This window comes from Ailuropoda melanoleuca, chromosome 1 (assembly GCF_002007445.2).
Source record: "Ailuropoda melanoleuca isolate Jingjing chromosome 1, ASM200744v2, whole genome shotgun sequence".
Lineage (NCBI taxonomy): Eukaryota > Metazoa > Chordata > Mammalia > Carnivora > Ursidae > Ailuropoda > Ailuropoda melanoleuca.
In genome coordinates this window covers 199,108,819-199,213,515 of record NC_048218.1, presented here as the reverse complement: position 1 = coordinate 199,213,515, position 104,697 = coordinate 199,108,819, and the positions used below count along the sequence as shown (strand labels likewise).

The window sequence follows — 104,697 nt, the reverse complement described above, 5'->3', positions numbered from 1 at the left end:
GGGGGGGTGTGCCGCGGAGGGGGACACGGCGGGGGAAGAGAGGAGGAGGCGGGAGTTGCCCCCGCCCCGAGCCGGGGAGCGGCTCTTTGCAGACCGAAGACCGGGTCTCGCGTGTGCGGACGTGGGAACCGAGGCGCTTCGGCCCGACGTGGGGACTTGAGCAAAGTACTGGCCAGACGGCCTCTGGGGGCTTGGGACGACTTTCAGGGCCGAGGGGGGAAGCTGTTGTCCCGCGCCTCGCAAACCTGCAGAAACTGGGCAGAGCCCCGGCCCTCTGCCGGGCTGGGTCCCAGGGGGCGTGAGTGAGTGAGTGAGTGAGTGCAGAGAAAGAATCGAGTGGGGCTGAGCAGCCAGACACACACCCCAACTGTGGTCAGAATTTGCAGTCTTGGGAAAGCAGGATGGTAAAGATGATTAAATGATCCTATTTCTCCCACTTTTCCCCTAAGGATGGAGTTGGGAGCAGATGGAGCCCAGGGGGAGTCTCTTAACACGAGATACAGTAATGTTTAGGAGGGGTCACGGAGAGCTGGATTCAAACCCCTGAGGAGAGAGCCGGACCTCAGCGGTGGAATCCTTTCCTGGAGGGGACCCTGTGGGGAAGCGGGGCAGTGCACTCCGGGGCATGGCCGGGGAAAGGGAAGTGCAGGGACTGCTCTAACCAGCTGATGCTGGGGAAGGAGCTGGCGGATTCTGGCTGGTGTGGGGATGTGCTTCAGAGACCTGACTTATCTAATGCTTCCAAGGACTCAGGCAATAATGGCCCCAGGGTAGTAGGCTTAGAATGGGCTCTCTACTGTAATTTTTTTACTAAACACTTGCACCCTTGGTTACAACATAAAAGAACAAAATACTTTCATCAAGTACTGAGCACACCAAATGAGTGGAGTGGAAAGTCTTTGGGGTGGGCTGCTTTGGTGGAGCAGAATTCTGTGAGAAGTCAAGGGCGAACAGTAACTGTGAGGAAGGGTAGTGAAAAGCTGGCAGAGGAGGATGGCCTTCAGTCCTTTTATCAGAACGATTTGAAGCCTTCCTGGGTTGTGTAATCATTCACTTAACAGCTCTGTGCTACGCATTAGGAACAAACACAGTGATGAATAAGATATCTCTCTTCCTTCCAGAACTGACCATCCACCCTAGATGGGTAGTCAAAAAATTAAAACCAGGGAGCCTGGCTGGCTGGGTTGGTAGAGCATGGGATTCTTGATCTTGGAGTTGTGAGTTCAAGCTCCACATTGGGTATAGAGATTACTTAAAAATAAAACCTTAAAAAAAAAAAAAATTCCAAACCAGGCTGGCCTGGCTATGAGTACTGCATGCTAGGGGAGCCCAGGGCAGGGCCACCCAGCTCAGGGAAGGCCCACAGACGAGGTAATGCTGGGACTGAGCCCTGAAAACCCCTTTACTGGGAGAACAAAGCAGGGAAGTTTGTTCCAGCCTGAGGGAACAGAAAGTGCAAAGTCACTAGAGGGGGGAGGGGAAGGTAAGTGTGGGGAGAATTCACAGTGTGCCCCCAGAGGGAAGGAGGATCTCACTGAAGCTGGAGTGATAGGTTCGGTGTGGTGTCCTAGAAAGACTGCTCTGGTTGTTGGGGGGGGCCTGGAGGATGTGACCAAGGCCACGCAGCACCCCAGCCAGCATTACTGACACACAGACGATTGGCAATGCTGAGGTAGGATGGAAGGATCCAAGAGATAAAGGGGTAGGACCTGGTGATAGGCTCTGGTTCAGGTGAGGTAACTTAGACTGCAACTAAGTGCCCAAAATCTCAGGAGAAAGCAAAGCAAAAGGAATGGATATTTTGAATGGCCTGAGTTTAACAGATTACAACACTTGGACAATGAGTTTGGCTCTCAATTTTCTGGCAGCTTAGAGACAAACAAAACTACACTGGATTGCACAGTTTTGGATTTTGGACAACAGAAAGCCTACAAATTAATCTTCAGAACAAAATTTTTCCTGGAATTAACTCAACAGGGAATTTGTCATGAGGAACTTTGTGTAAAGACTAAAGAGTGACATAGAAAAAAAAAATCTTCATTGTTGGTGTTACAAAAGATGGGAAGATAACATTCCACATGACTATCTTCCTATACCATCTTCCTGTTATGACGTGGGGCTGCATTTCTGTGGGCGGCCGAGTGTCGCTCAGGCTTGTGGGCAGTCGCGGCGCAGGCAGCTAAGGCCAGGGGACTTCTGTGTGGGGGAGCCCATTTTCTCAAGCGGAGGAAGAGGTGACACCAGCTTTGATGACTGTAGAGAGCAGGGGTCGCCAGGTGCCCACCGTGTCGGGAAGGAAGCAAGTCATGGTATGGTCCACGGCCTGGTGGGCTGGGGCTCCGGTCTGGTGAAGGGTCTGCTGGGGCAAGTGTGCGTCTGGAAATCCCGACCAAAGGAAAATGGCGAGTGAGCAGCATTTGAGGATTCCCGTTCAGATGGGCAAATCACTTCCCCCACCTTGGTCCAGGTCCTCAGACCTGATGTTAAGCCTGCTTCTTGGCAGTAGGGAAACGGTGGGACTCAGGAGACCAGAGATTCGCTCCGAGTGCGCCTGTGGCCAGGGAGGGTGGGAATCTTGTTTGCCGCAACACAAGGAATGTCACAGAAGAACAGGGCGTAGGAGCCCAGAGCCTAGAGACGGAGTGCAGCCGGGGAGTTCTACAGAGTCAGTCACCAGTCTCCTGGCTGGGCCCTTCCCTTTGCTTTCTGCAGAAGGGACGGGACCTGCAGAATATATGTCAGTGTATTGCTTCTGTTGCAACCGTTCCTTCCTAATTTTAGATGTCTTAAATTAGCATTGAGTCTCTGTGAGATTATACGCCCCAACCCTCCATCACATTCCTTAACATTTTTTTTTTAAGATTTTTTATTTATTCATTTGACAGAGATAGAGACAGCCAGTGAGAGAGGGAACACAAGCAGGGGGAGTGGGAGAGGAAGAAGCAGGCTCATAGCAGAGGAGCCTGATGTGGGGCTCGATCCAGCAACGCCGGGATCACGCCCCGAGCCGAAGGCAGACGCCCAACCGCTGTGCCACCCAGGCGCCCCCCTTAACATTTTTTTTAAGATTTTATTTTTATTTATTTGACAGAGAGAGAGTGAGAGAGCACAAGTAGGGGGAGCAGCAGAAGAAGAGGGAGAAGCAGGCTCCTTGCCAAGCAGGGAGCCCAATGCGGGGCTCGATCCCAGGACCCCAAGATCATGACCTGAGCCAAAGGCAGTCAGTTAATTGACTGAGCCACGCAGGCACCCCGTTTCTTAACATTTTTAACTCAGGATGCACATTAAATGTCCTGGGGGAGCATTTTTTAAACAACGGATGCCTGCACCCCACCCTAGATGGATTATACAAAAATCTCTGAGAATGGGCTCCGGGCATCAGGATTTTTGAAAGGTCACAGGTGATTTTAAGGTACAGCCAGAGGTCAGAGCGGCTGCTTTAAAAGTCACGTAAAGGGTTCATCATAGCGGGGGACAGAAACCTCAGATTCCAAAAGCAAGGACCCCATAAAATTTAAAATTAGGAAGCCTGTTACTCATTACAAAATCAGATGGCTGATCAGCCTTCCAGATCAGGATTTCAAGTCAGCTTGAACAGATACAGTGACAGAGACATTCATGTGAAGCTTCGTATATATGTGAAGTATTTTTTAAAAACAGAAATTATAGAAAGCATAATCACAAGAAAATAGAAAACATAAGTAAGATCTGTATAATCCAGTTGTATGCAGTGCTGCACTTTAGCCTGAACTTAAAAGCTTTGGCACCTTTTTCTCTTTGCCTGGAACCCACTTAAGTCTACTTTTCTTGAGTGCCGAGCCTCTGAGTTCTGGGTTCTTTCTACTTGCCTCCTGATATTCAAGTGTATTTGTTTTCTGACCCATGTCTTCTGAATTGGAAAAAAGCTAAGAGAATTAGTTTGCAATTGAACATCCGTAAAGGCTCAATCAAAAGGAATGAATCTTGAAGGGTTGAATTCCACATCTCTGACAGGATAATAGGGGAAAATTTTGAGGCTAGATGACTTTCCCAACAACACTCAAATACATCTTGCAGGCATTCATTTCTTTAGCTGTGGGCAAAGTTGACTCAGCTTCCTTTACTCTCTCTGGAGCCCCAGTCCCTTCTTTTTTGCTTCGGAGGGCCCATGGAATGTCTCACAGGTACTCATGAGTGACCAAGGTTAGGTCATGCCCAGTCTCCTGTGTCCAGGCATGGACCCTTCTTCCTCTACAGAGCCAGATGGCCTCCACGGGTACCCCAGGCTCTATTTATTTATTTATTTATTTATTTATTTTTAAAGATTTTATTTATTGGTCAGATGCACAAGCAGGGGGAGTGGCAGGCAGAGGGAGAGACAGGCAAGGAGCCGTATGCAGCACTCAATCCCAGGACCCTGGGATCATGACCTGAGCTGAAGACAGATACATAACCGACTGAGCCACCCAGGCATTGCACCCCAGGCGCTCTTTAACCACCCCCCGCACTGGCTACCCAACAGAAGGATTGACAGGCACACCTGCTCCTTTAATTATAGGAGGCAAGTCAGTGCCTGGAACTGAGGCGAGCGATTACCTCAGTTTTCTACATTTGATGTCCAAAGACAGAATATGTTGAGAAGCCAGAGTCAGACCATCTTTTACCCTTGTGTTGAGATCATTGTCTGATCTGACCAAAAATGAATTCTGTCAACTCTCAGCTTGCCTAGAAGTTAAGCCCTTTTCCATGTGCAGCCCAGAAGGACTTTGTCATTGGCTTCCCTTTGACACATCCATCCTTGGCCTGCAGTTGACTGGAAGAGAGGTGAGCCCCAGATCCCCCTTTTCTAACAGGCTCAACTGCCAAAAACTGTTATCTTTTTCCCCTGGCCTTAGGGAAGGAAGGGGTGAGTCACCTTCGTGGCAAGCTCAGAGAAGAGGTTAGTTTCCTTCAGTAGTGGGGAACCAAGAGGTTCCATGCTCCCCTTCAGAAGGAAATGAGAGCAGGATCAAGCTGGAGAGTGGGGTCAGGACAGGAAGTTGTGACCGTGACCATCCTTCCATGGTACCCAGGGCCGCGTGTCTTATCAGCAGGGCTTGTCAGACCAGCTCAAACACAGTATCAAGTGCATTTCCTTTGGTGGTTTTGTTTTCTTAAAAAGTGTACTTTAAAATTATAAGATTGCTTTTATATACATCCTTGTATATATACATATATCTTTCTGTGTAAACTGTGAAAGTTCTGCTTGTTGGAAAACATTTAAGCAATCCGTAAAAAGTATAAAACAAAAAATGAAAGTTTACCCCACGCTATCTCCCTCCTCGGAGGCAATCACTGTTTGGTATATATCCCAAATCCCTCCTAGACTTTTCTTTCCTTTGCATGCAGTATGTTTGCTTACAGAAATGGGTGCATGCTGCCAGAATTGAACAGTAGTTGGTGAGAATAATTCCATGTGGGACATACAGAGTCCTGTCCTTCCCCCGACCCGCCTAGTGTTCCTCTATGTAGATCGCCTTCATTTGTTGAACACATCACCTATTGATGAGCCCTGGGTTGTTTCTGAGTTTAGCCACTACAGTCTCTGGCCCTTGTTCCAATATTCTGTAAGATGAATTCCTAGAAGTGTAATTGCTAGATTAAAATAGATTTCAAAGCCAAATGCATATTGAATATTTTTGGGCCCAGTGATGGACATTTCAAAATGAGATTCCGATACTCAGTCTTAAAAAAAAAAATTGTAAAATACATTCCCTCTCTCTCCCTTAACCCAAGGTTCCCACCCCAGCTCCCCACTGAATTTACTGTGAGTTTCTATTTAAGTTAATCTGAAAATTAAAATTCAGTGTGGTATATTCACATAAAGGGAATCTACTATTTTGAGTTTTATTAAATTAAAATAGGCAACATATTAAAATTAGAATTTCTAAGAAGTTTTTTATGTTTTATGGGTTGTTATCCAACAAACTGACTTAATTTTGTCTCTGGCTGCTGGTTTCGTGTTCCTATGACCTTGATCCCACGTAACCACCATTCCACATACTGTGTAGGCGGAAACGTGGGATGGGTGGAGTGGGTTACACACAAGAGTCAACCCAGTGCAATAATCCATAGTGCCTCCCCTTTCTCCCTCATACTTCCTCACTTCACAGAAAGGAAGATGTCATAAGGTTGCATTTGACTTAGCCCCAAGCTCTCTGCAAATCCACTGTGGGTCATGGATAGGGCAACCATATATACAAACTGGGACACTTTGAAAGTAAAAAGGGAGCCTTTTTTTCCCCCAAGGATTTTATTTACTTATTTGATGGAGAGAGCACAAGCAGGGGGAGCCTATGCAGAGGTAGAGGGAGAAGCAGGCTCCCCACCGAGTAGGGAGCCCGATATGGGGCTCGATCCCAGGACCTTGGGATCATGACCTGAGCCGAAGGCAGACACCCAACCCACTGAGCCACCCAGGCACCCCAAAAAGGGAGCCCTTAAGATAAGTTGTTGATTGGTCTACAACACACCTACCCTGGGACTGTCCTTGGAAACTGCATCTTGTCACCACCCTGGGAAAGGGTGAGAGTTGGCTGTGTCAGTTCCTTCTCCCTGCTGGTGCCGGGGCATTGACGTAGAGACATGAGTTTGTACCATCCCTCTGCCCACCCCCCAGCCTTTTTAGCCCCCCTAGAGCAGGGGAAGGAGGAGAGGTCAGGTGCTACATGTGAACTTCTCACTGAAAGAGTCAGAGGAGGGGCGCCTGGGAGTCTCAGTCGGTTGGGCTTAAAACCACTTAATACTCTTGAGTTGCAGGAGAGAGTGGTTTGGATTAGGAATGAAGTGTGTGGTCATCCAACCTCAAGTAAAACTCCCCAGCATCTTGTGGCCACTGTCATCCTTTCCATCTGGTCCATGTCATCGTCTGTGTTGGTGACAGTCAACAAATATGCACAAGCTCCCAGGACATCAAAGAGGGACCAGTGCTCTCTGTTTACCCTCCAGATGAACCGATGCATCTAATGGGGTGGAAAATGTCAGAGAAGAGTGAGCTTCTTGGTGCCTCCCCAAACCATGAGACTTGGAGGTCCCAGCACTGCCAAGAGGGAGCCAAAAAGGGCTCTCCTTTCCCCTGAACACAGGTCAGCCAAGATCCCTAGCCTGGGGCAGAGAGAAGAGAGCTGGGCAAAGGGTCAAAGAGGCAGCTTCTGATCCCCACGGTTCCAGGTTCAGGCTGCCAGCTGCCTGGAGGAAAAGAGGAGGAGGATGCTTTCAGGATGGGGAGACGGAGCAGCTGGAAAAGCCCCTGAGGCAGGTCCACCGGCTCCTCCCCAAGGCCCTGAAATCTGGCTTCCTTCCATAACCAGCTGCTGAGACCTTATCCTCAGTTACTAATGATGCACCCAGTGGCCATCTCACCGTTCTTTAGTTCCCTAATGTATGTGACCCCTCCCCCACCCCAACCCAGGTCCAGGTCAATGTCGAACCACTGTGCACTGGTACTTCAGTCCACTTGTCACAGTGCTGACTGCTTCTGAACTGCTGAGCTCCCAGTGTCCCACATTCCCCGGAACCCCAACCTCCCCAGATACAGCCATTACAGGGTTAACAGTGAGGCCATTCTGAGGGGCTGGTGGCCCAGCCACACCTTTGGTAAGTACTCTGAACATTGCCTCCTCACCTGAGAGGCCATACTCTTTTGCTTACGCTCATCATCTTTAGAAAAGGAGATCTCCACTGATTCATTTTCTTTTTCTTACTGGACAAGCATTTATGCCTCGCTCGTCTCCTCAGCCTCACTCATAGTAGACCAAGTGTGGGCTAGAAGCCGTAGAGCAATAAAAAGAAGCCCCAGGCCCGTGCTCCACCCTCAGACTGCAGCGGCTAGTTAGAAGGCCCAGATCAAGAAACAAAAAGAAACTGAGGCAAGCCGAGTAATGAGGGCCATGGAAGAGCACTCAGAGCCAGTGTCCTCACTCTTTTGTTTGTCAGCACTTGGCCCTTTGGGAGCTCATTTTTGTGTGCAAGGGTTCCTGGGCTCCCTCCCAGGTTTACCCCTCCAGGGGGCTTCCTTCCCCAGACCCCCTAGATCTTTACCTCTGACTGCCTACTCCACAAGGTTCCTTTTGAAAATGCCATTGTAACCCTATCGTGTCCAAAAGACTGCATATCTTCCTTATGTATCCTCTTCGTTTTCCCAGGGTAGCCTGTCTTAACTCCTCCTCCTTCCTTTCAGGACATGCCCAAGTGTAAGCCACCAACCCACTTCATCGTCTCCTGGCTCCCATCACACATCCAAGGGCTTCTGTCCCCCCAGGCCGGGCGTCCCAGGCAGGAGTGCACCTTCTCCTTCTTGCTCTTGCCTCGCCTGGAGCGCGTTCTCATTCCTCAGCTATTGGAACCCAATCTGGCCACAAGGGCCACCAGATCCGACCTCTTCTTTGAGGTGGTCTGTGACTCCTCTGACTTTCGTTGCATCCCCCTAGTTTATATTTGTTTCATAACCTTCACCACTGTCGTTCAAATTTAGTCCTTGAACCAATCTCCTGTCGTGACTTCTGTGGAATGTGTGTCAGGCGTTCCCTGGACTGCTCCTGTCTTTTTGTCTTGAACAACTGCAATCCTGTATTGCCATTCGGTTGATTGGGTTCGTACCTGTTATCCCTAGCTCTGAGAGGCAGGGACCAGCCCATGTACTGGTATTTCCCAAAGGCGCCCCATGCAGACTACTTACTCAGCTCTTTTGATTAATCTTATTGACTAAATTCAAATTCATCCATGTTGGCCCAAATGAGCTAAACAAAATCATAGGGGAAAGACCATTTCCCATATCTCAAAACCTAGCTAAATAAAAGTGAACACGTTCCCAGGCATTGCACAACTTCCAAGTACCGAACACCAGGCAGAGATAGTAAACAAACAGGAACAGAGCCTCATAGTTCAAGGAGCCTGGAAATGGAGGGGGAGGGGAGGGGAGTCAGGATGAGCCCTGCTGTCCTGATCAGGGCGGGCTCCTCCTACTTCCACATCCAGCACTGAAGCTGAGCATTAGCACGTCCAGGTTCCTACTGAAAAGGAAAGGGGGTCAGCTCCCCTTCCAATTTCAAAGCCAACTTGTGCAGATTACACGGTAATAGCAATTCCGTTTGAGAGTGGTTTATAGCTTTGCCGCACTTGCAGACAACTGAGGCCCGATCAGCAGCCCTGCAGAGGAGCTGAGGCGGTGGTAGTATTATTAATACAAGCTCCCGTATTATTACTCCTATTTTATTATTTGGCAGAGTTAAGCTCACTTTATTACAGAAGACATGTGTGGAGCACTTTTTTTAGGACATGTGCTGTGCTGAATGCTTTACAGGTGAATGCTCATTGAATCCATGCTGCCTTCTTTCAAAGGAGGTGCTTCAATGAGCCCAGTTTTGCAGAGGAGAGAGCTAAGTCTTTGAAAAGTAACTTGCCCAAGGTCCCCCACTCAAGTGGCAGAGCTGGAGTTTGAACCTGGGTCTTTTTGCAAACTCTTTGCTTTTAACCCCATCGATCAAGGCCTTTCCCGGAACGGGGAGCCATGGCAGAGCAGCCTGGGCCCCCTTCTCCCTCTCTGGTCTCTGGAGCCACGGTGCCGGCCCCGGGAAAGGGGATGTGAGATGACGTCTTCCTCTAAGATTGCTGCCTTTTGTCCAAATGTGCTGGCCGGGAGCCAAGCTGGAAAGTCTCTGCTCATGGAAAGAGAACAGAAGCCAGCAAAAGAGGGTGGGAAAGGGTTTGAGGGGGAGGAAAGGAAGAGGAGGGCAGGAATTACAGAGGGAGAGAGGAGGCGGGAAAGTGAGGAGTTTGGGGCAGCACAGCTGGAGCCAGAGGTAGGGGTCAGGAGGCAAACAGAACATGGCCTTCAGGTGCATCCCTTGTGTGGTGTGAGCATCCAGCCCTGGGAGGCACAGGCCCTGGGGCTCTCCAGGTGCTTGGGGGCCAGAACAGATCTGATGGGGGGGGGCGCTACCTCCACTCCTCCTGTGAGCTCAGATTAAAAGGAATGCCAGGAGAGCATTCAGAAGGAAAACAAGTCACAATGGCAGCTTGAGGGCTGCCTCTGGCAGTGGAAGGGATGGCCAGGCATTGCCTTGGGGTGCTGTGATGTTTGTGGTGGGCAGAGAAGGGATGGAGGGGAAGTAGGAGAAGGGATGGGTGCTGGGTACTTGGAATAGAATCCAATCATAACAATGTACCATGTAGCTCCTCTGTACCCAGGAGGGGAAGCCCTGTACCCTGTCCTCAAAGCATTTATTTGGGTGCTAGGCACTGGACTCTTGAATCTGACAACCTGGACTCATTCTGCGTCCATGTGGCCTTGGGAAAAGTTATTCCCTCCAGACCTCAGTTTCCGCATCTGTAAAGGGGAGGCAGTCCATCTGTAAAGGGGAGGCAGTCGTAGGGTTGGTGTGAGGATTCAATGCAAAAGTCCATGTAAGAATCTTGCCTAGAGAATAATAAATACTCAATAAATGTTAGCCATTCATTCATTATTGTAGTTTGAAGTGGCAAACATAAATATGTGGAACCTTGAGTAAAACGTATTTATTTATTTTTATTTTTTAAAGATTTTATTTATTTGAGAGAGAGTGAGCACAAGCAGGGGGAGCGGCAAGCAGAGGTAGAGGGAGAAGCAGCCGCAGCCCCCCCGCCCCAGCAGGGAGCCCGATGTGGGGCTCTGGAGCTCAATCCCAGGACCCTGGGATCATGACCTGAGCCGAAGGCAGATGCTTAACCGGCTGAGCCACCCAGGCACCCCATTTATTTATTTATTTTTTAAGAGTTTATTTATTTATTTCAAAAGAGAGAGAGTGCAAGCCTGAGATCACGACCTGAGCCCAAATCAAGAGTCAGATGCTCAACTGGCTGAGCCACCCGGGCACCCCGAGTAAAACGTATTTCAGTAACAGTTGAAGCCAGCCATAGAAGAGATAACACAAGCTTATGCACATTTTGTTAGATTATCAAGTGTAGATAAGTTAATAATGGCTCTAGAAATTCAGAAGAGTGGGGAAGAACTTTAGTTTGGAGGGTGGTCAAAGTAAGTTTTATGGAAAAGTTAGGATTTAAACTAGATTTTGAGGGGTAGGTGGGAATATAGCAGCAAGAAAAAAGGAGGATGACAACTGAGGGAAAGATTATGAACGGAAGTATTGAGCTGGGAAAATTCTAACTCCAAGTATTTGCCAGTAGGGCATTCTACTGCCCACGATATACACTTGGGCAAGGTATTTCCTTTATATACATTTAAGCTGCAAAAAAGCTGATCTCCGGGATGCTGCCTCCAATGGAGAGGCATCTGGATGGGACCTCCCATAGCCGCCCTCTTGGTCTGTGTCTTGGCGTTTTTTTGGTGGGTCTCTCCTCTCTGTGTTTCACTGCCGTTCTTTCCCTGTTTCTTTGGTTTTCAGTCTTTGTCTTTCTGATTCTGTCTCTACTTTTCTCTGTCTTACCCTCATTCTCCAGTTCATTTCCTTTAACCTGCTAACACTAAGTCTCTTTTCCTCCCTGGTATAAGGCAGGGAAGCTCTGAACACTATATTTATTCATTAATTTTTTTTGTAAAAGAAAAAGAAGCATTCCCTGGGAGCCAGTGGCCAATATTACCTGGCATCTGTGGGGCAAATGTTTTTGTCTTTTGTTGCTTTTTAAAACTCCCTCCACAACCTAATAACAAAGGACATTTCTCACTTCTAAAACAAAAACAAAAACCCACCAAAACCCCAGCTGTCCGAAAAGAGAAGACCAAGAAGAGAAGAGAACCACCTTCATCAAGAACACCTAATAGACCCAGCTTCCCCTGGGACAGCTTTCCATTGACATGTGAGTCATCTGCGGAAGGGAAAAGAGTATGGAGCGGGTGAATGAGCTCTAGAGGGGGCGACAGGACCCCTGGGTCCTGCTGCTGCCTCTGCCACCACTCAGCCAGGTGACCAAAGCTAGGTGAGCCCCCAGACTCTTGGGCCACAGTGTCTTTGTTTCTAGCCCAACTTCCTCCTGATCCATCTGCTTTCTGTGTTCAGATTTAGGACCTTCTCCATGCCAGGGGCTTTCTGGGTTCATTATGTGTCTCTCCCACCCTCCCTTTTCTCTTTGAATTTCCTCACTAGACTGGGGCCTCTAAAAGCACTGTCATTTACAGGCTGGGTTCCCAGTACTGACTGGGTCACGAGGGGAGAATTGCTGAGGCCAGGAGGAGGATGTGGAAGGCTGGGTCAGCCAGTGCAGGCGTCATTCCCAACAGGGTCCTGGGAGAAGGGGCTCAGCATTTCCTGAAGGGAAATGACTCCCATAAATAGACAGAGGGATGGGAAAAGGACTCTGTCCATCCCTTCCCTCCTGTCAACTCAGCTCTTCCTTCTGGTGTCCAGACTATGCAAAACTCTCAGAAATATTTTTCATTCAAACGTGTCCCTGCCAGTGTTTGTGTGTGTGGGAGAGATGTGATATCTGCTTTCTTGTATATATATTGTAGATCTAAAATAAGAACTGAAAGAGGCATGCATGCCTTTTATTTGTTCATTTACCCACAGTAACCTTTCATTAGTCCATTCCAACATAAAGCTAGAGTTTTTTCAGTGGGGTTTTTATTGGGAAGGAAGGGAGGAGAATGTTCACCTTCTGATACCCTGTCTTATTTAAGGGTTCATCCAAGGGTTCAGCAGCTCTCCGGTAGTAGTGCTTATAATAACGCTCTTAAGGTGCTTGGAAAGTTTAGGTCTCATGAGAGCTTTACTAAGAGGTTTTCAGCACCTCCAGCGTCATGAAGAGTCAGGGAGAGAAGGGGACTTCTTGACAGCTGCTCTTCCGCCCCTCAGTCGTGTCCCGGGGATGATCACATCGCACCCACTGTCCTGTGCCAGGCTGGGGCAAATCCAAGGGGATTCAGTTTCCTTAGAAGCTGAAGCTTGCTCAGGTTCAGCGATGTAGATGCAGATTCATATTTAAAACTCACACATGCAGGGCCGCCTCGGTGGCTCGGTCGGTTAAACGTCTGCGGAGGGCTCAGGTAGTGATCTCGGGGTCCTGGGATGGTGCCCCTGGTCAGGCTCTCTGCGCAGCTGCGAGTCTGCTTTTCACTCTCCCTCTGTGTCCTCTCGCTCTCTCAAATAAATAAATAAAATTTTTAAAAAAAACCAAACACCTCACACATACAGTAGCTTTACGTTTTCACGTTGGGAAAGTAGTTGAACTTAACAGATGAACACAGATTTAACGCGTTGAGGGGATTCTTTTGGTTGCTTAAACAAAGGTATGAAGATGTCTCGTGAAACCCATGGGCAGGACGGCAGCCTAGCCTCAAGAGGGGACTGGATTCGGGGGGTGCCAAGCCATTTCCGCACTGGCATCATTCTCCCCCACAGCCCAGGTGCCTCGGCTCCTTACTCTACAAGCAAGGAAATGGCTCCTTCGCACCCTCGGGTTTCCGTGTTCCAGCCACGCACTTCGGCGCAACTCTCCAGGACTGGAATCTGATTGGCCCGACTTGGGTCAGGCCTCCTCTAGAGCCAATCAGCTGTGGGTGGGGGGGTGGGATCGTCATTCAAACATGGCTGCCATTTGGAAGAGGGATAGTACAGTTTGTGGAAAAAGGGATCCATTTGTGATGTAGGCGAGCTCCGCATAGCGTCTGCCCTATCTACTACCTGTGTTATGCTTCTTTGACCATTTTCTCTTCATTTGTTTTACCACTGTATTCATAAGTATCCTAGTTTCTTGGATTCTTTCGCTAAGTACTTTGGTAGAGATACTGCTTGTGAAGGAAGTAATGGCATTCTGGAGCAAGGGCTTTGGGGCCAGACGGATCTCTTTTAAAGTCTCAGTGATACTGTTAGGACTTCCTATTGTGTATTTGGTACATGGTGCTAGATGCTTGGATTGATCTTTCTTTCCTTCCTCTGCCCACCCCCCTGCCTTTCTTTTTCTTTTTTTTTCCTTTTCTTTTTTTTTTTTTTGGTAATAGCTTTATTGAGGTATAAATTCACTCACCATAAAAATCCATCCATTTAAAGCATACAGTTTAACAGTTTTTAGTATATTCTCAGAGTTGCGCAACCACCACAACAGTGGCTAAGAACATTTTCATCACAGGGAAGGAGAAACCCATACGTACCCTTTAGCCGTCATTCCCCAGCTCCCTCTCCTTCCCCTCAGCCCTAAGCAACCACTTACCTACTTTCTGTCCCTATAGCTTTCCCTGTTCTAGACATTTCAGATAAATGGACTCATACAACGTATGGGCTTTTGTGACTGGCTTCTGTGCATTTAGCGTAATGTTTTCAAGGTTCAAGTTGTAGCACGTATCAGTACTTGGTTGCTTTTATGGCTGAAGAATATTCCATGGTATGAGTATGCCACATTTTGGTTATCTCTTCATCAGTTGATGGCATTTGGATTACTTCCACTTTATGGCCATTATGAATAATGCTGCTATGAATGTTAGTGTAGAAGAACTTATGTGGACATATGTTTTCATTTGTCTTGGGTGATGCATTATTTCTAGAATTATGTGTGTAAAGTGCTTAAATCATTTGCCTGACAGATCACAGGATGTAACAGTGCTAATTTCTTTACCCTGATCTTCCCAGAGGTTATGAATGAAAGCTATTTCCTGCTTGCTGCCCTTAGAAGAAACTCAGGCTCCCCTAAAGAGCCTGACCCCTGTGGGTCAGACTCTGAAGTTACTGTCCCCTGGGGTCTTGGCATCACCGATTAGCAGATTCTTGCCTCAGGTTGTGAGAGGTGTCAATCCAGGCTGGTTCTCGTTGAAGGTACTGAGAGAGCAGATCAGGAGGTTTGAGGGCCAAAATATAGAATTTGGAGCAGAGAGTTACAAATTCCCTGTTCTCTCGCTCTCTCTCTTTTATTTTCTTAAAGATTTTATTTATTTTAGAGAGAGTGAGAAAGAGCAAGCATGGTGGGAGGGGCAGAGGGAGAGGAGAATCTGTAGCAGGCTGTGCACTGAGCAGGGAGCCTGACGTAGGGCTCAAGGCAGGGCTCAATCCCAGGACCCTGACATTATGACCCGAGCTGAAACCAAGAGTCAGACAGGTAACCGACTGTGCCACCCAGGTGTCCCCCGCCCCCCTTCTGTCTCTTAAACAGTTGTGATTCTGGGCAAGTCTCTAAACCTTGATCTTCTCACCTTCAAAATGAGGGTAACAAAAACACACCTGGAAATTGCTGGGAGGGACGGGGGGTCATGTATGTTACGATGTGTGTATAGTATGGAAATCAGGTGCTGCACAAATGTATTATAAGCTCTAGGGCTGCCCTAGAAAAAGAAATCAGACTTTTGAAAACTCCACTGAAATCACAGCAGGTCCTGAGGGCAGTTGGAGCCTTTTGGGAGTTGTGGTAGGCACTGGTCAGATCCTTCAGGTTCTCCTGTTAGCCTCGCAAGGCTGCAGTCCCCCTGTGAAACTAGTTCTTGCCTGCAGCTGGTTTTCTGGCTCTGAGATAGACGTGGGTTATCCTCAGTTCACCAGAACTGCAGGCGCATCAGATTTTCTTTTTTTTTAAATAGGCTCTCTGCCCAGTGTGGGGCTTGAACTCACTACCCTGAGACCATATGCTCTACAGACTGAGCCAGCCAGTCACCCCAGGCACATCAGATTTGCTATGTGATTTTACTTGAACATCTTTGCGCTATTTGGTTATTCCAGCATCCTTTTTAAAAGCCACCTTTTGGGGTACCTGGGTGGCTCATTCAGTTAAGCGTCTGCCTTTGGCTCAGGTCACGATCCCAGGGTCCTGGGATGGAGCCCCACATCGGACTCCCTGCTCAGCGGGAAGCCTGCTTCTCCCTCTCCTCCCCACTTGTGCTCTCTCTAGCTATCTCTGTCACTATCTCTGTCTCTCTCTCTCTCAAAAAAATCTTAAAAAAAAAAAAGTCCACTTTTGTCCTAGTCATTTAAGATGCCGCCTTTATCATATATAAAGTTAAATGTGTAGCTGGGTCTAGGCTTTCTCTTTTGTTCCACGAGTCTATTTATCTATTCTTGTGGTAGTACCATGCTGTTTTCATTATAGAGGCTTTATAGTATGTTTTACTATATGGTGGTGGCCCCCAAACCCCACCCCCCCACACCTTCTTTTGTATTTTTCAGTGTTTTCCTCAACTCTTCTTCCATGTCTGGTATTCTGGTTTTAAAGTTTTCAGTGTCCTCCTGGAAGGTCCTGGTGGAGGGTTGGGGTGGGTTGGGGGTTGAGTTGTCTTTTGGACCTGCCTGTGCTTACTTACTTCAGTAAACTGGTTTTGTAAGATTCTGTTTTCTTTCGGATTCATGAGCACTTAAGACTTCTAGTACCTGGATAGAATTTATTTTCCCTAAGCCTCCAAAACAGCATTTTAAAGCAGTCTTCCATTGAGAAAATGTTAAAACTTGGTAAATTTGTATAAAGGGTTTAGAAGAGTTTTCTGTAACATTCTGGCAACTGTACTGCAAACCTGAAATCATTCCAAATAAAAAAACATGTAAGGCCATTATGCTTATGGTAATATCTTGGTAAAAGCTTTCAGAAAATCTACTCAAATTGTGTTCACAGATTCTGCCTTGTTCACATGTTGATTGACCCCTGAAAGGCATCCAGCCACTCAGTTCAGTGTAATCTCCTTACGGAACTGGTGTTGCTTTTCACTCAGTGGTTTATTCTTCTTTAAGTGTTTAGTTGTCCTGAGATTATACAAACATTTATGCCTTTCACCCTTATACCCCAAAGGAAATTTAGCCCATCCTTCAAGCCCAGATCCACAAAGGATCTTGCTTTCACTGTTTTGCTTATCATGTTGTGTTTTGCATTGGAGGCACTCATGTGCTCGTCCCGCCCCCCCAGCTTTATTGAGATATAATTGACATAACATTATGTAAGTTTAAAGTATACAACATGATGATATGATATACGCATATATTGTGAAGGTTAGTTAACACATCTATCACCTCACACAGTTAACTTGTGTGTGTAAGTAGTGAGAACATTTAAGATCTACTCCCTTAGCAGCTTTCAAGTGTATAATACAGTATTGTCATGTGCATCTTCTTTCCTGTACAAGAATGAAAACTCTCAGAGGGCAAATCAGTGTCTTTATTTTATGTTTCTCCCAGTCTTCACTCTGTTCCCTTTGCAAAGTACATACAACTGTTAGTTGGAAGAATGAATTATATGATTATTTTCCTGTTAGCCGTAGATTTCCATGTAATCTTTCTTTGGCCCTGGTGAAACATCTGTACTGGGAAATGGGAGGCTGGAATACAGGTCCTGGTGTCAGCTAAGGGAAAGGAGGTCATGAGAATACAGTGTCACTTACCCTTCCATTTAGGAGATTGCTGTGTCCTAGCAAAGCAAAGTGGTGGACTGAGGGGTTCAGGTGAGCCAACGCCCTGCAGGCACGGATGTGGCTGCTAGGCAACCAAGGGCCTGCTGGGGGCGCCCTGGGGCAGACCCAGACACCCACAGAAACGGCAGGGTTTACATTTTCCCCATGATTTATAATGTTAATAATAGTGCATGTTTATTATAGAAAATTTGGAAATGTGGCTTTTTTGTTGTTGAAATATAGATAAGTAGAGAGAACAGAAAAAATCATCCCAAGTTTCTTACCCAGAGACAACTGCTGTTCATCATTTGTTGTATTTACTTCCAATCATTTTCTTACACAGTTTTGAGTAGGAGTAGAGTCCTTCTCCTCTTTTTTTTTTTAACATTGTTTTATTCATGTTTGACAGAAGTTTTTGGATCTTGATTCCAGCACTTTTTCATTTAATAATAGTCTTTTTTTTTCCAGCTTGACTTTTTTTTTTTTAAGATTTTATTTATTTATTAGACAGAGAGAGAGAGAGCCAGCGACAGAGGGAACACAAGCAGGGGGAGTGGGAGAGGAAGAAGCAGGCTCCCAGCAGAGGAGCCTGATGTGGGACTCGATTCCAACGCTGGGATCATACCCTGAGCCGAAGGCAGACGCTTAACGACTGAGCCACCCAGATGCCCCTCATCTTGACTTTTTAATTTATTTTTTTAAATAAGAGTTTTATTGAGTTATATTTCATATACAGTACAGTTCACCCATTTAAAAGGTACAGTTTAATGGTTTTTAGCATGTTTACAGAGTTGTGCAACCATCACTACAATTAATTTTAGGACATTTTTATCATCTCGGAAGGAAACCCCATGCCCATTAACAATCACTCCCATTTTTCTTGCCCTACCCACTGTTGGCCTAGGCAACCACTAATCTCCTATCTGTCCTTACAGAATTGTAGTCTCCTTAAACACAGGTTTTTGGTTTTGTTTTGTTTTATTTTGTTTTTTTAATTTTATTTATTTATTCGACAGAGATAGAGACAGCCAGCGAGAGAGGGAACACAAGCAGGGGGAGTGGGAGAGGAAGAAGCAGGCTCATAGTGGTGGAGCCTGATGTGGGGCTCGATCCCAGAATGCCGGGATCACGCCCTGAGCTGAAGGCAGACACCTAACTGCTGTGCCACCCAGGCGCCCCTGGTTTTTTTTTTTTTTTAAGATTTACTTTTATTTCTTTTAGAGCGTGAGTGTGAGCTGCGTGAGCAGGGGGAAGGGACAGGGAGAAGCAGACTTCCCGCTGAGCTGGGAGGTGGACATGGAGCTCAATCCCAGAATCCTGAGATCATGACCTGAGCAGAAACCAAGAATCAGAGGCTTAACCCACTGAGCCACCTAGGCACCCCAACACAATTTTTTAAAAGATTTTTTAGGGGTGCCCAGGTGGCTCTGTCAGTTAACTGTCTGCCTTCGGCTCAGGTCATGAACCCAGGGTCCTCGGACATTTAAGTTATTTTTAAGTTTGCAATCTTATAAGTAATACATATAAACATTTACACATATATTTCTCCATATTTAGGATTATTTCTTAAAATAGATTCCCCAAATACAGAAATATATAATCATAGACCATAAAAAAAGGAGACCTACAAAAGAACATTCAAGCTCCCTCCCAGCTCACTTCATTAGCAAGTGTTGATGAAATTTGGCATGGCGCAAAAGAAGTATAAAACAATTGCTGATTTTGAAGAGCTGAACAAGTTAGACACTAAAAATAATGAGCTAGGATCTATTTCTACTCTAGATTAGGTAATACAATATGAGTCCATGGTGCTATTGTATAAGAAGCACCAGACTTAGGGACGCCTGGGTGGCTTAGGCGGTTAAACGTTTGCTGTGGGCTCAAGTCATGATCTGGGGGTCCTGGGTTGGAAACTCATATCGGGCTCCCTGCTCAGCGGGAGTCTGCTTCTCCTTCTCCCTCTCTGCCTGCCACTCCCCCTGCTTGTGCAAGTGCACTCTTTCTTTCTGTCTCTCAAATAAATAAATAAAATCTTAAAAAAAAAAAAAAAAAACGGGAGGGGGGCACCTGAGTGGCACAGTCATTAAGCGTCTGCCTTCGGCTCAGGGCGTGATCCCAGCGTTCTGGGATCGAGCCCCACATCAGGCTCCTCCGCTGGGAGCCTGCTTCTTCCTCTCCCACTCCCCTTGCTTGTGTTCCCTCTATCGCTGGCTGTCTCTCTCTGTCAAATTAATAAATAAAATCTTAAAAGAAAAAAAAAAAAGCACCACCAGACTTGGGTTCAAAACCTAGACTCATTTCTGGCTCTGTCCACTTACAGGGTTGTTGTATGAACTTGAACTACTGACCTAACCTAACTGAGCCTCCACTTCCTCATCAGAAAAATAGTATGCTCATTGGCATTGACTTCCGTAGAGGTTAAAAGTAAGAAGTGGTTTCTGGCTAGCCCAGAACAGAGAGAAAGAAGAGCAAGTTTAAATATTTGGGGTTGAAAGAAGTTAGAACCTGAGTCCTCTGGGTTTGGTGACCAATAATAAGGGGGGAAAAAAAAACCAAAGGAAGTATACTATTTTACCTTTTTTTAAATGAAGATAATACCACTGCAATGCAGGTTTACTTATTTTTTTTTAAATTAGGCCCTACACCCAACATGGGCTTGAACTCAGAACCCCCAGATCAAGAGTCACATGCTCCACCAACTGAGCCAGCTGGAGTCCCTGTATTTTTTACTTAAAAGAAAATATATTTACCAGAATTGAGATTCTTAAGCCATATTTTGGCAGTGTGAGCATATTTCATAACTTTTATAACTCATACTCTGATGATTTGTGGCAAACTCATAGTAACTTTTTCCAGAGAGGTGACACCAGTAGTTACAAGCATTCATTCAGGAGGGCTGACAGCACTAAAACCTTACACACACTGTAGCTTAGAGCTCATGGGCAAGATGGCTACCTAATTATGCTTTTTCTCTTTTTACCCTCTACAAAATGGACAACCTAAAGGCAGCATATGGAAGTATTTCTGCATTGCACATGAGTGACGGAAAAAGCACGTTTTGCAAATATTGTCAAGTGAAAATGTGTTTCCATTCTACGAAGGTGGCCAAATACATCTCTGTACATAAGAATGTTCTGCAGGTGTGAAACCTGGGTTTCTGAAATGGAGAAGGATAAAAAGCTTCAGCTGCCTCTGGCCTCAGGAGCATCACAAAGTGTGGTCCAGCCTGCAACGTCAGGCTGCTCTAGCCACAGATTCCCAGTGGCTTCATTTATCAGACAAACTGACAGGTGTAGGTCAGGAAAATACTGACCAAGTTGTTAAAAGAAAATATTATTGTCTAGTAACTGAGTTTTCATACCCACAGAAAGCCTTAAAAAATACTCAGATTATACTTTGGGTCCTAACCCTCCTTTAGAATGAAAAGGAGCCTTAGTATTGAAAATTGTGTAGGGACGTGGCACTTGGAGCCTTTACCCCTGGGTTCAAGGGCCAGGAGCAACTCACTGCGTGCTGATAACTCCTCCGTCTGATTTTAGAGGTGCTCTGAAATAGGAGCAAACAGACACACTTGAGCAAAAGACTGCCTACCAAAGCAGAGGGCAGGGGAGTGTGTTTCTGTTGCCGACTGAGGACGCAAGTGGCAGGAAAATAGACATGGTTTATTGGCTTTTAGACTGTAGCAGGAATTCCCTAGGGAGCTTAGAAATGTGTATTCCTGGGGCCCTCTGGGAGTCTGATTCACTGAGTCTGGGGTGGGGCCAGGACTCCTCCCATTCAGCAGTCCTTCCTGCTTTTTCTTTTTTTGTTGTTTTATGACAGCTTTATTGAGATACAATTCACATACCATAAAATTCACCCTTTTTATTTTTTTATTTTTATTTTTTTAAAGATTTTATTAATTTATTTGACACAGAGCACAAGTAGGAGGAGCAGCAGGCAGAGGGAGAGGGAGAAGCAGGCTCCCCATTGAGCAGTGAGCCTGATGGGGCGGGGGGCTCCATCCTAGGACCCTGGGATCATGACCTGAGCTGAAGGCAACCACTTAACCGACTGAGCCACCCAAGTGCCCCAAAATTCACCCTTTCTAAAGTGTAGGATCACGTGGTCTTTGGCATATTCACCAGTACAACCATCACCACTACCTAATTTAGAACATTTTCATCATTCCCCCCCAAAAAAACCCGTACCTGTTAGTGGTCACTCACCACCCACCCCTTCCCCAGTCCTGGCATCCACTAATCTGCTTTTTTAAAATTTATTTTTTATTTATTTTTAAAGGTTTTATTTATCTATTTGAGAGAGAGAGAGAGAGAGCGCGCGCATGCGCAGGATCACAAGCAGGGGGAGGCAGAGGAAGAAGCCGACTTCCCACCGAGCAGGGAAACCAACGTGGGGCTCGGTCCCAGGACGATCATGACCTGAACCAAAGGCAGACACTTAACTGACTGAGCCACCCAACTAGTCTGCTTTCTGTCTCTATTGTGTTGCCTGTCCTGGACATTTCATATAAGTGAAATCATATAACGTGGGTGGTCTTTTGTCACTGGTTTTTTTTTTTTTTTCATTTAGCATTGTGTTTTCAAGGTTCATCCATGTCATAACATGTGTGAGCCCTTCATCCCTTTTTATTGCCATTGTAGACCACATGTTGTTTATCCAGTCAACTGTTGACGGATATGGTAACTGTAAGAAAATGGGATGTGTTTATTCGTTCATTAGACCCTTCCTGAACACTCTTATTTGATGCGGGAATCTCTGGGCTCAAAAGCAGAACTCCTAGAAATAGGAAGACTTTGGTGGTTGGTTGTTAGCAGAAAAATCATTATGTTAGCACCGCCACAGTCTTTGCCCGGTGTGGCGCGCTGAGGACTTGGTTTCTGGTCGTGGTGTGTGGTGTTTTTGTGCAGGCATGGTTTAAGCATTTGGTTCAAGAGTGCAGGCTGCGGGGCGCCTGGGTGGCACAGCGGTTAAGCGTCTGCCTTCGGCTCAGGGCGTGATCCCGGCGTTACGGGTTCGAGCCCCACATCAGGCTCCTCTGCTGTGAGCCTGCTTCTTCCTCTCCCACTCCCCCTGCTTGTGTTCCCTCTCTCGCTGGCTGTCTCTCTCTCTGTCAAATAAAAAAAAAAAAACTTTAAAAAAAAAAAAAAAAAAAAAAAAAAGAGTGCAGGCTGCGATTCTGCCAAAATGGCCCCCAGGGTGTTGTTCTGAGGCAGCGCGTAGCCTTTGGCTTCTCTTGTTCCTCACCTGCTTCAGTCTTCTGTCTTCCAAATGTGAAGAAATTGGTTTGCTTTTGAAAATACTCCAAAATCAAGAAAATAAAGCTATTATGTAAAATACTAGAGCAATCCATTTAGGTTGTTTTTTTTTTTTTTTAACTGTTTTGCTTGAAGAAGACGAGAACGAACCCTCCAGAGGCTCAGAGTGAGCCTCACCGAGCAGCTCAACACAGCCAGAGCTGCATGGTGTGACGGAGCCATTTTTCTTTCTTCTCAATATAGTTTCTGAAAACAAACACCTTCCACAAATGCTTGCTGTGAAAAAGAATGCTCAGTTGAGAAAAAGAACTATTTTTGTTCTTCAGTAATTGTTGTGGTTCCTTCTCAAATTTGTGTTTGCTGTTTAGAAGCTGATAAAATAAGTTACTAGAATCATTAAAACTGCACAACTTAGAGCTCTATTTGCAACATAAGGAACAACCACTTAAAATTTAATTGTATTAGTGTACAGTTATTTGTGATGTAAATTGTATTTTTTTTTCATTCAGTATATCAAGTATGACCATTTTATGAATCAAATGAATATAATGTATATTTACCTATATTCCAGAATTAACATACTAACCTTAGAGCAGTAAAGGGCATTGGAAAATTATAGCTGTGTGTGTTTTATCCTTCACTCCTTCTCCTTCCCCTGCCCAAATTTCTTATTTTTGTTTTTACTGAAGATGCATATAATGTATTTTTAATTGAAATATACTCACATAAAATTTACCACTTAGAGGTGTACAATTTAGTGACTTGGAGTTATTCACTATATAGTGATAGTTGTACAGCTGTCTCCACTATCTAATTCCAGAACATTTCTATCATCCCCAAAAGAAACCCTTACTTATTGGCAGTCAATCCCAGTTCCCCTTCCCTCTATGGACTTGCCTACTCTGGACATTTCCTATAACAGGAATCATACAAAAATGGCTTTTTGTGTCCAGCTTTTTCACCTGCTGTGTTTTCAAGACTCATCCATATTGTGGCATGTAACAGTACTTCACTCCTTTTATGGCTAAATAATATTCCATTGTGTATATCTATCACATTTTGTTTATCAGTTGATCGACATTTCCAGATTTCACTTTTTTTAAATTTTTATTTTATTTTATTTTATTTTTTTTAAGATTTTTATTTATTTGATAGAGACAGACAGCCAGCGAGAGAGGGAACACAAGCAGGGGGAGTGGGAGAGGAAGAAGCAGGCTCATAGCAGAGGAGCCTGATGTGGGGCTCGATCCCAGAACGCCGGGATCACGCCCTGAGCCGAACGCAGTTGCTTAGCCGCTGTGCCACCCAGGTGCCCCTTCACTTTTTTTTAAAATCACTGTTTTTGTTGTAAGATTCGGGGAAAATCAGTCCCCCCCCCCATGGCTTATACATGTCCAGCTTGTTTTTCTAGCAATTTGTAAAACAGTAATATCTGAACTTCTTTTTATAGGTGACTTTGATAGCAAAATTTCTGTAGATCATGTATCACCTCCCTGTTGTACATTAAAACCCTACCAGAGTTAATAGGAAGATGTTATTAATGTTGGTGAGAGCTCAGTAGTACCCTATATAATTTGTAATATGATAAATGGATAATTAGTTAATGCCCAGAATAAAACATGAGCAATGCTCTTTTATAAATAGGAACATTCTGAGAGGCCAGGCCTCAGACCACCAGTAGCTGTGTCACTGGGACACAGTAGCAGTGGAGACTACACTGGCTTCACCAGGCTGGTTCCCCAAATGGCAGTGGAGGAAACAGAGCAGGCAGGCAGGCATGGGCAGGATTCTGAAGGAGCTGCTTCCCCCCTCCTTTCCCTGCTGGCTCCTCTCTAGGCGCTGCAGGCGGCACCCTCCAGCTCTCCTGTAAGAACTGTGCTGGGGAGAAGATCTGATATGGTCACTTCCTCCTTCTTACTGCGGGGAAAACACTTTATATCTGTTTTAAAATCTTGACGCTATTGTGGGGAGATACTGGTTTTTTAATTAATGACTTCGCCTTTTAGTACTCCAATGCCCTTAAAAAAAGAAAAATGGTGTTTTCAGAGATCAGGCTGGACTTTAAGCCTTAGTGGGTAAACGTAAAGGAATTATAAGACAACACAGGTTTTTGATCTGGTAATGTCAAGATGGAGCAATTTCTGTGGGCCTTTGAGATGGACCAGAAGCATCTCACCAAAACATATATTCACGTACCTATCATCTAGCTTCAGAATTTGTATGACATTTTAAATTGAATTAAAATTATTAGTACTAATTAAGCCCATCTGGTGAATGGGAAGTTCTATTTTTATGGAAAGCAGTTGAGAAGGAAAATGTGTTTTTATTAGTCATGCATTCATTTTACCTCCTGGAAACCAGTCTGGATCACAAGGCCAAATTGCCCAGGAAGAAATAAAGAATGTCGGGTTGTGTAAAAATCACCCGAGGTCTTTGAATAACCATATTTAAATGCAGCTTCCAGGCCATTGCCCAGATGGTGGGTTTCGGTACGTTGGAATAGTGCCCAGGAGTCTACCTGCCTGACGAGGTCCCCCAGCGGACTCGAACACGTTCCCGGTGGGCCACACTTGGGGAAATAGCTCCATCTTGCAATCCCAGACCTGTGATGTGATAGCGAAGTTATGGGAATGTAAGTGACAAAGTACTTCCAATCAGCAAATTAAGCTGGGCTTGTCACCTAATTACTGACTCTTGAACAACAGAGGTGAAAAGGGAAGGGTCATAGTTTTGTGGGGGCAGCATTTTCTGTTCCTCTGTGAACTCAGAAATGCCAGCGGGCTGATTGCTGAGTGTTGGGGGGCATTCTTTGCATTCTCAGTTCCAGGCCCTGAAGCCCACTTGAACTGGCTTCTCAGAATATGGCATCGGCTATTTCTCTAGAGACCTGGTTTTAGTCCTTGAAGTTATTAGTGCCCGATGGGAATCGAGTTCACTGCAGTACCATATTGTTTAAGTGCTTCGTGTGACCTTCAACCTCAGACCCCATACACGGTTCTCTGTGCAGGAGACACACAGCTTTTGTCCTTTTTGGAAAAGCTCTGGCTTTCTGGGAAGTATAGGGAAATTGTTCTCTTTTGGGGAAAGCCAGATGCCAGGGCTGATAGTGACCCAAGCGCAGCCCTGGGTGTTCTCTCTGAGGGTAGACGCCACGTCTCACTCATCCTTGAGGCCGCAGTGCATCCTGCACAAACCTGGCATCTGGTCGTGGTGGCAGGGAAAGGGGTACACCTGCTTGAAAGAGGAGGTGGGTGGAGAGAGTTGCTGCCCATGCAGAACGAGGCTGCATCCCTGTGGTTGGCTGTGTGGATGTGGAGTGCAGGCCTGAGGGCGGCGGCAGGGGGGAGCGGCCACTCTCCTTGACATCCAGCGGGGCCCTCTGCCAGATGCAGACAGAAGGGCAGTGTCTTTCAGTCCAGCCAAATGGAGAGGCTCCAGAAGCTTTTTTTTTTTTTTTAACTTTTTATTATTGAAGCATAGCTGACCAGAAGCTTTGTGGAGCATTATGAGAGAGGCAATGAGTTCCTTCCTGTTCTGAAAGGCCCTGCAGGGCTCTCTTCCATAACGGGAGGGGAGAGCCCTGGGCCTGACTTCTTTAAAGAGCTGGGTTTGCTTTCACCACTGCCATACCCCAAAATGTAGGGTGCCACATGACTGGATAAGGGGCAGCTGAGCTCCATGGGCAGGCCTGAGCTCTGCCCCTCTCCCGAAACTCACACCTTCTTGGACCAGCCTATTCCCCTCCTGTCTTTTCAGCTCACTGCTCCCAACCCCCTTCTCCTTAATTTGTTACCCAGAGCCCACTCTCCTTTTCTTTTCCTCTTCCTGCTTCTGGCCTCCCTTTCCTTGTTCCCAGGAGTTAATGCATGTCTTGAAGTCCAGCCCTTTGATTTCTTGCAGAAAGGGGATGCCTTGGCCAGGAATTTGCATAGCTACCCTGTCACCTGGCAGGGAAACTCTCCTGAATAGAGGGGATGGGAATCTTAGAACTTGAGAGGGATTCAGAAGAAGGATTCCCTGGAGGGTCAGTGGAAAAGAAATGTGACTCTCCAATATCTCAGTACTCGTTGAACCTCTAGTCAGAGTCACCTCGTCCCCGTCAGGAGGGACCAGTCATGTGGTGTTCATGCTTTGCAGAAGACTTGCATCGCCCGTCCTGTTGGCCTTCTCCGATGGATCTCATCTTCCTAGCCATGTCCACCTGAGCAATGTCCATTTGTCCTCATGCTGAGAGACGCAGAGTGCTGATGGGCCTTGCTGTTGGAATGGTACATTTTAATCAGCTGCTGCATTTGAACGTCAGGCACCGGCATGTCATAAAGCCACTGCTGCGCGGAGGCAGCTGCTTTGGCATCCATGTGGTCCTTATCATTTGCCAGGTTTGAGGTGCCCCGTGGGATTCCTGGGTTTGCTGGAGCCACCTACTTTTCATAGACGAGACAGATGACCTAGTGGCTACGTGTTTCCTTCCCTGGGTTTGCAGGCGCTGGGAGAGGCTCTTGGCGCAGTGCTCCAAGGCCAACGACAGGGTGCGTCCATGCCTGCCGTGAGGGCCAGCCCAGGGCTACCTCTGTGTAGATGTTTCTGCTTTGGCAGGTGGTTTATTTCTTGTTTCAAGTAAAGTAACAACTCACGTCTTCTTTGGGGCTGTCAGCCCATCACAGGTTTTAGAGAGCCTGAAAAAGTGTCAAGTTGTGCTGGTATTAATGTTTTGCTTTCACATGTGCACGCACGTGCACAGACACACACACACACACACACACATGAGATTGGCACGCCGTCTGAGTGAGAAGAGGTTGGTTGGTATGGGGTCTGTACCCAGGAGGTTCTCAGGATTCTGTGCCCTTGTCCCCTCTTCTGGGTCAGGGATTCTGAAGGGTGTGTGGCAGTCACACATACCCCCTGCCCCACTCCCGGGCAGACTCTATCAGGGATAAATAATTTGGGGTGTGGACCCTAGATTTGCTGTCCTGACTCACTGAGTGTGCATCCCTGTTCCCCCAGGCGACTTGGAGCTCCTCTTGGTGCTGACATGATGACAGTGTGCAGGCCGGCCAAGGGCAGCCACAGCCAGACTGAAAACCTGAGCTACAAATTGGCTGACAAGTAAGAGCTTTTCTCCCCTGAGAGTGTAGAAGTTGGCCCAGATTCTCCATTTCCTTCCTCTCTCTGCCGCCTTTCCCTCCTCTCTAACCCCACTTCCTTGGACTGAGGACAGGTTCTTTTCCGAGTCATTGTGATGCGGCTCCTGGAAATCGTCCGCATGTGTTGCGGAAGCTGAGACCACAGTGGTCAATTGAAGGTCTGACTAGTGCCCAGCTGTTGAGAGGACAGACCCATGGCAGCTTCAGGCCCTCTCCGCAGGCCAGCCCAGGATTTATTTTCCTAACTACTAGGATGCGTGGGCCTTGTAATTATCCTTGAGCCTTAAGTCTTTACAGCTGCATCTGTCCGCAAAGCCAGCTTTGCCCATCCTGTCTCGGAAGTGCTGTTTTCTCTCCAGATGAGCGCTTTCGTCTGACTCTCTGTCTCACACTCTGCAGCGGTCTTGGCAATCACAGCTCTGCACCCTAGTCCCCAGTCCCTTCTGGGGCTGTAGTGTCCTGGAATCAGGACCTCAAAAAATCCGTGCGTGCAACAACCACTTGGAGAGGGCCCTCTGCCTCTGGCTTCATCATTCTTGCCTCTTGTTGAACTTCATAAATCCGTGTGATCTTCCAGCAAGCCATCCTTCTTCCCTTTGAGTTTTTACATAGGGCCTCCGTGATTGTGAGGTCACCCCAGATGTCTGGGATCTTAGGCAATAACTGTAATCATTGCAACAACACTCCTTGCCATTTAGTAATATCAAGAATTAGAATGTGTGCCTGTACTCTGGGAACATGAACATATATTGACTCATCCACTCATTCATCTTATAAGTATTTATTGACTACCTACTGCGTACTAGGCACAGCAAACAAGATAAATTTGGCCTCTGCACCAGTCAAGTTCCAGTCTAGAGAAGGGAGAGAGAGTTCTTATTTATTTATTTTGGGGTGGGCGGCAGAGGGAGAGGAAGAGAGAGAGAATCTTAAGCAGGCTCCACACTCAGTGTGGAGCCCGATGCAGGGCTTGATCTTATGATCCTTAGATCATGACCTGAGCCGAAATCAAGAGTCAGACGCTCAACCAACTGAGCCACCCAGGTGCCCCAGGAGTTCTTATTTTAAAATGAAAAAAATGGAGCCAAGATTCAAACCGAGGTCCCTCTGACTTGAAAGCCATATTTATCTGTCGTCAGTATTGTTTAACAGTACGTGTGGCACCTGGGTGGCTCAGTCGGTTAAGTGTCCGACCTATGATTTTGGCTCAGGTCATGATCTCCTGGTTTGTGGGATTGAGCCCTGCATGAAGTGCAGCACTCAGGGAATGGGGTGGTTGGGGTCCGGGTCCGCTGGAGATTCTCCTTCTTCCTCTGCCCCTCCCCCCACTCATGCCACACACTCTTTCTCTAAAATAAGTAAATCTTTTTTTTTTTTTTTTTTTTTTTAGTTTTTTTTTTNCCGCTGTACCACCCAGGCGCCCCCTAAAATAAGTAAATCTTTAAAAAAAAAAAAAAAAGGTACATATGATATTTATGATTATTGTTATATCATCCATAGTCGTTAAGCATGAACTAATGTGAATTGTGTTTTTATGTATCTGTCCAGATATCTTGCTTCTAGCACTGTGAGAGTGAGGGCTTTAACTTCTGCCTCTTGAACTCTCAGTAAAAATCAACAAACTGATTCTGCTTCTGCTTCTGACTAAAATCTGAATTCATGCGAATGTCCTCAGTGGTGACAGGACAATTAAAAAATGTGTTTCTCTTTTGTAAGCACTCTGTTATGCATGCTAATTGTTTATTTAAATAAAGAATTCTGCTTTGATAGCCGTATTTAAAATATGAAAATGTGTTTGCATATTCACAAGTTTCTAATTTATGCTGTGTAACCACAAATAGCAATGCAATTTACGTGTTAATGTCCCAATGGAGGGAGAAGTCTTCACATAAACAATTATTAGTCTTCAGGACAGAAAGTCAAATAGTATCAGGATGCATGAAATTGCTAATTATTCATCCCTCACTGTGACCTTAACTGGAGTTTCAGAATTCCTATATAGTCAGATCTGTATATTCAAAAAATGTGCAGCATGAAGTTGGTCTGCGTGTCCTTGCTAATCTTGTCATGTCCAAGGTCACTCTGCTTAGTTATGACCTTTGCTGGTGGAAGAATGTTTTGCATTCAAAAACACAGATACTCCCGTTCTCATTAGACAAGCTTAAAAATGTTTTTCTGGTTTTCTTTCAAAAGAGCTTTTAACATCTTCATAGCACTGACTAATCTCCTAAAATCCCATTTGGAGGCATATCTCCCCACATGTTTGTTCTAGGCCAGAACTTTCAGCGATGATGGAAATACTCTTTTGCTCCGTCCAATGTGGATGTCACATGTGGCTAATGAGTACCACATTCTACTATGCCATTGTTCTAGGTGCTAGAGAGTCAGCAGCAGCCTGAACAGGCCAAAATTCAAAGTAATCTAACAAAACGAAGCAATCCCTGTCCACATAGAGAAGCCAGTCTAGTAGGGCTCACATTCTAGAGGAGGTACAATTCAAATGCTACCAATAATTGTGGCTTTACCTACTTAAGTCAGGACAGCTTATGAAGCCCAGAAGTAGCAAACAATGTATGACTTATGGCATCGTTCTATTTTTTAAATAGTCATCACAAAGGCCCATCCGTTGATTATAGAAGCAGAGGAAATTTGGACTGTGTAAGCTTTTACCTCAGGAGATGTTCCCTATTTTCATCAGGGAAACAAGCTAACAATAATGATAATAACATTTATTATACACTCACGACCTGCTGGATGCTTAATATGGTCTTCCTCATTCAGTGTTTTCAGTCACTCTGGTAGATATGTATTATTATTATTCCCATTTCACAGATGAGGACACTTAGGTTTAGAGAAGTGAAGCAGCTTTTCAAGGTCACGCAGCTGGTCAGTGGTTAAATTAGGCTTTAAACCGAAGTCTACTGCATTCCAAAATCCAGTCGTTCCTTTCATTCTACAATACTGTCTTCCCAAGAAGAGCAAAGTGATTTCTTAAAATGGTGGTTTCAATGTTTGTGACTTACAACTAGCATATAGCATTTATATCTGAGTTCTAGCCAGTCTCTGTGACCAGCCAGGAACAATGATGACCAAGAATCCATCACCCTGGGGCGCCTGGGTGGCGCAGCGGTTAAGCGTCTGCCTTCGGCTCAGGGCGTGATCCCGGCGTTGCGGGATCGAGCCCCACATCAGGCTCCTCCGCTGTGAGCCTGCTTCTTCCTCTCCCACTCCCCCTGCTTGTGTTCCCTCTCTCGCTGGCTGTCTCTGTCTCTGTCGAATAAATAAATAAAAAATCTAAAAAAAAAAAAAAAAAAAAAAAAAAAAAGAATCCATCACCCAATGTTTGTCTTTCTTGTTCAGGGTCAAGGTGGAAGGTCCAAAGGCTGGGGAAGACCCTCGAAGGCTGCTGTTTAGGTCCCCCATTCCTTTCCCAGAGACTGATAAGGATTCACCCCCCGGAAGAAGCTCATTGGAAAGTCTCAATAACCTGATGCTAGAGTCAAGAGTGGACTGTTTTCAGCAGAACATGTTCAGCTCAGATATGATCATCAGTGACCCAGCTTCAGATCTCAGTGCTAAAGAAGCCAGCAAGGTGGGCAAGAGGCCCCTCAGCGGTGTTCAGAACCCCTGCCCCCCTGCCCGAGGTGGGGCCCTGCACAAGTCCCTCAGCATAAAGGACAAGATATCCGAATGGGAAGGGAAAAGGGAATTGCCCACTCCTGCACCCAGCAGGAAAGCAGATGGGCAGGAGGACTACCTGATGTCCTGTGTGATGGGGAGGAGAAGCAGTGATGGTGTGAGAGCCTGGAGCACGGAGGTTCAGGATGGAGCCAGGCCCGAGACAGAGAGCAAGGAGAATGAGAGGAATAAAGGGGTTGTGAAAGTCGGGGGACAGGATGCAGAGCCAAGGCAAGACCTCAGCCAGCCAGCCGGGCAGCTGGCTCCCAGCTTGGGCAGAGGCCGAGAGCCCAGGCTGGGCAAACAGCGCTTTCCCAACGATAGCCTCTCGGTGCTGAGGCAGGTCAAGAAACTGGAGAAGGCTCTGAAGGATGGGTCGGCAGGGTTGGATCCCCAGTTACCTGGGACTTGTTACTCCCCACACTGCCTGCCGGACAAGGCTGAGGAGGGGCCCACCCTAACAGAGAATCGTGGGGGCGTGCGTGGCTCGGAATTCAGGTCCCACCAGTGGGACATGGAGGCCAAGGAGGCCGCCCCTGAGGCCACAGAGGAAAGGAAAGGCTCCTGCAGGAGGCCCTGTGACCAGAGCCTGGAGGGTGTGGACAGGGGCTCGGAGGGCTCCCCGGCAAAACCCTTCATCAACCCCCTGCCCAAGCCCCGGAGAACGTTCAAACACGATGGAGAAGGGGACAAGGACGGGAACCCAGGCATCAGCTTCCGGAAGGATAAAAGGCACCTGCCTCCTCTGCCTTCTCTACCTCCCCCACCCCTGCCCTCCTCTCCCCCTCCCTCCTCCGTGAACAGAAGACTGTGGACCGGGAGGCCGAAACCCAGTGCTGACCACAGGTAGGTGACGGCTGATGTCTGCTCCAGCGGTTTATGCTACTCTCTGGCAGATTATTGATTTTATTAAACAGATGGATCTTGTAGTTGGTCAAGACCGTTCATAGCTTGAGACGATGTATTGACGAAACCTGGAGATGTGATAAGTGATGCCTATGTTTGTGTTCTCTGTCCTCAAAATGAGTGTTGGCTTTGAAAAATTACCTTTTGGACGTTATGAGTACTTGTATTTCTGACACTAGAGCAAGAGTTCAACGAAAACTCTTGTTAACTCCGGCAATGGACTAATTGGTGTTAATTGACACTCATCTGCCACTAGCACCCCCAACTAGTGCATGGTGCTGCCAGTGTCCCCTGGCTCCTTTCTTCATGTTTTTTTCTTGGTATGAGCTCTAGAAACACACAGCCTGGGTTTGCCTCGGCCCTGTCCCAGTCTATCTGTGTGAGTCGACCAAGTTGTTCGACCTCCTGAAGACTCCGTTTCCTTATTTATACATAAAGATGCACACCCTTAATATTTTATTTTATTTTTTTAAAGATTTTATTTATTTATCTGACAGAGAGACAACCAGGGAGAGAGGGAACACAAGCAGGGGGACTGGGAGAGGGAGAAGCAGGCTTCCTGCTGAACAGGAAGCCCAATGCAGGGCTCGATCCCAGGACCCTGGGTTCATGACCTGAGCCGAAGGCAGAGGCTTAACGACTGAGCTACCCAGGCGCCTACACCCTAAATATTTTATAATGTCAAAATAGTACTTTATTTTTTAATTTTTTTATTATTTTTTTTATTTTGAAGATTTTATTTATTTATTTGACACAGAGACAGCCAGCGAGAGAGGGAACACAAGCAGGAGGAGTGGGAGAGGAAGAAGCAGGCTCCCAGAAGAAGAGCCTGACTGTTGCTTGATCCCAGAACGCTGGGATCACGCCCTGAGCCGAAGGCAGAGGCTTAACGACTGAGCCACCCAGGCGCCCCCAAAATAGTACTGTAGATAATCAAGCATGTGAGCACTTGAAGGTCAAACCTGCACATTGGAAAGCATTTCTTTTCTGCTTTGAGAACTCACTTCTAACGTATTTCTGGGATGTGCTAATTGGTTTGATCCCCACTAATCTGGAAACTGGACACAGAACAAAACCCAAAACTGTTGTCTTTGCTCTGGTCACCCATTCTGCACCTTCTGCTTTCCCCTCGACTCACTGCAGCTGGGCTTTTGCCACTTATCCTGAAACTGCTCTTGGCCCAGGGCCACCTGTGACCCCCATCTCACTAAATCCAGTTGCCAGTTGTCTGTCCTTTTCTTACGTGACATCTCTCGGCGTTGGAGGAACAACTTCACTCCCTCACCGGAAGCACTGCGTTCACTGGGCTTCTAGATCACCTATTTTCCTGGGGGTCCTTCACACGCTGCTCCTTCTCAGTTCTATTCCCCTCTCCCTCTGAGTGTCAGAATAACACCCCCTGGACACACCATCCTGGGTCAGAGCAGGCACTTCTCTCCTCCATCTGCCTCATTCCCTAACAGCTCATTCAGTCCCGTGGCTTTAAATGTTAGTTACATGCTTATGACCCCCAGCCTCTTCCAGCGAAGGTTTGCAGATTCATCCCCTGCACGGGTCTCCGTTTGGTTATCTTAATACTTTGGACTGAACATGTCCAAACCTAAATTCCCAATCCAGGCCACTGCTAAGCTTCTCCTCCCCAAATAATGGCCATCTTATTAAATGGCATCACCCTTCGTTGCACCTCGGCCAAAACCTAGGAGTCATTTTTGATTCCTCTCTTTTTCACACACCCCTAATCTAATTTATCAGCAAGCTGTTCGGTTCTAGTTTTAAACATTATCTGGAATCTGACTACATCTGTCTCACTGCTACCACCTTAGTTATCGCATATCTACCTCCCACCCCAGTATCCTCTGTAGCAGCCAGAGCAGTGTTCTAGAAATATATTTGATCATGTCAGTCTTCTACTCAACATGATCTGTCAGGGAGGGTTGTTTTGGCTGCAAAAAACCATAATGTCTTATATTCTCTTCCAAGGGAAAATGTTTGCATATTCCAGATAGGTAGGTAGGTAGGTAGGTAGGTAGGTAGGTAGGTAGGTAGGTAGATAGGTAGGTAGGTAGGTAGGTAGGTAGGTAGGTAGGTAGGTAGATAGATAGATAGATAGATAGATAGAAATTATGTCCTTTTAAAAAAAGAAATCATGCTATATATACTGTTTTTTACTTAAGATATCCTGGAGATCTTTCAACATTACCACTTTTTTTCACCTTCCTTTTTTATTTTTTATTTTTTTAAAGATTTTATTTATTTATTTGACAGAGAGAGCGCGCGTTTGAGAGAGCGAGCACAAGCAGGGGGAGCGGCAGGCAGAGGGAGAGGGAGAAGCAGGCTCCCCACCAAGCAAGGAGCCTGATGCAAGGCTTGATCCCAGGACCCTGGGATCATGACCCCAGCCAAGGCAAACGCTTAGCTGACTGAGCCACCAGGCACCCCTTATTATTTAAAAATTTTTTTTTTCTTTTTTAGAAAGAGAGAGAGAGAGAGCTCTTGAGTGGGTGGCGGACAGGAGGAGGAACAGAGGGAGAGGGGGAATCCTAGGCAGGCTCCACACCCAGCACGGAGCCTGACACGGGGCTCCATCTCATGACCCTGAGATCAGCTGAAAGCAAGAGTGGGATGCTCAATTGACTATGCCACCCAGGCACCCCATACTTCTTTTTTTTATCCAGAGTTTTTTGTCTTTTAAAGATTTTATTTATTTGGGGTGCCTGGGTGGCTCAGTCGTTGGGCATCTGCCTTTGGCTCAGGGCATGATCCCAGAGTTCTGGGATCGAGCCCCACATCAGGCTCCTCCTCTGGGAGCCTGCTTCTTCCTCTCTCACTCCCCCTGCCTGTGTTCCCTCTCTCGCTGGCTATCTCTCTCTCTGTCAAATAAATAAATAAAATCTTAAAAAAAAAAAGATTTTATTTATTTGACACAGAGAGAGCACATAGGCAGGGGGAGTGGCAGGCAGAGGGGAGGGAGAAGCAGGCTGTCTGCAGAGCAGGGATCCCGATGCTGGGCTCCATCCCAGGACCCTGGGATTATGACCTGAGCCAAAGGCAGACGCTCAACCGGCTGAGCCACCCAGGTTCCCCTTTTACTAAGAGTTTTAAAAATTAGGATTGAATGTTAGAATTTGTCAAGTTACTTTTCAGTAGCTTTATATGATCATATAGTTCCTGTCCTTTGACCTATGAATAATGATTTTGTATCCTAATATTAACCCATTCAAGATTTTTGTGTCAGTATTCCATAAATGGGACTGGTCTTTACCTGGCTTTTATTGTACTATCTTTACCAGGCTTGGATATCAGTGGTATGTAGGATCTATGGAAGAACTTAGGATTCTTGGGGCGCCTGGGTGGCTCACTTGGTTAAGCATCTGTGTTTGGCTCAGGTCATCATCCCAGGGTCCTGGGATCAAGTGCCATACTGGGCTCCCTGCTCAGTGGGGAGTCTTCTTCTCCCTCTCCTTCTGCCTCCCCCCCCCCCGAATCATACACTCTCTTTTTCTCTCTCATGCTCTCTCTCAAATAAGTAAATAAAATCTTAGGAAAAAAAAAACCTTAGGATTCTTCCTTGTTTATATTCTGAGAAAGCTTGTATCCATCTCCAGTTCTAAATCCTTTCCGAAACTGGTTGCAAAGCCCAGGTACCTAAGTACTGGATGACCTTTCTGCTCTTGACCCCAACTGTGTCATGACAACAGCTCTTCCATGCCCTTTCTAGGGTGTTCCTCCAGGAAGGCCCCCTCTCTCAGGGGCAGGTTGCTTCTGGGAAATCCAAGTCTTTCCTCTGGTCATCATTGAGCAGACAGATCAACCTGGTGAACAGTTATTCCCATTATCTTTTCTCTTGTAGCTACCATCTGCTCTTTGCAGCCCTCCAGCATTCTCTTTAAAACCAGCTAAAATTGCTTAGTTTCAGTCCAAAGATGAAATTTTTCTTGGCCAGTTTGAATATAGTTGCATCAGCTGTGTTTTAAGAATTTTGGCTTTGGATTTTTCCTTTTGTTTAAAATAGTACAATGGGGGTGATTAGGGCATGATGTTCATTTTCTACGTAAAAAAAATAAAGTGTACTTTTTATTGTGCTCCTATCTCTTAGCAAAAAGAAGAGGCTCAACTCAGAATTTGGCAGACTTACTGCCCTCTCTGAGGCAGGAGAGCCAAGCCAGGGCTGAAGAAAGAAATGATTAAGGATTTTGAGGTTGGGAGGGTTTAGAATTACATGGCCAGGCTGCGCACTTCAGAGAACGCATTCGGCTTATTTTCATAGGCTGATGAGTCCCCTTCTGCAGGAGCCAAACCAGTGGACTCAGATTCTCAGTTTGAGAAAATGTCTTCTTTCTTTTTGTTCTCCTCTTTTCTCTGTTTTGTGTTCTCTCCCCTTCCTCCTTTCATCCCTTTCTCCTTTCTTCATTTCTCTAAAGCCCCAGGAAATTAAATGCAAGGACTTGTGCCTTCAATCTTAAAATGGGAAATGAGAAACCCTTAAATGTCAGGAAATTCCAGAGATAAGATCCCTACAGCAGCACTCACTTGGCTGTGTATGTTCTGTGGCACGCGTTGAATAACTCTGGCAGGAATGCCTCAGAGCCAACATTTAACAAGGAAAGTTATTGTTTTATAAGTGGCAGCAGCATCCTGAATTCACATGTATCTATATGCCCCAAATGTTTGAACTGGAATGCAGATTTTTTTAAATTTTAGTTTAATTTGATCCTATGATGGAATTTTTAGATCTTTATGAAATCAAATAACGTTGACCAAAATTTCAGCTTTTCAACTAATTATTTTGGCATTGTATAGCTTCAGCCTTTTCTTGGCACTGTAGCATATGACTTGAAGAACTTTTGGAGGATGTGAAACCTTGGTCATTATATGGCTGCCAAATCACATGCCTGCTGTTACTGATTCAATAATTTCCATCTTCTGTAGGACTGACTGGGATCCCCAGAGTCGTCTGGTTGGACAGCAGCCCTCAGCTATTACCCAGTTAGTGGCTAAGTTAGCTTACCAGCCACGCTGTGGTCTGTCCTTGTCATTATGAGTCTGTCCCAGTCAACATGACATCCATGAAACAATTCTAACTGCCATGTCTAAAAACTGAGTGTTTAGGGGCACCTGGGTGGCTCAGTTCGTTAACCGTCTGCCTTCAGCTCAGGTCATGATCCCAGGGTTCCTGGGATTGAGCCCCACGTGGGGCTCCCTGCCCAGCTGGGAGCCTGCTTTTCTCCCTCTCCCTCTGCCACTCCCCCTGCTTCTGCTCTCTGTCTCTGTCAAATAAATAAATAAAATCTTCAAAAACAAAACAAAAAATACTGAGTGCTTAGGGGCTCCTGGGTGGCCTAGTTGGTAAGTGTCCCACTCTTGGTTTTGGCTCAGGTCGTGATCTCAGGGTCATGGGATCAAGCCCTATATTGGGCTCCGCACTCAGCAGGGAGTCTGCTTGAGATTCTCTCTCCCTCGACCTCTGCCCCTCCCCCCACTCACGTGCGCACACTCATGAGTGCAGTGCTTTCTCTCTGTCTCTTAAATGAATAAATCTTAAAAAAAAAAAAACCTGGGGGCGCCTGGGTGGCACAGCGGTTAAGTGTCTGCCTTCGGCTCAGGGCGTGATCTCGGCGTTATGGGATCGAGCCCCACATCAGGCTTCGGCTATGAGCCTGCTTCTTCCTCTCCCACTTCCCCCTGCTTGTGTTCCCTCTCTCGCTGGCTGTCTCTATCTCTGTTGAATAAATAAATAAAATCTTTTAAAAAAAAAAAAACCTGGGTGTTTAAAATCTTCAAAGGGGTACATTGTTTGATTAATTTGAGACTTAGAGCAAAAGTTACTTTGAAAGCATTGGAGAAGCTCGATTCTGTAAATTCATTTATTTTAATGGTGGTTGCATTAGAAAACAAAGAGATGAGGATAGAGGACGGTTGTTATTCTACATTGGAGCAGTGACGGTCATGTCTTATTTCCCATTGGAAATGGAAATGGTTGGATGTTAGACATAATGTTGGATAGGGATGGTTTTTCTTCTGAAGTTTCTGTTTTGGATTCAGGATAGAGATAAGCAGAAACCCAATGTGAGTAGCAGTAGCAATCCGTGGAGGGGGTCACCAATAAGAGTGCGGACTGAGCTAACATAAGCATTCTCCCACTTAGCCCCCTATTCTGATCACCTGGTGGCATGAATGACCTTCCTGAGGGTGTGGTGGGACATGGGAAAGAGCTGTGTGTGGTCGCTGGGGATGGAGGTAAGAAGAGAGTGTGTGGCAGCTCAAGGTGGATAAGGGAATCAGAGCATGGTTTTTACAGTTTCTAGGCCATCTGAGTGGTGTTTTAATTGATGGCTAGGTCCCAGGATCTCTAAGCTCATTTAAGTTGTAGCTGAAAATAATCCTGGGGAAAATGTGTTCAAAACAATTGACTAAAAATTAGCTCCAAGAATACAGCTGCCTTATTTTTTTTCCCCAAAGGAGAGATAAATTATGAGCAGTAAATTAGGCCATTAAAACTAGCTTTTAAAATATTCATTCAAGGGGCGCCTGGGTGGTTCGGTCGTTAAGCGTCTGCCTTCGGCTCAGGGCGTGATCCCGGCGTTCTGGGATCGAGCCCCACATCAGGTTCCTCTGCTGAGAGCCTGCTTCTTCCTCTCCCACTCCCCCTACTTGTGTTCCCTCTCTCGCTGGCTGTCTCTGTCAAATAAATAAATAAAATCTTAAAAAAAAATAAATAAATAAAAAAAATAAAATAAAATATTCATTCATGGGGTGCCTGAGTGGCTCAGTCGGTTAAGTGTGTCTGTCTTCGGCTGGGGTCATGATCCCAGGGTCCTGGAATCGGGCCCCACTTCGGGCTCTCTGCTCAGCAGGAAGCCTGCTTCTCCCTCTCACACTCCCCTTACTTGTGTTCCCTCTTTTGCTGTCTCTCTCTGTCAAATAAATAAAATGTTTTTTAAAATTTTTTTAAATAAAGTCTTTTAAAATAAATAAATAAATAAAATATTCATTTATTCAACCAACAAATATTTATCATGCACCTCTGTGATATTAGCATATAGCAATGAACAGAACAGACTGAGACCCTGGCCTCATGGACCTTACAGACTAGTGATAGTTAGAAGCACACAGGTCTGCAGTTATGACTATAACCGCACTCAGTGCCGCAGGAAGCCCATGGTGCTGTGGGAATGTTCAGTAGGCATATCTCTCGCCTGTCATGAAAACAGGGCCGGACTGGGGAGGAAGTGGCCCTCAGACTGAGGCCTGGGTTTCCCAGGCAAGGAGGAAGGTAGGAGATGGGTGTTCAGGTGAGAAACAGATGAAGGTCCCGGAGCAAGAAAGACTTGAGCTTGCCAGAGGCCCTGAAGGCAGGAGTGTGGCCACAGGGGTCAGGAAGGGTGTGAGCTGAGGCCCACAGGTCTTCTGCTGCCTGCACTGAAAGAGTCCCACAGACCAGGCAGGGATTTGGGCCTACCACTTAGAGGAATGGGAAACATTTCAAAATTTTTAAGAAGGGGAGAATCCCAACCTGATTTACATTTGTGAAAAGCCAACTGGGAGGGGCACCAGTGGGCCCAGTGGGTGGCTGTGGGGTGGAAGGCAGAGCCAGGAGACACTGGGGTTAGCCTGTAGTTTCACTGCAGTGGGGACTGAGGGAAGTGGTGGGCACTGGGAATACTTTGCTGGTAGCACTCTGATTAATTGGTTAGAGATGGGTGCTGATGGAGAAGGAGGTTTGGACAGGACTCCCAGGTTTAAGGTGTAAATATCTGGACGGATAGTGATAGCCTTTGCTGAGGAGCACTGGAGGAGGAGCTGGTTCTCCTCCAGGAGGGGGAGTGGTAGGCTGAGTTTACTTTTGGATTTATTCATTTTGAGATTCCCATGGGTCATTCAAATGGAACTGTGGGATGAGCTCTTAAGTTAGTATTTAATTTACAAAAATATGGGAAAGTCACAGATAACCTTCAAAATACTACTTGAAGTCACAATATTGGCATTTGTTGTCGAAATTTGGATATTACCTAAGTTATAACCCATGTCAGCAAACTTCAGTGGACCCATTGGATCATACCAGCATCTCCAAAACTAAGAAGTACCACAATCGTATGATAATTTGAGGGCCCAAGAAGCAAACTGAGACTGAGGGGTGGTCACCCCTTCACCAGGCTGTGGGGTCCCCGAAGGCAAGGACTTCTTGCCTTTGCATCACCAGCTGTGGGCTCAGCTCAAACCCCAGAAGGTGCTTATTAAACATATGGACTGGATGTGAAACAAATATGGAAATGTTTAAACAGGAGAGAAGCCAATTTGGATGTGGTTACCATTAGCCTTTTGAAATTTCCTTTTTCTCAAGGTTAATATGTAAATAAAGGTATTAAAACCTTTCTGTGACTACAGCTTTCCTCCTGCATTGACTTACGTCCATGCTCTGCTTAGTGCCCATGCTGTTAAGAGCACCATTCACCGGCCAGACTTCCTGGGTTCTGACCCTGGCTCCACCACTTTCTCCCCATGTGACCTTGAGCAACTTATTTAACCTTTCTCTCAGTCTTTATCTCCTCACATATAAAACACGTATAACAATAGTAATTCTTCACAGGGTTGTTGCAAAGTTCGAATGTGCTAATCCGAGTAAAGCCCTTAGTGGGTTTTCAGTAAATGTTGAGTGAATGATTCTGTGGTCTCTGAACAGTTTGCATCTTCCCTGCCAAATCTAGGTAGTGTGCATGCTGGGGACTCTAGCTAATATGATCTGGTTAACTCAGCAGGGAAACCCAGGAGTTGTGGCCCACTCCAGGCCAATAACTTCACTCTGCTCTGGGCCACAGACCACCACACCCCCATCTCCAAGCATCTGCTGGCTAATGCCGGCCTGGGCTAATGGCATCCCAGACTAGGGAGTGTTCGGGCGGGGGGGGCACACAGCACAGCACAGTACTATCCTAGAGGACACAACTCAGACCCACTTCCCACCCCCCAGGCCCCATCTCCTGGAGCTCTGAAGCTCAATCCTTCCTCTCCTGTCTGGACACCTCAAGGGGAGGAAGAAGGGGATCATGGAGAGATAGCCCTTCCTTCGCAGCAGGAGCTCCTGTGAGTGAATCGGGCACCCCAGGGCATGAGTGACAGTTTCAGCCTCATGAAGACCATGGGGACCTAGACTGGAAGCTGGACGCTTGGCCCTTCTTTGTGTTACTGCCCTAAGTGCTGAGTTCAGGTTCATAAAGGAGCAAGGGTGAGGTGGAGAGAAGGGGTGATGAATTCAGATGTGGAGTTACGAAGTTCAGAATCTAAAGAAGAAAAGCCTTAGGACATGGCCAAAGCCCAGAAAGAGGGAGAGGACGAGGAAGAGAGCTGCCCATGAAGGCACAGGAAGTTGTCTGAGAGGGGAGGCAGCAGGCGGGCAGCCTTGCGCCCAGCTCCTCAAACCCTAGGGGAGGACCTGTTTGCCTGTGTTTGCAGTCCTTTGCTGAACAGTACTTTTGTTAAATACAATGAAAAAGAATGATCAGAGAAATGAAATGAAAAAAGGCTTTATACAATAGCTTCTTGTCTTTTAAAATTCATTCTGTCAAATTGCTTTAAAAGTTTCTAAACACAAGGGCAGCTGGCTGGTTCAGTCTGTAGGGCGCGCAGCTCTTGATCTTGGGGTCGTGAGCTCGAGCCCCACGGTGGGTGTAGAAATTACTTAAAAAAAAAAAAAAAGCAGGGATGCCTGGGTGGCACAGCGGTTAAGCGTCTGCCTTCGGCTCAGGGCGTGATCCCGGCGTTATGGGATCGAGCCCCACATCAGGCTCCTCCGCTATGAGCCTGCTTCTTCCTCTCCCACGCTCCCTGCTTGTGTTCCCTCTCTCTCTGGCTGTCTCTATCTCTGTCAAATAAATAAATAAAATCTTAAAAAAAAAAAAAAAAAGCAAAAGAAAATTTTTAAAAGTTTCTAAATGCTTATTCTCAGTTTCTGCACCTATCTCCTTGGAAAACCAGTCCTGGCCCACGGATTGCCCTTTGAGCACCGCTCCCTGACACTGCAGAAACCAAGTGGTGTCCTGTAAAGAAAGGCCGCAGGAAGTGGTTAGGTCTTACTGGAAACTCACAGGTGACCTTCAGTGGGGCAGCTTCAGAAAAGGGACGTGCACAGATGCCAGGTTGAGAAGGTAAAGGGAAGAAAAACCAGTGAGCTCCGGTAAAAGAATAGACAGCCTCTAGCTCTTCCCTCCTCCGCCTGGCCCCCCAACCCACTCTGGTTTAAAACTGTTGGCAAGGAAGGTAAGAAATCGCAGAACTACAAGGGTCATTGCTTCCAATGAAAGTTTTTCTAGAGGAAACCTGTGTGTTAGGTTTAAAGAGGGAAAGAAGCTAGCCGAGAGGGAAAGATTTAAAGTGCAAGAAGTCCTGGGGGCGCCTGCGTGGCTCAGTCAGTTGGTCTCAGCTCAGGTCTTGGTCTCAGGGTTGTGAGTTTGGGGCCCGCGTTGCGCTCCCCACTGGGCGTGGAGCCTACTTAAAAAAAAAAAGAAAAGAAAATGCAAGAAACCCCCAAGGCATGGAAAGAAGCAAACGGCCTATGCCCCATGCCCGGCTCTGCCCTCTTATCGCATGGCACTCACCACCCTGTCTCTGCAGGGCAGCCTTGCCGAATGTCTGTGTGTCCCTCCAGAAATGCACCAAGTTCCCTGTGGCCCCGGGATCTTCACCGGTGCCCTTTCCCCTCCTTGGAACACTCTTCCCCCTGCTGAGGTCTTTCTTCTGTCCTCCAGGTCTCTGCTTTCATGAGTGACTTTGTCAGCGCGGCCTTCCCTGATGCATCCCCAATGTAAAATGAGGCCTCCTTGATAGTCTTACTGTGCTTTTCCATCACCCAGCTGAACACAGTTGACTCTTCTGTTTACTTGTGCATGCACTGGTTGAACATCTGTCTTCCTCCCTGGCATTTAGACTCTTTGAGACAGGGACTCTTGTTTCAGTCACTCCTTACGCATTGAACCCTGAGCACAGTGCCTCTCCCACAGTAAATGTTCAGCATAAAACTTTGCTAAGTAAATAATTACTAGCTCCACAACAGTAATGGCAATAGCTAATATTTGTTGCTTGTTTGTTAGGTGCCAAGGACTTTACAGACCTTCTCTTTCTGTACCTTGGACAATCCTATGAGATAATAACTGTTTTTCAAGTCAGGACAGTGAGTTTCAACCCAGTTCAGTGGTTCATCTGAGATTAAAAGGCTTGTGAATGGAGGATCCGGGATCTGTATGCAGGTTTGTTTAATCGCCAGGGACCAGAGAGATGGAAGTGTGGGTGAAGACATGGAGACATGATAGTTTCTCAGTAGTCAGCTAGAGTTCACCACAGAGCGTGTGGAGGACCCTGGGCTAGACACGCGTGCCCAGAGTAAGGGAGATAGCCGTGGCTCCCGAGCCTCGGGAGGGTCGTTACCGTCCTCTACCAGAAGTGAAGGGCTAGGACCAAGTCATGGCCAGCCAGGGGATGTGCCCTGACGAGTGTGGGCAGACTACACATTCACCTAAATGCCATTCAAGGAAGGCCCGAGTGTGTTGGACACAAATTCTTGACAAGTCTGCTGGAGGTAGAATAGGAGCCTTCAAAGCCTGGTTGGATAGCACTGTTCTGCTCCCACCGGGGGGAAGTTGTGGGTTACTTGGGAGAAAGATAGATAGGGAGAGAGGGGAAAAAAGAGGAGGTGGGATGAACTGGTGAGGTGGCTGCGGTTCTGTGTGTTTCACCATACGGTCTACTTCATGGCCTCCCAAATGCTCCGTGAAGCTACAGAAATCATAGAAACTCAAGGTGAGCAGCTGTGTCTGTGTGTCGTGAGAGAGAGAGAGAGAGAGAAGGGACTGGACTTTGCATTAGGTCAGCACCAGCAGGACAGGGATAGCCCCTGTGGATGTAGGTAGGGGTGATAGCCAGAGAGCAAGCCACGGCCACAGACAGAGAAGCAACCACATTTGCACCTATCTCTGAGGGGCAGGGTGGGTTGGGGTGTCTCAGCTGGCCCCTGGGTTTCATTCTGATAACCACTTGAGTGAGAGAAGTGGGGGGTGCCCAGGCCTCTGGTCCACTCTGAACTGGCCATCGCTGCTCCTTTCCGATCATGAATGTGTGCTCTATAAACATTGCAGAATATTCGAAAAAGTCCAGAAAACTGAAAGTGAAGAGAAGCCACGGGCCGTTTGTGAGTCCTGAGATAGTAGCTGTATATTCACTTCCTTCCCCTCTTCTTTTCTATGTATGTGTTTGCTTCTGAAGTTGGGATTGTACTTTATACATATATACTTTGCTACCTTTACTCAGCACAACGCCGTAAACATTCTTTCAAGAAAGCCACACCTCTTACTTAAGTATTTTCATACCTTCTTGCAAGAAACAGAGTTGATTTCAGTAATAGAAATGTTTGCAGGGAGAAAATTGTTTGGTATATAATCTCTGGACCAGCCTAATTTGATTCAAGTTCTTGTTTGTTTTTCTCCCAGAAAGTCCTATGAGTTTGAAGACTTACTGCAGTCTTCCTCTGAGAACAGCAGGGTGGACTGGTATGCACAGACTAAGTTGGGGCTCACACGCACTTTATCAGAGGAGAACGTCTACGAAGACATTCTAGGTAAGAGGCCCATGTGTCTGTGTGTGGGGATGAGTTTGTGAGAAAGGGGGGAGAGGAGGTGGGGTTGAGTGCTTGAAATACACACACACACACACACACACACACACACACACACAAAGTCCTGAAGAAATATGTGTATTAGCCGGGAGGAGTGTGGGAGAGGGACCCACTGAGGGACATGTGAGAGCATGGAGCAGGGGAGTGGAAAGGCTGGTGATGAACGGCCACGGAGGCAGCACGATGCCGGGGGATACCTGGAGACGTTGGAATATCAGTGGCCATGATTGAATCTCAGCTCTGCTATGTTAGCTGTGTGACAGTGAGCTGGGGACTTAACTTCTCTGAACTTCAGTTCTCTCATCTGTATAATAAAGATGATGACAGCTACCTGGTAGGGTAGGGGATCGGAGAAAATGGGATGTAAAGTACCTTGTGTCAAGATGCCCAGTAAAGTGTAGGGATACCGAATGAAAGAAAACTCAGGCCACCACCCTCTCCCGGAATCTGTAGGAGTGTGGCAGTAACAGGGCATCAAATTCAGACTCAAACGAATGTCTGCTATTAAAAAAAACATAATGTTGGCCTTAATTCTTTTAAATTCTAAAGTGGACCTCAGATTCACAGAGTTTGTTTGCATTTAAATTAGTGAGTTAAATACTCTGCGAGGAACATCACAGTTTCACCGAAGTGTGAGCTCAGCGCAGCATCTGCTTGTTGGAGTCCAGGGGGATAGTGGGGGAAGAAAGGAGCTGGTAAGAAGGAGAAACCCATATGTGGCCACATGCGAGGGGCAGGTAGGGCAGATACACACATGCATATGTGCATGTAATCACCAATACCAGGAGGAAAAAACCTCCATGGTGGGAGAAAACACAAGACTAGAAGAAGGGCGTGTATTTAGCTGAGCTATGAATTTCACCATAGACGATCTGAATTATAGTGTCCAAGCTGTGGAGATGGGTTGCTGCCAAAGCAGTAGGCTTCCCAAGTCCGAAATGGGTATGAGATCTGGACTTCAGTGTGTACCTGCCAGGGAAGCTTTCAGTTACAGAGAACAAAAGACCCAGCTGAAATAACAAGGGAGTTTGTTGGCACATGTGACCAGAACCGGCCTGTTCTCCCTTGTTTCTTATCCCTCGGGTTAGCTCCGCGCTCAGCAGCTTTCTCGTGATCTCCATGATGGCTGCCATCAGCTCGCTGGCATCCATACTTCTGGTTGGGAAGGAGAGCCCGTGTCCTGCACCCAAAAAGATCCTCAGGTTCACTCTGACTCTGACGAGACCGATTTAGGTCCCTTGTTCACCTTCATAGCCCAGGAGTACTGTGCATTGATTGACATAGCTTGAGATAGGAGCCCTTCCCTGAACTAGACACTGAGGCAGGGACTGGGGATACTCAGGTTGGCTAAAGCTCTGCAATGCAGAATGGAGTTAACTCTATACACCTAAGTGTATAGTGAGGACACAGGAAGTTACCCAGTGAAAATCAGGGTCCAAGAGGAAGGAGGTGAATGAACAGCAAGACATCAGACATCCCCACAAGGAGAGACCAAGATGTTGGGTAGATATCTGATAAGGAAAACTTCCTTAATGTTCCCAGTTCCTGACTTGTTGCCTTTGACCACAGATCCGCCAATGAAGGAAAACCCTTACGAGGACGTTGAGTTACACGGTCGCTGCCTGGGGAAGAAATGTGTCTTGACCTTTCCTGGTTCTCCCACTTCTTCCATTCCCGACACACCCTCCAAGGTATGAGTCCCCAGGGAAGCAGTGCGAGGAGAGGGTTCCCCAGCACGATGGCCTTGAGTAGCCTGGAGTTCTGGATTACACTAGAATGCCAGGCCACCCTCGCTGCTGGGCTCCTGGGTGCGTGTATCAGCTGCCTGCCTGCTCTCTGCCTCTAGTTTTCCTGGAACCCCTCTGCTCAACCAAGCATCCTAAAATAATATTTTAGCTTCTGGGTCAAACTGAGTAAATAAGGTAATCCACCCATATTATACAACTATAAAGAAGAATGTCCTGACTTAAAACAAAGTCTAAAATAAAAAGTCTAAAAAATAAGACTGAAAGTTCTGGTGCAGAAACAGTACTTTTATAGCATGCTACTATTTGTGGGGTTTTAAATAGAAAAATATACATATATGCAAACTCGTACATGTTTGTGTATGTAGAAGATTATCTCTGTACGGAAACCTAAGAATGAGTAAGTGGGTACACCTGTCGAGTTGTCTGAGTACCTGGAGGTCGAGGTGGAAAACTGACATTTTTTACAGAATATCCTTTTGAACCTTTTGTAATTTTGTGCTATGTACTTATAGATAATATAACTATATTCATGTACATGATAATTTAACGCATTGCCTACAGGATTGAATTCATATTCCTTAGCTTGACATTAAATAATCCTTCATAACTGATCCCTGGGCACCCATTACTACCTAATTTCCTACATACGAAAGCTCCCCTCCAGCAAGAGCCTGTTAATTGCCCCTCTGATATTAGAGGCCCAGGATTGGCAAACGTTTCCTCTAAAGGACCAGAAAGTAAACATAGAATCTCTGTTGTAATTACTCAGTGCTGCCATTGTAGGGCAAAGCAGCAATAGACAATATGCAAGCAAATGAATGTGCTGTGTATCAATAAAATTTTATTTACAGACACCAGAATTTGAATTTTATATAATTTTCACATCATAAAGTATTACTTATTTTCCAATCATTTAAAAATGTCTTAAAGACTTTGTTTATTTGTTTGAGAGAGAGAGAGAGACTATGAGCGCGGCGGGGAGGGAGGGCGGGGGATAGAGGGAGAGGGACAAGCAGACTCTCTGCTGAGCAGGAGCTGGACACAGGGCTCAATCCCAGGACCCTGAGATCATGACCTGAGTTGAAAACAGACGCTTAACCAACTGAGCCACCCAGGTGCCCCTCCAACTTTTTAAAAAAGTAAAAACTATTCTTAGGCCATGGCCTGGATAGAAACTGATGGTGGGCCAGATATGGCTCACAGGTTGTATTTTGCCCACCCCTGTGCTAGGTCATTTCTACATCTACCCTTAGTTCTTGCCTTTCTCTCCTCATCCTTAAAGGCCCAGATCAATCATGCTTCCTTCAGGAAGCTTCTAGGCCATTCCAGCCCCTGGAACTTCTTTCCCTCTTACTCTGTGGGCTAAAGTGTTCATTTTGTACCAAATTGTGTATACCACCTTGTGATATCTCTTACTTTGATGATTTGAAATCTGGTTTTAAGTCGTGTAATGTATCTTAAAAACATCTCCCCAGCTACATTATGAATTCCTTAAGTTCGTCAGTAATATGTTTCTTTGTGTCCCCTATAAATAGTTGTTATACAATGTATAGTTGTTCAAGAAATTAAGTAGGGGAGCCTGGGTGGCACAACGGTTAGGCGTCTGCCTTCGGCTCAGGGCGTGATCCCGGCGTTGTGGGATCGAGCCCCATGTCAGGCTCCTCTGTTATGAGCCTGCTTCTTCCTCTCCCTCTCCCCCTGCTTGTGTTCCCTCTCTTGCTGGCTGTCTCTATCTCTGTCAAATAACTAAATAAAATCTTTAAAAAAAAAAAAAAAGAAATTAAGTAAAGGGGGGCGCCTGGGTGGCACAGCGGTTAAGCGTCTGCCTTCGGCTCAGGGCGTGATCCCGGCGTTATGGGATCGAGCCCCACATCAGGCTCCTCTGCTATGAGCCTGCTTCTTCCTCTCCCACTCCCCCTGCTTGTGTTCCCTCTCTCGCTGGCTGTCTCTATCTCTGTCAAATAAATAAATAAAATCTTTAAAAAAAAAAAAAAAAAGAAATTAAGTAAAGGAAGGCCAAATCCAGGCTGCAAGTATCAGTTTAAATCCCATTGCAAGGATCTATTTCCAGCCCAAGAAAAGAAGGCATGTGCCTCTCTGGGCCCCAGGCGAGGACAGCATTTGCTGGCGAGTGGGGGGTCTGCACAGGAGGTATGCCTTTTGTGCTCAGTGGTCACACAGGGAGTCTTTCTGCCACCAGTCTTCCTGAAGAGCGTTGAAGTTAGAATCCATCATGAAGGGTGTATCTCACCTAACCAAACCAATTCCTGTCATTCTTGCCAAAGGCTGTTAGCTGCGAGTTTGCTCCTCCTGTAGGAGACTGTTCTCGAGAATCATCCAGCACAGCAGATCATTAGCAGGCAGTTCCTGCTTGCCTCTGAAATGTGTTTTCATTGGCTATCAGTGCCTTCAACATTCGGGAAATCCTTCATTTCCCATAGTGGATAAGCTTGGCTTAACAGAAGGAAGGCGGTCACAACTCGGTCTGCCCCTTCGCGTCCCACCTGGCTCTCCCCTGCTCTCCTCTTTGTGCGGTGAAGGCAGTGCTCTCCTCTGAGGAGCAATGAGCAACATCTGCCCACAGCGGCTGTGCAGTCCAAGCCAGATGCTCCTCCCTAATGCCAGAGAATAAGGGCCGAACGGCCCTTTGCTTCCCCTTCCTGCCAGGCTAGAGCAAACCCTGGTCCTCTGTCACCAGAACAGCTGAACACAGTAGGTGATCATGTCAACAAGAGCTTGAGGGCCAGATGCAGCAGTCCTGCAGAGGGACCATCTGGTTGCCCGGGGTGCATGTCGGATGGTCCCCAATACATGCAGGCTGCTTTCAGCCCTTTGCAAGTCGTCAGCAGGACTCGGTGTCCACGCTCATTCCTCTACTCTCCCACATCTGGGTGTCTGGTTGGTGCCCCGTTCTGGGGGACAGCTGCTGACTTCACCACTTCCTCTGTTTAGCTCATCAAATATTCATGGCGTGTCTGCCGCATCTGGACTGCATCTGGTATCTTAGAACTTGTGGAAGCAGTCCCTCTGTGGCAGTTTCCTCTATCAGCCCCTGAAAGATCCTATGACATCTTTTGGGATTTTCATTTAATAAGATCATGCCCAGCCCCAGTACAGAGGTCAGAGGCAGCAGGATGGACAGAAAGGAGCAGTTGTGCAGTTGAGGGTGGATGCTAGTGCTTATCAACGCATAGCACAAGCTCCCGAGAAGGGGCTATTTTCTGTTCTTGCTGTGTGTTACCCGCCATTCCCACACCTAGAATAGCATAGTAAATGTGGTAGGAACTAATTTTTATAATAAAGGAAATCTAGGCTAACACAAGACACGCTTTTTTTTTTTTTTTAGGTAAGTTCCACACCCAGAGTGGAGCTCAACGTGGGGCTTGAACTCACAATACTGAGTTCAAGACTTGAACTGAGATCAAGAGTTGGACACTTAACTGACTGAGCCACCCAGGCACCCCAAGGTGTTTTTTTTACTTATGTACTGACATGTAAGACGTTAGGAAACAAAATGTATCACTAACTAGCAATTCTGTGGTTGCCTGGAGAGCCTACCCACCATGTCCCACCAAAAAATCGTACATCACTTAGCCATAGCTACAGAGTGGCAGTATCTGGTCAGACGTGCGAGTTCTAGAGTCTGACTGCCTGCATTCAAAACTTGCCTAGACCACTTTCTAGCTGTGTGACTTTGGGCAGATGATCTCATCTACACATGTCAGCTTTGTCATTGATAAATAGGAATGATTATACTACTCTCCTCTTAGGGGTCTTAAGAAGATTAATCAAATTCATACTTGTAAGGGCGTCTGAATGGCTCAGTCGGGTAAGCATCTGTCTTTGGCTCAGGTCATGATCCCCAGGTCCTGGAATTGAGCCCCGCATCCTGGAATTGAGCTCCATGCTGAGCAGGGTGCCTGCTTCTCCCTTTCTTGCTCCCCCTGCTTGTGCTTTCTCTCTCTGTCTGACAAATAAATAAATAAAATCTTTAAAAAAAATTCAGGGACACCTGGGTGGCTCATTCGGTTAAGCGGCTACCTTCGGCCGGGTCATGAACCCAGGGTCCTGGGATCAAGTCTTGCGTCTGGCTCCTTGCTCAGCAGGGAGTCTGCTTCTCCCTCTGCCTGCTCTGTCTGCCGCTCCCCCTGCTTGTGCTCTCTTTCTCTGACAAATAACTAATAAAATCTTTTAAAAAAAAAATTCGTACTTGTAAACCACTTAGTCTAGTGCCTGCAACATAAGTACTATCTATGTGCATTTAGTAAATATAGAGAATTAGGCTTTTCAATATGTGTTCTTTTTAAAAATAACCTTATTTCATCTCATCAGAACATTCTCATCACAGAAGTTTTTTTAGGGACACCTGGGTGGCTCAGTCAGTTAAGTGTCTGCCTTCGCCTCGGGTCATGATCCCAGAGTCCCAGGATCGAACCCCATGTCCGACTCTCTGCTCAGTGAGGAGTCTGCGTTTCCCTTTGACAGCCCCCGTCTTGTGCTCACTCTCTCTGTCTCAAATAAATAAACAAAATCTTCTAAAAAAATTTATTTTTATTTTTATTATTTTTTAAAGATTTTATTTATTTATTCGACAGAGATAGAGACAGCCAGCGAGAGAGGGAACACAAGCAGGGGGAGTGGGAGAGGAAGAAGCAGGCTCACAGCGGAGGAGCCTGACGTGGGGCTCGATCCCATAACGCCGGGATCATGCCCTGAGCCGAAGGCAGACACTCAACCGCTGTGCCCCCCAGGTGCCCCTAAAAAAAATTTTTTTTTAATACTGAAAAGTGTAATGAAGAATATAAAACTCATCCAAAATTGGGGATTTTTATTTTTTCTATAATAAATTGTTAGTGTGTTGGGGCGCCTGAGTGGCAGAGCGGTTAAGCGTCTGCCTTCGGCTCAGGGCGTGATCCCGGCGTTATAGGATCGAGCCCCACGTCAGGCTCCTCTGCTATGAGCCTGCTTCTTCCTCTCCCACTCCCCCTGCTTGTGTTCCCTCTCTCGCTGGCTCTCTCTATCTCTGTCGAATAAATAAATAAAATCTTTAAAAATAAATAAATAAATAAATAAATTGTTAGTGTGCACATGTATGTGTATGTATGTGTGTGTATATACATTAAAAAGACTTGGTATGATGTGTATATACTTTTGCTCGTCTTTTATATTTATCCTGAGTATTTCCCCACATCATTAATTTCTTTCTAAAAACAATTTTTATTGCCTGCATGGTATTCCATTGTTTAAATGTAATGTCTTTCTTTACATTAGTATAATGTCCCAATTGTTAAAATGTGCATGTATGCCTTCCTATGTATTTCTCTGTGTGTATATGGAAATATGTGTACCTATGGGCATATATGAACAGATCTATATGCTTGTGAGAATGACACCTAAGTCTTGGAGGAGACCTCTATAAAAGAGAGTAGGATTGAGGTTAAGAGAGGTAAGGAAGAGATGAGATATTTTGTGTCAAGGACTCTCTTAGTCTCCTTAAATCACTGTCTCCTGAGGCAGTAAGGGAGGCACAATGGAGGACAGGAAGGAGTTAAGCCATCAGCCACCATTCTCAGATGAGAAGGGTAAGTGAACCCTGGCTCAGGTCCAGGTCAGCTCCCTCTAGGGAGGCATGCAGTTTCCCTCTCTTCCCCACCAGGAAGCCCCCTGGCCAGGGCCCATCACACTTGACTCCCCGCAATAACTCATGAAGTTTCAACAGAGAGTTCTTGTCTGCTTTTCTTTCTGAACACCACAGATCTTTTGCTGGGTCCATCATGAATCCAATATTTATAAGATTAGGGAGACTCTCTGTGCCTCTGCAGCAGAGTTAGGCCCCTTCCTAGAGATTGTTCCATGGATACACAATGGGAATGGGCTTATCATCAGAGCGTGTTGATATGAGACTTTCTGATCAAAAGCTGAAATCTTCTCTGGTCCACAGACTGACATAATCATGCCTAGAGTCCTACAGTATCTTTCCTTTTAATACTATAGTTCAGATTTGGCAAACTACTGCTGGGTGACTGGTTTTGTAAATAAAGTTTTTCTGGAACATAGCCACGTTCATTCACATACATACTGTGTATGGCTGCCTTTGCACTGCAATGGCGGAGTTGAGTAGTTGTGACAAAGCCTAAAATATTTACCGTCTGGCCTTTAAGAAAAAGCTCACTGCCCCCTGCTCAGTCTAAGAGTCACACCCTCACTTTCAAAGAACTTCCACAGACAATTCTGTGTCCTCATTGCTGTATGATCTCTTCCATCTGTTTCACTGCACTCGCTCTGAGCCATGAGCACTCTCTCTGGTCTCATTTACTCTTCATCACTTCTATGCCTCTTCTCGGATTGTGCTGTCTACTTGAGAACGCTCTACCCCAGAGCCCAGTAGGTCCTCTGTTATCAGTTAAGTAGCAGCTGAAATTCCACCCCCTCGTAAAAGCTCCCTGGACATTTGGGGACTGATTCTGGGTGCTCTGGGGGGCTCACTAGGGCCCCATTCTTTGGCAGTGTCACCACGGGGAGATGCAGCCCACACAACCCCAGCCCCTCCCCAGGTCTCTGGACACCCTTTTTTTTTAATTTTATTTTATTTATTTATTTGTCAGAGAGAGAGAGTGTGCGCGTGTACAAGCAGGGGGAGCACAGGCAGAGAGAGAAGCAGGCTCCCTTGTGAGCAGGGAGTCCGATGTGGGACTCAATCCCAGGACCTTGGGATCATGACCTGAGCTGAAGGCAGCCGCTTAACCAACTGAGCCACCCAGGCATCTGGACACCCTTTAGAGAGCTGTGTGCCATGTTTTGATATCTTTCTGTTTTCTTTCTTCTCAGAGCTTTTCATAGGTCAGATCTTTGAACAAACACTCTCACAACCTAAAAATCTAATGAAAACAGATACCTGCTTTTTCCCAACAGTTTGATAGGTGATTCTAATGCAGTGAAAGAATTGGGGCTATTTCCTTGGATTTCACTGCAGATGGAATTTGGTCTCTAAGAAAGCTTGTCATTCTTCCTTCTTTTTGTGCTGGTTTAATTATTAAGATGCCCATAGTGAGCAAAGCATACTGGCTTTTTCTACTCTGGGCTTGTGGTGCTAAGCAATTGATTGCTCCCTGTGGACTCAGGATGCAAACATCAGAGCAGGCCACTTAGGAAGACTAGGAGTCTTTATTCCCAGAAACCTTGACAAAGAAAATGTTCTGGACTTACTGTTATATACTATTTGGAACTATACAAGAATTGAGAAATCAGTGGAACAGAATAAGACTATTCTATAAGAATTTAAGATATAATAAATGTGGCCTTGTAAACATAGCGAAAGGAAGGCTCATTTATTAAATAGGGATAACTTAGCTTGGGGAAAAAATCAGTTTAGACTAACATACAATAAAATAAATTACTGATGGATTAATGAATAAAATAGGTTCAAAATAAACTAAGGAAATCCCAAAGAAACTGGAATTAACTATGTATTAAACCTCTAAAAAGATATAGATTTCCCAGGCTAAGGAGATAAGATTAAATCAGTTGCACAGGAGAAGATGAACAGATTTTCATAGATAAAAATTTCGTGTGACCCCCCCACAAAAAAAAAACCATGGGAAAAACACACTTTTAGCAAAACCGACAAATAATTCATATCCATTCTATATAAAGAGCTCATCCAAGTTAATAAGAAAAACACTGGGTTCCCAAAAGATAAATAGGCAAAGAACATAAATAATATACTAAAGGAAAAGGCTGTTAGCATACTAAAATATGAAAAAAATGTCCATGTCATACAAGAAAAACTTATGTTGAATGCCTGCTGTGTTTCAGGTATTTTGCTAGGTGCTTTATATACCTTTTCCCTATCTAATTCATGAATTCATTTTTAAAAAGACACTTTGCAGTTATAATTATAGAATCATACAATGTGTATCCTGGAAGTAACTTTAGGAAACAGGTAGTCCAAGTTGTTTTTAAATTTTATGTTACCAATATTTCTTATTTCCATGTTAACATATTCATATGGTTCAAAATTTAAGGAGTATGAAAGGTTAACAGTGAAAAATCTTTCTCTCACCTCTTCATTCCTCTCGCCCAGCGCAACCACTGTTAGTTTCTTATGAACCCTTCAGAATATTCCATGCATACACCAGCAGAATAGCTCCTTAAAACACACACAAATATCAGCATGTTATACCAGCTGTTTTACTCCTTGCTTTTATTTATTTATTTTTTTACTCCTTGCTTTTAATGCTTAACAATATGCATCTGAGAGCACCTTCTACATCAGTACATTAAGATTTTTTTTTACACCTGCATTATATTCCGCTGTGTAGATGTACCATAATTTATTTGACCAGCCTCTGCTGATGGACATTTAGGTTGTTTCCAGGATTTTGTGTTTACAAACCATTTCACAGTATATAGTTTGCACAATATAGCTTGCCTCATACAGTGTAACTTTGCACAAGTATATATCAGTAGGGCCCATTCCTACAGGTGGAATTGCTGGGTGAAATGGTGTATGCATTTGTAATTTTGTTGACACTGCTGGATTGCCCTCCATAGAACTGTAGCAATTTCTAGTCCCGCCAACATTGTGTGAAAGTGTGAAAGGGACTGTTTCCCTCACTTTCACTATTCTAGTGAGTTAATAAATTTATCTTTTCTAATCTTTGAGTAAAAAATGTGTCTTTAATGGAGTTTTAGTTTTCTCTTATGAGTGAAGCTGAGAATCTTTTTCTGTATCTAAGCATCATTGTATTTTTTCTATAAATTTTCCATTCCTATTTTTTTGCCTGTTTGTCTTTTTATTAATTTGTAGTATATATTAGAAAAATAAGTTCTATAAGTTGCAGGGTTTTGGGGGTTCTTTTCTGTTCTTTTCTTTCTTTTTTTTTTTTTTTTACCAGTTTTCTGTTTGCCTTTGACCTTAAAGTGGCTCATTTTTAGAAATAAAACACTGAGACTTAGGTATTGAAACTCCTTGTACAAGAGGTACTCAGCTTATCGGCAGCAGGGTCAAAGCTGAGCTTAGGTCTTCTCCCTCCCAATACAGTGGGTCTTGGTTCTCAGAATGACTGATTTGTACAGATAAGGGATTGTGCCAGTAAATTCCCACTTGTCTAAAAAGAGTAACCAGGGGCGCCTGGGTGGCTCAGTCGTTAAGCATCTGCCTTTGGCTCAGGGAAGGGTCCTGGGATCGAGCCCTGCATTGGGCTCCTTGCTCAGCGGGGAGCCTGCTTCTTCCTCTCCCACTCCCCGTGTTTGTGTTCCCTCTCTCGCTAGCTGCTTCTCTGTCAAATAAATAAATAAAATCTTTTAAAAAATAAAAAGAGAAGCTGGATTGGCGGTGCCTGGGTGGCTCAGTCAGTTAAGCGTCTGCTTTTGGCTTGGGTCATGACCCCAGAGTCCTGGGATCAAGCCCCAAGTCAGGAATCCCTGCTCAGTAGGGAGTCTGCTTCTCTCTCTTCCTCTGCCCCTCCAGCCTGCTCATGCTCTCTTAATCACTCTGTCTCTCTCAAATAAATAAATGAAATCTTTATAAAGAGAGAGAGAGACAGGATTGGATCTGCATCTTTATCAGAGACAAACTCAGCATACCCTGGGAAGAGAGACCAGCTTTCTGTCTCGATCTCGTGGTCTGTAGCACTGGCACCCCCAGCTATCTCCCAGTTAGGGCCTCTGTATTTACTCTTCTTTTCTTTTCTCCTTTCCTCTCCCAGCAGTCATTGGCCAAACCTGCTTTTTTCCGGCAAAATTCAGAGAGGAGGAACTTCAAACTGCTGGATACCAGGAAGCTGAGTCGGGATGGATATGGGTCCCCTTCCAAAATCAGCCCCCCCTCCACCCCCAGCAGCCCTGATGACACTTTCTTTAATCTTGGAGACCCGCAGAATGGCAGGAAGAAGAGAAAGATACCCAAGGTAAGGCTTGCAACAAGCTTCATGTGCAGATATGCACTCCCCCTTCCCTGCAAAGGAAAGCTACAGAGGACTCTGGGCAGAGAACAGAACACTGGGCCCTCTTCTACCTGCTTCATCACAGGCCAGGTAGATACTGTGAGCCGGCAGGCTGGGCTGTCTTGTCTGGGCCTTTGTCATAATAATTCTTGTGGTCCTGTAGCCATTCCTCTCCCAGCCTAACCTATACTTGTGATCCCAGGCCATGTTTCCAGTGCCTGGTCTCAAAAGGCCACTTCCTCCTCCTTCATGGCCTCAAAAAGTAGAGCTCCATTCATCGCGCTCTGACTCACACTTTGGTCAACAGCAGCTGCAGAGGCGGTACCACGTGGAGCCTGTGCTCTGAGGTGGCACTTGTCAAAAATACATCTTTCCCGGCTCTTTTCAGCCCAAAAGGTAAAACATGCCCAGGGGCAGATGTGCATCCTAATGCATCTGCTACTGATTCAATTCCCTCTTGTGCTCTGTTCCAGCCCTGCTGTGCTCGTCCCTCTTCAGTGGCCACTTTGGTACCAACTTCCTACAGGAACTTTTAGAACAGGGATTCTTCATTTCAGAGGTCATGGATGGTTGGATGGATGGATGGAACATGGATGGATGGATGGATGGGATTTAGGGGTCACAAAACCCAGAGAGTGGAGAGTTTTTTTTGTGGAGAGTTTTGGGGGGTGAAGGCAAGAGGGGAAGATTGTCGGTAGGTTTCATCAGATTTCTCGGAGTGATGCATTGACCTGAAAGTCATGGGACATTTACAAGCTGGTTCCTCCTAACAGTTTGGTGAGTCAGTATTTTGACCCATAATTTCACCCCTACCACACCCGTCCCCAACTTTCTCATTCAAATGAAGTTAAGTCACCTTGCCCATCTGAGTGCATTCTGAAGAGTAAGGGCAGCTAGGGTCAGGTGGTTGAGAAAAGAACTATAACCTGCAGCTTGGTCGGAGGGAGGCTGTCTTTGGAACAGGAGAGAAGACATCTTCCTTTGTTTTGCTGATGAAGGGCAGACAGAGGGGCCAGGGTAGGAGCCATGGCTTCTCCCCCTTCACGCTCTCCAGGTTTGGCCTTGTCCTGCCCGGGGCCCAGGGTGTGGAGCAGGTTGCATATTGATTATCTGATGTTTGCTGAATGGGCTCCACTAGCACATGGACCCCAGTCTCTTTCAGCACAGATTCATTCCCATGCCTCCCATCGATTGCCCTCCAAAGTCACTGTCTGGCTATCATGGTAGCTGCTCCAGGGGTCTGCAAAGTGTGGCGTCTCTAGCCACTCCCTTAACTCCCCTTTTGCTTCTTCTGGCACCATTCATACGTATCTGTAATGTCAAAATCCTACAATTGTGGGGCTCCTGGGTGGCTCAGTCGTTAAGCGTCTGCCTTCGGCTCAGGTCATGATCCCAGCGTTCTGGGATCCAGTCCCGCATCGGGCTCCCTGCTCAGCCGGAAGCCTGCCTCTCCATCTCCCACTCCCCTTGCTTGTGTTCCCTCTCTCGCTGCCTCTCTCTCTGTCAAATAAATAAATAAAATCTTAAAAAAAAAATCCCACAATTGTGGAATAATTAAAAGTGGCTATTAACATCTATACTGCCAGCCTCACCATCATTTTAGCAAATTAAACAGGGATAATCAAGTGAATTAGCTGTTGGGTTAAAAGAGCTTTACCACAATTCTTTTTTTTTTTTTTTTAAGATTTTATTTATTTATTTGACAGAGACAGAGACAGCCAGCGAGAGAGGGAACACAAGCAGGGGGAGTGGGAGAGGAAGCAGGCTCATAGCAGAGGAGCCTGATGTGGGGCTCGATCCCACAATGCCAGGATCACGCCCTGAGCCGAAGGCAGATGCTTAACCGCTGTGCCACCCCGGCGCCCCTACCACAATTCTTAAGTTTAAGTATGTGATTCTTTTTTTTTTAAGATTTTATTTATTTATTTGTTTGAGAGGGAGAGTGTGCGAGCACGAGCACATGGGACGAGGGGCAGAGGGAGAGGGAGAATCTCAAGCAGACTCCCTGCTTAGCGTGGAGCCCAAGGTGGGGCTGGATCCCACAATCCTGAGATCATGACCTGAGCTGAAACCAAGAATCAACACTTAGGAACACCTGGATGGCTCAGTCGGTTAAGCATCAGCCTTCAGCTCAGGTCGTGATCCCAGGGTCCTGGGATCAAGTCCCACATAGGGCTCCTTGCTCACTGGGGAGTCTGCTTTTCCCTCTGCCTCTGCCCCTCCCCCTGCTTGTGCCCTCTCTCTCTCTCTTTCTCTCTGTCAAAATAAATAAAATCTTAAAAAAAAAAAGAACACTTAACCGACTGAGCCATCCAGGCACCCCCTAGTACAGAACACTTTTAAAACAATAAAACTTAACTCCTGTTAAAGTACAATTATGTGAGAGCATGTTTAAAGTTTTTCTCTTGGGGGAAATTTTTTTAAATAAAAAGGAACAAAGATTTATTGACTGGAGTATATATGGCTTCCACTTATTCCTGACCTGATTTAAGGTGAAAAGAACTTTCTCTGTCCCGTCATTTATACTACTCACATAGCACTCATGAATTGTCTTGTATGATAGCTGTGAATGCATCTTGGTCCTGGCTATTAGCTTGTAAACTCCCTTAGAACGGATGCCATGTTCCATATATCTTTTTACCCCTCCCAGCTTCTAGCAAACCCCTTGTACACAGAAGATGCTTAGTATTCCTCCAACAAATTCACAATCAAGAAATATTTATTGAGTACCGACCAGGTGCCAGGCACCGTTCCAGCCCATACAGTTACTCTTACAGCAGCAAACAAAAGTGACGGAGATTCCCACCTCCATGGAGCTTACTTTCTAGTGTTCACTGTACTTTAATAAGTGGAAGGATGTTAACTATATTGTAGCTGTCTTCTTTCTAGTTAATTTTAGATATTGGCTGAGAGGAGGTTGAACAAGTTTAACCCCCCCCCAAAAAACCCACAATTTGACCTAACAACTCATTTGTTTATTTATATATTTTTTAATTGTGGTAAATATACATAACATAAAAGTTACCATTTTAACCATTTTTAAGTATACAGTTTAATAGCATTAAGTACGTTTATGCTGTTACACAACCAACACCAGCATCCATCTACAGAACTTTTCATCTCCCCAAACGGAAACCCTGCACCCGTTAAGCCCTAACTCCCCTATTCCGCCTTCCCCCCAGCCTCTGGCAACTGCCATTCTACTTTTTGTCTCTATGAATTTGCCTGCTCCAGGTACCTCATATAAATGGAATCCACTATTTGTCCTTTTGTGACTGACTTATTTCTCTTAGCAGAACATCCTCAAGTTTCATTTACGTTGGAGCATGTGTCCAAATTCCCTTCCTTTTGAAGGCTACAGAATAGAATATTCCACTGTCTGTCCGTACCACATTGGGTTTAGCCGTTCATCCCTTGGTCGACATTTGGATGCTTTCACTTCCCAGCTGTTGTGAATAATACTAGCATCTCATTTATGCATTGTCTTCCTCCATGGGAAATGGGGTTGGTGTTAACTATTTCAATGGTTAGGACGTGTGTAAAAAGAGGAGAGAGCCAGCTCGGGGCTATGAGCTCTCAAGGAAATGGCTGGTTCGTAAGAACAAATACAAATAACTGCCACACGGGAGGGATTTGGTGGTGAAGGCAGAGACCTCGTTCAGATTCAAGGCAAAGCCAGCACAGGGTTGGGGACAAGGAGTTCACAAAGAGAGCTGGCAAGGCCAGGGCTGGGCCGCCTGTCAGGACCCAGAGTTTGTGGGTGTCCGCGGATATGGCAGGGCAGTGTCTTAGCCTGCAGAGCCGAAGGGCCGGGGCCCAGGCCCACCACAGGGAGACCTGGGAGATGAGCCACCTTCCTCCACTGGCTGTCCGGTGCTCTGGCTTGTGAAGAGGAGCTGGTGAGCTCCTTCAGGGAGTGGGACAGAGAAGCAGAGGGCAGAGACGGGGATTGGCAACAGCCCATCACCCAGTTTACTATAGCACATCCTCTCTCCAGTTCTTCCAATGCAAAAAAGAATATAAAACTTTTCAAAGCAGCTTTCAAACACAGCTCCCCTGTAAAATCACCCGTTGAGGGGCACCTGGCTGGCTCACTCCGAGGAGCATGTAGCTCTTGATCTCAGGGTCCTGGTTTCGAGCCTCAGGTGGAGCCCAGGTGGTGCTGGAAAGCCTGGAGGGAAGTGCCCCAGGGCTTCCGTGGCCAGATGGGTCTGCTAGTCAGCCTGGAAAATATGCTGCTGAGTAGTGCTGCTTGCTGAGCAGTAGGAGAGAGCATGAAGGGCCTCAGTGTGGAGGAGCGCTCCCCTGCAAAAAGGGGGGTGTGCTGGGTCTGCTGGGTGCAGGGCACCACCATGCAGCCCCAAGCTAGAACTCGAAATCCACGGTAATCCCTGCCCCCTTGCCGCCCAGTGCGGCTCAGGCGGTCTCTGGCACGGTTCCTACAAAAGGGGCCCTGCCTGGGAGGCTTTTTATTTTTCCAGTCTCTTCCTTTTCTTGTTTTTTTTTTTTGTTTGTTTGTTTTTGTGTGTGTGTTTTTGGCGGTGGGCGGGGGGGTGCTGCAAATTCTGCTCCCAAACCACAGTGACATCGTGGCATCAAAGGGGGAGCAGCCATCGCACAATTAGCCAATGAAATCGTCTCCCTGTGTCTCAGCTGCGTGCATTGTATATTTAGACATCACCCGTTCATACATCACTGGGGCTGGCAGCCTCCTTTAGTGTTCTCGAAAGTCATGTTCCTGTCTGGTAGAAAAGAGTAGTTGAAGATGCCAGTGGACCAGTGGGAAATGGCCCCTCCCTCCTCCTTTCCCCAGCCTTCCATGGTCCCAGAAGAGAATGGGCAGCAAAGGAGTCCCAGCTGCGCATGGAGAGGAAGCTGCTAACACTGGCTTTTCTTCTCCCGGTGTCTGGCAGCTGGTGTTGCGGATCAATGCCATTTATGAGGCCCGGAGAGGAAAGAAACGTGTGAAGAGGCTGTCCCAGTCCACGGAGAGCAACTCGGGAAAAGGTAGGACCCCCGCCACCGTCCCAGCTCCCCCAACAATGTGAAAACAGATTCTTCTTAAAAGAGGCTTCCTGGGGGCGCCTGGGTGGCACAGCGGTTAAGCGTCTGCCTTCGGCTCAGGGTGTGATCCCGGCATTATGGGATCGAGCCCCACATCAGGCTCCTCTGCTATGAGCCTGCTTCTTCCTCTCCCACTCCCCCTGCTTGTGTTCCCTCTCTCGCTGGCTATCTCTATCTCTGTCAACTAAATAAAAATAAAAAATCTTTAAAAAAAAAAAAAAAAAAAAAGAGGCTTCCTGTTGTTTGGGGTTGGCTCACCAAAAAGGAGAACAAGTTGGTGCTTTGTAAGTATCTCCTGTTGTCCTTGGGACAGCGAAGAGCCAGGAGCGAGCTCAGCCTGGTGGTATGTCCTCTGGTCCTGTTTCACTGTCCATCTATCAAGCCAGCCCAGCACTGCAAGCTCTGGCTCACCCTGGCAGCAGCCTTCTTTGCTTAGCATGCATAAAAGGAGCCAGTATCTGCTGTATTATTGGGTATAAGTACCGTCTGAACTGGAGCCACATTAATTTGGAAATACATTTAGTTGGACAAAGACCTAGTTTGCCTATTACATTTAAATCGACAAAAAAGAGTCCCTCTGAAGTAGAAATCTTGGATTTGTGTCACTTCATACAGAAAGTTTCCTTATTAAAAAAACTCACATGTGCAACTTTCTTCCTATTGCCATTTTTTGTTTGTTGTTTGTTTGTTTTTCTGTATAGTGACGGATGAGAACAGTGAGTCTGACAGTGACACGGAGGAGAAGCTGAAAGGTGAGAAGACCAGTTGCCATACAGGGCACAGGCAGGGGGCTGGGGAGCTACCAAGATGGCCCTTCCTGCTTAATGTGAGCGACGGGACAGAGCGTCCTTGCACGAGGGCAAGGCGTGCACGTCTGAGAGGATGGGGGACCCACGGGGTGCACGGGGGCCTGTTCGGTCACTGAACCTGTGGCTGCCGAGATGCAGGGTGGCTACGACTACAGTGGCCCCATTCCCGTGCCTTTCTGTTACAGGTGTTTTCTAGCCTGTAAGCTATACCGCTGCCGGCCTGGGGTTCCAAACACTTGGGCTCTTGTCCCACTCCCGTGAAAATTGCTAAAAGAACAGAAGGAAATCACTTCAGATCTCAGGGCCTCTAGTTCCTAATCTGTCAAAGGAAGTCACTGAAGTAATTGGTCTCTGCGGACCTAAATTTGGTGACCTTGGTCTAGGTTTTCGTGAGTTTTCCACAATTTCTCAGACCCCAGGGGGAAGCCCAAGAAAGCCATAGTCCAGGGCTGCTGAGTGAGGTGATGGGGACGCGTCTGGTTAGCCGCCCTGCCTCATTCATCTCTCAACACCCAGCTGCTCCCTGGCCCACCTCTAGAATGAAGCAAGCCCATTTCCATCACCGAGAATGGCGGCAGGAGGGAAGGCAGGCTGAGTTAGTCATGGCTCTGCCCGGTCTGTCAGGCAGATGATGACAAAGTTCCCCGCTCCCAAAGCTCTGTGGTCTGGATTTTGTCAGATCTCACAAACTGAAAGATGAAGGAAGTGAGTGAGGGGAGGAGTCAGCGTCCCCACCCCATCTGACAGAGGGACACAAGGGTGACTCAGGCTGCTGCCCCAAGTCCACATAGCCAACCCCTGGCAGAGCAGAGCCCCACGTTCCAGTCTTCTACACCCCCATTAGCCTGGTGGCCCGTCCAGTGTTGCTCCTCCGCTTTGGCAGGGACCCCAAACAAAGAGTTTTGTGTTCCTTTGTTAAATATGGGAACACTTTTGTAGGGTCGGAAGGGGGTCCTCTGAGCTGGGAACCACACAAGCCGTCTCGGCTCTGTCAGAAAGAGAGTCACCCCCAGGCGCTCACTCTCCCTCTCTCCCCAGCTCACAGCCAGCGCCTGGTCAATGTGAAATCACGCCTGAAGCACGCTCCTAGATACCCATCCCTTGACCGGGAGCTCATGGAGTACCAGCAGAGGCAGCTGTTCGAGTACTTCGTGGTCGTGTCCCTGCACAAGAAGCAGGCCGGGGCTGCGTATGTGCCAGAACTCACCCAGCAGTTCCCTCTCAAGGTACAGGGCCGGCCAGGCCTCGGCAGCCTGTGGGGGTGGGAGGACCGCAGCACTTGTGTCCATATCTTGTTGGGACTCATGGTTTCCGGGAGGTGTGGGAGTCTGAGGAATGCTCAGTGTCTAGAATCTTGGACCGTGAGACCCCATTAGGGTATAGCAAATGAAAAAAGCTGCCACTGGAGAGTTTGGGAGGTCCCAGGAGGTGAGGGATTCAAAGACTCAAAGTACGGACAAAAACACTTACTCACTTCCTGTGGTGACTGTGCTGACAGTGCTCTCCTCCTCATCCTCCCCGTCTCCTTATCCAGCTACATTTCTTCCCAAGCTATCCTACCTAGAAGCCTCTTTCCCAGGAGCCACACAACTCTCCCCAGGGAGGATTGTGTTTGTGCCCATTGCTGAACATCTGTACGTGCACTGTGTACCCCTGGGTGTGTGCACTAGAATCCTATTCTGTTCTAACATGGCTCATGGCTCTGTGGATTTGGCTTTGCCATACATGAACTCTGACACCTAAAATGAAATGGCCCTCAGCAAAGCCGAAAATGGCATGACCAATAATGTATAAATTATTCTTAGGCTTTGACATCAGTATTAAAGAGGCCCTGTTCAGTCCAACCAGAATTTACTGAGACCCTATTACATCCAAGCTGTTCTCTGCTTGTCCCCATCATTACAAAGATGAGCAAAATGTGTTTCTTGTCTTCAAGAAGCTCACACTGACAGGAGGGCAAAAGATAAGCATACAAAGGCTCATGAGGTAGAATTCCGCAGTTCATACAATGAAGGTGCTCAGGGCCGGGAAGAGCGGAGGGAGTCCTGGTCGCCTCAGTGGCCTCCCTTCTGCTGCCACCACCCACGCATAATTCCAGTATCTATGGAGGCCTAGGTCTCCTCCTGTCCTGGACCAGCTTCCTTCCGTCCTGCCTATTGTGGTCCAGTGCAGCAGTCAAGTCCTGTCCTTGGAATTTGGGATGGAAACTGTAATGAAGTAAGCCATGGGCACCAGCCCTCCTGCCTGGCTCTATTCACCTTCCTTTAGCTGACCTCCGGGGATGATCCCTGGAAAACCCCAATGCTGTAGGTACGCCCACATTTATTTATTTACTTATCTCTAAAAGATTTTTTATTTATTTATTTATTTATTTATTTATTTATTTATTTATTTATAAGAGAGAGAAAGAGGGGGTTGCAGAGGGAGAGGGAGAGAGAGAATCTCAAGCAGACTGTGCTGAGAATGGAGCCCGACACAAGGCTCGATCTCACAACCCTGAGATCGTGACCTGAGCTGAAATCAAGAGTCAGACCCTTAACCGACTGAGCCACCCAGGCACCCCATAGGTATGCCCACATTTAGTTGAGGCCCACATGGAGCAAGCACCAAGGCATGAAGGACTGTTTTTATCCTGTTTACTTCCCTCAAGGCCTAGCACAGTGCTGTACATGTGGCAATATTTAATCAATGTTTCAGGAACAAAAGGATTAATTCATGAATTAGTGAATAAATCACCGTAACTATTGAATGCTTATACTTTCCAACCTGGAGTCCCCAGGCTCTTCGACATCCACATTAAAACTTCTTTTGGGGGTGCCTGGGGGCTTAGTCGTTAAGCGTCTGCCTTCGGCTCAGGGCATGATCCTGGCGTTCTGGGATCAAGCCCCACATCAGGCTCTTCTTCTGGGAGCCTGCTTCTTCCTCTCCCACTCCTCCTGCTTGTGTTCCCTCTCTCGCTGGCTGTCTCTCTCTGTGTCAAATAAATAAATAAAATCTTAAAAAAAAAAAAAACTTCTTTTGAGCAGAAACTTGTATAGTCACTGTTGGAAAGGGGACCAATGTATCAAGAAAAAGTCATCTTTAATCCCACTCCACAGAGATCATCTATGTTAGCATTTTATTACGTTTTCTCCCAGACTTTTCTCATAGTGTAATTTTCTGACAAAACTGGTAAAACTTTTGTATCATGTTCTGTAAACATATCATTATTTAGAAACATATTTAATATAAATTCTAAAGCATTGTTTTTTAAATTATATAAAGCTCTGTTATGTGATTATTCCCTAATCTGTTTAACTAGTCTCTTTCTGTTGGAAATGTATCTTGTTGTCAGTATTTTTTTAGATATATATTTTGAATGTTATGTGATCATTCTGTACATGCCTTTTTTGTAGATCAGGCTATTTTATATCTTCTTGCCTTTGCTCTCTTTGTCAGAAGGACCTTTCCTTCTTCTCTCTCCTCCTTTCTTACTCTTTTTCATGAGTTCTATCCCCCACTTCTATAGTCACTTGACCAAGACTTACTCTCCATATTTGTACGCTAGAGATCATGCCTGCCATGTTCCACTAAAATGCTTGGTATCATGTAATTATCTTTATGACAGTTCATGGAGACTGGGAAATTTTCCAGCCATTTATGATTGCTTGTCTTTGTAAAAGACATCTCCATGTCTCATTTCCTGTAAATGAGTGTGTGTGCATATAAGAGCACATATCTGCCCATATGGGTTGATAACTCCTATGTTGATGACAGCATGTGTAGGCACGTGTGTGAACACACACCTTTGTGTGTATCATGCATGTGTTCTGAGGGCAGTGCATCCAAATGGATGGGCCATGTCAAAAAGTGCTGGAACTTGCCTCCCTACAAGGCCTACTCTTCAGTTCGCTAATGGTTTCCACTATGGAGAAATGTCCCTGTTCTTTCCTTTTGTGTTCTTTGTAGTTTATGGCCCTTCTGTCTGTGGTGATTAATGACCTCTTCCATCAACTACACCCAGCTGGTATTTGTTTCTCTGTGAGACTCTCCAAGGGTAGTCAAAATTATTGCTCATGCAACAGCCTGAGCTAGTGAATTATCAACTCAAAAACTGCTCCAGGACCAGTTAGAATCTTCTGGGTCATGGATGGAAGAGAGTATCATTATATAGAAAAAAGACAATGACTACTGATTCTGAAGGAGGAAAACTAAAGGACAATTACTAATTGGCTTTAAGTCTATAAATGGTGGCTGTGTTTCATTCCTTGATAGTTGTCTCAACCATTAATATTAGTTGCAGCTTTAATTATATTTGCTGTCGCCTCAGGGGAAACATACTAGAAGTAGGTGTTAAAATTGAAAAAAAAATCAGCCCGGTGCTCTGTTCCTTTGGACACTCTCTTTAGAGACCTCCCCTCTCTGACATTTGTTGTCCTGGGGAAGGCAGATGCTTAACTGACTGAGCCACCCAGGCGCCCCTGTTCTGTTTTTTAACAAGAGGATATTCATCCAGTCTATGATGTCAAATAAATCAGTAGATCCTCTGGGAAGCATTCGACAGTGCTGCTGGTCTGCAGACTTCAGAAGCTGTCTGCAAAGCTAGTGTGAGGTGAAGGTCAATGGTAAGCCCTGAGAGACAAAATAAGAAATTGGTGAAAAGTGTTACAGAAAGAAGTTAGATTAGACATTACAGTTTTCTAACTTCAGAAATTCAGACTCCACTTCAAATATTTGGTATATCAAATTACTGAAGGTAACTTGAGCATAATTTGTTTTTCTTTAACTCTTTATAAAGAAAAGTTAACAAGCATTAACCAGTCCATAACAACAACAGAAGCCAACAATTCTTCCCAACACTTTATTTATTTATTTTTAAGATTTTATTTATTTCTTTGACAGAGAGACAGGCAGCGAGAGAGGGAACACATGCAGGGGGAGAGGAAGAAGCAGGCTCCCAGCGGAGGAGCCTGATGTGGGGCTCGATCCCAGAACGCCGGGATCACGCCCTGAGCTGAAGGCAGATGCTTAACGACTGAGTCACCCAGGTGCTCCTTCCCAACACTTTAGAAGTACAAATTTATAAAAACAAACCAAAAAAAATGCCAATTACTAATTATTCCTTTTTGTTTCCTAAACTTGAACCTACAGTGCTTCCTTTTTAACATGGCACAAAGATACATAACATAAAATTCACGCTCCCAGCATTTCCAAGTATATGGTACAATGTTGTCAGCTGCACACACATTGTTCAGCAGATCCGCAGAATGCGCTACAACTCACAGACTCCTGTTCATCCACAAGGAAGTAAACACATGGCTTTAAATACAATCTCTAATCAGACTTTCTGAATTTGGTCTGTTTTTTTTAAGGATTTTGTTTATTTATTTATTTATTTGAGAGAGAAAGAACACAAGCTCAAGCAGGGGAGGAATAGAGGGAGAAGGAGAAGCAGACTCCCCAGCTGAGCAGGGAGCCCAATGCAGGGCTGGATCCCGGGACTCCGGGACCATGACCTGAGCCAAAGGCAGGTGCTTAACTGACTGAGCCACTAAGGAGCCCCTGTTCTGTTTCTTAACAAGAGGATATTCATCCAGTGTATGATGTCAAATAAATCAGACAGAGAGACTAAAGACGAAGATTCCTAGCTACAGGGGCACCTGGGTGGCGCAGTCGGTTGAGCGTCTGACTCTTGGTTACAGCTCAGGCCATGATCTCAGGGTCGTGGGATCAAGCCCTGCTTTGGGCTCCACACTCAGCACAGTCTGCTTGTCCCCCTCCCTGTGCTCCTCCCCACTGCTCTCTCTCTCTCTCAAAAAAAAATAAAAGTAAAAAAACAAAAAAACAAACCACCAAAATTCCTAGCTAGATTCCACACTAGTTGTGTGGCCATGGACAAATCGCTTAACATGTCAAGGCTATTTCCTTATCTCTAAAATAAGACTGTGACACTGGATAATGTCTAGTTTCCTTTCAATTCTGACATTCAAGGACATTGAAATTAATTGAAGTTTACTGTATAATGTAATTTAACTGGATGTATTCACTGAGAAGTGTTATAAAATGTCTTTGCCTGAATGGAGGAAGGGCAGCTTTCAGGTTGGAAGACCAGATTTGAGGCTCTGCCTTGCAGATTCATGAGTCTCTTATTTGGAGGGGATTGCTTTGACATGTTTTCTTTATTAATTAACATAGTTAACAGTCCAGGGGCATCTGGGTGGCTCAGTTGATTAAGGGTCTGCCTTTGGCTCCCGGCATGATCCCAGAGTCCTGGGATCCAGTCCCGCATCAGGCTCCCTGTTCAGCGGGAAGCCTGCTTTTCCCTCTGCCTCTGCCACTTCCCCTGCTTGTACTCTCTCGCGCTCTTTCTCTCTGACTGTCAAATAAGTAAATAAAATCTCTTAAAAAAAATAATAAAAATAAAATATAGTCCAAAAAATATATAAAAAATGAAAAAATTAAAGTTATATTCCAGAATGTTAGACATCAAGAATATTTCTCTAAAACACACCGGTTTGTTTTCTCCTGACTTCCCCTGTAAGAATAGAGTTGACAGTGCCCTGGGAAAAAAGCCCCCAGCAGACTGAGCTGCAGACCCTTCCTGAGGTTGAGGACGTGGTCTCAGCTGTGCGAAGGTGGAAGATGTGGTCTTGCCAAGCATCTGCCTCTCTCTCCCATGCTGGGGTTTATTTCCCAACCTTCTCTCACCCGTCTCCCTGCAGTTGGAAAGGTCTTTCAAGTTCATGAGAGAGGCTGAGGACCAGCTGAAGGCTATCCCTCAATTCTGTTTCCCTGATGCCAAGGATTGGACTCCTGTCCAGCAATTTACCAGGTATGTGCTGACATCTCCCTTCCCCACCCCAGAGGCTCAGACAAAAACCAGGGAGGGCGTCAGGACAAACGCCATAATTCGTCCTTACTGCTAGCAATCCTGATGGGCCTCAGGCTAGAGATTGTCCCCACCCATGTTTTAAAACCTCCCTGAAGATAAGAACCACCTTGCTAAATATGCAGATTCCCAGGCCTCCCATTCAGTCTGGGCTTATGTTTGGCTCATAAGCCTCTGTGAAGGGCAAAAGTAATTCTTGGTCTCGGAGAAGCTAAAGGAACATTGCCTGTCTCCCTTCCTTGTCCATGCTCTTTAATAGCAGCCCATCCAGCTGTTAACTCAGATTGTGACAGCTTTATGTTTTTGCTTTAACCGTGTTGTTACATACCGGTATTTTTTTATCAGGTGTTTCAGCAATTGACCAAACTCAGGGGGCTGCATATCCTGTGTTTGAGGCACACTGTGTTCCTTGAAGTTGGCCTAGCAGTCTCTCAGGGGGCTCTGAAGAGACAGTTCTCGAGGAGGGTCGCCCCAGGAGCAGTTTCTAGAGGGACACAGAACTGTTCCCCTCTTCAGCTGCTCCTTCCCTGAGTCACATCCCGAGAGCAGCGGATGCCGTCTCATCCTTGAGCTCACAGAAGGCAGTAGTCACAATAGATGCTCCGTAAGTGACTTCATGTCTGGGGCAACGGGACGGCTCAGGTGATAGAGTGCTATGAGCCCTCATCCTCTCAGGATGCAGTGACACTGTAGGTTTCCCTCTCCCTGACACCCCAAAACTACAGGCGCACAGAGTCCCTGTACAGATGGACAGGCAGGACAGGAAGCAGCCCTTTTTGACAGCCCCTTCCAGAATGTCCCCTGATTGCTCTCAGCCAGGTGTCTTTTGTTTTGTTTTGCTATGTAATGCACATTTGTTTCCCCAACCGCAGTGAAACCTTCTCATTTGTCTTAACTGGAGAAGATGGGAGCAGACGGTTCGGTTACTGCCGAAGACTGCTGGTTAGTACACTCTGCTGTTGGTCTGCCAGAGCTCTGGGGAGCCCTGGGCAGCGCTGGTCCTGGGGCTTCACCGTGTGCCTCAAGAGAAGAGGCAGGAAATGTGACAGGTTCATCAGTGGAGTTAAACACATGGAAGATTTGGGGGTTCATCGAAATCTTACTGGAAGAAGGGAACAAGAACCCGTCTCCTTTAGAAAGAAAATACATCCTCCATTATTTTCCCTGCCAAATAAAAGACCTTTCTGTCCTTAAGCCAAATGTTCTTTCTAATAAAACGTGCTAAACAGACCCTGAGAGCTTACAGCGCACACATTCATAATGGTTGCTAAGGGCCAAAGAAGGATAGTTCTGTTGTTCATGCCGCAAATCATTCAAGAATGTGTACTTCAGAACAATCACCTTTAGAAGTCAGGATTGTATTCCAGTGAAATGATCATGCTAACCCATTGTAGAGCTTGTCTGTTTGAGACCCATTCTTTTGGAAATCTTTAGTAGGAGCAAATCCTTTTTCCACTGAGTGTATATGAGTCCTCCAAATAAGCTGATAGAATTTCAAGCCAAGATTAATGCACAACACATAGTAGGTACTCGATAAATATTTGTTGGATTGATTAGTGAATAAAAGCATGGCTAACAGTTTTAAAACAGTTTTATGTAGGATAATAAGGTTTGGTGATGAAATTAATTTGACATTTTGAGATTGATTTTCATTTTGGTTGGAAAGTTAGCTTAAAATTTAAGGCAGCTTCTAAAAAGGATGTTCAGAGATGATCTCTGATTCAGAATTATCATTATAATAAACAACATTTGGTTTCAAGGTAACTCCTTAAGAGGGACCACAGTGATTTGGGTAAACAAGTTAAGCCTCCTTACTTTATGGTTCCATAGGCCATGTTGAGCACCTACTGTGTGCACACCACCCTTGATTTGGTCCCTTCAGGAGAATATAAATATATATACCACACAACCAGAAGTGCTCCCCACCTATAAAATGGGGTATTGGTAACTACTTACCTAATGGGTTTTCAAAAGCTGCAGTGGGGAAACATCTGGCACATGATAGGCATTTTTAAATGTTTGGGTTCTCTACCTTGAGATGGTAGCACTCATGATTTCCGTGTTTCACTCCAAAAAGCCTGGTGGCAAAGGGAAGCGTCTCCCTGAAGTTTACTGCATCGTGAGCCGCCTGGGATGCTTCAGCCTCTTTTCAAAGGTAAGGACTTGGGCCTCAGAGGAGGGAGGAAGGGAAGGCAAGGCAGAGCCGGGGAGGACACAGGAAACACCTTGACTCCTGGTACTTTTATAATCGTATTCCAACATGGTTTCCTTCCCACTTCCTCCCCCCATCACCTCCTCTGTTCTCTTATCATTATACACGCAGTGAGAGCCAGTGAAGGTCAGGGCCCACAGAAAGGGGTTGGGGGGAGAGTCAAAGTAATTGCAGAGGTTGGAAGGGGCAGAGGATCTTCCCAGAATATTCCTTGTGGTTTACTTTCTTCTAAGCATTGTCTTTTGTCCTATTTGCTTTTGCATGACAAAAAGGCCACGTGGATGGATGAACGGAGTAAGTGTGGTGTGAGATGTTTACTATTGTAGTAGTGCTCTAAATGGATCAAAATCTTAACATAATCTGGTCCTCTTTTTGGGAAGATGAGCCAATGTATCAGACCCAGGAATTGCCGTACTGAATTGGTTAATCCACCTCACTATTCTGGGCGGGTGGAGAGGAGCTAATTACTACTGTGTATGTTGATAATCTCAAAGATTGGGTATAAACCAACATTCATTTCCAACATTTCATACATTAACCAGACATGAGTATCTAATCCATAAATTGATTTTAAATTCTTCTTGAGCATATATTTTCAGCCTGAGCTTTCTTTCAGAGAATTGAAGTCCTATGTCTGCTGTCCAGCAGCACTTCTAAAAGCATTGCGAATCTATCTCCTGCCCACCCTCAGAGGAAGCCTGACTTACACTGATCTAGTGTAACCTCTTGCCTTGGTAGAACTTGTACTTGTGTGCAAATCTGTTAGAAATAAAGAACGGTATCGATATATCTGTGTTCCTGCCTCCACTCCACCGAGGTGGTAAGCCTTGCACGTGGAAGCTGGTCTTTTACAGGCTCAAGGACAGTTATGCATTACTGCTGACGCAGGTCTCTCCCGGGGGATTGTGTAAACGTGGAAATAAGGCTGTGTCACAGCCTTTGCTGTTGTGAGAATGCTTACGGAAGGTAGAAGTGAAACAGCCGAGTTAGCCCAGTGTCCAGTGGTGGCTTTGGAATTCACGTGAGCTCCATTGTCTTGTCATGGATGGGGGATGACAAGCAAGTCCGCACACTGACACACTGTGTGATGCGCAGTTCTGTGTTGTCAAGGCATTTTTGTGACTAGGGGATGTTGTGGGAGTGTGGTGTGACGACTTGCCGAAGACCAAACGGCACATATACTGGCTAGAACCAGAAACAGCTTTGGCAAACTGATCTCTAAAACCCGAACTATTTTCTGGGGAGGGCCAAGGGTGACCAAAATGACAAACTGTCCTGTTGTACAGAGAAAGGAATCAGGGGTCCTGGCTGACTCAGTCCGTAGAGCATGTGACTCTTGATCTCAGGGTTCTGAGTTCAAGCCGCACATTGAAAAGCAAAAACAAAAAAGGAAGGAAGGGAGGGGGGAAGGGAGGAAGTTGGGAGGGAAGGAAGAAGGGAGGGGAATCCTGTTCAAGAAGAACAGCTCTCAGAATCTCTGAAGAAAATTATACCATTAAATATTACTATAGTCATGCTGCCTAACAAGCCACAGTGGCTTAAAGCACTGGTCATTTATTCTTACAGACGCGCAGGTCAGCTGGGGCTCGGCTTGGCTCTTCTCCACTGGGCTCACTCGTGCGTTGTGGGCACGCTGGGAGTTGGCTGCCCCAGGCTGCCAGGTCTCGCTGTAGGCTGCCAGTCTGGGGTTGGAGCTAGTCCACATGTCTGTCATCCTCCTCAGACAGCGAGCTGGCCCAGGAGTGCAGTTCTTGTGGCTGACACACAGGCCAAGAGGGCAAGCAGAAACACATAAGAGAGGCCTCCGAAGGCCCAGGCTTAGAACTGGGGCACTGTCACTTCTGCCTCAGTGTTCCTCGGCCTTTCTTTATTACCAGCCCTAACCAGCCTTTTAAGATTTTTTTCCCTGAATTGCCTCCCCACCCCCATAAGATTCTTTTTAATTTTTTGTCTTATTATTTTTCTATTGTGCTAAAATAAACGTAACATAAAAGTTACTTTTTTTTTTTTTAAGATTTTATTTATTTATTTGACAGAGAGAGACAGCCAGAGAGAGGGAACACAAGCAGGGGGAGTGGGAGAGGAAGAAGCAGGCTCCCAGCGGAGGAGCCTGATGGCGGGGCTCGATCCCACAACGCTGGGACCATGCTCTGAGCCGAAGGCAGACGCTCAACGACTGAGCCACCCAGGCGCCCCAAAAGTTACTATTTTAGCCATTTTTTAAAGATTTTGTTTTTAAGCCATCTCTGCACCCAACATGAGGCTTGAACTCACAACCCCGAGATCAAGAGCTGCATGCTCTCCCGACTGAGCCAGCCAGGTGCCACTATTTTAGCCATTTTTAAGTGTACAGTTGATTAGCATTATGTTCATTCACATTGTACATAACTGTCACCATCATCCCTCTCCAGAATTTTTTGATAAACCTGAACCAAAACTCTGCACCCATTAAACACTAACTCTACATTCCCTTCTTTCCCTAGCCCTGGCAGCCACCATTCTGCTTTCTGTTTCTGTCAGTCTGATTACTGCAGGATCTCATGAAAGTGGAATCATAAATTTATCCTTTTGTGACTGGCTTATGTCCTCAAGGTTCATCCATATTGGAGCATATGTCAGAATTTTCTTCCTTTTAAAGCTGAGGAGCAGTCTATTATTTGTATATATCACATTTTCTTTATCTGTGTATCTGTAGATGGACATTTGCGTTGTTTGCACATTTTAGTTATTGTGAATTATGCTGCTACGAACATGGCCATTCAGATATCTGAGTCCTTCCTTTCAAATCTTTGGGCTTTGTACCCATAAGTGTGGAATTGCTGGATCATATGGTAATTCTATGTTTAATTTTTTGAGGAACTACCATACCTACAATCTTTTTAATTTTAATAATTAATTTCATTTAACCTACATATCCAAAATATTATTGTTTCAACATATAATCAATATGGTCATTGATAATTTACATCCTTAATTTTGTGTTCTGAAATCTACTGAGGATTTTACATTTACAACACATCTGAATTCAGACTGGCCACATTTCAAGCGTTCAGTGACTACATGTGGTATTATTTTAAATGGTATTTTTATTTTAACTCTTTGATCCACAACTAATTATGGAGGGTCTTGCATTTAGATTTTTTAAAATAACAGTTTTACTGAGATATAGTTTGTAAACCATAATATTCGCCCATTTAAAATCTAGGATTCAGTGGCTTTTAGCATATCCACACAGTTGTGTAATCATCACCACATTTATAGGACATTTTTATCACCCAGCAGGCAACGCCTATACCCACGAGCAGTCACTTCCCAACCCTAGTAATTGCCAATCTGCTTTCGCTCTCTATGGATTTGTCTATTCTGAACATTTTATCCAAGTGGAATCATACAGTAAGTGGCCTTTTGTGACTGGTGTCTTTGACTTAGCCTAATCATTTCAAGGTTCATCCATGTTTTAGCATGAATTAGTATCTCATTCCTTTTTATGGCCGATACTGGCATATAATGGAGTGTCACATTTTGTTTATCCATTTATCAGTTGATGGACATTGAGGTTACTTCCCCTTTTTGACTATTATAAATAGTTCTGCTGTGAACATTAATGCACTACTTTTGGGGTTTGTTTTTTAAAAATATTTATTTATTTGAGAGAGAGAGAATGTGCACACACAGCGGGGAGGGGCAGAGAGAGAGGGGGAAAGAATCTCAAGCAGACTCTACACTGATTGTGGAGCCTGACAAGGGGCTTGATCTCACAACCCTGAGATCATGACCTGAGCCAAAATCTAAAGTCAGACACCTGGGGCACCTGGGTGGCACAGTCGTTAAGCATCTGCCTTCAGCTCAGGGCGTGATCCCAGCATTCTGGGATGAAGCCCCGCATCAGGCTCCTCCTCTGGGAGCCTGCTTCTTCCTCTCCCACTCCCCCTGCTTGTGTTCCCTCTCTCGCTGGCTGTCTCTCTGTCAAATAAATAAATAAAATCTTTAAGGAAAAAAAAAAAAAGTCCGACACCTAACTGTGCCACCCAGGCACCCAAATGTACTACTTTTTGTGTGAACATGTTTTCATTTCTGTTGGGTAAATATCCAGAAGTGTAATTGCTAAGTCATATGGAAGCACTGTCTTTAACCTTTTAAGGAAGTGCCAGACTGCTTAGCAAAGGGGCTTCACATTCCCACCAGCAGCACATGAGGATTCCAGTTTCTCCACTTGCTTGCCAGCACTTGCTCCTGTCTATCTTTTGGTTATAGCCATCCTAATTGGTATGAATTGGTATCTCATTGTGGTTTCGGTTTGCACTTCCCTATTGGCTACGCTCAGAGAAATTTTAACTCCACAGATACACTGGAGATCTTTTTAGGTACTGTGGGCCTTTAAAAGGCTACAAACCATTGTATTATCTAAGTTTTTTTCAGCACCACCCCCAACAACCAATTTTTATCCCCTTGGGGGCAGTATTGTTCCCATTGAGAATGCATATATTAACCCAGTAAGTTACATGGCCAAACCCAGAGTCAAGGGGGTCAAGAAACTTTACCACTTTAGGGGCACCTGGGTGGCACAGCGGTTAAGCGTCTGCCTTCGGCTCAGGGCATGATCCTGGCGTTGTGAGATCGAGCCCCACATCAGGCTCCTCCGCTGTGAGCCTGCTTCTTCCTCTCCCACTCCCCCTTCTTGTGTTCCGTCTCTCGCTGGCTGTCTCTATCTCTGTCGAATAAATAAATAATAAAAATCTTTAAAAGAAAAAAAAAAGGAACTTTACCACTTTAGAGGGAAGAACTGCAAAGGCACATGGTAAAGGAGTGGGTGCACAGAGAGGAGACGTGGGGCAATAACATATAGAGTGAAAGACACTTTCAGTGTGGCCTGATGGGGACAGCAGGACTTCCCCATAATTCTTCAGTCACTGGGGCAGGCCCACTTTATTGAGAACAGAGCTATACCTTGGTGCCCTGACTTCAGGATAGCTAAGCTGCTTTTGTGACCCTTGCAGATCTTGGATGAGGTGGAAAAACGGCGAGGCATCTCTCCTGCCCTGGTACAGCCCCTCATGAGGAGTGTCATGGAAGCCCCTTTCCCAGCACTGGGCAAAACCATTGTTGTCAAGAACTTCTTGCCAGGATCGGGAACTGAGGTAAGCTATCAGATTCCTGTTGTCTCCTAGAGGAGAGAATGGCCCAGACCGAGGGGCTGGCTGTCAGTGGGCTGTCACATCAGTGAATGTGACATCAGGCATCATAAAATCCACCCTGAGTCCTGTCCATCCATTCCAGGATTCAGTCCCAGAGAGCAACCCCTAGTGCTATGCCATGGCAGCACTGGTGTTTCTTTACATGACATTGGCCTTTCAGGTTAGGGACCTGCACTGAATAGCCTTAGCTTCTCTTACTAGCCCATTACACTCATAGATTGTATTTGAACCTATTTACAATTTTTGTTCTCCATCTCCTGTATAACTTCATAATGTAAAACAGATTATTTTCAGGGAAGACAAGGTTACATACTACTTTTTATTCACCTGTCTAGGACTTTGAAGTATGTCCCTTTGCTTGGCTGGGTTGGAATTTCATGCAGGACTTGATTTTTATCCTTCCCATTCCCTTTATATGGCTCTGTGGATATCACTAGGCAGATTCCATTCAGCCTTGAGTCTCCAGTTCCAAAAGCCAAAGCAGGTCACCTCTGGAGACAGGGGAGGAATAAGGATAGGTCTGGGGTATTCAGGAACAACTTAGTTTCCCACAGCAGAGGGAAGCATTCTCCATGTTGCTGGAGAGTGCTATACCATTCTATACCAGATGCAGGTGGCTTAGCCATAAGGATGTTAACATTAGTGAGCCCCACTATGGGGGCAACACCAGGCAAGTGCCATGCTCAGAGTAAAACACCAGTCTCTGCTCACTGTGAAGGAGTCAGCTATTTATTTATTTATTTATTTGATACAAAGAGAGAGAATGTGTGCACAAGGGGGGGAGGGGCAGAAGAAGAGGGAGAAGCAGACTCCCCGCCAAGCGGGGAGCCTAATGGCAGGGCTTGATCCCAGGATCCCGGGATCATGACCTGAGCCAAGGCAGACACTTAATTGACTGAGCCAGACACAGTCTCCTGTGGGACTCTAAGCGACAGGACGTCACCAGTCATGGAACTCCCAGGGGGGTGGATGGTCCAGATATGTCCCTGGCAGGCAGAGCCTCCAAACGTCTGGGGCCACGGGCCATTGATACTGCCATCCTGTCTCCCCACCTCCGTCTGAACTTTCCTCACGCTCAGCTGCGAGACAGAGTTCCTGCCCAGTGTACCTGCTCCTCAGTCTCCTAGGACCTTTCTCTTCCCCAATCACTTTTGATTCCTTCGTTTTCTTTCCCTCTTCCCCTGCGAATGGCTCACCCCTGCTGAGGATGTCAGAGCCGCTCCTCATGGCTGCTCCTTCTGTTCCCCCGCAGGTGATTGAACTGTGCCGCCCACTGGACTCCCGGCTGGAACACGTAGACTTCGAGTCTCTCTTCTCCTCTCTCAGCGTCCGCCACCTGCTCTGTGTTTTTGCCTCCCTGCTTCTGGAAAGGAGGGTCATCTTCATCGCAGACAAGCTCAGGTACCAACCTTGGCCACTTCTACTAAAGTGTCTGAATGACAGTCAGTGGTGGACTGTCCGGAGCGTGTGGGGCAGGGGATTGCCCGCGACTGCAGGGGACACACCTCTGAGGGAAGAGTGCAGACCAGTGGGCAGCGAGGATGGCGGGCTTATAAGGCACACCGGTTCTGTAAAACCACGTAAGCCTGTGCTTCTGTGCGCTACTTACATGATAGCCGGCCTACCTTCCATCATCCCGCGGTGTGCTGGGCGCTCTGCTGTGTGCTGAAGGAACAAGGGTAAAAGCGCAGAGCTGTACGCACAGTTTTCAGTCAGGGCAGGGCGGGGGGGGCGGGGGGTTGCGGAGGAGTGAGCAGAGCCCCGGTACTATGCCGTCAGGGCTTACCAGAGCGGTGCATTCTAGACACCTAGGAGGGCACTCAAGCTCAGAGAAGGCCAGTTCTGGCGGAGTCCTGAGACTAAGAGCAAGTGGAAAGCACATTCCAGGCTAAAGGAGCTCTAGCTATCTAGACAAAGGCAAGGAGACAGGAAGCCGAGCATGTCGCCTTCAGAAACTGTAAAGCAGTTCACTGCAGCTAAGCAGAGAAAAGGCAGGGTGTGGGGCAAGGAGCCAAGGTTCACAGAGCCCGGCAGGGCCATGCTAAGCACAGATGGATCCCCAAGGCGGCCCTTCCTCTCAGAGTTAAAATAAATGACACAGAATCACACACACCTGCTCACTGCTTGGTAGGATGCCCCCCATGTCCTGAGGGTCACGTCAGTGATTTGCAAAACCCATGCAGACGGATTTGAGTGAATTCTGAACTTAAAAAAAAAAAAAAGAATTCCTGGCATTTTCATCACTTCAAAATACTGAATCAGAGCCTTCTTTGCTGCCGAACTGAGGGCATAGCAGCACGGGTGGTGACCGCCACTCCAGTTAGGGCTGAAATGTGGGGCCCAGCCATAGATGGGCCAGCCAACCAGGGAAAGCAGATGAGACCAACCGAGGAGTCCATCTGGAAAGAAGAAATGCCAAAAACACAAAAATCGAAGAACTGCGGTTTGGAGGGGAAATAGGACTCCCAAATCTGGAAAACAAAAGCGAGGAAGAAGAATAGGAAAGGAAGAACAGAAAGGACAGAAGGTATGAATGTGGAGCTCATCAGGAACGTGGTAGGAAATGGAATCCAGTCCTCTCCTCCCACTCCAGCCCATCTGGTCATCTTGGTGATGCTCCTCTTTGGACCGCAGCCACTTGGCTATCCCCAGTGTGCTCCCACCCCGGTTTTTAGCGAGCTCTTCACTTTTACTGTCATGCTTCTTGCACTCCCCATGCACTGGGGTCCGCACAGGAAGCAGCTGGTGCTGGGTGTGGGCAGCTCTCCAAGCCCGCCGGGCATTGGGGAATTCAGACGGGAGAGTTCTAAGGTTGGGGCTCTGGAAGCAAAAGATGAGTAATAACCCTTCAGTGACCGGGGTCGGATTTCATGGAGTAGCTGTCTGTATTCTCTGGAAGCCCCTCTCTGTCCCCCGGAAGTAGAATTCTCAGGCTCCACTGTAGGGGGGAGGGGAAAGTCCTGGCTCTCAGGAAGACCGAGGCAAGAAGTAAAGGCCAGCCAAGGAAACCTGCTGCCCCCCCGCCGACTGGAGATGGGGCCAAACAGTCCCACGAGGAGCTTGCTGCCAGGTTGAAGACGGTACACTCGGGAAGGAAATGTCTGGGAAGATGGGCATGGCTGGAGAGGAGCGTGCCCTCCCCAGCCTTCCCTCCCCGACAAAGGAGAACACGAAGCATCATCTATTTTTCTTGTCAAAGTACAATGAGTGAGAAGGTGGGAACAGAAAGGGTCAAAGACAGATACATCCTTGAAGGGCAGCAGAGGGGATGGGTCAGTCTTCGGGTACAAAGACACCTGGAAATGCTCATGACAATGATGTCTGGAGGGGACTTGCCCATCTCTCACTCCTGCCCTGACAGATTTCTGGGTTGACAGGTTGAAGCCCCTCCCCCAGAGCTGCTCTAACAAGAGACAAAGGAAAGTGAAGGAACTCCAGCCCTGAGAATGGACCCTGCCCCGTGGCTGCATCTGGGTTAGTTCTTAAGCCCCTCCCCTCCTGCTCTGGAGCAGCTTTACTCAGGGGACAGGCCACCAATGTGGTCTGACTGCAAGGACTTCGGAGTGTCTCTCCTCGCCCCACTTTGCAGGATTCCTGGTATTCTGCCCTTAGAGACAGAGTTCCCTTTGAACAGCAAACCCCCATGAGAGGGCAGAGGGGGTAAAATGCCAGCTGTGGCTATTGCTGGGACAGGGAGAACTTTGGTCCTCCCCTGGGTCTGGAGTCAGGCCACGGTGCAGTTAATTGCATATCCATCTCTCATCACACAGGACGCGGGGGCCTGAGGGTGCTCCCCGGAGGAGGGAGGAAGCCTAAGCATCCTCAGCCGTGGGCCCTGGTCTTCTCATTTATGAAACCAGGGCTCATCTGCCCCCAGGCCCCTCATCACTGTGACTTGTGATGGCTTCCGTGTCACGTCCCCTAAGGCAGTCAGCCCATGCTTTTCTTGCTACAAGTGGCTTGAAGTGCTCTCTCTCTTGCCCAATAAATTATCTTTTCATCCAATACCTGTTCCAGGCAGACCTAAAGAGGGAAAAATAAATACAGGCCCATAGAGCTGAGGCAGGAAAGGAAGGAAAGGCAGTGTGAACAAGCCTGATGACAGTAACAACACGGCCACCACAAAGGACACTGGAATGTCGCCTCTGGACCAGGCTCTTGGAAGGGTTTGACCTGTGCTCTTTCAGGCTCCTGACAACTCAGTCAGATAGCTTCTATTATTGGGAAACTAAGAAGCACACAGAGGTTAAGTCACTTTGCTCAAGCAAGCCAGGGGTTAGTGGGAGAGCTGGGACGCAGGCAGCCTGGCCCCAGAGAAAATGAGAAGGAAGGAGGAGCAGGCCACGTGGTCTGGGGGTGGAGGTGAAGGGCAGCATCTGTGACCCCATCTACAGAAATATATAAGGAAAGTCTTTTGTAAAACATGCCATTGAGACCCCCTGTGTGCTTGGCATCAAGCTAGAATTGTGTACTGAAGAAGCTAAGACTTCCATGCTTTTCTCCCCAGGCCCTCCCTCTCTATGGCCTTCCGCTGGGGTCCAGCGTGGCCGGTGGGACCAGGCGACCCCACAGTCTCCTTGCTCTGAAACTCACTCCACGGGCCAGAGTGCTCGGGGCCTCCTGGAACCATGCTTCTTCCTGCCTTGCCCTCCCTTTGATCCTGGCCCAGAACCTAAGGGCCCCATTCCTGACCCCACCTCATCAGGTATCCTGTGCTTTCCAGAGTGTCCCAGGAGACGACCATCTCATGTGCCTAGCTGTGTAATGAGGGGAGAGGACTGTCTAATGCCTGTAGGACCCCTCTGGCTCAAATGCTGTGTGACTCGATGAACTTGCTGCTGAGGGAAAGTCAGCCCCAACACCCCACCCCTCCCTGCGCTCCATAGGCTCACTCCTCTCCCGGCTTCATCTGGTTCAGTAGAAATCACCTGGGTAGTCTGTCCCTGCTACTGCGGCCTCCCTGAGAGCGATTCTAATCCCTGACACTTCAGAGCTGGTGTGACACCCAAGTAACCGGGCATGCTCATTTAATGCCCCTCTTAATGTTACTGGGGTTAGAGTTAAATACGCACCATGTTGTGGGTCCTCTCCAGGATTCCCAGGCCTCTGGTCTAGACTGTGCTCAGAAGTTGGGGCACCTCTGCACCTCCTTTTGCAGCTTACACTGTCTACTTCTGGTGGCCTCAGTGTCGGGTCTCTCTGACCCTCTGTTGTGACCCCTTCCCTAACAGGCCAAGTAAGCCAGTACAGGGAAGTCTAGCTCACCTGGAAGAAAATGACTCAGCTGGGGCTCCTGGCTGGCTCAGTCAGTGGACCATGCGACTGTTGATTTTAGAGTTGTAAGTTCGAGCCCCATATTGGTGTAGAGATTATTTAAAAATAAAATCCTAAGAAAGAGGGGGAGGGAGGAAGAAATGAAGGAAGGAAAAGGAAAGGAAGGAAAGGGAGGAAGGGAACAAAGGAAGGAAGGGAGGGAGGGAGGGAGGGAGGAATGTCATGTGTGTGAAGTTGCTGAGTGAAAAAGCTAGAAGCCATCTTCCCTTCTCTGGCCTGCTCTGCTTACTAAGTATCCTTCCAGGAGGAGTGTGGCTCCACCTAATGCTGCCTGATGTACAGGCGAAGAGCCATAGAGAATTGAAGGGTTCTTTGGCCAGGCCGTGACAACCTAGGGCTTGGGAGACAGTGACTGGCTGCAAGTCATCTGAGCTGGGAAAGTCTATGAGGAGAGCCTTCAGCATAAGCTTCCATGGGGTTTCATCCTCATCACCGGGCACAGTACTCCACACGCCACACGTGATTCCACATCCAGGCCTGTTCAGCTAGAAGCGGGAGCAAACCTCCTCATTCTTCTGATGACCCCCAACCTTTGCGAGACCACAGAACACAAGAGAGCAGGACATGCCACGAGCTCAGTGAGTGGCCGTGTGGCATCCCGGGGTGGACATTAACCTGCATTCGCCCTGTAGTCGTGCCGCCATCCCCCCCCCCACACACACACAATGTATTTACTCTTCATTGCTTGTGAGTCTGCCCACTGCAAGAGGAAGTAGCCGGGACTTGTGGCAGATACTGAATGAGTTATAAAAGAGTTTTAAGTCGAGCCAAAAATCTATCAAATTTAGAATAACATTTTTGCTCCGTTTCATCTTCGGAGTGGACACTGAGTGTTTCTTAAGGCTCTGTCAAGCCAAAGTTTGACAGATGGAAAAGAGAGAATGTTGTTGTGATGGTTCATTCTGTTGTCATAGCAACTCAAATAAATATTTTCTTATACCCCTTTCTTTATTTCCCCAATGATAAACATTTGTTTTTTAGTTTATTAATTTCAATTCCCAACGTTTTGACTAATCTACAGACCAGGCCGAATAATAAAGTCAGAGCTGCACATAAACAGATTTGTTCAAAAGTTTTAGATAGGACAAAGTTTTTAACATTTGAGAAATTTCCTTTTTATCTTTTTGGAGTGCCAGAAGACTATAAGCCAAATGACTACTGGCTAATGACAAGTTAGGATTAGATGGTCAAATCTTTTTTTTTTTTTTAAAGATTTATTTATTTATTTCACACACACACACATACACACAGCAAGCAGGGGGAGAAGCACAGGGAGAGGGAGAAGCAGGCTCCCCACTGAGCAGGGAGTGCGATGTGGGGCTCGATCCCAGGACCCTGGGATCATGACCTGAGCCAAAGGCAGACGCTTAACTGACTGAGCCACCCAGGCGTCCCAAGGTGGTCAAATCTTGATAAGTACTGGAGTTTGCACCTTGGCTTTGGCCCATGAATAATTGCAGATAAGTTCCCAGGTAGCTATGAACCTTCGTCCTTTTGTGTGCTCCTTTTGGGTGTTGTTCTTTATCGGTTTCTAATAAGCCTAAGTGGGAACCCCCCGTCCTATCTAGAATCAGTTGTCCTCAGCAGTGTTTGCCATCTCAGATAAAGGTAGGGTTTGTGAGCGTACTCTCTCTAGGCAGATGAGCTTGCCCGAGGCCCACCTGCAGCGTTGGCGGCTGCCAGCTTGGTGGTCTGGCAGCCAGAGTTCTACTTCAGAGGTCCCCAGCATGGCTGCCAGTCTTAGAGATACATACATTTCATTCAGCAAAAGCCTACGAAAAATACAGCTTTAGTAACATGATGGCATCAGTCTGATGAAATATTAAGTATGAACTGTTTTTGCATCTGAACACCAAGAGGGTAACATTTGGAGCAAGATTGGAGACTAGTGTAACCACAGTTGTCTTCTATGTCAAACCCATCACTAGCAAAATCTTGGGCTGCAAATGTGTTCCGGTTCTTCCATCAGGGGTCAGATGCTCCCAGGCTGTGCTTGCTTTGTGCTGCCACCTTTCTGTGGCACTTACTGCAAGGACTCAAAACCCCTCCAGTACTTTTATCTGTTAGTCTGTCCGTCCAATGGGACATCACCCCTGCTCTTCTGTCCTGTCTCCACTAACGAGCCATAGGATTATCTCCTGATGACAATCCGTGGTTCTTTTCACTTTCCAGCTATTTCCAGCGCCTGGTGTTCTCTCCCTCGTAGGTTTGTGGTTTGTAAACATTAAAGCTGGAAGGAAGTTAGAAATCATCTAGTCCATTTTACTTATTTTACAGATGAGGACGTCCAGGGCTTCTACCTGAGATCATACAGGGAGTAGTAAAGCCAGTTTTTTCGAGGCCCAGCCTATGTTTTTTGTTTTGTTTTGTTTTGTTTTTTAATTTGGCGACACATCACTTCCGGGTTTGAAAGTAGTCATAGAAATATGGCAGCCAGTGCATGGTGACATCCACCTCCCGCTAGGTCCCTCCAGGTACCAGCCCAGACTGAATTTGCCTTTCACTCATGTTCCTGGGAATGATACACTAGGAGAGATACTTTGCTTGGGATGCTAACGGATGCTGATGGGATCATTCCTCAAATTCCTGGGGAGTCTGTCTAACTCAGGAAACTCATTGTTTACTTTTCTGGTAGCATTTTACAGAAGGCTCTGTGTTCAGTTCTTACTGGTTCCTAGATGAGTTGGAGGGTTGCTGAGCATAGTAACCCCACATATGGCAACAGGGGCTTGGTAGCAAGCAGAACCAAAGTGTCTTCTCCAGGAGAACTTGAGTACACACCAGTGCATCCTGATGGCTCTGGTCTAATGCTTCAGCCCTCACAGAGCACTGCCAAATAGCAAAGCATTCTGGGACCTGACCTTTCTCCCCTGTGCCCATCTTGAAGCCCTATGGCCCCCAGCCAGCCTCCCACGTGGGCATCACCTCCCTCCCCTACTTTTGTACAAATCGATCACAGCTGCAGGCTGGTGTTGCTTTCCTCCACCCCCACGGTAACAGGAGCCAGCTGCGAGGGCTCTCTTCCTAGGACTTCCTCTAAAACATCGCCTCTCCTCCAAACAGCAGATGCTCAGTAACACTGTGTGGCGAGCTTACTTGAAAAGTCATCCTCAGCGTCGCCCAAACCAAAGTCTGTTCTTTCCATATTCCTAAGAGACCACCCATCCTAGCAGCGCCCACCCCTCCACTCCCCGTTGAAGGCTCCTCTAGCCTTCATGAGCCTGGGATTAAAATTTCATTAGCACTAGGAGCGGAGACTGAGAAACTCAAGCTACACTTCTCTTCTCCTCTACCATTTATTTTGGGGGAAGAGTTGTCACTAACTACTATTTGCAGAATTCGTCCTTTCCTTCTAGCGTTTCAAGAGGGAGAGGTTGGTTTTTTGGGGTTTTTTTTTCAGCATACTGTTGTGGGCTAGTGAGCAAGAGACATGAGCCACTCCTCAAACACTGCCCACCTGTTGTCGGGAGCAACCCGCGCTCTGTACGCGCCTGCCAGCGAGGTGCTGATGATGGCCAGGTGCGGCAACATTGGCTCCAGCTGCAGCCGCACATCAGAGGATTTAAAAACAAACCAGGAGAGAGAGCAGCGGCAGCACCTACCTACCGTGGCCAGCGGGGTACCCAGCTGAGTTGTTATCATCATCGGCCCCCATCAAAATTGAATCCTTTAGCTCCGTGCATTCCAGTGGCAGGAATGAATTTGATCTTTCTCTCTGGAACATTTATTCACCCACTATATGTATCTGGCTAGTACTGGCATTGCGTATTGTTTTTCCTGACCTGTTCCAACTGCCTTCCTCATCCGGCTGGTTCACACTCTGCAGCTGAAGCGGGGAGGGGGGGGCTCCCGGTGCTGCAGGCCCCCTTAGGCTTCCCCTAGGAGCCACAGGATGCTCTAGCGGCGGGGAGAACTCAGCAGCTGATGACACTTTCTCATTCCAGGGATGAGCCCGCAAGAAAGCGAAAGGGCAGAAGACCTTTTCTTTGAGCTGGAAAGAAAAACTTAAAACACATTTATTTTTCTACTGCAGTGATTGAGAAAACCACAAAGGCTTCTCACTGTGCCTCTTCATGCCTCCACTCCTCGCTCTGTATCTCTTCCCCTCTTCCAGGCGCCTCACTGCCCACCCTGAATGCAGAAGTCAGCCTTGGCCTAGGTCTCTTTAGCTCTTAAAAATCAAAAGAAGGGGCGCCTGGCCAGTTCAGTCGGTAGAGGATGAAACTCTTGATCTCAGTGTCGTGAGTTCAAGCCCCGTGTTGGGTGTAAAGCTTATCCAAAAAAAAGAGATTCCAAAGAAGATGAACTCCATCTCTAAGGTGGCTTCAGGTCTAAAATTCTGTGATTCTATAACTTCCCTGGGGTCAGAAGTGCTTAAACCACAACTCTGAAAAAATGTGAAAGAACTCTCCAGCGTGGGCACCATATTTTTATTCTCCATTAGCGAGCGGACGGAAGTGAAAACCTTCAGAGACAGCTGCAGTGGGCCCTGCATGCCAGCTCTCGCCACCGCAGCCCACACAGGAGCCACTCTTCCTCCAAGGCACATTTAGGAGCTTCCAACAAATGTGCTGTCCAAAGAGACAGGTTTCACACACGAGGCTTCCTTCAGGGAATTCTTTCTCACCGTCTCTTTTAAGGTCCCTCTAGTCACTTGGGAATGAAAGCTAACATCCCAGTAAAACATGGAACATACCAGAATTCCAACTGAACCATCACTGTCTGCCTGCCTCCAGCCTCCAGTTCTCTGGTCCAAATCGTAGACTTCAGACCCTTTTTACTGCGGGCCCTAATGAACAATGCCATTCACGGTCAGACCCAATGCATGCACCACACACAGGCACACAGATCCTTATTTACGACTGGAACAAAACGCAGCACACACTCTCTTGTCTGTTCTTTTTATTGTTTCTAAGGCTGATCACAGCCCACTAAAATTATTTCAGAACCCAATGATGGGCTGCAGACTATAGACTGAAAAAACCTGCTCCAAACCCCACTTTCCTCATTTCTGTTTTAACATCCTGGTTTTCTACAACTGTAGTACGAGCAGATCAGCTTTCCAGATTGGTCACACACTGACACAGGTTAGTCCTAAAATTTTTAAATTTTAGAACAAAGTAAATTCAACACATTCAGTGATCAAGGAAATTAAACACAAAGAGTGAGCAACGCGCTAACAGTATTTACATTCCTGAATATCTGAGAGAAAGGGATGCCTGAGGAAAAATGTTTCTCTGCTTTGAGAGAAGATTCTTTGAAAGACAGACATCACCCCAACCTGCCCGCTGAATTATTGCTGTTTTTCTTGGTGTAAATCCTAACAATTATTCTGTCTCACTGTTACTCAACAGGTATAGAGAAGGTGTTACGTACCTTCTATACCTCCCTCTTATGAAGAAAGAATTATGGGTATTACAATAAGAACAAAATCTTGGGGTAGCGTCTTTCTTATTTTGGGGGTGATCATTTGAAAGAAATGACTAGGACCAAAGAGTGCGACATGTGGGTGCCGTGCTCAGGCTCCACTGAGTGTTCCGAGAGTGATATTTGCAAAGACAGGGAACAGGAAGGTCAGGAGGCTCATGCTGATAAATGAACAAGATTCCACATTACTCTTGTTCGTTTCGGGGGCCCCCAAATGCAGGTGGGATCGAAAAGGGGGCTAGTATATATTTTAAGGATGTTCAGGGCATCCCAGGTTCAGAGGAATTCCTTTCACAGGTAAGTGATTTTTTCTTGGCTTTTTTTTTTTTATTGTGATAAAATATACATAACAAAGTTTACTATTTTAATCATTTTTAAGAACATAGTTCAGTGGCAGCATTAAGGACATTCACAGTGTTTGCAGCTGTCAGCACTGTCCATTTCCAGAACTTTTTCATCATCTCAAACTGAAAGTCTGTCCACTCTAGGTAACAGCTCCCCATTCTCCCTCCCCCAGCCCCTGGTAACTTCTGCTCTACTCTGTCTCTATGAATGTGCCTATTCTAAGTCCCTCACCTATAAGTGGAGTCATCCAGTATTTGCCTTTTTTCCTCTGGCTTATTTCACTTGCTAGCCAGTATCTTTTAGTTCACCTCTTCTCTCCTTAAGGAAGCCAGAGCTAAGTAATCCTATTAAAATGGGCTCCGGAAAGTTTTATGACAGTGAGGTTACAGGCAGACCTCGGTCTGTTGCACTTTGCAGATACTGTGTATTTTGTTTTTCTTTTCTTACAAATTGAAGGTTGTGGGAACGTTGCATCAAGCAAGTTTATCAGCACTGTTTTTCCACCAGCACTTGCTGACTTTGTGTGTCTGTGCCCCATTTTGGTAATGTCTCGCAGTATTTTTCATTATTACTACATTTGTTATGGTCATCTGTGACTGGTGATGATGACTCACTGAAAGCTCAGATGATGGTTAGTATTTTTTAGCGGTTAACTACTTTTTAATTAAGGTATACATTTTTTTTAAAGATTTTTATTTATTCGACAGAAAGAGCCAGAGAGGACAAGCAGAGGGAGAAGGAGAAGGAGACTCCCCGCTGAGCAGAAAGCCCGACGCAGAACTCAATCCGAGGACCCTGGGACCTGAGCCAAAGGCAGACACTTAACTGACTGAACCACCCAGGCGCCCCAGCACATTATTTTTTTAGACGTAATGCTATCACATACTTGGATGCAGTATAGTATAAACATAATTTTTATATGCACTGGAAAACAAAAAATTCCCTTGACTGCCTTTATTGAGATATTTGTTTGATTGTGGTGGTCTGGCACAGAACTTCAAAGTATACCTGTATAGGTGCCTGACATCAATGGGAATCCAGTAAGGGAGCGTTCGTCTATCAAGAACTCAGCTTCCTTGCAGCTGTGCCTAACAGCGCACAGCTGAGAACCGGGGCAGACATTCAGAAGGTTGCCTGACAAAGGAAATGCTGGTTACAGGGCCTGTGCCCTGCGGAGGATGCAGTACATTCATGGGAGAAACCACGGGCCCTCACTTTTATTTTATTCTTACATTACATGTATTTCTAACAAGCTTCTGAAGTTTCGAATCCCGTGGCATTTGGAAACAGCATACTAGAATGAGAGCAGAGAGGGTCCGCCCTTGGCAGGCTCACCAGCAACAAGAAACTGCAGGGAGGAAGAGAATGTCGACCCTTGCTCACCGTGGAAGGCTGCCGGCCATCCCTGTCCGCAGCATGGTGGGGCCGATGTTCCAGATGGTAGTCCCCGGTAATCCCCCCGTTCATCCATGTATGAGCTCGGCTCTGTGCAGAGCACTGGGGACAGTGATCACTGCAGCTCAGGGCTTGCCAAGAAGGCTATACCGTGATCATGATTCTTTCAGGGACACTCCCAGTGTTGTTGGTTTTTAAGTTTCGAATTCTGGGTAAGGGTTAACTGTACACGAGTTTCACGTTTACACAACAGAGCCTGGGAGCTGACTGCTGCCATTTGAATACCAGAGGAGTTATCCTGTTTCCCTTGATTCAAGCATCTAGGTGTTCTGCTTGGCTGACCGAATGTGTGGAAGAGAACAAAGAGAAAGCTAGTTTAGAATATAAAAGCTTCTTCAATAAGAGAAATTCGTGAGCATCCATGAGGAAAGAGGCTTTCTTTGATTTAGAAGGGTTTGGGGAGAGGCGCCTGGGTGGCACAGCAGTTAAGCGTCTGCCTTTGGCTCGGGGCGTGATCCCGGCGTTCTGGGATCGAGCCCCACATCGGGCTCTTCCGCTATGAGCCTGCTTCTTCCTCTCCCACTCCCCCCTGCTTGTGTTCCCTCTCTCACTGGCTGTCTCTATCTCTGTTGAATAAATAAATAAAATCTTTAGAAAAAAAAAAAAAGGGTTTGGGGAAGAGGGGTGGAAGTGAATGATTTGGTCAAGACCTTACGAGAATATATTGCATGTGAAGGCACACTAGCAAAAATTAGTTGAGGCGTTAAATTCATCCTACTGGCTGTGTCTCAAAGCCTCACCCAGGCCCCATGTGCCTGCTGTAATCTGTGTTAGGACGTGTTACACGCTGTACCTAATACGTGCATGATGCCTTTTCTGACCAACATGTCTTTGGGATGGAGTGTCCACATTTCTCTCCAGCTCCTCCTTGGAGGCTGCCCACCCTGGGAGCCTGACCTGGCCCAGTCCTGAGCTTTCCCTGAATCTGCCTCTTCTCCCCTTCTCTCCCCTCCGCTGCAGCACGCTGTCCAAATGCTGCCATGCCATGGTGGCCGTCATCTACCCCTTCACCTGGCAGCACACCTACATCCCCGTGCTGCCGCCCGCCATGATCGACATCGTGTGCTCACCAACCCCCTTCCTCATCGGGCTGCTCACCAGCTCGCTGCCGCTGCTCAGGGAGCTGCCACTGGAAGAGGTGAGTGTGGGGACGTCCCTGTTCCCTCCCTGTGGGGGACAGAGGGCAGAGGGGAGGTGCTGGCTAAGGCACTGCAAGCACACAACATCAGGGAGAAGGGGGCCCCGCAGTTTTGTCTGTTAGATACACCCCCCAAGGCTACCTCAGTAGACCCTCGGTGACTGCAAATTCAGTTTTCTCTAAATGAACCCGCTGGCCTGAGGGTGGCAATCTACAACTTAGCCAGATGTTAAAACACTAGGTCCATAAGTAGCCATCCACCCTGTCCTTCCCTCCCTCCCTCTCCCCAACACCGAGGAAGAAAGCACACAAGAGCTAACAAGAGCTGGAATTTATATTTGGACTAATAACAAAGCTGACAAAGATGGTGCTGCTGCAAACAGGTCCTTTTTCACATTAGTTAAAAAGACAACCACCAGAATGTTTTGAATGATCCACTTCTGGGTTTTCAGGTTTGCCCCCAAGTAGGGAAAGTCTCCTTGGCATTTCGGTGGGTCTTTAGCCCCAGTCCCTTCCTCTAATTAATCTCTGCTCCCAGCAGTGGGAGAGGAAACCTCAGGGGCCTACATGATACCACTCACTTCTGAGCCCTCAGGGGAACGCCTGTCCCTGAAATTAATCCCAAGCCCCCGGATGTGGCTCCTCTGACTGCCCAGCTAGGCCTGAAGTCCCATCAGGTATTCACCAGCACACACAGGTCTTTGAGCATAGGTTTCTGAACCCCAAGGAGTTTGGGTACACTGTGATCCCTGAAATGGCCAGTCCACCCCCAGATGTGTTTGAGAAGGAAGGAGAGAACTCCTCAGCTCCTGGGCAGGGTCTCTGGGATGTATTAGAGCCTGTGTTTCCAGCTGTTGGTGAAAACATGATGGCCATGCAGGCCCATGCTCTTCCTGCAAGCAGAGGCCCAGCATTCTCCTCACCATGTGCCTTAGGCAACTCACTTGCCTCACCCTACATCTGGCCCTGGGTCTCAGCCCCACTCTGAGGAGGGAAGGGAAAGGGGCTTATCCTAAAAACTTTGACTAATGAAAGCCCAGCACCTGCAACTTGATTCATTCTCCAGTTGGATCCACTCCTCTGGATTTCTCTCCTCCTCTATTAAGAGAAATGACAAGGCCAAGTGGATAGCAGGGAGGAGAGAGAGCCCTGGGAGTGGGGAGTGCAGAATTGAATGGAATGGAAACAAGGGGGGTCCTCCACCATCTTTCACCCACCTCAGTAACCCACACACTAAAAGTCTGTCCCAGAGGCTGTGCCTCAGCCAGTCTCGGAACAGGGCAGTGAGTCCAGTCCATGGCATACACATGTCCCAGCCTGCGGTTGTGGTGTTGAAAGCATGCAATTCTGGAAGGCCCTTCCCCACCCCCAACCTCCCCTCTTCATCATTTGTGGCTACAGTGGCAACGTCAGGAAACCACAAATGGGCCACTCCACCCCCCACCCCAGCTGCCTGTCTGGATGCCAAGAAGGAGCAAGGCTAAGAGTCTTTATCACTATATCCTGGAAGCCCTGATGACAGTAATCGTCCTTTTCCTCATGTTGCAGGTCCTTGTGGTCGACCTCGTCAACAATCGGTTCCTCAGACAGGTGAGTAAAAGGGCCAGCTTCCAACCTGCTGCTCTGTTTTCACCTCTCTGTTGCTGGGGACATGGCTTTCCAGGTCTGGAAAGGCTCCTTGGTGGGCCTGGGATTGCAAAACAGGCAGGCGGGCTTGGGTGATCCCTGGCCAGGGCTGGACTGGAAGGAGGGCAGAAGGCAGGGGCCAAAGAGCACGGGTTTGGCAAAGCATTGAGTTCCATGTGTTTTATCAAAAAATGGTTTTCTAACAATTAGAAGCTTTGTATAGGTTATAACTGTAGATACTTGCCTTTTTCAAAATGTTAAAAAAAAATAACTGTTGGGGGCGCCTGGGTGGCTCGGCCGTTGAGTGTCTGCCTTTGGCTCAGGGCGTGATCTTGGCGTTATGGGATCGAGCCCCACATCAGGCTCCTCCGCTGGGAGCCTGCTTCTTCCTCTCCCACTCCCCCTGTTTGTGTTCCCTCTCTCACTGGCTGTCTCTCTGTCAAATAAGTAAATAAAATCTTTAAAAATAATAATAATAACTGTTAACAAAGTTCATGATACAACATCAAGTGGAAAAAATCAGGACACAAGATTATATACGTTGTTGTCCTGATCTTTTTTTTTTTTAATTAAAGGGAGAGAAAAAGAGAAGGAAACACAGTTGGCCCTTAAACAACACAGGGGTTAGAGGTGCACAGTTAAAAATCTGTGTATAACTTTTGACTCACCAACAACTTAATTACCAATAGCCTACTGTTGGTCAAAAGCTTTACTGATGACAGTCAATTAACACATATTTTGTGTGTTATATGTATTATATGCCGGATTCTTACTATAAGTTAAGCTAGAGAAAGAAAATATTACAAAAATCATAAGAGAAAATACACTTACAGGACTGTACTGGACTTACTGAAAAAAATCTGCCTATAACTGGCCCTGCGCAGTTCAAATCTGTATTGTTTAAGGGTCTGTGTGTGTGTGTGTGTGTGTGTGTCTGTCTGTCTGTCTGTCTGTGCCTGCCTCTAAAAAAGATTGAAAGAAAAACTCACCAAAACATGGTTGCTGGCTGTCTTGGGGTAGACGACTAAAAAGGACAGAGAATGAGTGATCTTAAATTGTTTTAATACTTTCATGTGTTTTCTGTAGTGATCATAAACTACTCTCATTATCAGAGAAAATATGACACATTTATTTTATTTTTTTTAAGATTTTATTTATTATTTGAGAGAGAGAACATGAGAGAGAGAGAACACGTGCGTGCATGCAAGCAGGGGGGAGGGGTAGAGGGAGAAGCAGACACCCGGCCGAGCAGGACCCTGGGATCATGACCAGAGCCAAAGGCAAACTGAGCCACCCAGGCACCCTACACATTTATTTTCTTGTTATCACTTGCCAAAGAGGGCTAAATCCTAACAGATCTTGCAAAGAATCATTACAGACAGGTTTTCCAGGCATTCTCCTGGATTGCTTTTAAACTTGGAGTTGCCATACTGCTGAAAAGTTCTGTGTTAATGTTTTGTTTTCTTCTGGTTTGAATCATTACTTCTGTCTACTTGCCCCTCCCCAAGGCCCTCCTTTCCTGACCAGAGTCCCCTGATTAGCACTAGCTATCCTGCGGGGTGGGGGCAGTGGGGAACATTTATGAGAATCCACTAGGTGCCAGGCATTTTTACAAAGTAATTGTACTGCATTTAATTTTTCCCCCCAGTTTTATTGAAATATTACTGACATATAAGTTTACGAGGTACAACATGATGTTATACTGTGAAATGATTATCACAGTAAGATTAGTTGACACTTCTGTCCCCTCAGATAATTAATTATGTTTTTTTGTGTGTGTGCTGCTAGCATTTGAGACCTACTCTTTTAACAACTTTTTTTTTTTTTAAGATTTTATCTATTTATTTGACAGAGAGAGAGACAGCCAGCGAGAGAGGGAACACAAGCAGGGGGAGTGGGAGAGGAAGAAGCAGGCTCCCAGCAGAGGAGCCTGATGTGGGGCTCGATCCCAGGACCCTAGGATCACGCCCTGAGCCGAAGGCAGACGCTTAACGACTGAGCCACCCAGGGGCCCCAAATATGGCCCTTCTAAATAGGAACAGGGAGGGACACATTTTTAGACTATCTATATACACATCCAGAAAGTTTCCTAAGTGCTCCTAACACTGTGCCTCCACCCCTCCATCTGTCATCTAATGGGAGATGTCACTCATGGGTGTGTGCCACACATGTTCCCAACGTGGAAGCAGAAGAAAGTTGATAACCACCATGTTAGATTGTGTCTCCTTACAAAAAACTCTGCCTGTGCACCAGTCTAACCATGAGAAAAATATCAAACAAATTCTTATGGAGGGACATTCTACAATTCTGACCAGTATACCCAAGATGGCCAAGATCATGAAAACAAGGACAGCCTGAGAAACTGTCACAGCGAAGAGGGTCCCAAGGAGATATGACAATTAAATATAATGTAGTATGCTAGATCGGATCCTGGGTGGAGGGACAAACACATTAGGTTAAAACTAAAGAAATCTGGGGGCGCCTGAGTGTCTCAGTCAGTTGGGCTTCCAACTCTTGATTTCGGCTCAGGTCATGATCTCAGGATTGTGGGATCGAGCCCCGTATCGGGCTCTGCACTCATCGAGGAGTCTGCTTGGAATTCTCTCTCTCCTCCTCCCTCTGCTCCTCCCCCCCCACTGATAGTGCTCTCACTCTCTCTCTCTAATAAATAAATACATAAAATCTTAAAAAAAACCACTAAAGAAATTTGTATAAAGCATGGGATTTAGGTAAAGATAACATATCAGTATTAGTTCATTAATTATGACAAATGTATCAGACAAATGTAGGATGTTAATAACAGGTAAGACACTCAGGCGCCCCTCTTTTAACAACTTTCAAGTATACATTAGAGTATTGTTAACTGTAGTCACCACGCTGTGGATTAGATTCACAGAACCTATTTAATCTCATGACCTGGAGTTTGTACCCTTTGACCACACTTATGCATTTCCCCCACCCCCTAGCTCCTGGCAACCACCATTCTACTGTAATTCTGTGAATCCAGCTTTTTTTAGATTTCATATGTAAGTGAGAACATACAGTATTTGTTTTTCTCTGACTCATTTCACTAAGCATAATGCCCTCAAGGTCCATCCATGTTTTCACAAAAGGCAGGATTCCCTTTTTTTTTTAACTAATATTCCATTATATGTGTATATATGTGTATATACATTCCATTGTGTGTATGTACATACACACACACACACAATCTTATTTTCTTTATTCATTCACCCGTGAATGAATACTTAGGTTGTTTACGTGTCTTGGCCTTTGTGAATAGTGCTGTGATGAGCATGGTGATGCAGGTATCTCTTCAAGATAGTGATTTCAGGGCCGTCTGGGTGGCTCAGTTGGCTGAGTGTCCAACTCTTGATTTCGGCTCAGGTCCTGATCTCAGGGTTGTGAGATCAAGCCCTGAGTCAGGCTCTGAGCTGGGCATGGAGCCTGCTTAAGATTATCTCCCTCTCCCTCTGCCCCTCCCCACTGCTCATGCATGTGTTCTCTTTCTCTAAAAAAAAAAAAAAGATGTTGACTTCATTTCCTTCAGATATATACCCAGAAGTGGGATTACTGAATCATATGGTAGTTCTATTTTTAATTTTTTGAGAAACCTCCATACTGTTTTCCATAGCGGCTGCACTAATCCACATTCCCACCAGCAGTGCACACGTGTACATCTGTTGCCGATCATTTCTTTCACTGTGCGGAAGCTTTTTAGTGTGATGTGTTCCTTGTTTAGTATTGCTCTTGTTGCTTGTAGTTTTTGGTGTCATATCCAAAAAGCATTTGCCAAGACCAGTGTCACGGAGCTATTTCCCTGTTTATTTCTAGTAGTTTTAGTTTCAGGCCTTAATCTTTAAATCTTTAATCCATTTCATGCTAATTTTTGTAAGTGGTGTAAGATAAGGGTCCAATTTCATGCCTTTGCATGATTTCCTGGCACCATTTATTGAAAAGGCCATCATTTCCCCCATCGAATTCTTAGCTCCCTTGTCAAATATTAGTTGACCACATATGCACGGGTTGGTTTCTGGGTTCTTGATTCTGTTCCATTGGTCTGTGGGTCTGTTTTCATGGCACTACCAGACTGTTTTGATTACTATAGCTTTGTTAATAAAGTTTGAAATCAGGAATTGTGATGCCTCCAGCTTTGTTGTTCTTTCTCGGGATCACTTTGGCTACTCAGTGTCTTTTGTGGTTCCATGTCAATTTTAGGATTGTTTTTTCTATTTCTACAAAAAATGCCATTGCAGTCTTGGTAGGGATTGCACTGAATCTATAGGTGGTTTTGGGTAATATGGACATTTTAACAATATTGATTTTTCCAGTCATCTTTCCATTTATATCTTTTTCACATTCTTTCATTGATGTCTTCTAAAGATTTTTTTTTTTTTTATTCGACAGAGATAGAGACAGCCAGCGAGAGAGGGAACACATGCAGGGGGAGTGGGAGAGGAAGAATCAGGCTCATAGCGGAGGAGCCTGATGTGGGGCTCGATCCTCTAACGCCGGGATCACGCCCTGAGCCGAAGGCAGACGCTTAACTGCTGTGCCATCCGGGCACCCCTCATTGATGTCTTCTATATCCCATTTAATCTTCACAATGAAGTAGATATTGATCCCCATTTTACAAGTGGGGAAATTGAGGCTCATATCACTTGTAAAAAGTGGAATCAAGAGGGGCACCTTGCTGTTCAGTCGGAAGAGCATACGACTCTTCATCTCAGGGTTGGGAGTTTGAGCCCCATGTGGGGTGTAGAGATTACTTAAATAAATAAAATTTTTAAAAAAAACGTGGACTCAAGATTCAAACCTCAGATCTCTGTCTCTAAATCATGTTTCTTGGGGTGCCTGGGTGGCTCAATCGTTTGAATGTCTACCTTCAGCTCAGGTCATGATCCCAGGGTTCTGGGATCGAGCCCAATGTTGGGCTCTCTGCTCAATGGGAGCCTGCTTCTCCCTTTCCCTCTGCCACTCACCCTGCTTGTGCTTGCTCTCTCTGTCAAATAAATAAAATCTTTAAAAAAATGAAAAAATAAATCACGTTTCTTCCACTGACCCGAAAACTGTGCCAGGATTGCCCTGCATTGTATCCAGTGTGACCTGTGGGCCAGGATGCCGCTCTCATCCCCAGAGGCACTGGGGCACTAGCCCACCTGCTCTCTCTGCTTTACAGATGGATGACGAGGATTCCATCCTGCCCAGGAAGCTTCAGGTGGCCCTGGAACACATTCTGGAGCAGAGGAATGACCTGGCTAGTGACCAGGATGAAGGGCCCCCGGACTGCAAGCACGGTAAGAGCTCAGCTGCTTCCATCTCCCTCTTCCATCGTTAGAGTCGGGCAGCCGGTGGGCAGGTGACCAACCCTTCCACATGACATTGAGTTAAGCAGGAAAACTGGCCAGAGGGGCGTGCCAGGAGAGAAACTGGGTGTGTAACCCCTTTATCTGGATCTCATGCTAACCATGAATCGTGAAGATTTTTTGGCCTAAAATACCCAGTTAAAGGGGAGGAAGAAATGACTTCACCCTGGGTAACCTTTGTCATGGAGAATGATAATTGGCACTAGTCCTTGGGGCTGTCTCAGGCTCTACCTTGGCCCTCCGCCCTCACCAGTGCTGACCCTTCCCCACTTTTCTCAGGCCCTGAGTCCAGCCCCTTGAATGAGGTGGTGTCTGAAGCCTTTGTCCGCTTCTTCGTGGAGATCGTGGGCCACTACTCCTTGTTCCTGACAGCGGGCGAACGCGAGGAGAGGACCCTGCAGCGAGAGGCCTTCCGCAAAGCCGTCTCCTCCAAGAGCCTCCGCCGCTTCCTGGAGGTTTTCATGGAGACCCAGACTTTTCGGGGCTTCATCCAGGAGCGGGAGCTGCGCCGGCAGGATGCCAAAGGTTAGGGGACACCTTCTGTGTGGGGGGCTGAGGCAGCTAGAGACGCCCAGGCCCCCAGAGGCAGAGGAGCAGGGAAGAAGGTCATGGGGCTGGGGTGCAGGTGGGAGCAGCAGCGAGAGAACGTTCTGTCTTGCTGCCTTGGAGCTGGTCCCACTGCCCCAGTGTCTGCCTGTCTTCTCTGGCCGTCTCTTTCCCTGCTCACATCCTCTCCCAGAACCACATTCCAGGTTCTGGAGGTAGGTTCTCCTTGTGTTCCATCTTTCCAACTTGATGGAACTCGAGAACATGCTTTCCTGTCTCTCATCGGTCCCTCTTCTCCTTTTCCTCAGGCCTCTCCTCCCTTCTGCCCTTCTTTCCTCCCAGTCTCCTCGGGGTGCGGCGCTAGCGGGCAGGAGCCAGCTGGGGTGGGAAAGGGGAATAAGGCTGGCTGTGTCCCCCACTTTGTGTGAGCGCCTCCTCACATTCAGCCCGACCAGCCGCCCTGGAGGTAGGAGAGCAGAGACTCCCCAGCTTGGGGAGTTTGTGGGTCATCTCACCATGGAGCCTGCCCGTTCCCCTCCTGTGCTCTCTCTCCTCCCTTTTCCTGTCCCCTCTGGCTGGGTTCCATCACACTTCCAGGGCTGGAGGAGGGGGAGCATGTGAGGGAGGATCAAATCACTCCCCTCTCTTTCTTGCATCATCTTAACTCCTTTTGGGAATTGGAAAGCTAGAAATATGTTAGTAAAGACTGTCACTGATGGGAATTAGACCTGGTGGGGGAGAGAGACGCTTACCACGGAGGAGAAGCCGGTGCAGTGAACAGGGAGGGCAGAGACAGCCTCTGGCCCCAGGCCCATGTCCTCTGGTGCTGTGATGGCCAAGCCTGGGTATAGGAACCAAAGCCCCACATTCCTGGAGCTTTTTGCAAAGTAAAGACAGAGACTGGCCCCACTTCAGGTATTCTGACAAGTGGTATCTGAAGAGACAAAAGGAAAGGGATTAGAGTCTGAGTCACACTCCTAACGACAGGATTCCTTGAAATAGAAGCTCTACTTACCAGAATATCTGCTTACAGATCACTATTTGATAGAAAGGTTGAGACACAAAAGCTTAGAAGTAGCATGGAAGGCATCTTGTGTCCAGGGAAGATCAGTGAGAAAGGAAGACAATGCCTGAGGCGCACGCCCTGAGGCTAGAGGTGAAGGCAGCTGTGAGGTGCCCTGTCTGGCCTCCCTGAGCCAACAGCTGGCAGACGGATTCCCGGGAAGCTAAACCACATGGCCAGCGCCCCTCTTAGGGGAGAATAGGAGGAAAAGGGAGACTACAGGAGTCAGGAGCCAGGGCTGTCTGGTTCATCTTTGAAACCGTGTGCCTGGCACAGTATAGACACTTGGAAGGTGTTTGTTGAATAAAAATAGGATTTCATGTACGAGCGAGCTTTACAGCCTTCCAAAGACAGTTATTGCACAAGGCCGGGCAATTATAAGGGCAATAAAAACCCTTATAAACCTTATGATTCAAAGCATGTTTATAGGAGCAGCTCGTCTCAGAAGCAAGGTTTCTTTTTTATGGCCGAAAGGAAATGGATATGTTTAGGAGAGAGAGAGAGAGAAGGAACTAAAATGGCTGGGATTTCTCTTGCCAACAGGTCTGTTTGAGGTCCGAGCCCAAGAGTACCTGGAAACACTCCCCAGTGGAGAACACAGTGGTGTCAATAAGTTCCTGAAGGGACTCGGTAAGGCCCGGCGGTCTTGGTCCCCATCACCAGCCTCTGGTCCACCGAGTTTCGGCCGGTTCCCTCGACGGGGGCAGGGGCCGAATAACGCCGAACTCACTATACTGAGGCCTCGTAAGCTCCTGTTCCGACACGGCCGCAGAGGATAGACAAGGGAACCAAAGGACCCCTCCCTGCCTCACTGGCCCCTGGCCGGTCTGCTCTATTCCTTCACTTTTCTCTCCCACACTCTTCAGTCTTCTGGGGAACGGAGCTTAGGAAGCATGAGGGGAACCGAAGAAGGGTGTCTGGCAGTGAGGAGCTGGGCCAGCCTTCCAATTAGTGGAAATGTAAGAATTATAAGGACGTTGGGGCTCCTGGCTGGCTCGGTCTGTGGAACGCGCAACTCTTGATCTCAGGGGTTGTGAGTTCAAGCCCCACGTTAGGTGTAGAGATTACTTAAAAAATAAATAAGAATTAAAAAACAAAAAACACAAAAATTATAAGGACTTTGGTTTGATCGAGGGGGATGAGGTGCACAGGAGGAGCTGCAAATAGGCCATACTGGTGCCTTCCACGGGACGGATGGTCTCCTGGGATGGCCCTCCTGCCCACCCGTGCTGCTGGGGCTTTTCTCCTCATGTGGCTCCTCAAGGACACGTTACGTTCCGTGCTTCCCGTGTCACCATTTCAGGAGCAAACGCTCCTCGGAAGCTCGGACACTCTTCCTTTCAAAACTCCCCCGTCTGAGGAAGATCCCTTTGCACCGGGGAGGTCGCGTGAGGAGAGGCCCCAGCGGTGGCGTGGGAGGCCACAGTCATCCCCACCACGTCCGGGAAGAAAAGAGCAGGATTTCACTTTTGTCTGCCCAGTGACATGTTCTCATTTTCTTTTTTTTTAGGCAATAAAATGAAGTTTCTCCACAAGAAATAATCTTCAGCTCAGCCTCCAGGGAAATCTTCTCCTAGGTGCAACCACATTTTTAAAAAACAATCCTGGTGGCCTTCCTGAAACGCTGGGTCCTGGTTGTCGCAGGTGCAGGATAAAGGCCAGGATGGTTTCCGGCTGCCACAGGGCCTCCCCAGGGCCCAGCAGGTGCTGCTTCTTTGGAACAGCCCTGGAAAGGGGACCTGAGACCAGGCACAGCAGCAACATTCAAATGGACCATTTGGGTTGTTGGGTTTGGGATTTTTTATATTTTTACTCTTAGGTATTAAAAGAAAGAAAAGTGTTTGGGTTTTCTTTTTATTATGCCAGGGCTAAGAAAACTCTCTCCTGCCCTCTGCCATAGTGCCCTGGTTCATCCTGCCTGGCAGCGGGCTCTGAAGGAAAGAGGAGGGCAGGAGCTGTGACCAGGGACGGGGAAACAAGACGCCGCTCTGGCCAGAGCTGGGGACAGACTCAGGTGTTAGGGGAGGAGGGCTGTGGTGGTCCTACAGCACCCATGCTCACAGGTGTCCGGTGAGTCCGTTTGGGGAAAGGATTGGCCTGTGTGTGGAATGGGGCTGTATTGGGCCTGAAGGAAGATCAGGAACACCCGAGGCATTTGGCTTCCTGGGCTGAGCTGCACTTCCAGGCCGGCCAGTGACGCCACCTGGTGGCCGAGGCCACTTGTCGTGTTACCCACTCCTCTCCACCCGAATGGATCTGACACTTCCGGATGGCCTTTTTTTTCTCTTCGAAGCCATAGAACCATCCACTGCCCAAACAGTCCATGACTTTTAGAGAGACACACAAAAAGAGATCTCCTCATAAGATCTGTTAATAAAATATTCTTGGGGTCCTTAAAACACATAAGCCACAGCTTTGACCCTATTCCCATTTATGTTGTAGGGAATGTTTCCCATCTCATTGTAGGGACCCAGATCAGCATAAATGGAAGGGCTTGTGGTGTTGACGTTTACAAGAGAGGTCGTCAGAACTTCGGGGCCTGCTTCATCAGACTCATGCACCAGCTAGGCAGCTTGCCTTCTCGGGACCGGAAGCAGAGAGGTGGGGGAAAAAGCTGCACCCCAAGTCCTGTCCTGCAAGGGTCTCAGTGAGGATGCGGGAGGAGAAGGCGGGCAGCACAGGCAAGTTCTCAAGCAGGCCTCAGGGCCACCAGTGGACCCCCTCTGGATGGCACCAGCACATCCCACCAGCGGACCCCCTCTGGATGGCACCAGCGGTCCCAACAAAAACACAGAAGGGATGTGCTCTGACCTTGGCAACGGCCCAAGGACTTGTGCCACTTGGCAGAGGTTCTCACCTTTAGAGAGTTGGGAGCAAGGGGGTCTTCTAAGGAAAAAAAAAGAACAAGAAGAAAGTGAAGAAATGATTGCTCTCTCATTCAATATTAGAGGCTCTTAACTGGAGTCCTGGATGACCCCCTCCCACCTGGAAGTTATAGCCAAGATTTGGTGTGCCTGTTTGTTCTTTAGGAGAGGATCCACAGTTTATATCAGAGTCTCAGAGGGGTCCAAGGGCCCCCAAAATGGTTGGAACCAGGCAATGCATCACAATTAGCCTCAGTAGGTACGTGCGGTTGGGGTTGCGGGGGGAGATGGAAGGGGAATCTCTGAGTGTTGGGGGCTCAGGAATTCGTACCTAACCACCTCCTCAGATTAGTTAATTTTATAAATAACAGTATTCTGCCCAGAGATGATCACTTTTAATATTTTGGAATATACCTTCTTTTCTAACTTATTTCATATTGTTTACTTAACACCTCCAAGTGAATAAATACACGCCTTTGTCAACATTTCTGACTGTGGAACACTCTGTTTTACAGATGTATTAGGAGTTAGTTTACCAGTCCTCTACTCTAATGCATGCAGGCTATTTCCAGTCTTTAATATCATAAAGAGCATTGAGAAAAGCACCTCTGTATAAGTATCTTAGTACATTGCCTTATTTTCATTTTCATTTTAGCTTGAAGTACAATATACATACAGGAAAGTTCTCAGATCGTGAGTATACAGCATAACAGACTTTTGCAAATGACCACATCTGTGTAAGCGGCACTCAGGTCAAGAAGACCATCGTCAGGCCTTGGAGAGCCCTCCTACCCACCTTCCCAGCATTCCTCCCATCTGGCCCTGCTTACGTTTAAACTAAGTCAACTGAAAAGTTGTCAACAATTTGCAAAGTGGTAAATCAGACTGGGGAGGGTCAGAGGCAAGAGAAACAAGCAGAGTTATAATCTGAACTCACAGTGTAGGGCAAATTCTGGATACATAACACAGTTTGGGTTCAGAAACTAAGTGTGGCTATGAGGCCTGGGTGGGCTAGACCAGATCACTGCCACACAGCCTCTGTGTCTTGCCACACAGGGAGCATCTGTCCAAGAACCCAGTCCTCTAATGCTAATAAAAAGCATACATTTCCCATGAGGAATGTGTGTGTGTTTAGAAGCAAGCACTCCATATTGGGTTTCAATTTGTGGTGAATCACATGACCTGTTTACCCCAGGCAGTGCTGGAGACCCCTACTGCTGCCTTAATCCTGGGCACTTTCCTTCGTAGCCCCCCCCCCATCCATCTCTTTTTCCCCGCTTTTCTTATATTGCAGTGAAATTCACAGAACATACAATCAGTCGACTTAAAGTGAACAATTCAGTGGCATTTAGTACACTCACAATATTAGCGACAACCAAAAAACATTTTCATCACCCCAAAAGAAAACCCTGTACACATTAAGCAATTACTCCTAGCCCCTGCTACCCCCAGCCCCTGGCAACCACCACTCTTCTTGCCATCTCTATGGGTTTATCTATTCTGGGTGTTTTCTACAAGGGATCACAGTATGTCACCTTTTGTGTCTGGTTGCTTTCCCTGAGTATAATGTTTTCAAGATGCATCCACGCTGTAGCCCCTAACAGTACTTCATTCCTGTTTATGGCTGAATGATCTGCAGGGTACGGTTAGACCACATGTTGTTTATTCATTCTTCCATCGATGAACACTCGGTTTATTTCCACCTTTTGACCATCGAGAACAGTACTGCTGCAAACTTCCACACGTGCATGTATTTAAGTACCTGTTTTCAGTGTCTTTCAGTAGATGCACCTAGGAGTGGAATTGCTGGGTCATATAGAAACATCAACATTTCAATTTGAGGGGTCCATCCAACTGTTTTCCACAGTGGTTGCACCATTTTTCATTCCCACCCACAATGTATGAGGGCACCCCACTTTTCAATGCTCCCTTCCTTTCTTCAGACAAGTTCCGGCTTTCTCAGCTATATCCATCACCTTCCAGCCTCTCAGAGAGGACCCCATACTTCTCAGGGGTGATTGGCACCTCCTATATCAGTTTGATGGGATACTAGTCTGAAATGCAGATTCCTGGGATCCACCTTAACCTACCTGGGGCTTAAAGCCCTAGAACCCTCCACTGGCCAGGAGTTCCCCAAATGTCTTCAGACATTTACAGGACTCTATCTTAGGTGACTCACTTCCTCAGGTGACTGATCTCCCTTGTAAGCAAATTCTCCTTTACGTTTCACTGACAGTAATCTCAGGGCCAAGTTTTGGAAATAAGACTTTTTTTTTTTAAGATTTTATTTATTTATTTGACAGACAGCCAGTGAGAGAGGGAACATAAGCACGGGGAGTGGGAGAGGAAGAAGCAGGCTCCCAGTGGGGCAGGGAGCCCCATGTGGGGCTCGATCCCAGGACTCTGGGATCACGCCCTGGGCTTAACGACTGAGCCACCCAGGCGCCCCCGGAAATAAGACTTCTGCAAGTATGTCCTGAGTTCAGCATTATCTAAGAGCTCCTAAAATGCTCTGCAGAATAAAAACAAATGAAATGGGTATAAGCTTGTACACTCATCTGAAATGTCAAACCTGGTGAATTCATTTTTTTAAAAAAGTGCCATTACTCAAGTTACCTTGCACAAGCTTGAAAGCAAACCCAAGGCAGTACATGCTAGGCCCCAAAAAACGCTGAGGAGAGATTGCTGCGGGGATGAGCTCAGAGGAGGGTGAGGTGGGTGAGAGCCGGTGGGCGGGG

The 104,697-nt window shown here is 46.6% G+C and overlaps 1 protein-coding gene across 6 annotated transcripts; it reads left to right on the top strand.

The window, feature by feature from the left end:
* Positions 1-2,019: 2,019 nt before the first annotated feature.
* DENND2A (DENN domain containing 2A) lies at positions 2,020-102,444 on the top strand. Of its 6 annotated transcripts, XM_034638089.1 has the most exons (21): positions 2,020-2,309; positions 27,568-27,669; positions 31,068-32,231; positions 44,768-44,895; positions 46,522-46,643; positions 56,411-56,611; positions 61,561-61,654; positions 62,413-62,463; positions 63,559-63,746; positions 69,222-69,331; positions 70,261-70,330; positions 71,466-71,543; positions 74,880-74,993; positions 76,598-76,738; positions 78,048-78,196; positions 90,317-90,494; positions 92,043-92,084; positions 97,300-97,417; positions 97,766-98,011; positions 99,639-99,725; positions 100,606-102,444. In XM_034638089.1, the coding sequence occupies exons 2-21, from the start codon at positions 27,596-27,598 to the stop codon at positions 100,635-100,637; spliced, it is 3,387 nt and encodes a 1,128-aa protein (XP_034493980.1). In that variant the 5' UTR covers positions 2,020-2,309; positions 27,568-27,595; the 3' UTR covers positions 100,638-102,444. The 6 variants fall into 6 exon arrangements, with proteins under 6 accessions (XP_034493980.1, XP_034493988.1, XP_034494011.1 ...); XM_034638097.1 differs by lacking the exon at positions 2,020-2,309 and having other exon boundaries at positions 56,414-56,611; XM_034638120.1 differs by lacking the exons at positions 2,020-2,309; positions 56,411-56,611.
* Positions 102,445-104,697: the final 2,253 nt, after the last annotated feature.

Coding starts and splice junctions, on each gene's coding strand:
- DENND2A (XM_034638089.1), top strand. CDS start 27,596: ATGATGACAGTGTGCAGGCCGGCCAAGGGCAGCCACAGCCAGACTGAA. Junction 61,655..62,412: donor GGAGAGCAACTCGGGAAAAG/GTAGGACCCCCG, acceptor TTTTCTGTATAG/TGACGGATGAGAACAGTGAG. Junction 97,418..97,765: donor GCCCCCGGACTGCAAGCACG/GTAAGAGCTCAG, acceptor CACTTTTCTCAG/GCCCTGAGTCCAGCCCCTTG.